The sequence below is a fragment of the Dromiciops gliroides genome, chromosome 5 (assembly GCF_019393635.1).
Source record: "Dromiciops gliroides isolate mDroGli1 chromosome 5, mDroGli1.pri, whole genome shotgun sequence".
Taxonomy (NCBI): Eukaryota; Metazoa; Chordata; class Mammalia; order Microbiotheria; family Microbiotheriidae; genus Dromiciops; species Dromiciops gliroides.
The window spans coordinates 281,124,083-281,268,261 of record NC_057865.1 but is presented as its reverse complement, the minus strand read 5'-3'; the positions used below and the strand labels follow the sequence as shown (position 1 = coordinate 281,268,261).

The 144,179-nt window shown below is 43.2% G+C and overlaps 1 protein-coding gene across 4 annotated transcripts; it reads right to left on the bottom strand.

The window, feature by feature from the left end:
- Nucleotides 1–62,695: 62,695 nt before the first annotated feature.
- TXNRD1 (thioredoxin reductase 1) lies at nucleotides 62,696–130,041 on the bottom strand. Of its 4 annotated transcripts, XM_043967220.1 has the most exons (15): nucleotides 129,913–129,962; nucleotides 128,141–128,248; nucleotides 104,606–104,728; nucleotides 101,825–101,897; nucleotides 96,581–96,700; nucleotides 90,305–90,447; nucleotides 90,031–90,146; nucleotides 86,779–87,004; nucleotides 81,984–82,076; nucleotides 79,825–79,901; nucleotides 78,770–78,926; nucleotides 76,084–76,191; nucleotides 74,547–74,642; nucleotides 67,791–67,925; nucleotides 62,696–64,701 (listed from the first exon to the last, which is right to left on the bottom strand). In XM_043967220.1, the coding sequence occupies exons 3-15, from the start codon at nucleotides 104,690–104,692 to the stop codon at nucleotides 64,639–64,641; spliced, it is 1,494 nt and encodes a 497-aa protein (XP_043823155.1). In that variant the 5' UTR covers nucleotides 104,693–104,728; nucleotides 128,141–128,248; nucleotides 129,913–129,962; the 3' UTR covers nucleotides 62,696–64,638. The 4 variants fall into 4 exon arrangements, with proteins under 4 accessions (XP_043823155.1, XP_043823153.1, XP_043823154.1 ...); XM_043967218.1 differs by lacking the exon at nucleotides 128,141–128,248 and having other exon boundaries at nucleotides 129,913–130,041; XM_043967219.1 differs by lacking the exon at nucleotides 129,913–129,962 and having other exon boundaries at nucleotides 128,141–128,345.
- Nucleotides 130,042–144,179: the final 14,138 nt, after the last annotated feature.

The following is a 144,179-nucleotide window of genomic DNA, read 5'->3' as shown; positions in this document are numbered from 1 at the left end:
TGCAAAAAAAAAAAAAATCCTGCTTCTGATATGTTATGTGACCACAGGCAAGTTAATAATAATAATAATAATAATAATAGCTAACATTTATATAGCACCTACTACATGGCAGACACTATGTTAAGTGCTTTACATATATTACCTCATTTGATTCTCACAACAACCCTGGGAGGTAGGTGCTATTACAGTTGAGGAAACTGAGGCAAGTTGGTTAAATGAGCTGCCAAGGTTCACACAGCTAATAAATAGTTGAGTCAGGATTTGAACTCAGTCCTTCTTGATTTCAAGTCCTGACTCTATCCACTCTCCCCACTGGGCAATCTAGTTCCTTCTAACCTCTCAGAGCTTCAGTTTCTTCATCTCCTAAAAGGAAATAATACCCAGAGTAACTACATCATAGGGTTGTTGTGAGAGTAAATATTGTATGTAAAGCAATTTTCCAATTTTGAAGTGCTATATAAATATTATTATAAATGTATAAAACATACAATATGTAATATAGTCTATATAATATAACAATATACATGTTATTATTCTACCTACACAATCCTGCTGTTCTCTGGGAAGGTCAATAAAGGAGTTCTAGGCTTACTGTCAGAAAACTTGGATTCTGTTGCTGGTTCTGCCAAATTTGATTTTATACAAATCACATAAACCTTCCAAACCTCAGTTTCCTCATCAGTAAAAAGGAATCGTAACAGGTGGGCCTCTAACTTCTCATTAGTAAGATAAGGGGGCTGAATTTGATTCACCAGACTCCTTCCCCTCCAGTTTAATATTCTTTGACTCTCTAATACTCTATTCACTTTTTCTCCCTTATGAGATTGTTGGAAAGATGGAGTCAGGAAGATTCAGGTTCAAATCCTGCCTTTGATGTTGATGAGCTGTGTGGCCATTGCCTCATTGCCCCATCTGTAAAATGGAGATAATGATACCAGCCAGACCCACTACCCAGGGCTGTTGAATGAATGAAAAAACATCAATTAAGAGATTATTATGTACCAAGCACCTTGCTTAGCACTGGAGATATAAATAGAAAAACCGAGACAGTCTTTACTTTCAAGAAGTTCAAACTTTAATTGGATGAAATGACACAAAAAAGAAAGTTCAGCTGCCTGGTAGATGGAAAAACCCCAGAGTTCTATGGGCACAGCAGCAGGGTAGATGGAAAGGCTAACCTTAAGGTCCTTGGGCTACATTAGTAGGTCAGATCCCACAGGTTATTAGTGTCAGAGTTGGGAAGTGAATTTGGGACAGTGCTGTGAGTCTGAAGAGCGTGGAGGTAGGGCAGATGGCAAGGTCATCTTGTTGTGAGACTCAAATTCAATAATGTAGATAAAGTGCTTTGAAAATTTTAAAACACCATATGTCAGTGAATATGGGAACAATTGTGGAAACACTTTCAAAACTGTAGAGCACTGCATAAACATAAGGCTTCTTTATTCCCATCTCCCTGCTGAGATGCCCATTGTCTATTTCTGCACAATGAACACTGCCTTGAATTACTTTGCCTCAGTAGTCAGCTAGGAAAGAAAAGAAAGCTGACCTCACTCTCCCTTGATCCTCCCCATCACCACCCCCACTGCTTCAGATAGAGAAGTACTCCAGTCCCTGATAGCTAGATGAAAGGAGATTCCTGTTTTATCTTCAAGCCTGGAACGCTAGAGATGTCAATATGTTTCCCAATCTCATTATTAACAAAGCTCAGGCAGATCTGTAGATAAATCCAATGGGTCCCTGCTCTCTGGCAAGAAATGAGAAGCTCAGTTTTCAGGTTTCCACTGGGACTTTGTACTACATTTGGATGTGAAATATCACACATAGCAAAAAGAGAGAAACTCAGTTCTAGCCAGCCTCCGACTCCCTACAAATCCTTCAACAGGACCCCAAAGCTCCAGGGATTCAGTGAATCTATCTTCCAATTCTAGCATGTTGCCTGTCCTTTATTTTTGTGTATCCATTTTGACCTTATTTTAGTATAAGGTGTAAGATGTTGGTCTATGCCTAATTTCTGCCATACTATCTTCCAGTTTTCCCAGCAGTTTTTGTCAAATACTGAGTTCCTATCCCAGAAGCTGGAGTCTTTGGGTTTATCAAACACTACATTACTAGTGTCATTTACTACTGCATTTCCTGTGCCTAGCCTATTCCATTGATCTACCACTCTATTTTTTAGCCAGTACCAGATAGTTTTGATGACTGCCGCTTTATAGTAAAGCTCCAGGTTTGGTACCGCTAACCCACCTTCCTGTGCATTTTTTTTTCATTATTTCCCTGGATATTCTTGACTTTTTGTTTTTCCAGATGAATTTTGTTATTACTTTTTCTAGTTCTACAAAATAATTTTTAGGTAATCTGATTGGTATGGCACTGAATAAGTAAATTAATTTAGACAGTATTGTCATTTTTACTATATTAGCTCTGCCTATCCATGAGCAATTGATATCTTTCCAATTATTTAGATCTGATTTGATTTGTGTGAAGAGTGTTTGATAGTTGTGTTCATAGAGTTCCTGGGTTTGTCTTGGCAAGTAGACTCCCAAGTATTTTATATTATCTACCGTTACTTTAAATCTGTCCTTTATTTTCAAAGAAGACCAATGACGTCATACGGTGATGTCTTGACTTTCTGGTGAATTGGATATAAGTGAGGCAGAGCTGCACAAAGTCGTCAGCCTCACTCTCTCTTCCAGGATGACTGAAGTCCAGTGGCAAGAAAAAAGGCAAGAAAACTAGTGATGGAGTTCATACCCCTGGCCATGGAAGTCCTTGAACCAGAAGGAAGGAGGTCCAGTTATACAAGCTACCAGTGATTGCAGGCCAGCAGCTCACCAAGGATGACAATACACCTTTGGCCACTGAGTGTACCATATGTGTAATGGTTCCATCCTTTCCCAGGGGTCCCTGGTGCTCTTAGATACAGTTTGTGTCTTATAACCAACTTTTTAGGTACAAATCTACTCTCAGAATATCCCAAAGTCAGTTCTCATCCATGGCTACTGTATGCATGGAGGGCATGGGATTGTCACTTCTGTCTTTGTCACTGTGCCTAGCACAATGCCTGGCATTTGGCAATCATTTCATGAATGCTTTATGGTGACTGATTGATTTATTGGCCCATACTTGTCTCAGTGGGTGGAACAGTAAAAAAGGAGTACACCAGGCCCTTCCAATGGCCACGTAGTTAGGCTAAGAAAAAGGAAATCACTGGGGGGAGGGGGTTGGAAATATTTGTATCTTATATCTCTGATAAAAGTCTGCTATCCAACATCTATAGGGAACTAACACAAATATATTAAGCCAAGAGCCATTGAGCAGCTGGTGGCATAGAGTGCTGGATTTAGAATCAAGAAGGCTTGAGTTTGACTCCTGCTTTAACATTTAAGAAGAATATGACCCTGGTAAGTCACTTAATCTGAAAGTTTAGCCTCAGTTAACTCATCTGTAAAATAGGGATAATAATATCCCCTAAGTCATAGGATTGTTATGAGAATCAGGTGAAATAACATAGGTAAAATAATTTGTAAAGCTTAAAGCACTATATGAAACTAGCTTTAATAAGAATAACAATTATTACCTTATATTAATATAAGACATGTGATATAGATTCACATAATAATTAAATTATTATTGCTATTATTATTTCCCAATGAATGAGTGGTATATTAACAAACAGTTCTTCAAAGAAGAATTGCAAACTATTAATAATTATATGAAAGAATGATCCAAATCACTAATGACAAATGAGATGCAAATCCAAACAACTCTGAGATTTCACATTGCATCTAGCTAGTTGGCAAAGATGACAAAAGATAGCATTAGTTGATGTTGGAGGAGTTATGGAAAGATATTTATACCACCAATAGGAACTGTGAATTGTGGAAAGCAAGTTACAATTATCCTAAGAAAAATGACTAAAATGTCCAATCCCTTTGACCCAGAAACCCCACTGCTAGGCATATACACCAAGAAGGTCAAAGAGAGAGGAAAGTTTTATGTACACCAAAATATTTCTAATGTTAATTTTCACAGTAGCAAAAACTCAGAAGAAAGTAGATGCCCAGTGAGTGGAGAATGACTAAACAAATTGTGGCATATGAATGTAATGGAATGACTCTGTAGGAAACAATGGGGGGGGGCAGATAGGTGGTGTAGTGGATAAAGCACCCGCCCTGGATTCAGGAGGACCTGAGTTGAAATCTGACCTCAAATATTTGACACCTACTAGCTGTGTGACTCTGAGAAAGTCACCTAACCTTCATTGCCCAGCAAAAAAAAAGAAAAGAAAAGAAAAAGAAAAAGAAACAATGAACAGGAATGCAGAGAAGTGTTGGAAGAGTTACATGTACTACTGTATAGAGGGAATTAAGCAAAACAAGGAAAATAATATATACAATGACTATAATTATGTAAATGGAAAGACCCCCCCCCAATAAAATAAAAAACTAAAACCTTTGTAATTATGAACAAACCTAAACTTGAAGAAGAGCTATGAGAATGCATCTCCCTCCCTTATTTGAGAGATGGGGGGCTGTGGGTATAGAATACTGCATATGCTGTCAGGCTTGATTGGTGTGATAATTAGTTTTGCTGAACCATTTTTTAAATATTTTTTTATTCTTTATTATAGGGGATGTCTCTTTGGGAAGAAGGGGGAAAGGGAAGGTAATGTAAAAACAAAAGAACAATAAAAATTATTTTTAAAAAGATAGGTCAAAACCAAATGGAATGCTTTAAATGTCAAAGTTATTAACATGTGATTGTAATGGAATGTCAAACAATATCAACATATGAGTGAAATGGAATATTATTGTGCTTTAAGAAATGGCAAGCAGGATGATTTCAGAAAGGTCTAGAAAGACTTATATGAACTGATGCATAGTGAAGTGATCAGAACCAAGAGAACATTATGCATGGTGACAACAATATTGTTCAATGAAATGACAGCTATTCTCAGCAATACAATGATCCAAGATAATCCCAAAGGACTAATAATAAAGCATACTATCGACCTCCAAAGAAAGAACTGTTATTGATTGACATAGACTGAAGCATGCTGTTTTTTTAACTTTCTTTTTTCCCCTTTTATTCAACTCTTGTTATGCATAATGCTTACTATGGTAATGTTTCACATAATTGCTCACTACCTCAGGGAGGCAGGAGGGAGATGAAGGAGAGAGGGATAGAATTTGGAATTCAAAACTTTAAATAAAAATGTTTATTACATTTTTTTTAATGTCAAACAGAAAAACTTGTATTTCATCCTAGAGGCATAGGGAGCCAAAGAAGTCTCTTGAGCAGGGGAGTGACATTCCCATCTTTGTTAAATTGCTCTTAGAGGAGAAGAGAAATTACTGCAACACTCAAATGAAAGTTAACACATCCCAGGAAGCAAAAATGATCCAGTCTAAGAGTTGCTATTTCTGTCTTCACTTGAACAGATGGGCTGTATCGAAAGAAATGCAAACACCTTATATTTATTCTTTGCACACTGAGCGCATTGATATTAATATGCAAATGCATTTTAATGACACTGGAACCAACTCATCTTAGAGGTAAATATTGTTTTTGTTTTTGTTGAGCAATAAAAAAATAGGGGAATTGCTAGTCATTAAAATAAAAAAGTAGATAAATAACTGTGATAATTACCACATTTTCCTCTTCAGAGGAAACAGCAATACTGTACATGTAGCCATTTTCTATAAATACAGAAAATCAGTAATTATCACTGGACCTATTCATTAGTTATCTCCAACACCAATTTCACTTTGGGGAACACCACTTATTGTTTGGAATAAGAATTTTGAAAGAGATGGCCAAACTCCTCATTAGCCTAGGGATGAGTTTGTCCTTGGATCACCATAGAACAAAGACACAGGCTGGATTGGGGAGTTCCCTGCTTCACCCCCAGAAAAAGAAGCCTGAAAAGAAAAAAAAATGTGGAAAAACCCAGCTTGTGCTTCTGCCGCTTAGCCAAGAACCAATGTCAGTTGGGAGATCTAATTAATAAATGTGTCATTTATAACCCTTCTGAAAGGTAAATTTTTTTTTTTTTGCCTTTCGAACCACAGTACCCCTTTCACATCTAACCTGGATTGAACTGCAAACTTCTGAGAAGGCAAGGCACAGTCAAATGGAAAACAGATTCCTCTGTATTAGAATGGGACCACTTGTAAGGCCTTCCATCCCGAGCCCCCGAAGCATTTATTTCCTTTAAAATGGATAAAGTTAGTCTCACAGATAATACTAGCAAAGGGCAACTCTTACCATGGGGATAGTGGGTCATCCTCAACAGCTATCTATCCATCCCTTTCACTGATTCATTCCTCTGGGATAGTGGAATCCCAATCCCAGTCAGTACAAGGAGGGAAGAGGATTATAAGAGCAGAGATTCTGACATTCTGGTCTTCTCCCTAATTGAGTGTTATTCAATCAGCAAGTATCTATTAACCCCTTATGAAGTACCATATAAATACAATCCTTGCCTGCAAGGAGTTTATATTCCAATGGGAGAGATAACGTGCACAGATAAATGTGCAAAAATATATGCAAAATAACTTTTACACGTGGAAAGTTATATGCAAAGTAACTTTTATATATACAGAGTAACATTTATGTGTAGAAAAATACATACAAAGTAACTTATGAAGGGGCAGCTAGGTGGCACAGTAGATAAAGCACAGGCCCTGGATTCAGGAGGACCTGAGTTCAAATCCAACCTCAGACACTTGACACTTACTAGCTATGTGACCCTGGGCAAGTCACTTAACCCTCATTGCCCTGAAAAAAAAAAAGTTGTTATTCACTGCCTTGCATTGGAGAATTATAGAGGTGGCCTCCAAATCAAGAAGACCTGGGTTCAAGGATTCAGACACTTACTAGAAGTGTGGTCCTAGGCAAGTCAGTGACCCTCTGTTTGCCTCAGTGTCTTCATCTGTAAAATAAGGAGAAGTAATAGCACCTCCCTCCCAGGGTGGTTGTGAGGATCAAATGAAATCATATTTGGGAAGTGCTTTGCAAGACTTAAAGTGCTATAAGAAATGCTACCATCCAGGTAATTTCTAGGAATAATTCCAAGCATTCTGTAATTGTGGCACCTCCAGCACCCCAAACCCCAGACCTCAATGGGATCTGTCCACTGGATAGTTGCATACCCAGGGAACAGACATTTTCTAAACATCTGAATGGCTTTGTCCCCTGGCTGTTGTCTATCTCATGGTAAGACTAGAAACCCTGATATCAGGAGGCTTTTCCACGGAAAACCCCTTTTAAAGAATCAGAAACAAACACAAGCAAAATTTCCTGTTAGCTCAATTCATCCAGTAGGTATTTAGTGTGTGGACTGGGTCTCATGGGGGTTAAATATAATAATAATAATAATAATAATAATAATAATAATAACAATGCATGATCCCTGCCAATCCCTCCACAGACCCCTCAGGAACTTTGGGTCCTGGGATTTGAAGAGAAGAACCAGTTCTGAGTTAGACAATCTCTTTTGAGAATTACACCTGGAAGATTCAGGCTGAAACAGGTTTGTTACTACATCTTCAAAAGGAGGACAAAAGCTATCTTCCTCAAGCAGAGGAGGAATTTTAATTCAGTTTTGTTTTTTTTTAAAGGAGAGGGATGTTCATCTTAAGGAAACCCAGAACAAAAAAAGAATTCAATAACTTGGGTTTTTAAAAAATCTCTTTCTATCTAAATGCAACCACTTGATTTTCTCTCCTTTCCACCCCAATGATATTTATTTTATTATTTTAAAGTGTACCTAATATCTTCATCTCCAAATGACACTGCCCAAGTCTCTAGCACTCTCTCTTGTTTTTGTTTGGTTGGTTTTTTGCGGGGCAGTGAAGGTTAAGTGACTTGCCCAGGGTCACACAGCTAGTAAGTGTCAAGTGTCTGAGGCTGGATTTGAACCCAGGTCCTCCTGAGTCCAGGGCTGGTGCTTTATCCATTGTGCCACCTAGCTGTCCCCGCACTCTCTCTCGTAATAAAGAAGTTAAAGAACATTGACAAAATGACCTAAATAGCATATGCAACATTCCATATCCATAGTCCCCCCACTTCTCCATGGAGAGAAGAAAGGGATGTTTCATCCTCTAACATTTGGAACCGAGATTCATCAAGCTAGGATTTAAGTGGCTCTATGTCCATAGGAACCCCTTCAGTTTTCTATATAACTGCTTTACTAGTCCCCTGAGATTTGGCAATGAGGAGTTGACTGAGGAGACTGAAGTCACCTCCCCTACACATGACAGGCAAACTGGAAGAGGGTGACCCAGAAACCTGAGGCCCTGATACTGAGGAAAAAAGGGGTGTGAGCCCTGAATTGGAATTTGGGAGAGCTGGGTTTGAATCCCAAATCCCTGTGGGATCTTGAGGTCTCGTAATTTTAAATTTATTTATTTTAAACTTTCAGTTTAACTCTAGTTAAAGAAGCAGCCTGGGGTTCAAACCCTGCCCTTCACATTTACTAGCTATGACCCTGGGTGAGTCACATGACTTCCCCATGTATCATCTATAAACTGAGAAGGTTGGACTCATAGCCTCTAACATTCCTCCCAATTCTAGATTTATGATGGAAGGGACCATTTTAGAAAGTCTTCTGTTGGGTTGAAATTTTGTGATGTTGCATATTTTTTAGAAAAGAAAATGCAAGGAATTTGGGGGTCAGAGAGTCTGTGGTAAACTCCTAGCTCTCCCAGAAGTCTAGGTACAATTCATATCATCTTTGAAACCTTTAATTTTTTTTCAGGCAGTGGGGGTTAAGTGACTTGCCCAGGGCCACACAGCTAGTAAGTGTCAAGTGTCTGAGGTCAGATTTGAACTCAGGTCCCCCTAAACCCAGGGCTGGCACTTTATCCACTGTGCCACCTAGCTGCCCTTAATTTTTTAACAAGAAAAAAAATGGAGATAAAAGCAATTTTAGTTTCCCTCCCCCGCCTCCCATAGTGTATCTGTGAGTAACAAAGGAGATGATGCATGGAAACATATAGCACAATATAAATGTCAGTCAGTCAATATGCATTTATTAAGTGCTTGCTATGTGCACTTGGAGATACAGAGAAGAGCAAATAGTTATTACTGTTATTTTGAGATTAGAGGTTGTATAGGGTGATGGATACAGAGCAGGCCTGGTTGGGGGTGGAGGGGTAGGAAGCTCAATTATCCGCTCAGTGCCTCAGGGAACTCTCTAAACTAATCGATAGCAGAGCAAAAACTGGCCTTCATTGGTAGAGGGAGTTCCTTTACCCTGAGCTCCCAATGAAAGAACAGTTCTATCAACAACAATAAAAATGCATGGATATAATTGGTGCACTTGGCAAGATTTTAAATTGTCTATTCTCTTAAGAAGATAAACATTTTATTGTGTAATATTGCTTATTATTATTATTATTATTATTATTATTATTATTATTCATATGCTCAGCAAATCATTTCTTATAAAATTTCTTATTTCTTATAAAATTATACAATAAAATTATGGTCCTTCAAACTGGAAGCAACCAACAGGCATCAAACCTGTTAGGAGGATGTCTACCCCAAGTACATGAAAAATGGGCAGATAAGAATGATTTGTTCCAATGGCCATGAAAGTGGCTGAAGCAGATGTTGTGGAGAGCTTAGGACGTGGTCAGACATCGAAGAAGCCAAGGTCATCCACTGTATCCTGGGCCACTGCCCAAAAGTCATCTTGACTTTTGTCCTGCCAATGGACTTTGATAACTCAGGAAGAGAGTGAGGCTAATGACTTTATGCAACTCTGCCCCACTTAAATCTCATTTGCTGATGAATCAAGACATCATTCCATGATGTCATTGATCCTCTTTAAAAAATGAAGGATGAACAACAACAAAATTTTGGTAAGCTTCAGTATTGTTCTTCCACAATAATAATTTTTTAAAATCTGACTATTTGGAGAGAATACCAAACATTACTATACACGGTAGATTGATAGTTTTGTGTTCAATCATCTTTTTTATTGTACTGTGTCATGGAAATGCTTGTTTTGCTCTGTGAATGGAAAATGAAATAATTTTTAAGTAAAAACAAAATTTAATTCACTTGGAACCCAAGTTAATTCTTAGGCCTGAGAGGGTAGCAATCAGCATGGAGTGATGAGTCAGTAAGGTCATCTCAGATCCAAGAAACCTGGGTTCAAGTTCTGTTTCTGACATATACTGACTGTGTGACCAGGGGCAAGTCCTGTAAACTCTCAGTTCATCAGGAAACTCTCTAGGACTCTAAATGATAGAGGCAGTATCTGTCTGACACTGGTAGAGGAATTTCCTCATCAGTATCATTCTTTGTATTTGTATCCCCAGTGTAAGCACAGTGCCTGACATATAGTAGGGCACCATTAATAAATGCTTGTTGGTTGACTGAAAAACTTATGGAAACTCATTAAGAAACAGTGAGGGGGCAGCTGGACCTGAGTTCAATTCCAGCCTCAGACACTTAACACGTACTAGCTGTGTGACCCTGGGCAAGTCAGTTAACCCCAATTGCCTCACTAAAAAAAAAGAAGGGAGAAGAAGGGAGAAGAAGGGAGAAGGAGGAGGAGGAGGAGGAGGAGAAGGAGGAGAAGGAGGAGAAGGAGGAGAAGGAGGAGAAGGAGGAGAAGGAGGAGAAGGAGGAGAAGAAGGAGAAGAAGAAGAAGAAGAAGAAGAAGAAGAAGAAGAAGAAGAAGAAGAAGAAGAAGAAGAAGAAGAAGAAGAAGAAGAAGAAGAAGAAGAAGAAGAAGAAGCAGAAGCAGCAGCAGCAGCAGCAGCAAGGCTCTCATCTTCCAGGGAAGAGGTGGTAGACAATGGGTGCCAAATAAAGCATATGTTGTCAGAAATGACCATGTTGATTTGTTTTGCTGGACTCTACTTCTGCATTAGGAAGATCAATTAACCACTAAGCATTTGTTAAATGCTAACTATGTGCCAGACACTGTGCTAAGCCCTCAGGATACAAAAAGAAAGAAAAAATAGTCCCTGCCTTCAAGTAGCTTACATGCTAAGGAAACAACATGAACACATAGAAAAATAGACAAAGGTTTTATTGTGAAAGGGGAAGGGGAAAGACATCGGGAAATAAAATCAATTCTTAAAAAATTCTAGGGGCAGTGGATAGAGCACTGGCCCTGGAGTCAGGAGTACCTGAGTTCAAATCCGGCCTCAGACACTTAACACTTACTAGCTGTGTGACCCTAGGCAAGTCACTTAACCCCAATTGCCTCACTAAAACAAACAAAAAAATTCTATAAAGTATTACTTGAAAAAATTAAGTAATCTACTAAAAGTGAGAAGTAAGTTCAACTGATATTGATATATTCGGACCTCAGAAATTTCTTCTTAAAACAGCCAAGAAGAGAGAGACTTATTTCTTCCTTCTTTTTCTCTTTCCCCCTTCTCTTCCTTCTCTCTGTCTGTCTCTGTCTCTCGTTTGTTCTAAAATTAAAGACTAGTTTCCAGAGTTCCTGTCATTTCTACAGCCACCCAAATCTGACCTGAATCCAATCCAGCCTAGCCCAACTCACCACTGCAGTGACCAGATAGGCTTGAACAGAGAAAAATGGTCTGTTTCAGTATTAATACACTGGGGTCTTGAAGCTAACTTTAAGAAAACCACACTATGGGCCTTTCTAACCTGAAAACTGGAAGACAGAGTCCTGCCAATGGAGTTCTTAACTTAGAGAACACTGCCCCCCCCAATCCCCACAGACAAGTACAGATGGAGGCAGGGGAGGAGGGGGCAGGGAACAAACAACCCATGTTTTGCTTCTCTGGAAAGATATTTAACAAGTAATAGCTAAGACCTTCCAGAAATGCTGTGGTCAACAAGCATTTATTTTGGGGAACTAGGTATGGCAGTGGATACAATGCTGGGCCTAGAGTCAAGAAGACTTGAGTTCAAATCTAGCATCAGACACGCAGTAGATAGGTGACTCTGGGCAAGTTATTTAATCCTGTTTGCCTCAGTTTCTTCATCTGTAAAATGAGCTGGAGAAGGAAATGGCAAACACTCGAGTATCTTTTCCAAGAAAATCACGAATGGGGTCAGGAAGAGCCAATCATGACTGAATAACAACCACCAAAATGCGCCAGGCATTGTTCAAAGCACTGGGAATACAGAAAAAGATGAAAACAGTCCCTGCTCTCAAGATGTTCACAGTCTCTCAGAAAAACCTGGAAAGACTTATGTGAACTGATGCAAAGTGAAATGAGCAGAACCAGGAGAACATTGTCTACAGTAACTGCAATATTGTATGATGATCAAGTGTAAATGACTTAGGTATTCTCAGAAATATAATAATCTAAGACAGCTCTCAAGGACTCATGAAGAAAAATGCCATCCATTCCCAGAGAAAGAACTGATGGAGTCTAAATGCAGATTGAAGCAGACTTTTTCATTCCTTATTTTTCTTGGGGGTTTGTGTTTTCTTTCACAGCGTGATTTACATGGAAATGTTTTTGCATGACTGCACATGTATAACTTACGTCAAATTGCTTGTGTTCCCAATGTGGGGGGGCATGGTGGAAAGGGAGGGAGAAAGAGAACTTGGAACTCAAAATTTGGGGAAAAAAAAGTTAAAATAGTTTTTACATGTAATTGGGGGAAAATAAACTATTAATTTTTAAAGGCTCACAATCTAATATTGGGGAATTGTATCAGATTAGAATATATTGTAGGATTTTCTGAGAATCTAAAAATGCTCCCAAGTGGAATATGCTTTGTCAGGAGGTACTGAGTTCTCCAATACTCGGTACATCTTTCAAGTCGAGGCTGAATGATAAACTAGGAAGGGATAGACAGTGTTGTATCATGGAAATAACTCTGGATTTGGAGACAGATCATCAAATCTGGGTTCTGCACTTATAACCCATGTGACCTTGGGCGAGGCAACCTGCCTAGGAATCACTTGTCTCATTTGTAAAATTTGATGTTGGTCTAGATGCCTCTGCAACTGCTTCCCACTCTGAATCTATAAACCCGTGTTGGACAAGGGATTCATGCTTGTGGTAGGGGCAGGACTGCAAAACTTCAGCATCCCCTTCCAGCTCCGAGACTATTTTAGCAATGTGTTCAATAGCACTTTAAAGGCGCTTGTTGGTATCCTTACCTTTCTTTTAAGAGAAAAATGTATTGACATATTTTGTTTTTACAACACCATCTTTTCCAAATATATTCCTCCTCCATCCTCTCCCTTTTTGAAGGGTTGTTGAGAGAATTAAATGAAATTATATTTGTAAAGTGGTTGGCATAGTGCCTGGCACACAGTAGGCACTATGGAAATGCTTCTTGTCTTACATTCCCTTCCCTTGTAATGAAGGATAAAGAGAAAGAAAGAAGAGGAGAGGGAGAGAAGAAGAGAGGGAAAGAGAAAGAGAGAGAAGGAAGGAGAGAGGGGGAAGGAGAGAGGGGGGAGAGAGAAGGAAGAAGGATGGAGGAGACAGGGAGGGAGGGTGGGAAGGTAAGGAGAGAAGGAGGGGAGAGAATGGGAGGGGGAGAAAGAGGAGGGAGAAAGAAGAGGAGACAAAGAGAGGGAGGGGGAGACAAAGAGAGGGAGGGGGAGACAGGGAGGGCAGGAGGGGGAGAGAAAGGGAAGACAGGAAGGGAAATAGAGAGGGAGAATACAAAGAAAAAAGGAAGGGATGGAGGGAGGAAGGGAGAGAGGAAGAGGGATACAGAGAGAGAGGGAGATAGAGAGAAAGAGAAAGAAAGAAGAAGAGAGAGAAGAAAGGAGAGTACCTTATATTTCATCACCAGCCTCAGCTCCTGAGCTTCAGTAATCTGACACTGCTCTCAGGGCTTACTTATTTGTCTCTGTGTTCATTTATTTGTGCTTGCTTACACTATAAAAATCATAAAATCATAGCTCTAGAAAGTACCTCAAAGATAACTACATCCAACACTCGCATCTTACAGTGGAGGAAACTGAGGCAGAGGGAACTTAAGTGATTTGCACAAAGTCACCCAGGTAGAAAGCTTCAGAAATGGGATTTGAATCCAGATCCTTGGACGTTAGAATCAGAGCTCTTTTCACTGCACTGCTGTATTTCCACAGTTCTAGCATCCCATTGAGGTGGACAGTGCCTCCAGTGGTATGGATTTCAGCACATCTACACCTCACCCTGGGTTCTTCTCATCCATGATCTCCCACCAGTCCTGCACAGAGGATCTACCCAAAGCACTGGATGTGTCTTTATCTTTTCTTCTAATGTGTTGCCGATTTTTATCTCCGCTATAACCAGTCAGCATTCTGACTACACAGATGACTGGCTTCGAATGCAGGCTCTAACATTAGAGCTCCTTGAGGGGAGCCCAGGTGACCAATGAAATGAGAACTCTTGTTGGCTTTGCAGATGGAAGAAGGCTTTACCAAAGTGGCATTTAACCTAATTTTGTGTTGTTGTTTAGTCATTTTAATCACATCTGTCTGACTCTTCATGATCCCTTTTAGAGGTTTTCTTGCCAAAGATACTGGAGTGGTTCACCATTTCCTTCTTCAGCTCATTTGACAGATGAGGAAACTGAGGCAAACAGGGTGAAGTGACTTTCCCAGGGTCACACAGCTACTGTGTCCAAGGGCTGAATTTGAACTCAGGTCTTCCTGACTCCAGGCCTGACACTGTCTATTGCACCACCCAACTACCCATTTGACCTAAACCTTGAAATAAGACAAGGATTCCAAGAGGTGGAAATAAAGAGGTAGTGCATTCCAAGCAAGAAATAGAGTGATTCATTTGGAAAACAGCTAGCCATCCTGTTTCATTAGAATAAAGAATTCCTCTTGGTGAGAATGAAAAGAAAAAGCTGTAAAAAGAATTTTAGAACCAGATTAAGGAAAGCCTTCAATATCAGGCTAAGGAGTTTCTATTTTATCGTGTAGGCAAGGAAGAATCACTAATAGGTTTTTAATAGAGGGGTGATATGCTCACACCTAATGTCGAGCGAGTAGGGGGATGACATGATCAGAACCATGCTTTAGGAAAATCACTTTGGTAGCTGTGTGGAAGAGGAATTGGAGTGGGAAGACATTTGAGGTAGGGTGTCCAAATAGAAGGCTCCTAAAATAGTGCGAATAATAGCAAAAAGAGGTGGAAGAGAAGAAAAGAAGCCTACAGAAAGACTCATTTTAGCAGCCCTTAGGAGGGTGGATTAGAGAGGAAATATTCTAGGGCTCCGACTTGAAGGCACATCCCTTTCTCTTTCTGAAACTGTTTTCTGATCCCACCTGGATGGAGGAGGCAGGATTGATTACATATAATCTCTTAGAAGGGGCCTCAGAGATCATACTGTCCAGATACATGAGAGGTGTCTAGCTATACCATACCAACGGCCTCTTCTTGAAACGCATAAGAGACCTCCCTGGGGAGCATCACTAATACATTTAGTGTGTACTTTGTTACATACGTGGAAACTGAGAACATGATGTGATTTCCTGGACCCTTTCCTACCTGTCCTGGGTAACTGAGGGATAAGAGAAGGCATGTGATTTCACTGGCATGGAGCAGTCCAGTGAAGAAGCTCCCTATACCAATGCAGGTCAGCCTCTCTTCCAGAATTCCTAAGAGCAGTGGTGTCAAACCAAAAGAGAAACAGGAGCCACTACATAAGGATCCCTCTGGGGCCACATATTAACTTAGAAAACCATGCATATTTATGTATTTCTTTTTTTAAGTTTAATATGTTGGGACAGCTAGGTGGCACAGTGGATAAAGCACCATCCCTGGATTCAGGAGGACCTGAGTTCAAATCCAGCCTCAGACACTTGACACTTATTAGCTGTGTGACCCTGAGCAAGTCATTTAACCCTCATTGCCCCCCCCCCACAAAAAAAAGTCAACATTCTAAAATCATATAGCAACTACATTTTAATCTGGTTCAGGCTGCACTTGGCGATATTATGGGCCACTGAAAGGTAAAATAATTTGCCCAGAATCCTCCAGCCAGAATGAGATAGAGGGGGGCAGCTAGGTGGTACAGTGGATAAAGCATGGGCCCTGGATTCAGGAGGACCTGAGTTCAAATTTGGCCTTAGACAATTGATACTTACTAGCTGTGTGACCTTGGGCAAGTCACTTAACCCTCATTGCCCTGCAAAAAAAAATTTAATTTTAAAAAAGTCACTTCACACCAGAATGAGATAGAGGCAAGACTTGAACCAAGGTTTTTTGCACATTGAGAACACTCTATCATATTCATATATGATATACATATATGTATATAGGAGAGATATACACATATACATGTGTATATATACACGTATCACATACAGACACATGTGTATATTTGTGTACATATACACATGTGTTATTATATCTCCCTGATACTGCCATTTCTTTAATGAAAGATCAATCATCTCTTTCCCCCACTAGCTATAAGGCTTAAACACACACTGGAGCCCATTTTGGTCAATTTATACTAAGGTATACATGCCTGATATCTGAGATCTTTTTCAGAGACTAGGTTTTGAAAGGGGTAGGTCCCTCGGGCCCCTGGAGGCATGACAGGAGACAGTGAATAATGTATCAGCCCATTTGAGCCCTACAACAGCCATGAAAGGTAAGTACTACCCAGTATTATTATCACCCCTATTTTAATAGATGAAGATATAGAGCTCGAAGTGCGTAAATCACTCACCTAGAAGCACACAGCCAGTAAGTATGAAAGGCAGGGCCAGAACACAGATTTCACTTGTCTCTAAGCATGTCGCTTTCCCCCCAACATGGGATGTTTCCTCTCAGGGAAAGAATGCTGCTAATGGAGAACCATCAGAAAGGAGAGACTGAGTCAAGAGAAAGCCCTATGGCCCAGTTTTTTTCTAGTCCATGACCTGGATGACAAACTGCTTTATATATGTAGGTGTTATGACATAATGATAGTTGAGGGTCAGATGACCTGATGTTGGGGCAATGACTAGACTATGGCCACTAGTGACCCTAGGCAAATAATTTAACTTCTTAAAGTCCTAGTTTCTACAACTGTAGCATTAGGTTGGGGCAGCTAGGTGGCACAGAGGATAGAGCACCGGCCCTGGACTCAGGAGGACCTGAGTTCAAATATGATTTCAGACACTTGACAGATTACTAGCTGTGTGACCCTGGGCAAGTCACTTAACCCCAATTGCCTCACCAAAAAAAAAAAAAAAGAATTAGGTTAATACCTGAAATTAAATTCTGCTTCTGTCACTTACCACTTACATAACCTTGGACAAAGTGACATAGGGAAACTAGGTAGTGCAATGGATAGAATGTTGACCCCATAAGCAGGAGGACCCAAGTTCAAATATGGCTGCAGACACTTACTAGTCGTGTGACCCAAGACAATTCACTTAATCCTTTTTTTTGCCTCAGTTTCCTTATGTGTAAAATGAGCTGGAGAAGGAAATGGCAAAGCACTCCAGTATCTTTGCCAAGAAAACCCCAAATGGGGTCAAGAAGAGATATACACAACTAACTGACTAAACAATAACAACAAAGGTCACATAACCTCTAGACATCAGTTTTCTCATCTATAAATTGAGGGGTAAATGGTCACCAAGGTGCCTTCCTGCTCTGAATCTGTCATTCTAAAATCCAGTGTGCTACTTTTGACGTTGTTGCTGTTGAGTCGTTTCTGACTTTTCATGACTCCATTTGGGGTGGTTACCTTGTAGGACAAAGCCTTTGTAAGCCTCAAAATAGTAGCTGTTGGTATGGTAGAGAGGGAAAGGGGAAGGTAGAAAGACTGTCTATTGCCACACCTACCACATAGCCCCAAGCCTCCAGGGGACCTCCATTGCAGCGACATATTTTATCGTAGTTCCAAACGCAGCTAATGGAACAAACCCCATACTCCTAATTTACTAAAATCCCGTAATTTGTTCAGTCCAGATCTTGGCCAACTACACTACATGGGGATTAAATGTACATTCTCAGCACCACCTAGTGGTGGTAGGTGAGCACGTTGTTCAGTGCTAAGTCCACCTTTTCAAGTACTAGAGATAGCTAAAGTTTCTCCCCTGTTTCAAATTGATGCAGCAGTTTTTAACCAACCTGTGTGTACATGTTCTATCTTTCTAGTAGAATGTAAGCTCATTGAAGCCAGGAACTGCGTCTTATTTCAGCTTTGTATTTAAGTATTCATCCATTAATTCAATCAGTAGGTATCAAGGGCCTGTTGTATGCTCAACATCGGGCTGGGTGCCAGGGATCCAAACACAAAAATGAGATAGGCCCTGCCCTGAAAGAACTTCCCTTCTATTGGGATTGGAGAGAGATATGGAAGGTACATGTACATGTAAAAACAAAAGATACACAAAGAAAATATATATTTTGGGGATAAAGGTGGAGACCAGGAAAGACCTCAATGTAGGAAGAGGCATTTTATTTTATTGTACTTACTTTTTGTTTTTTGTGGGGCAATGAGGGTTAAGTGACTTGCCCAAGGTCACACAGCTAGCAAGTGTCAAGTGTCTGAGGCTGGATTTGAACTCAGGTCCTCCTGAATCCAGGACTGGTGCTCTATCCACTGTGCCACTTAGCTGCCCCCAGGAAGAAGCATTTTAAATGAACTCTGAAGGAACTTAGGGATCCTAAAAAGGGGGAATGAGGAAGAAGGACATCCCAGGCAAGGCAGACAGAGGAGGGAGGCAGAACATCACCTACAAAGCAAGTTTCAATTTGGCCAAAACATAGGGTTGTCTTCTTTGAATTCCAGCTAAAATAGCATCTTCTTGGAAAATGCTCTCCACATCCAGAAAAAGAACTGTGGAATCTGAATGCAGACAGAACCATACTATTTTCATGGGTTTTTTTTTTTCTTTCTTGAGGTTTTTCCCTTTTGTTCTGATTCTTCTTTCACAGTATGACTAATGTGGGAATATGTTTAACATGATTCTACATATATCATCTATATCAGATTGGTTGCTGTCTTGTGGAAAGGGAAGGGTGTGGAGGGAAGAAGAAAAATTTGGAACTCAAAATCTTATAAAAATGAATGGGGGGCAGCTAGGTGGCGCAGTGGATAAAGCACCGGCCCTGGATTCGGGAGTACCTGAGTTCAAATCCGGCCTCAGACACTTGACACTTAACTAGCTGTGTGACCCTGGGCAAGTCACTTAACCCCCATTGCCCCGCAAAAAAAAAAAAACAAAAAACAAAAAACAAACAAACAAAAATGAATGTTGGGGCAGCTAGGTGGCACAGGAGATAAAGCACTGGCCCTGGATTCAGGAGGACCTGAGTTCAAATCTGGCCTCAGACACTTGATATTTACTAGCTGTGTGACCCTGGGCAAGTCACTTAGCCCTCATTGCCCTGCGGGCCCCCCCCCACCAAAAAAAAATGTTGAAAACTATCTTTACGGGTAACTGGAAAAAAGTAAAATACTATTAAGTCTGAAATAAAATAAAATAAAATTTCATCTTCTTCAAGAAGCCTTTCCTAATTAATTCTAGTGTCTTCCCTCTTGGTTGATTAATTCCTATTTATTCTGTATATAATGTATTTGTACATGGACAATACATGACACATAGAGTAACTGAATAAAGAAGGTAATGTGTGGTGAGCCTGGTAAAGTAACCTACAGTCGGATTGTGAAGGGATGTCAATGATAAATGGAGTTTATGCTAAAAGCAAAAGGGGATGACATAGTTTTTTGTCTGTGATTTAGGAATATCACTTGGGCCACTATGTAGAGGATAGATCAGAGAAGGGAGAGACCTGGTTTAGAATGTCATTGCAATGGTCCAAGTGGGAGGTGATGAGGTCCGGAATCACCATGGTGACTATGGGGAGTAGAGAGAAGGAAATGTATGACTCTAGGGCTAAACTCCTATCACTTAGAATTATACTGATATATCTAGAGATAGATACACATACACACATATATATATCTTGTTTTGTAATTGTCAGCAGTATTTTATCAACAAGATCTGGTAGCTGATTAGAGTTAGAAGGGAGGGAATAAATATTTGTTGAATAGAATTGAATTAAATGGATAGAGAGGTACTATGATGGGTCTTAGAAATACAAAAATAGAAATGACACTCCTTTCTCTCAAAGAGTTTAGTTTACTGGGGGAAATAATAGAATACCGGATTTGAGAATTGGATTTCGAGTCCAAGGTAGGGAAGGAAGAAGCATTTATTAAGCACCTATCATATGAAAGACATGATGCAAAGTGGCTGGTAAATATCTCATTTTTTTCCTCACAATCCTGGGAGGTAGGTGCTGTTATGATCTCCATTTTACAGTTGAGGAAACTGAGGCAAATGGAGGCAAAGTGACTTGCCTAGATTCACAGAGCTGAAAAGTGTCTGAATCCAGATTTTAACTCAGGTCTTCCTGACTGTAGATCCAGAGTTCTGTGCATTGTGCCACCTAGCTGAGTTCAAACTGGTCTCTTCTAGCTGTTAGCTCTGTGACACTGGGCATGTCTCTTTACATCTGTGGGCCTCAGTTTCCTACTTTGTAAAAAGAGGGAGTTGGACACGTTGCTCTCTTCCAACTCTAAGTTCAAAAATTCCTTCTAGATCTAACATTCAATGAGATACTGTTGACAGTTTCAAGGTAATACATACTTTGTCTTTGTTCTTGATCATGAAGACAATGCTTATCTACCATCAATCCAGGACTTCAGTTTTGAGTCCTTTTTCTAGTGTAAAGGAAAGGTTACCTGTATGCATGCAAAAGTCAGGGAATTATATGATAAAACAGACTGTAGACTTTTTCAAAAGCAGGAGATGTTTATTATAATGAAAGAAGGGGTCTGACAGGCTCAGATTAATAAGATGGAGACGCTGGGGGATTCTGAGGGCAGCTGAACAATCCTCTAATAAACTGCAAGACCATGGGAAATAGAAAATGAAAAATGAGGAAAATGCAATGTGACGTCCAATTTTTTTTTTACCTGACCTGTGATTTCATGAGTATAGGGAATTTCTAGTGAATAACTCCCCAAGCAAATAGAGATTACCACCTGCCTTACAGATAGTAGTTTTAGAAATTGCCTGGAGTTGAGAACTATCTTTACATGTAACAGAAAAAATAAAATACCTCATACATTAAAAGAAAAAAAAAAGAAATTGCCTGGACACGTGTATTAAGAGATAAAGTGACTTACTCAGGGTGAGCAAGTATATGTGAGATGCAGGATTTGAACTCACGTCTTTCAATCTCTTTTGCCAGCTCTCTATCCACAAGGCACCCTGCCTCTTGTTGTCCCATTATTAACTCAGAAACACCAGTTGTCAGGAAGAGTAGAAACATACATATACACACATATTCACATGGGGTGAAGCTGGGGGGGGGTAAGGTTGGGTAGTTCCTATCCTTTAAGGAAGGGCAAATTAGAGACAAAATCAAGACATTTTTGTTAGTCCTCTTCCCCTTCTAGTGCCTTTTACTTGCTACTAGTCTGTCCCTCTTTCACCCTATTCCTTAAGGAATCCAATGCCCCCAGGCTGTCCTCAGCTGTACAGTGGTCTCCTTGTTAGGTGCCCAGTCACATGAATCATCCTCTGACATGTTACAGAACTTTCTCCCCTTTCTATGAAAAGGTATCTTATTCTACCATTCTCAGATCATGTGGTCAAATAATTTCCAAAGAATCCTAAAATATTAGGGCTAAATGAAAACAACCAACCAACATGAATTTCTTAAGCCCCTACTATGTGCCAAGGATTCAAAGAAAAACTGAGATAGTTCCTACCCACAAAGAGCTTACAATCTATTAAACTGATGGAACTAGAATGGACATTCGCTCAGGTTTTCCCTGAGAATAAACCCCCAAGTCTGAAAAGGTTTTAGAAAGAAATTTATTAGGTTGTTTGATAGAAAAGACCAAGTCAGAAAGGAGGGGAAAGCCGGGAAACTCCCTCTTGAAGGCTTACATGATATAGGATTTTTTTTCAGGGCAATGAGGGTTAAGTGACTTACCCAGGGTCACATAGCTAGTAAGTGTCAAGTGTCTGAGGTCAGATTTGAACTCGGGTCCTCCTGAATCCAGGGCCTGTGCTTTATCCACTGTGCCACCTAGCTGCCCCATGATATAGGATTTTGACAAAGGTTTCTGCACATGAATTCCCACATGAATCACAGGACAGGAACCCAAAACACAAGCTTGGATGGATTTAAAATAAGACCTGAGTGTGGGAACCCCAAACAAGAATATTTTGGGGGGAAATTCAGGACCTGGGGGAAACCTCAAATTCTCTGTGTCAATCTCCATTATTCCTAAAGAGTTACTGGGGTTTGGATGACATTCTGAGTGCAAACAGTGTCTAGTTAGATTTAAACAGTATAACAATTAATAAGTTTTCCAAACAATATTATAAATGATAAATAATAACCTATAATCCCCCTCTCTTTGGACTCAAGCCCAACATTTTCATACTAGTGAAAGTATAATTACAGAAGCAGAAAATCTGGGTTATGGTATCAAAGGGAATTTATTAAAAAAACCTGAATTGGTGGCTATGAACTCATTATCCATCTTGCCTAAAAAGCTTGATAGAATTCCTTTAAGGAGGGGTAGGAGCCAGGTGGGTAACAAACTTTGCCCAGTGTCTCATAGTCAAAGGGATCAATTTGAGTAGGTCTTAGGGGCTTAAACTTACATTAGGAAACAAGTGCATTGCGATCATGAGTACCACAAAAAATTACAATCCCATGTTTCCTTTCACGTCATAAAATTTGAACAAACAGCTCGATAGTATCAGAATCTTGTACATCCCTTAAGGAGACAACATTGAACAGACTCTATAGATAAACTAAGTCAAGTTATGGATTAAACTACATTTAGAGGGTTTATAATAGATTAAGAGGGGAGATGTATATATCATCAAGCTAGCCAAGAAAACAGGGAGTAGGGAAATTCTCCCTTATGCACTTAGCTAGGGTAGCTGTTAAGTCATTTACAATCCTGTCCCACTCTTCGTGACCCCATCTGGGGTTTTCTTGGCAGAGATAATGGAGTGGTTTGCCATTTCCTTATCCAGCTCATTTTACAGATGAGGAAACAGAAAAACAGGGTCGAGTGATTTGCCCAGGTTCACAACAAATAACCAAAATCGTTTTTTTTTTCTTTTTATTCATCATATTTATTATTTCTTTTTTTTTTTGAGATATTTTATTTTTTCCGTTACATGTAAAGATAGTTCTCAACTTTTGTTTATACATGCTTTACACTTTCAGATTTTTCTCCCTCCCTCCCTCCCCTCCCTCCCCCCTCCCCTAGACAGCAGGTAATCTGATATAGGTTATATCTATATATATCTATACATACACATATAGATATATATATACACACACATATATATACACATAATAACATTAATCCTATTTCTGCATTAATCCTGTTCCAAAATCGTTTTAAGAAGCTCATGACTCCCTTTGTCTTCTATCCAGGGAATGTCAAACAGTTAACAATATTATTTGATAAGTTGTTAAACAGAAGCCTTTCAGTTAACCAAAAAATTATAGAAGGAACAATTTTGATCCCTAAACAATAAATAAAAGGAAATCAGGTTATACCCTTTTATATAATCTTCCTTCCAGGCAAGCATAAACACCAGGAAACAAAAAGGCCAAAGTAATACAATAACGACCATCTATAACAAAGTCTCCTTGTTCCTAGTAACTCACTCCCAACATCCATTTAATTGGCACTTTTCACCTTGAGTCCCAGCCATCACACGTAGTTGTCTGGTCCTTGAAACATCTTCCCTTGCCTTATTCTCAGGGCAGTTCTTGAAGAGGCTCCTCCTAGGCTGGCCCCAACTCATGCAGAGATTCCCTACTTAAAGTTGCTAAGATCCACCAGTAACAAAGACTTACAATTTGGTCCAAACTCCTAAGTTTGGTTTTCCAGGAACCAGTTTCTGTGGTGAAAACTGGTTCAGATCTTATGGAGCTGATGGTATTAATGACAGAACGCTAAAAGAACATCAAATTAGGAACTCATAAGTCACCTCAAAGTTCAGAGAATTTCAGTTCTTACATACCACTTGCTTTCTCTATCTTCACCTGAACCTTGTACCTGATATGTACATTGTCATCAACAGGCAGAAGGAAGAATCTTAGAAGAATCCATGAAGGCCTAGCAAAGTGAGCCCTTCTGTTTCTTAATATTATCAGAGAGGGGGCAACTAGGTGGTGCAGTGGATAGAACACCGGCCCTGGAGTCAGGAGGACCTGAGTTCAAATCCAGCCTCGGACACTTAATATTAGCTGTGTGACCCTGGGCAAATCACCTAACCCCAATTGCCTCACAAAACCAAAACAAAACAAAACAAAACAAAAAATATATTATCAGAGAGACTTAAGATAGGAGATAACAGGACAAAATTTTTGGTACGATTATTAATGTAATTTTCCATATAAAATCCTTAGTCTGATTTTGAGAACTAAGTTATTTTGAACTTATTAACTAAAATATATTTGAAGCCTGTATATCCCATCAGAAATATTTAGAAGTATGTGTATGGGGGGGGGGAGTCTGTGTGTATCAGGGTAAGTATAAGTGTATATATACTACATGTATGTATATGTGTGTATATGTATGTGTGTGTGTATATATAGATATATAAATATATAATCTCCTAATTATTTGAGAAAACAGTATATATAGAGTGACAGGCTTCAAGTCAGGAAGACTCATCTTCCTGAGTTCAAATTCAGCCTTAGATACTTACTAGCTATGTGAGCCTGGTCAAGTCACTTCACCCTGTTTGCCTCAGTTTCCTCTTCTGTAAAAAGAGCTGGACAGGAAGTGGTAAACCACTCCAGTATCTCTGCCAAGACAATCCCAAATGGGGTCACTAAAAGGACCTCAAGTCAGGCTCCCAGCATGCCGGAGGACTGAATGTGGGTCATGGGCAAGAATCACAAGGAGTAGGCAAGAATGGAGGGGCCATGATCTTCGGTGGCAGAGGGGAGAGCCTCATACATCAGATCACGGAGCCAGCAGAGCACCACAGTGCTCTGGCCATAGTCCCAGGTATGCCCAGGAGAAGGGCATAAACATAAAGGGCAGCTTCTAATGGTAGAATATTAGCCATTGTAACAAACCAATACGTGGGGTCAAGTGGATCTTTCACATCACAAGAACATGTATCTAGGGCCATCAGGGACCTCAGAAAACCTTTAGCCCAACCTCATCATCTTATAGATAAGGAAGCTGAGTTCAAAGAAGTGAATGACTTGCCTAAGGTCACACAGAGATATTCTGACCTATCTTAAGTCATTGATCCTTTTGATAACCCTGAATATTTGATAATTAAAGTGCCAAATGGGAACATTTTTAACTGGATTATCCTGTAATGACAGTAAATGATATTTACACAGCACTCTGACATTTGCAAAGTGCTTTTTATACTTTATTTTATTTTATCCTCACAATTCTATCAGGTAGCTGCTATCAATACTCCCATTTTATAAATAGGGAAACTGAGGCAGAGAACAAGTAAGTGGCTTGCCCAGGATCACACAGCTGGTTTCTAAAGTAGGCTTTAGAAGCCAGATCTTCTTGATCATAGTGCAGATCAATGTAGATTGGAGTTATCAGAGAGAAATTTGTTTAAATGTCTAACTACAGCCCCAAACTCAGCCAGGATTCTTATGAACCAGAGCCAGGACCACCAGCAAAGGAGCCAAGAAGAAACTCTCACCTACTCTGAAAGGGACAAAGTCAGTTTGGAGAGGTCAGTGGGATGAAGGTCCCCACCCAGGTTGGGTATCTACTGTGTTTGCTTACTTCTTCGCATTTCTAAAGAGCTCAGACATGTTCTTTTAACAAACCTGCAAGGTAGTTTTGTTTGATTATAGAGGTTTGCGGGGTGGAAAAGGAGATCTGGGTCTGCAATTTTATTAATATCCTCAGCAAAACTAGTATTGACCCCTTTTATAAAGAAGTGAGGTGCCCTAGTTAGTGTTGGTGCTTGGATTTGAGTCTGGGTGTCCCCCAGCACTAGCACTAAACACAGTGGCTGGTACACAGTAAAGAGCTTAATAAATGCTTGTTGACTTGACCGACTCCAATGCTTTGCCTCACTGCCTCGCCTATTCCATTGTTAAGTGTTTATTAAATGACTCCTATGAATGAGACACTGTGGTAGGCTAGGGGATACAAAGTCAACGAATGAAACAAATCCTTCTTGCAAAGTCTTCTTTCCAATGGGGGAGGCCAGAGGGAAGACGAGGGACAATATTAAGCCAACATGTTCTGTTTATGCTTGTAGTTCAAGGCTTTCTTACTGATCTCTGTTGATGCTAAAGGTTCAGATGTTGCCCTGAGATACTCTAGAGCCCAGGAAAGCTCTCTTGGAAGCTGAGGGACCAATAAGAACATTTCAGCTGCTCTCTTTGCTTTGTCTGGTTTTTTCAAACCAAAGCTACAGAAAACTCCCTTATCCAATGCAGGTCAGCACCTGCTCTTTAATTGATCTCCAAGGGGGTTGGTGGCTTGCACCGGTTTAACCTGCCAATATGGCAGGTCTTCATACCTCCAAGGCTTCCTAAGCCATAGTTGACCTTACCTCCCAGAGGTCAGGTCTCATACAGCAGAGTGAATGTCACCAAGCTTGTCTCCCCCATGGTTTTTTGCATGTCTCTTCCACTCTACTGCACCCCATGGCCTTGGGTTCCCACATCCTGTTTCTACTCAGGGTTCAAGGCTGTGATGAGGAGAAGTCTGGAAAACTCAAGTTCCGTGACTACGCTTTGCAGAGAATGGATCAATTGGGTTGCTGCTTGATCAACAAGTACATTGATTCATGCCCCTGGATGGTTTCCCAGGGCTGAGGAAAGGGGTTCAAGGTAATTAGAAACCTTAAGGACTAGATAGAACTGATTAGCGATGGCTCTCACATGGGTCTTAAGCAGAATTCCTGACATAGCTTGTATTGGGGGAAGGGGGCTCATTCATATCATGAGGGACCTGTTTCCTTAATGACTACATCGAGGAGCCAGATGAGCATTGCTACTGAGTAGAAAGACTTATGGAAGAAGAAATACTTCAGAGGCTGGATGACCATTTACTAGAGATGTGCCCAAGGGGATTCTAGGTCAGGTTTCTGTGGAACGTGGTAACATCTAAGGTCTCTATCCATCTTGAGGTTCTGTGGTCTTGAGGATTTGAGATGGAAGGCTCCTTGGCAACCATTGAGTCCCACTGCTTCACAGATGAGTAAGCCAAGAGCCAACGACGACCTTGCCCCAGATCTCAGAGAGTTATCAGCAGAGTTGAGGTCTAAAAGTCAGGTTGTTGACTTTCAATATGGTGCTTTTTTCCATTACACCCAGGGTTACTCAACTCAAAACTTGAAAAAAAAAAAAACATTTTAAACCACAAAAGACAAAAAACTGATCAAAACAGGACACCTAAGTAAGAAACAACAGGCTCCTGTGATAAAAATACTAACCAAACCAGTCAAAAACTAGTCAGTCAACAACTCAAGTCACGAACTTCCCCCAGTGATTTAACCTGAGAATCGGGAAGCAGCTCCCTGAATTTGAAATGGTGACAATGGTTCTAGGACCAATTTTGATGTTTTTCTAATTAAGAAGGTCCTGGGGGCAGCTAGGTGGCTCAGTGGATAAAGCACCAGCCCTGGATTCAGGGGGACCTGAGTTCAAATCCAGCCTTAGATACTTGACACTTACTAGCAGTGTGACCCTAGGCAAGTCGCTTAACCCTCATTGCCATGCCAAAAAAAAAAAGGTCCTGTAGGATTTGCTTGTGTTGCAGAATCACAATCAGAGTCACCTCTAAGAATTCAATTCTGTATGTGAGATTAGACTTTTTTGTTTCCCCTGGTGTTAGATTTCGCCCACAGCCTCACTGAAATTTAGGCATGTTGTGTATGTGAAATCCCTTGGTCAGAATATGACCCATTCTTAAAGAACCCAAGTTGACTCAGTGACTACCACTTCCCCTGAAAGGGTCTTGAGGACACGTGGGCATCCACAGATCATCCTTTAAGAACCATTGCTTTATACAGATCATAACTTTTTTTTTTCTTTTTTGGTGAGGCAATTGGGGTTAAGTGACTTGCCCAGGGTCACACAGGTAGTAAGTGTTAAGTGTCTGAGGCCCGATTTGAACTCAGGTCCTCCTGACTCCAGGGCTGGTGCTCTATCCACTGCGCCATCTAGCTGCCCCCAGATCATAACTTTTTTAAGAGATGCAGAACCTGACCCTTGGGTGGGGAAGGTGAGTTTGTAACTGAAGAGTGATGCTAGACCAAGGATCACACACAGTATGGGCTTGACTCAGGCAAAGCCTGGTTCATTTGGTGTTTATCCCTCAGAGTGATTTTGTGGGGGAGGAGGGGCAATAAAGGTTAAGTGACTTGCCCAGGGTCACACAGCTAGTGTCAAGTGTCTGAGGCTGGATTTGAACTCAGGTCCTCCTGAATCCAGGGCCAGTGCTTTATCCACTGTGCCACCTAGTTGCCCCACCTCAGAGTGATTCTTTACCCTGATGTCAAGTAATAGGTAAAGTCCAAGGCTTGAGTGATACAGTTGGTCCCAAGTAAGCTATTATAGTTCTCACTGTGGCTCTCCTTCCATGACAACTTCCCACAACCACATCCCCTTCCCTCACTCCTCCTGCCTGACTCTATTGTTCTCTCACCAATGGCTTGTGGGAATCAAGTCCATTGCATTAAACCTGAAGGTGGGGAGGTATAGATACAATTCTTTCCTGATCATCCTTCAGTATCAAAGCCAAGAACTCCTTCCTTCTGACTTCTTGCCAGTGTTCAAACATTCTCCTCCATGCTCCAAAACTCCAAGACTGATTAATTGTCTTTGGCAGGTGAAATCAACCGAAAACCTAACCACTGAGTTATGTATAATGAGAACCACACAGGAGGAACTGGAAAAGACTCTTTCATGTCACAGGTAAATGTTGAAATAAGGATTGGTCTACAAGGCAGGAAAGATGGAAAAATCCCAAATTGATCCCTACCCAGTCTTCAAAAATTATCATACACAAGTTCTCACACTGGTTCACAGGATACATGGCACCATACTAAGGCATTATGAGGGTAGAAATAGCAAAAAAAATATATTATAGAGGCTGTATGGCATAATGGATTAAGCACTAGATTTGGAGTCAAGAAGACCTGGATTCAAATCTTAACCTCATGCACTTACTATCCGTGTGGCCTCAGACAAATTATTTTACCCTCTCTGATCCTCAGTTTCTGCATCTATAAAGTAGGATAATATCATCTACCTCAGCGAGGCTATTCTGAGCTTCAAGTGAGATGATGCATGTAAAGTGCTTCTCAAAAGTCTAAAGCACCACGTAAGTGTGAGTTGTTATGATGGCATTCAGCATCCTGTATGCCCATCTTATTTTAAACTATCAAACCCAGAACTGAACACAACACTCTAAATAAGGTCTGAGGAGGGCAGAGGACAGAGGAGACTCTCCCCTGAAGCTACATCTCTCAAAGCAGACTAAGATCCCATTAGCCTTTTCAGGAGCTGCATCATACTGCTGACTCATTGTTCTTATAGTCCACTGAGACCCCCAGATCTTTCAAAAACTGATGTCTAACCACATCTCTCCACCTTGAATTTGTAAAATTGAGTTTTTGAACCCATATGGTAAACCCTGCTGAGTTTCCTTGCAATATATTTAGCTCAATACTCTAGCCCATATTATATATAGATATAGATATGATATATAGATATAGACATTTATATACACACATACACATATATACATATATGTGTGTATACATATACATATACACACAGAGAAATGGATAGATACCATCCAGTATGTTAACTATCCCTCCTAGCTCTTCTGTGTGTTTGTCCATGGCATAGATGAAAGTGTTAAGCAGCCCAGGACCAAACACATATCCTTGACACTCTACTGAAGACCTCTTGTCAAGCCAAGATGGAACCAATAACAACTGTACAGCTCTGAATGCATCTAATTGTATGATCACCGAGTCCACATCTCTCTATTTTCTCCATTAAGAATAGTATGGGAGGGGGCAGCTAGATGGCGCAGTGGATAAAGCACTGGCCCTGGGTTCAGGAGTACCTGAGTTCAAATCTGGCCTCAGACACTTAACACTTACTAGTTGTGTGACCCTGGGCAAGTCACTTAACCCCCATTGCCTCACCAAAAAAATTAAAAAATAAAAAAAAAAAAAGAATAGTATGGGGCAGCTAGGTGGCGCAGTGGGAAAAGCACTGGCCTTGGATTCAGGAGGACCTGAGTTCAAATCCAGCCTCAGACACTTGACACTAGCTGTGTGACCCTGGGCAAGTCACTTAACCCTCATTGCCCCACAAAACAAACAAACAAACAAAGAATAGTATGACAGGGGGCAGCTAGGTGGCACAGTGGATAAGGCACCAGCCCTGGATTCAGGAGGACCTGAGTTCAAATCCGGCCTCAGACACTTGACATTTACTAGCTGTGTGACCCTGGGCAAGTCACTTGACCCTCATTGCCCCACAAAAAAAAACCCAACTAGTATGACATCCATTATCAAATGCTTCACTAAAATCAAAGTACCCCCAGACCTACAGCATTCTCCTGACATATCAGCTTAGTAACCCCATCTGAAAAGGAAATAAGGTTAGTCTCACATGGGCTGTTCTTGAGGAAGCCACACTGACTCTTTCCAATCTCTATTTCCTTGTCTAGTTGTTCACCAATCATCTCCTTAAAGGCTCATCCTAGAATTTTCCCAGGTACTGAATTATTGCAGACTCTATTCTAGTCCCCGTTTCTACCTCATCTTTTTTTTTTTTTTTTTTGAAAACTAGGATGTTTGTCCTTCTCCAGTCCCTTCCTCCATGACCATTCACCTTTCTAAAGAGAAGAGTTAGCAGGGACGTAGCTTCCTTCAAGTGTCTGAAAAGCTGCTGTGTAAAAGGATAAGACTTCATCTGTCTGGCCTTCAAGGGCAGACCTAAGAAAAATGAATGAAAGTTGCAAGAACTGATAAAAGTCAGGGCAGCTGGGTGGCACAGTGGATAGAGCACCAGCCCTGGATTCAGGAGGACCTGAGTTCAAATCTACCCTCAGACATTTGACACTTACTAGCTGTGTGACCCTGGGCAAGTCACTTAACCCCCATTGCCCCACCAAAACCAAACCAAAACACAAAAACAAAAACAAAGAGTTGATAAAAATCTTGCCACCTTTCAGTCCTAGTCACCTGGAAGTAGAATAGGCAGCCTTAGGAAGGAAAGAATCCTCCCTGAACGGTGGTGTCTAGGCAGAGACTGGGTAGCCATTTCCTTCTTGGTTGCATTGTCTGATCATTGCATGAGGGGAGGCTACAGATTGGATTGGATACCATCTGTGGTCCCTTCAATTTCAAGATTCTCTTATTTTAGAATTCCAAGTTGACCAACCAGGAAAAATTTGTCTGAAGACCAAACGATGAGCTTGCACTCCTCTATTGGCTTCACAACATACCACTGTCCTGTTGCTTCAGCCCAGTTTAACAGCCTGCTCCAGCCACCCACTGAGACCTCTCTGGGTGGCCCTGGGTGAGGTTATGGAGGAAAGCCCCAGATCGTTAGAACCCAGAATCCCCAAAGTGGGTAAACACCCAGAAACGGGCACAAGGTAAGCCCCCAACATGAAGTAATACTGTCTTTGTCTGGGTCCTGGGGACTCTCTAAAGGGGTACAGCAAGGCGGGGCCGTGATAATGGGCAAAATCTTTGCTCTCTGAGGGAGTTTGTCTCTTCCTCCGACCACAAGCCCATTCCTCAGGGCGATGAGGGTCGGGGAGAAGAAGCTGGAACAGCTGATGCGCTGTAGGTCAGGGTAGAGAGATGCTCACAGGGCCTCATTGAGAGTAGCCGCAGAGGGAAAGAATTCGGGCCTGTCCGAACCACACAGGAGTTGGCGCCCTTGCAGAAGGAAGGGACTACACACCCAGTTTATTTGTTTGCTCTCAAACTTTAAAAAAAAAAAAAAAGAGGAAAAAGCTTGGGGGAGAAAAGCTTGAAAAGCCCACTGTGGGGTGTGAGCTCTTTTCTGCATTTCCATTGGCCTTGGAACTAGGGTTGGTTGTGTTGGGGAAGCTGGTTGTACTGGGGAACCTTTTTCTGAGATGAGGTCGGTTTAGCCAAAAAATAGCCTGTTTGGGACCAAATGTTAATTTCCACTGAGGGGAAAGGCGGGAAGGAAAGTTTTAGAAGACCCTACCATGGGACTCTCGCATCCCTGGATCTGAATAAACTGGGGAAGCTTTCTGATAATCCACTAATCTGATTAGAGAACACCCCGGATGTTCAAATACCCATGTTTTAAGCTGATTTATGTTTTAATTATTTCCTGATCCGGATGAAACATGACCTCAATGCACAAATGAAACTTCTCTGGAAGCTAACTTCTACTCCATTAACAATTCATAGTATCAGAGATTTAAAGGAAACTAGAAAGATCACAGAACCCAAACCCTGACATTTTAGAGATGAGGAAATTAGGGCCCCAAGAAGCCAGGTAACTCGTCCAGTGTCCTATAGCTAGTAAATGTCTGAGGGAGAATTTGAACCCAGGTCTTCATAACTATAAGTGAAATGCTCTATTCACACTTCCCCTTGCATCAGTAGGCATGAAAACTCAGCTTTGGAGGGCCTGCTTTTATTTTTCAGCTATATAGAATGATCCAGAATTTCTGCTTATCCCTGCCTAGTTTGCAGTTCCTAGTTTCCATTTTCCATCTTCCATCCTTCATGAATTCTGAGTTTATAAAAGCTAAAGACCAACAGACAGTACTTCAGGGCCCACAAACTTCCAAAATCTCCCAATCATGGCCCTTTTCTGACACTGATGTGACTGGCCAGCCCTTTATGCAGTGACCTCAGACTGAGGAGCAATCCCCTAGAAGCCAGATTCACAAGAAACTAGACCCAATGCAACCCTTTGGTAAGGATGAAGAATAACATAGGGAAATTTGCATTCTTGTACTTTTTGTGGTAAAGACATGTGGCAAAGAAAGAATGTTAGAGTCACTTTATGCTATATTGGCAAATTGGGAGTAGGGGAGGGTGACACACTGCACACAATTCATAATGTTGTATATAATGGCTGAGATCGAATAGTGGTTAGATACTTACATATAGGCAGAACAGGTCTTTGACTGGTTAATATGACGTAAGAAATTGCCACCTAAAAAAAACCTTTCACTCACCCATTACTAACGCCTGAAATTCCACCATTCGTGATTCATTCCTTTGTATCAAATGCTTCTCTCTTCAGACATCCTCTTTTAAAATGTAGCTAATCCAGGGGCGGCTAGGTGGCGCAATGGATAAAGCACCGTCCCTGGATTCAGGAGTACCTGAGTTCAAATCCGGCCTCAGACACTTAACACTTACTAGCTGTGTGACCCTGGGCAAGTCACTTAACCCCAATCGCCTCACCAAAAAAATAAAAATAAAAATTATTTTAAAAAATGTAGCTAATCCTGGAAAGAATAATATATTAAGTCATTCATACTTTCATGTAATGAATATAGTAGATCTTTCTTCCTTGACAACAGAGAGCAGAGAACAAGAAGGTCTCCCCTTGGGAGGGAAGATAGGACTGAAAAGGAGGGGAGAGTGAGCATAGGACAGAAAGGGGCAGAGCAGCAGAGACTAGTGAGAACTGGGAACCCAGTGATACAGTAACAGATGCTGGGAGGAGAAGAGAAAAGGTCTTTAATAGCTTGTCACTCCTGAGAACATCCTTTCCTCTCACTCAGGCTTATTCAAAACCTGGTCAGTTTCACACACAGCACCCCAGTGAGTTCCTTTGCTTTCCTACTCTGTAATGGTAATTGACTGGTGTTTGAAATCAGCATGGGACATTCATTCATTCATTCATTCCATTTCATTTCAGGGAACCTACAAGCTTAAAATCCAAAAGAAATTCTGCTGGACATGTCGGGCATGTCAGGCTGGGTTTACATCTCTGTTCTAGACCCACACATAACACACTCCCATCCCCTGCCAACCATCTTGCAGTAGGTGGCCCAATAGGTTGACTGTCAGATTTGGACTCAGGAAGACCGAAGTTCATATTCTGCCTTGGAAATTTGCTAGCTGTGTGACCCTGGGCAAGTCCCTTCATCTTTCTCCACCTCAGTTTCCTCATTTGTAAAATGGGTATAGTAAATAGGTCCTACCTTGCACAGTTGTTGTCAGGATCAAATAAGGTAATATAAGTGTTTTTCAAACCTTAAAGCTTTATATAAATGCTAATATATTATTATTATTATCATCAACATCATTAATCATATTATTGCAAGTTAAGTCATTGGTCCAACAGAGCACCAGAAGACAATGTGAATGGTTTAGGGCTTATCCATCTGCTCAACATTTTTATGAAGGACAGTGACAAGATGGAAAGCATCCATAGAAAGGCCACCAGAGTGGTCAAGGTTCTCAATCAGTTCACTTCAGTAATCGTGTATTAAGCACCTCCAAAGGTCCAGGCAAAAATGAAGCAGTCCCTGCCCTAAGAAGCTTACACTCTAGGGGGCAGCTAGGTGGTGCAGTGGATAAAGCACTGGCCTTGGATTCAGGAGTACCTGAGTTCAAACCAGCCTCAGACACTTGACACTTACTAGCTGCATGACCCTGGGCAAGTCACTTAACCCTCATTGCCCTGCAAAAAAAGAAGGGAGGAGGGGGGAGGAGGAAGAGTAGAAGGGGGAGAAGGGGGAGGAGGAGGGGGAGGAGGGGGAGGGGAAGGAGGGGGAGGGGGAGGGGGAGTCCATTAGACTCCATAGCCTCCCATCCTCACACTGTAGTCTATTTCTGCAATTCAAAGATGGCGGGGCAGCTAGGTGGCACAGTGGATAGAGCACCAGCCCTGGATTCAGGAGGACCTGAGTTCAAATCTACCCTCAGACATTTGACACCTACTAGCTGTGTGACCCTGGGCAAGTCACTTAACCCCCATTGCCCCGCCAAAAAAAAAAAAAAAAAAAGAACAAAGGACAAACAACTACCTCTCTATCAAGTATCTATCAAGTAATTCGATATAAGTTATACATGTGCAATCATGTAAAACATATTTCCATATTAGTCATGTTGTTAGAGAAAACACTGACCAACCCCTCCCCCAACTAAAGAAAGTGAAAAATAGTATGTTTCAATCTGCATTCAGACTCCATCAGCTTTTTCTCTGGAGGTAGATAGCATTTTTCATCATAAGTCCTTTGGAATGGTATTGGATTGTTCTTTTGCTGAGAATAACTAAGTCATTCACAGTTGCTGATCTTACAATGTTGCTGTTACTATGTACAATGTTCTCCTGGTTCTGCTAATTTCACTCTGTATCAGTTCAGGTAAGTCTTTCCATGTCTTTTTTAATTTTTAAATTTTTTTCAATTTCTAATTCTTTGCCATCACAAAAAGAACTTCTCTAAATATTTTTGTACAAGTAGACCCCTTTCCCTTTTCACAGCATTTCTCATGAATCCAGAGGTGCATAGGGTCTTTCCTGATCTCCTCCCACTTGCCTACCTCCAGTTACTAGTGTCTCCTACAAATTATTTTATATATATTTTGTTTACTTAGAATCCTAGATTTAAAGTTAGAAGAGACTTTAGAGATCACCTAGGTTAACCCCTTTATTTTAAAGATCAGGAAACTGAGGTCCAGAGAAGTTCAGTGAATTATTTGGTCACATATGTAAGAAATAACAGAGCTGAGACTCAGACTCAGGATGTCTGACCTTGTAAGCCACCTCATCACTTAACGTATAAGTGTTCTTTTCCCCTGATAGAATATAAACTCCTTGAGGGCAGGCACTGTTTTGGGTTTTGTCTCTTTAGTCACAGTGCCTAGCACATATTAAATACTTAGTAAATGCATGTTGCATTCATAAATAGGTAAATGAAAATCAGTGGCATGTTTGCAGGATTTGGAAACAGGAAACTTGGGTTCAAATCCTGACTCTGATACCTACTTGAGGCAGTTGGTGGTAGAATGGATAGAGTTCTGAGCCTGGAAAGCTGTGTTCAAATTCAAAGTCAGACACTGTGTGACCTTGGGTAGAACATTTAACCTCCGTTTTCCTCAGTTTCCTCAACTGTAAAATGAGGATATTAATAGCACCCATCTCACAGGGTTACTATAAGGATTAAATAAAATAATATTTATTAAAAGTACTTAAAGGGGCAGCTAGGTGGTGCAGTGGATAAAGCACTGGCCCTGGATTCAGGAGGACCTGAGTTCAAATCTAGCCTCAGATACTTGACACTTACTAACTGTGTGACCCTGGGCAAGTCACTTAACCCCCATTGCCCTGCAAAAAAAAAAAAAAAGACTTAAAACAGTGCCCAGTGTATTGTAGGCTCTATATACATGCTTATTCCCTTCCTTTATTCTCTTTCCCCTATCAGCTATGTAAGCATCGACAAGTTACTTGGTCCCTTGAGCCCCAGTTTTCTCATCTGTAAAATAAAGTTGACAGCTGCACCACCTACTTCCCATGGTTGTTGTAAGAAAAGAGCTTTGCCAACCTTAAAAGGCTCGAACATAGCTGGTTACTTAGAAATAAGAGCAACGACTAAAATCAGAGCTCTTAGCAAGGGACATGACCTACAAAGACTGCCCAGTGTACCATCTTGCCTTTATTTATTATCCTCGTTTGTTGTTGGCAGTTAAGTTGGGAGAAGGTGGGGGGGGGGCGTTATAAGAAAATAATTAACAGAGTGCTTAAACCAAATCAAGTGGATATTGGGGGTGGGGAGCACCAGCTCCCAAATTGGGGAAATGGAAATTTCTGACATGCCTCAACTTCCCAGGAGCTGGCTGCGTAACAAGGCACTTTGACAGGTTCCCCCAGGGTTCCTCTTCAGCAGGAGCGCAAATGAAAATGAAAATGTTTCAGTTTTGCTGTTGCTAAGTTTGATGATCATTTAAGCAGTCCAATGTGCAATCAGCCTCTGTTAACTCAGACTTTTTTTTTTCTTAACCAGCGTGTCTGCAGAAAATTGGAACTCAGGGATGGTGTTTGGGAACACAATCCCACTGCTTTGAATATTGTCAATTATGCATTGGCTCCTAGGGGGGTTTTATCCATCCTTTGATTTGTTGAGTCTTGGATTCAACCCTTAGCCATTTTTAAGACTCTGATCACGTAACATTCAATTCTAAAGTCACCCCAAGTGGGGATCTGGGAGGCACAGAATGAAACGATCCTATTCATTGGATAAATTCTTAAAGGGGCACATAGAGGACTTGGGATTAGAAACTTCCTTTGGATTCATACAGCTAGAAGCTCAAAGATGTTTTGTGTGTGGTGTTTTTTTTATTGATATCCAGCAAGTTGGCTATGGCTTAGGGTCATGAGGACTGCTTAGCTATGCTTGCAAAAATGCATAAGAGAATATTTTCTAAAAACTCCCTTAAATAAAAATCAATCAACAAACATTTGTTCCTTGTTTTCTATATGTCAGGCACTGTGTTGAGTGCTGTGGCTATAAAAAAAAAAAAGCACAAAGAGTTCCTACCCTCAAGGAACTTACATTCCAATGAAGGAAAGAATATCTCCTAACTATGAAGCAGTATATAAATGTGTTATATTGACACTTTTTTGTTTTGGTGTAGATCTAAGATTTCACTGATCTAGGGAGCTTCCAGTGAGAAAATCCCCTCTACCAATGCAGGTAAGGGACTGTGCCCAAATTTACAATCTTAGATGGCTGTTTGGGGGCTCTGAGAGAATAAGTGACTTACCCAGAGTCTTCACAGCTAGCATGTATTAAAGGTGAGAATGGAATCCAGGTCCTCTTGACTTCGTTGTCTTCTCTCTGTCCACAATGTCTTACTGCCTCTCATCAATCATTTTATTACTACATAGGCACATTGATGATCCTGTTTGGAGGTGGCAGTGTGCTAGTAACACTGCAGAGTCTCCTAAATTTGATCCATAATCACTCAAGAGTACAGTCTAACTATCCATACAAGGAAAACCAAGTGGGTGAAGACTATCTAGTATGCACTTTACAATCTCTCTGCAGTTGGATGGTCAACATTTATAGCTCGTTCATCAGTACCTATAACTGGAAGACTCAGGATTGAAGAAAAAGAGAGAAGCTTTTAGGAAACTATACTGTTCTCTTAATGGCCCCAAGCTTCTCCTCTGTGAAACAAAGATGATCTTTTTATTTGTTTCCAGTGATTTTGTATAGAAAAATTGTGGAATCTGGAGATATAAAATTGAGGGTCAGACAAAAAGCAATAGAGAATCTCATGGTGGATATGAACAGTGAGCAAGACATAAAAAAACCAAAAGGAATTGAATGCAAGTAGTGCAAGTAACACCAATACAGAAATGTCATTGGTTGTTACCAAGATGAATTCAGTGGTAGAGGGGAGGTAATGGGGAAATCAATTTTTTAAAGAAGTATGACTATATAAAACCCCCCAAAATTGCCTCATCACATGACAAGAGTGAGGGAAAACTGACAGAGGTCCCACATGCTACACTGAGATCCACACAATATCAAAAGAGCTGGAGGAATGTCCTTTCCTCACCTCATCCCCCTTTCCCTGAGAATTTATGTGAAGACATGGTTGAGTCCAATAGACTGGACAGGGACAGGAATGAATGAGCTGACATCTGCATCATTGGAGAAAAGAGAATGATCAATGAGAATGGTGTTAATAAAGCATCTACTATGTGCATAGCACTGTGCTAAGCACCAGGGATACAAAGAAAGGTAAAAATAGTCCCTACTCTCAAGGAGCTCACAGTCTATTGAGGGAAACAACATGGAAACAAGTATGATAAACAATATATAGACAGGATAAACTAGAGAAAATCAACAGAGGATGGCAGTAGAATTAAGGGGGATAAGGAAAGGCTTCTTGTAGAAAATGGGAAGTCAGGGAAGCCAGAAAGTGGAATTGAGGAGGGAAAGAGTTACAGGCACAACAAACAGCCACATATCCTATGATATCTTGGAATAATCGTGTAGTGTTAATATAGAATATATTCATGATAAGTTCAATGGCAAAACCACAGAAGCCATAAGCCCTCAGTCAGACATGACAATATGGAGAAGTTCTAGAAGACCTCCAGGGCAGCTAGGTAGCACAGTGAATAAAGCATTAGTCCTGGATTCAGGAAGACCTGAGTTCAAATCCGGCCTCAGACACTTGACACTTACTAGCTGTGTGACCCTGGGCAAGTCACTTGACCCCCATTGCCCTGTGCAAAAAAAAAAAGAAAAGAAAAGAAAAGAAAAAAAGACAACCTCCAGATTCCATGTCCACCTCCAATGTCTACTGTGGAACTGGACAAAATGACTTATCTCTGAACTTCAGTTTCTTCATCTACAAAATGGGGATTATAATTGAATCTCTCTCCCACAATCAGGAATATACATAAAGTCCTTTGAAGCTCTTAAAGGGCCTTATAAAGATTAGCTATTATAATTATGTGACCTCAGGCAAGTTACGGTCTCTCTGAACCTTAGTTTCTTCATCTGAGAGATGGGGTAATAATATCTGCAATTATCTTACAAGGTTATGGTGGGGATCAAATGAGATGCTGTATACAAAGCACTTTGTAAGTCAATATAATTTTGAGTTGTTATAATTATTAAACCTTTTGAAGTTTTCTGAAAGCTCAGAGATTATACTTTTTTCTTTCTACAACTTAAGGAACTATTCCTTAAGACAAAAAAACAAAGACAAAGTTCATAGCTGTACTTAGATGTTCATAACATTGTCCCAGAAAGGCATTTTTTTCCCCATAAATATCACGCTTTCTCCTCAGGTTCAATAAATTTTACTTCATGTGCCATGGAAATCCTGTTTAGCCCACTTAGAAGGTAGAAGATATGGAAATAACCACAAGGGGGCAGCAAGAGAACAAGTTAGTTGTCTGATTCTTTCTCATGTTTGTTTGACAGAGCCCTACTCTGGTGTGTCCTTGTGGTATAGAAGCTACCATAAGTCCCCAAAGGCTGACCACCAATCTACCAGGTTCAAAGACATTACTTTTCTGCTGTCCAAGACTCAGCCCAGATGAGTTTACAAAAGGTTCATCGTCAGGCTGGGTGCAGAAAGAGAGCTATTTTGTCCATGACAACTCTCAAAGACAATCTACTAAATCATAGGAGGTACAATCAGCCTCAGTGAAGGGAATACCTGGACCAGTAAAATTACAGCTCCTAAGTATTAGTCTTTTTTTTTTTTTTGCGGGGCAATGGGGGTTAAGTGACTTGCCCAGGGTCACACAGCTAGTAGGTGTCAAGTGTCTGAGGCTGGATTTGAACTCAGGTACTCCTGAATCCAGGGCCAGCACTTTAACCACTGTGCCATCTAGCTGCCCTGAAGTCTGTCAGATATCCTGGAAGACTTTTCTTCCATCTAGAATCATTGACTTCCTTTAAGACTCAGTTCAAGCACCAACTTCTGGAGGAGGTCTCTCCCAGTTCCCCATCTTCTAGTACCTTTTCTTATTAGCATAGCTTCCTTCTACTCTGTATATATTTTTCATATATTAATTTATTTACATATCATCTCCCACCCCCATTAAAATGTAAGCTACCTGAGGGCAGGAGCTATTTTGTCTACTTTTTTCTTTTTCATCTTCCAGTGCTTAGGATAGTTCCTGGTACACAGAAGTGCTTAGTAAATGCTTGTTGGTTAATTGGGTTTAGATTATCCCTAAAACACCAAAAAAAAAATGTCTTACAACACTCCCACCATCACCCATTCTTTAACCCTAACTAGCTTACTCCATTCATCATTCTTGTTTTGGTTTTGGCTTTTTTGTTTTGGTTTGGTTTTTTAGTGAGGCAATTGGGGTTAAGTGACTTGCCCAGGGTCACACAGCTAGTAAGTGTTAAGTGTCTGAGGCCGGATTTGAACTCAGGTCCTCCCGACTCCAGGGCTGGTGCTCTATCCACTTCGCCACCTAGCTGCCCCCTAGCACAATAGAATTCCATTCCATTCATATACCACAACTTGTTCAGCCATTCCCCAATTGATAAATGTCTAAGAGTACTCTGAAGATGAAATGGTGTTAAACCATTTCAAAGGGGTCCACAGGCAAATGAATACACACCTGGGCTGGAGGAGCTGCCTGTTATTACATCAGTAGGGGGAAAAAATGCACCACTCTGTAAGTATTTGCAAGGCAAAGAAAGTTCTGCAAGTTAGAATGGCCACACTGAAGATATGGAAAGTTTTGTGTCATGGAGATATTCTCTATTCGTGGAAAGTAAATAGAGTGATTAAAAACAGTCACTATGCTGAAGCTATCAGTACTGCACAGAACGGCGAGAGGATCTCCCTCACTGGAAAATAAAATGTGAGGGGCAGCTAGGTGGCACAGTGGATAGAGCACCGGCCCTGGAGTCAGGAGGACCTGAGTTCAAATCCGGCCTCAGACCTTTGACACTTACTAGCTGTGTGACCTTGGGCAAGTCACTTAACCCCAATTGCCTCACCAAAAAACAAACAAAAAATAAAATGTGACCTGGCTTATTATTCAAATGGATCCATGATTTCATTGATTCAAGAGTTCCTTCTAACACTGTAACCTATCCATCCCTGCTCCTCCTGTGTGACTTCTCTCTATGTCCTTCCAAAAGTTTGCCACCCAACATTCTGGAGCCTTGTTTTCTTCTGAACTCAAGGGCACTCTGACTATCCACCTGTCATCCCACACACATTACAAACCCACCTTCTTTTCTTCTCATATAATTCATTGATGACACCTCTTATTTCTGTTCTCCTTCAGAGTTCCTCATTGGTTATGGATTGTAGCATGCTCAAGGCCACCATTATTCACCTCTCCATTACCTTCCATGTAATAATCATCTTCAGTTCTTTGGAGGCAGACATGGGTGGCCACCATATAGCATCTCAAGTAACACGGTAGTCTGGGAAAGATGGGTTTTTGCTTTCATGAGAAACTTGGGGGGAGAGGGGAACAGTAAAGCAGTCCTGTGATTTCTTGAAAATAATCCTCTTCCTGTTCAACTCAGAGTCTGACTTAATTTTCTGTCCTGTTTATCAATTCATGCTGTATTGAACAGGATCTATATTGCCCTTTTCTTTTTTTAAGGAGATAATGAACATTTTCCAAGGACCATTTATTAGAGGACTTTAATTACTATCAAAGTCTAGGGACTTAAATAATAGTTCATTTTTTTAAATTTTTATTTATTTATTTATTTTAGTAAGGCAATTGGGGTTAAGTGACTTGCCCAGGGTCACACAGCTAGTAAGTGTTAAGTGTCTGAGGCTGGATTTGAACTTAGGTACTCCTGAATCCAGGGCTGGTGCTCTATCCACTGCGCCATCTAACTGCCCCTAATAATAGTTAATTCTAAGGCTGGACAGCAATACTGGGAATTTAGGAGGTCCTCGGCTAGCTATGTTTTTAGCTCTGTCAGATGCGGTGTGACTTTTCTTCTCTCTCCCTCATTCTCACTCGGCTTCTTCTCAGTTAAAGGAAGTTGGGATCAGGGTCCCACAACATCTAACTGCCAGGTCCCATGACCTCTGACAGGGATATGGGCAATGAATGAATGAACAAACCAGCATTTAAGTGTCTACCATGTGCCAGTCACTGTGCTAGGTATTATCTCACTGTGGGGGATAAAACATATATTAGGCAGTGTGGTCAGGGAAGGGAAATTTTATCTGAGGATGGGGAGGGGAGTTTTGAGTTGAACCACAGGCAGTTGATTGTCTAGGTCCCCTCCCCCCGCCCAAAAAAAGGAGTTGTTTGTATATTGTCTTCCTGAGTCGACTATGAGCCCCTTGAGGGTAGGACAGTGTTTTTGCCTTTCTTTGCATCTCCACTGCTGAGGTCCAGCTCCTGGAGCACCATAAGCTCTTAACAAATTCTTGTTAACTAAGGAGGAAAAAAAATGATATCAAACCTATTTGGGGGCATGGGCAATGCAGGAATTTGTTTTGCTTGCTAATGTAAAGAATTAATTGTGATTTGAGGGTTTTATGACCCCATCTTTTGGCTAGAATTTAAAAAACCCCAGGTGGGCGCAACGGCCTGGGGCTCAGGCACCTTACTTCCACAAAGGCATGGTGCTCCACCCACTGGTTGTAGCCATCACCATGGTGCTGGCACCTCACGTCATCACCACTTACCGATGCCTACATGGGCCTGGCAAAATTATGACTGGGAGCCCAGTGAGGGCAGTCATGTGACTTCAGTCAGGGCTGCCAGCCAATTAGCTTGGGGCTGTGTGTGGACAACCTGGGGTCTGCTGGGAAGGAGAAGGGAGGAGTTTCGCCATTCTGGCATGGAGCTGGAAAAAGGAAGGATGAGGCCCTTCATTCTGCTGAGCCCCGGGCGGTAATGTGATTCAGATTGTATTGCTTCCCTTCCCCCATTTTTTTCCTTTCCCTTAATTCTACTGATCTTGCTTGTGCTTTTAAGTTCCTTGTTTTTTTTTTTTTGTTTTTTGGCAGGACAATAGGGGTTAAGTGACTTGCCCAGGGTCACACAGCTAGTAAGTGTCAAGTGTCTGAGGCTGGATTTGAACTCAGGTCCTCCTGACTCCAGGGCCGGTGCTCTATCCACTGCGCCACCTAGCCTCCCCCAGTTCCTTCTTGTTAATAAGCCCTGTTCTGTTTTTAGGGAGGCTGTTGGTCTCCATCCTTGCCCCAGTATTGCCACCTAGCTAACACTCCCCAATTGGAATTGGGCCCCTACACTTTTGCATATTTGTTACAAAGGTTTTATTGTTGTTGGTGTTGTTATTTTAATGGAAGAAAGGAAGGGTGAAAAGGAAAAAAGGTATTTCTTTGATAATTGAAAAACATTTTTTTAAAGAAAGTAATGTTAGAGACCCTGTTACTTATCCCTAAAGATCCCCACAGTACTCTGTGCCTTAGACTTGGGGCAGCTTGTATCATGGCTAGCCCACTCCATTGTCCTTGAGGGCAGCAGAGGAGAACAATCAACAGGAAGCCCAGCAGATCCCAGAAGCTAAACTGCCCACCACACACACACACAAAAGTCTTTACCTGGCTGTGTTGATGCCTCCTTCCAGCTCTGCCACCCCTCTTGACCAGCCTTTCCAAACAATAGCTCACACTCCCTCCTTTTTGCTTTGATCTGCCGTTCCCAAGCAGCTTCAGTGAGGGAGTAAAGTTCATGGGCTCCTCTGGGATATTGACAACAGCTGTGGGCTTGCCCTCCAGCCCAGCCCAGCTGTGTTGGCTTCCCTGATGTGTGCAAACACTGTGACTGAGCCACGGTTCTGATCCGGGCTATCTTCTGATTCTAATATTCTAATTCTCTATTTACTCCCACCATAGTCTAACATTTTCTTGTACCTTATGGAATACGTGAAGCATGTGATATCCTTCCAGGTCAAGGCTAAAAATCCCCTTCTTTAAGAAGCTTTTCCTTGATTTCCCTGGGGGGAAGGGGGAAAACAATCTTTCCTTCCCCTGACTTCAGATCATTTTGTACCTCTCTTTATGCCCTTATTACACTCCCTTCCAAAACACGGTTACTTTCTCTCTTTTTTTTTTTTTCAAATTTTTCTTGTTTTTAACATGGAATAAATCAAGCATTTCCATAAATAGTTACTTTCTAATGACTGTATATTTATATGCATCTAGGTGGCACAGTGGATATCACACTAGACTTGGAGGCATGAAGAACTGAGTTCCAATCCTGGCTCAGACATGTACCAGCTGAGTGAGCCTGAGTAAGTTATTGAACTTCAATCTCAGTTTCTTCATTTATAAAATGGGGGGAGTTAGGGGGGATGACAGCTCCTACCTCCCAGGCTTGTTATGAGAACCAAAATGACCTAATATTGGTAAAGCATTTTGCAGACCTTCAAGTGCTTTAGAAATGCTAGCTATTATTGTTATTATTAAATCAGTCAATAAACATTTACTGATGTGATAAAATAATGGAATTTGGCAGATACCCAGGGGTCCCCACCTGAATGATCATACGGTTTGGGAAACTGGCTAGGGATGATTGGATATAGGCCACACCTGGCCTGCCCTAAGTGACATATCTGCTGATGTCAACAGGGGAACCACTCTCCACATCAAGTTTGAAGGACCTCCCTTTTGGGGTAGGAAAAGTAAAAGTAGAAAAAAGAATGCTCACTGAGGGAAGCAAGTCTTTTCCTGTAGGTGAGCTTCTGGGAGCAGACTGCTAAGAGGCTGCACAGTTGTTTCCTATTGAAACTACAGACCCCAGGTGGTGAGTTAATAAAAACAAATCCAACTCTCTGAATTAGCTGAGCTGGAAGCAAGTTTGGGGATTGTGTCAGCCTTTGCTAGAGCCAGGCCGATTATCCATTTTCCTCTTTCCCTATTTCCTTGTCATTGACTTAATTAATTTCACCTTTGCTGTGTATTTTATTCCCATTAATAAACCCTGATTTGTTTGTGAAAAAGAGGCTGCCGATCACCTTTCTTATTGGCCTGGGAGAAATAACTAAAAAAGGCAGTTCAGAGGGGAGAAAACTTGGGACTTAGAGGTCCCTCATTATTTTCTGAACCTCGATATTACAGCGAACCACCCAATTAACTCTCCCCATATTAAATTTGGCCCCACACTGACCTTGGTCAGGTTTTATTGTTATAATTAAATCAATCAATAAACATTTACTGACCTTGGTCAAGTCAATTTAATGCCTTTGGGCACACTTTATCATTTATAAAATGAGGGGACTGAACTAGTCCACTTCAAAGGTCTCTTCCTGCTCTAAGTCTATGATCCTTCGATCCTGTGAATCTCTCTGTGCCTTAGTTTCCTTCTCTGTAAAATGGAAAGGATGGACAAGATGAACTCCAGGGTCCCTTCCAGCTCTGACTATGTCATTGGATGATCTTCATTCAACACAGCATCTTTTGGAACTCATTGTCTGACACTCCCCCCTCCCCTTTGGAGAAAATGGGTCCCTAAGATGAACATGAAAAATCCAGGCCCAGCATGGGGTAGAGATGGCCCAAGATCCCTCAGAGCATCCTCCCCTGAAATTCCTGAGTTGGAGATGAGAGCTGCAGGAGCAGAGCAGGCTTCTTCTGCTTTTAGGCAATGGTCCGTCTCCAAACACAACAGGCCTGGAAACTAACTCGACAAGAACTTAATTCAGATTGTTTGCACAGTGTCTATTTTTTCCCCATCCTTGGCTAAATAGCCCCAACTATAACACCACACACACACAAACACACACAAACACACACACATACACATACACACACACCTGTCACTGGAAGAGAGAAAAAAGATCATAACAAGTCAATCATTCAGTTGCATAGACTACACCAGCAGTAAGGCAATTGCATTTCTAATCATTTTCCTGTCCCCTAATTTCACCATGAGAAATGCATTTCAATGACTTTAATGCGCAAAACTGTTGCAGTGTGAAGGGAGCTAGGGAACCAGGGTGCATTCATAATGGAACCGATCATCACCAATAAATCATTACACTGAAACACGTTAGCGATCCGAAGAGCTTCACTTTCTAAGAGTCTGTTTCTATGCCAAGAAATTGTGTTATTGCACGGCTTATTACCCAGTGACATCACTTAGCAAAGGAGCTTCAAATGGAAAGAGGAATCCCGCAGACAGTTTAGAATCTGCCTTATTCCCTCGGGCACTAAGATTGGGGGCTGCTTCACATTGTAGGAGGTGGAGGTGGGTCCCACAGTTAAGGGAACTTGGTTTTCTCCCTTCCATTTCTTTTGTTTTGCCTTTCCAGTTTTAGACAGGCAGGAGGCCAAACTGTAGGCTCAGGCTGATCATCCAATCTCTCTCTCTCTCTCATCATTCTCTCTCTGTCTCTGTCTCTCTGTCTCTGTCTTTCCTTCCCTCCCTCTCTCTCTCTCTCACCCCTTTTCTGTTTATTTTCCCTTCTATCTCTCTCTGTCTCCCTCACGCCCTTCCTCTCCCTCCCCCTTTCCCTTCCTACCTCTCTTCTTTTCTTTCCTTCCCTTCCATTCCCCTTCCTCTCTCCTTCCCTTCCTCCCTCTCCCTTTTTCCCTCTCTCTCCTTCCCTCTCCCCCATCTGTCTCTCTGTTTCTCTCTCTCTCCTTTTTTCTCTTCCTTCCTTTTCCTCCCCTTCTCCCTCCCTTCTTTCTTGCCTCCCTTATCTCTCTCCCATTCTCCCTCTTGCTATCCCCCCATCTCTTTCTGTATCTGTGTCTGTCTGTCTGTCTGTCTCTCTCTCTCTCTCTGTCTCTCTCTCTGACCCTTCCAGCCCTAGACCTTGAACCAGAGGAGAATCCCAGTGGTTTGGGAATTCATGTCTCCATGCCATTGGCAATATGGTAGGATGGCTTTAAAGTCAGAGGACTTGGGTTCAAATCCAACTTGTCATTAACCCTGGGAAAGTCACTTAATCACCCTGAGCCTCAGTTTCCTTATCTGCAAAGTGAAAGATTAGACTCATACACTTAAGGAGCTGCCTAGATACACACACACACACACACACACACACACACACACACGTATTTTTGGTGAGGCAATTAGAGTTAAGTGACTTACCCAGGGTCACAAAACTTGTAATAATCAGAGGCAGATCTTGAACCCAGGTCTTCCTGATTTTAAGGCCAGCTGTCTATCCACTGTACCACAGTTAGGAATGTTACCTGTTGTTTTTGTTAAGTCACATTTGCCTCCATGTGACTTCTGCAAATTGTTTCTAGTTCTGTCCTTAAAGGCTGAGGGGTAAACAAGCATAATCCCTTTTTTCATAAGATTTTTAGAACTGCAGATGTCAATGCACCAAGGGCATATGATTCCCTTTGCTTGGAAGCTCCTTCCACTAACATCACCTATCTATAACACTTAGATGCAGGCTCTTGTCTAAACCTCAGAGAAGTGAATTAACTTGCCTGGTGTCACACAGCTAGGAAAGCTCAGCAGTAGGATTCGAACCCAAGATCTTTGACTCCAAATCCACAATTCTATCTTTCATGCCCCACTTCGGTATTTGGAACTAGAGACAACCCTTCAAATAACTCACAATTTGCTCTACACACAGTAATGCTATATATCCTGAGAGGCTCTGGAAAAACTGAAGTGTTATGATATTTTAGGCATTGAAATTAGTCCATTTCAGCATAGTTACTCAAATTTCATTGTTTGTATCGGTATTCAATTTTAAATTTCTAATAAAATGTTCATTTTTAAAAAGATAAGGCACAGTCCTTGACTGCTAAAAACTTAGTCTGGGAAGGCAGACCAAAAAAAAAAATGTTTGTAATAAATTAAGGAGAGGCTGCAGCCACTGCCAGGTCTTTGAAATATATAAATTATTGGGGCAGCTAGGTGGCAGAGTGGATAAAGCACTGGCCCTGGACTCAGGAGGACCTGAGTTCAAATCCAGCCTCAGACACTTGACACTAGCTGTGTGACTCTGGGCAAGTCACTTAACCCCAATTGCCTCACCAAAGCCGTGTGTCCTTGGAAAAGTAATTTCTCTGGCCCCAATTTTCTCCAAAAGGAGAGGGTTGGACTGGATGAATTCCCAAATCTCTTCTAGCTTTTATTATCTATGAACTAACCATCTCCACTGTTACCTTTTGAGGGGAAGAAAAATGAGTGCCGGGATAGTAACAGGGGAAGGAGAAATGATCCTGTGTGCCTTATAAAAAAATTGAAGTGTGGCTTTTGTGAAGTTAACAAGAAAAAAGAAATCCAAAGTTGAAGATGTTATGTGAATTGGGTTATTAGACAAGCATTCAATTGAACAGATATTTATTAAGTGGCTGCTAAATGCAAGGCAGGCGCCATCTCCAATCATCCTGATCTATATCTTGCCACCGGACTGAAATGGGAGGAGAGAGTAAGGCTGGTGACTTTGCACAGCCCTCTCTCACTTAAATCCAATTCACTGCAAGTCATGATATCACCTGATCAAACAAAGGCAAGGCAGGCCAGCTAAGTGGCACAGTGGATAGAGTGCTCTACCTGGAGTCAGAAAGACTCCCCTTCCTGAGTTCAAATCCAGCCTCAGAGACTTACTAGCTGTGTTGACCCTGGACAAGTCACTTCACTCTGTTTGCCTCAGTTTCCTCATCTGTAAAATGAGGCTTCTGCTGGCTCTCAATCTACAACTCTGCAACCTCCATGCACCTCAGTGCCCCCTATAAAATGGCAGGGGCCCCTTCTAGCTCTGACATCTTGTGATTTATAATGCATCTGGTCATGGTAAATGTTATCTTGAATTGACATTAATGGACTTTTGCCTGGAATATTCCAAGCAATCTGAGCACCTCCTGGATTAGGAGACTCAAGGGATATTCTCTGATTTTTTTTTTCCAGTCTGTTGGATTTTTTTTTAGGTAGTAAATGTTGCAGGTGGTTTAAACAGCAATGGAAAGATGTGTAGTGGGCTTCAGAAGGCTGCAGGGCATTCCCAATTACAACCTGCCTGTGAAAAGTGGTGTCGAAGATATCGCCCAGACATTTACAGCTGGAGAAGAAGACGGGCCAATCCTGGAGAAATGATGCCAGCCCACGTGTGGAAATGCTCTCAAAGTTGGACAGGTCCTTTCCTCCTTGCCACCCCAACCCTGGGAGGCAGACAAGGGACTGGGCGACTGACTCCTTGGTATTCCACCAAAGAGGTCATTTATAGAGCCAGGACCTGAAGGAAGAGGAGGAGTGGGAAGGAATCTTTCTTCTGAAGATTATCATCTTTGGGCCCCTGGCATTTCCATTTCACTTCTCTCTTTTACTCATTCATTCATTCATTCATTCAACAACAACCATTTATTAAGCCCAAAATGAGATTATGAAGCATATTATAAAATACACAAGAACCTGAGGGAGGTGCTCCCGTAGGAAGCCAAAATGGGGCCTGCCCTCAAGAAGCATACATTCTGTATCTTTTTTTTGGTGGGGAAGTGAGGGTTAAGAGACTTGCCCAAGGTCACTGTAATGATTGGAATGATGCCACCTACTGGAGACTTACTATAGGAAAGCTCCACCATGAGGAAAAAGCCTCAGAGGGCAAGGCCATGTGGCTTTTCCTTGGCATCAGGAAGTGACGTTTGCTCATGGGTGCTGTCTATCAAGGTTACCAGCCAATCAACTTGAGGAGCCTCCTATTTTGTGGGAGGGGACAAGAAGGAGGAAAGAGGGCCTGAGCAGAGAGCTCGGTCTCTTTTGGGTTCCTGACTTGATGGTGGTGGCGGTGGCGGTGGCGGCAGAGGACTTCACAGGAAATTTGAGGAAAGATAGGAATGCCAGGCTGTTGGAATTCTGTTCTCAATCTTTCTCTTTCTATTTTCCAATAAACCCTTAAAAACCTAAACTCGTTTTATCAGTGATTTTAGTCAGTTTCCCCCAAAACTGGGGGAACAGATTAGAATCCACATTTAGAATCTTAAATTACACATCACACAGCCAGTAAGTGTCAAGTGTCTGAGGCTGGATTTGAACTCAGGTCCTAAATCCAGGGCCATTCACTATAGCACCACCTAGCTGCCCCCTGAGAAGCATACATTCTACTGGAGAACAGACATGTAGACAGACAAATAATAGATTCAAGATGATTTGAGGAAACCCAAAGAATCAGAGCTTTAGAGCTGGAAGGGGCCTCAAAGACCATCTAGTACAACCTCTTCTTTTACAGTTGAAGAAAAAACCCAGGCCTAGGGAAATTAAGTGACTTGCCCAAGGTCACAACGCAAGTAAATGTTTGTGGGGGGTGGGGAGGGAGGGCCCTCTTTAAGCGGCAGCTGAACTGAATTTTTAAAAAATTATTTTCAGTTCCAAATTCTCTCCCTCCCTCCCCCGTCTTTCCCACTGAGAGAGAAGGCAAGAAATCTGATACCCATTATACATATGAAGTCATGCAAAAGCTGAGCTAACCTTTGGTGGAACTAAGGGGTCTAAGAAATAGAGCTGAAGAAAAAGTCTACTCTAGGAATAAGGGAATGGGAAGTTTGGGAGACAATAAGTCATTTTGGCTGGAAATAATCAATCAAGGAACATTTATTAAGTGCCTACTATGTGCCAGGCACTGTGAGAAACACTAAAAAAAGAGTATATAAAATAGCACATATAGAAGGGAGAGATTGTGTGTGTATGTGTGTGTGTATATATATATATATATATATATATACACACATATATATACACATACACACATATATGTATGTATGTGTATATATGTATATATAAATGAACATAGAGAAAGTGTGTGTGCGTGTGTGTATATATATATATATATAAATGAACATAGAGAAAGTGTGTGTGTATATATATATATATATATATATATATATATATGGTAGAGAGAAAGAGAGAGGAGAGACAACAGAGATTTAGACAGAGAGAGAGAGAGACAACTTAACCCCTCCCTTTAGGACTGAATATGGTCCTTGTGAGCCCAGAGCTTAGGCCCCTTAGTGAAAAAGTGTTCCCCCATTTCCCCTGGGCCAATGAGTCCTAGTCCTGCTTTCATCTCTGCATCAGTTCATACAAATCTTCCCTTTTCTAAATTCCTCTTAGTTGTCATTTCCTAATAGTATCCTGTTAGATTTCCACACTACAATTGATTCAACTGTTGCCTGATGAATAGACATCCATTTTCTTGTCAGTTTGTTGCTATCGCTACCCCAGGCATTCTTTTTTTTGTTTGCAGGGCAATGAGGGTTAAGTGACTCCTGTCTAAATAAATGCACCTCATTTAAAAAATATTAAAAGCCACCTTAGTTCATTCTGCTACCTACATTTTTTTTGGGGGGGGGGTGAGGTAATTGGGATTAAGTGACTTGCCCAGGGTCACCCAGCTAGTAAGTGTCAAGTGTCTGAGGTCAGATTTGAACTCAGGTCCTCCTGAATCCAGGGCCGGTGCTTTATCCACTGCGCCACCTAGCTGCCCCATTTTTTTTTAATTTTTTTTAAATTTTATTTATTTATTTATTTGTTTGTTTGTTTGTTTATTTTTTTTTTCGGGGCAATGAGGGTTAAGTGACTTGCCCATGGTCACACAGCCGGTAAGTGTCAAGTGACTGAGGCCGAATTTGAACTCAGGTCCTCCTGAATCCAGGGCCGGTGCTTTATCCACTGCACCACCTAACTGCCCCCTACCCCAGGCATTCTTTCTACTGCACCCCAACCTCTGGGGTCTCTCACCTCTATCTCTTAGACTCCCTGGGTTCCTGCAAGATTCAGATTGTGATGCTTTTGACATAACGATTTTCTGAATCCTCCCTACTGCTATTACCTTCCCCCAAATCACCTTGTATCTATTTTGTATAATTCAACCAGCTAGCATTTATGTGCTAAACACTGCAGGGGTAAAAAGAAAGGCAAAAACTTGGTCCCTACTCTCGAGGAGCTCACAGTCTAATTAATGAGAGAGACAACATATAAAGAACCCATGTTCAAACCCCACCTCAGACATTTCCTATCTATGTGACCCTGGGCAAGTCACTTAATTTCTGATTGCCTCAGTTTCCTCAACTGGAAAATGCAAATAATAACAATGTTGATCTCCCAGGGTTGTTGTGAGGATCAACTTAAAGTGCTTAGCACAATGCCTGGTACATAGTAGGCAGTTAATAAATGCTTATTCCTTTCCCTCCCCCCATGATTTTATATGTGTGTGTGTGTATACGATACAATGTAAGCCCCTTAAGGAAAACAGATTATTTCATTCTTTGTCTTTGTGCCTCCACCCTCCAGGGCTTAACGCATAGTAGGTTCTTAAATGCCTGTCGAGTTGATTCTACTTCAAAGATTCTAAGACTTCGATATCATTAGAACTGAGGAAAACGGCACACACATACAGATTTTTACTTGGTGAACAGCATTGCAGGAAAGAGGAAGCATCTGAAATCGTACTCCAACAGCTCCTCTGCCTTCTCATACTTGATTGGTGCCAATGACTGGCAAAACCCTTGCTAATATTTTTTCCTGTGGGTTCAGGTGCTGCATCGAATGAGCATCGTTATCGGTAAGTGACAGGCATGTGGTGCCCTAGATCTCTAATTGCTTGGGCTCCTACTTCCAGGATGAGCTAGCTGTAAAGGAAATTAAGCAAAGTCGGGACGTGTGAAAAAGATGGAGAGGAAAATGTTGGTGAGGGGGTACTGGGAAAGAACTGGTGCAAATGTAAACAGATCAGGGAATGGGAGTCACAATGGGCAGGGCAGAGAAGATTGGGTCTAGAGGTTGGTAGAGACTAGAATTCATCACCTAGTTCCTGTAAGGGAGGACATAAAGATCATTACAGTCTTCAGTGTTTTTCAGACCTCCCCTTATAGCTTTGGGCAAAGCAACTTAGAGACCAAGCCCTTCAAAGATGAAGGCGCTGATACAGTTGCCCAATGCACTATATGTATCTCATATGCACCTATTTAGTTATTTATTTACATGTTAGTTCCCCTGTTGGAGCTTCTTGCAGGTAAGGACTGGTTTTTTGCAAGTTATATGTGTCAGGGGCAGCTAGGTGGCGAAATGAATAAAGCACCGGCCCCTGGATTCAGGAGGACCTGAGTTCAAATGTGGCCTCAGACACTTGACACTTACTAGCTGTGTGACCCTGGGCAAGTCACTTAACCCTCATTGACCCACAAGACAAACACATGGATATATAAACAAGCAAGTTCTATGTGTCTCTGATACTGCTGGGAGGCTACCAGTTTGACTGTGTTGGTGCTTGCTGGTGTTACTGATGCCCCTCCCCTTCTTATTGCCTGTGGGCTTCTGGCTGACCTTTTGTGCAGTTCTGGGGTGGAAGAAGTTACTTACTGTAATTTCTCATTGGATTTTTTCATCATGATTGGGCCTGGTGTGCATTTCCAGTTTTTGTGGGAGTAACAATGTGGGAGCTAGGCTGGCGATCTGTCTCCATTCAGGTGGCCATCTGGTCGATTGATTTATTGAATGAGAAGGAAATGGGCTTCTTAGTGGATTCTCAATACGAGCCAACAGGATGCCGTGGCAGCCGAAACTTTAACTCAGTCTTGGGCTGCATTAAGAGAGGCATTTCCCCCTTCCTCATCAGACCACATCACATCTGGCTCTGACATTTCAGAAAGGACACCTGCCCACCCATAGAATACCAACCAAGATGGTGAGAGCTCTAGAAACTGTACCATATCCAGATCAGTAGAAGGAAGTGGAGATATTTTGCCTGGAGAAGAGCAGACTCGTTGGGGACGGAGGGCAACACCACTATCTGCAAGCGTTTGAAAGGCTGTTGTTATGTGGAGATGCAATCCATCACCAAGCATTTATCAAGAACTTACGGGAGGGGGGGGGAAAGGGGGGCCCTGGATTCAAGAGGACCTGAGTTCAAATCCAGCCTCAGACACTTGACACTTACTAGCTGTGTGACCTTGGGCAAGTCACTTAACCCTCATTGCCCAGCCACCCCCCCCCCAAAAAAAAAGAACTTACTATGTGCTAGTCACTGTGCTAAGTATTGGAGATACAAAGAGAGACAGAAACAGTCCCTGCCCTTAAGAAGCTCACATTCTAATGGGGGAGGTGACCGGTACATATATAGGTTATGGAAGTAGATTAAAGGCAATCTTTGATTGGACTTGTTGGCCCTGGGGAAGTTGTCAGAAGATTAAGGCTCAATGTCCTTTAGTCTTTTTTTTTTTTTTTTTTAGTGAGGCAAGTGGGATTAAGTGACTTGCCCAGAGTCACACAGCTAGTAAGTGTTAAGTGTCTGAGGCTGGATTTGAACTCAGGTACTCCTGACTCCAGGGCTGTCCCTCTATCCACTGCGCCACCTAGCTGCCCCAAGGCTCAATGTCAAGAGCAGCTTCTTAGCTTCTTAGCAATGACAGTTGGGCACAAGTGGAACGGACTGCCTCCAACTGGAGGTCTTGGAGGCCAGATCACCACTTGTGGACAGTGCCAATCACCATTCAGAAATGCACTGAGGAGGGGCAGCTAGGTGGCACAGTGGATAGAGCACCGGCCCTGGAGTCAGGAGGACCTGAGTTCAAATCCGGCCTCAGACACTTAACACTTACTAGCTGTGTGACCCTGGGCAAGTCACTTAACCCCAATTGCCTCACTAAAAAAAAAACAAAAAAAACAAGAAATGCACTGAGGTCCCTTCTGAAGCTCTGAGTCTGCTATCCTTCCTGCACCTAAGTATCCACAAGGGAAGAGGTTTCCCTACACACTGGCCAGATCCCATTTCAGTAATAGGACTACCCGCCTGCACTATCCAAGGCAACTGGACCTAGAGTCCAGAAGTCCTAAGTTCAAATCCAGCATCAATCACTTACTAGCTTTCTGACCTTGGGCAAGTCACTTAACTGCCATCTACCTCTGTTACCTCCTTTGTAAAATGGGGGTAACAATAAAATCTATCTCCTAGAGTTGTGAGGATCAAATTAAATACTGTTTGTAAAGCACTTAGCATAGTACCTGGTATATAGTCGACACTATATAAGTTCCGCCTGTTGTTATTATGATTATTATTAATTATTGTTGTTATTGTTAGCAACTATGCAGCAGCCATAGGCAAACATGAGGTTTTAAGCAGAAAGAAGCTAAGCAGGTCACATCTTTGGGAAAACCCACCTTTCCCTTCAAGTCTCCCTTTGCTCAGGCAAAGTTCTTCCTGTGTCAGATCTTTCTCAAGTTCCTTGGGTTGATTAGAGCTATATCCTTATAATCCCTGGGTTGATTTTAGCCATTAAAGGTATAAACAATATGGAGAATTGAATGCTTGGATTCAGCTTTGTCTGAAATCCATAAAATAAATTTCCATTCACCCACCAAATGGATCAATGTTGGATATTCTTGGATAACAGAGGGCCAACATTGTCAGGCCACTTTGAATTCCTTTAATGATATGAATCATTAGGACTCTATATTAATAGAGGGTGAGAAGCATCAGGGAACAGCAGGTAAAAAGTTGGTCTCAAAGCCAGAAAAAGTTGGGGGTTCAAGTTCTTTCTCTGACACACGATGGCTGTGACACATAGCACACCACGTAGCTTCCAAGTGACCCTAGACAAGTCTCTGAGACCCTAAGTTGCAAAGAAGGCATTTTGGCAAAGTATTTTCCTCATTGAGAGTTCCTTATGCCAATGAAATCACAGATCTAGTCCAAATATAAATTAACATGGAAAATAAAGCAGGATAATAATGACATTATAGTACACAGAAATTATATATTAATATGTATAAAATAACATCTTCATTAAATATACAATAAACACTGATGTATTACATATGTTGTTGTAATTATAAAATATATGAAGCCTATTTTATTGCCTATAAAATATTATGTTAATATATATTTATATGCTATAAAATATATGAAATATGTTTTATAGGCTATAAAATATTGGCTCATATATTTTATAATTATAACATATAATTTAAGATATCAATGTATTATTTGTTACCATAGATCATTTAACTATTAATATAAAATATATATTACATCAATATATTATATTTTATGTGCTATAAAATATATTGTGTATTTTTTTTTGGAGGCAATTGGGGTTAAGTGACTTGCCCAGGGTCGCACAGCTAGTAAGTGTCAAGTGTCTCAGGTACTCCTGACTCCAGGTCCGGTGCTCTATCCACTGTACCACCCAGCTGCCCCTATATTGCGTATTGATGTATGATAGAATTAATATACAAATGTATATTCTAATGTATCAATATAATATCAGGCACTTTGCCTCTGGTACTGACAAATTACTGAGGTTCAGGATTAGAAACCAATCAATAAGGGGCAGCTAGGTGGCACAGTGGATAAAGCACCAGCCCTGGATTCAGGAGTACCTGAGTTCAAATCCGGCCTGAGACACCTGACACTTACTAGCTGTGTGACCCTGGGCAAGTCACTTAACCCTCATTGCCCTGCAAAAAAAGAAAGAAAAAGAAACCAATCAATAAGGAAGCACTCTGAGGCAGAGTTGGGGAGGGAGCTCCAGGCATAGGGGACCATATGAGTGGATGCATAAAGCGGGGAGATGAAACACCAAGTTGAGGAACAGCTGGCAGACTATTTTGGCTAGGACAGGGAGATGCTTCACTTTTACTGGCCTTGGTGCCTAAACAGACACATCTGGAAAGAGATCGATCCAAAGGACAATATAACAAGACAAGAGAGGATATGACCCGGTGATGACATTTTAGACAGCTTGGTAAAAGCTCTCAAACAATCAGACTCTGGGGAAAGGTAGTTTCACTTTGATCCTGGGTTTAAACAGGCTGTTGTAAGACAAAAACTCCCAAGTCAGAATCGATAGACTGAATGCTAAGATGTTACTATATTCAGAGCTGGAAGGGACCTTGGAGCTGCCTGGTCCCACCCCATTTTAAAGATGAGGAAACAGACCCAGGGGGGTTTATAGGGTCATAGAGATGGTTAACCAATAAGCATTTATTAAGTGCCTACTATGTGCTTGGAACTGTGCTAAGTGCCAGGAATACAAAGAAAGGCAAAATATCTAGAAAATTTATGCTTCTGGAGAAAGGCTGGGAAATGCAATCTAGACTTATTTGTTTATTTATTTATTAAATTTATTTTACTTTATTTTATTTGCAGGACAATGAGAGTTAAGCGACTTGCCCAGGGCCACACAGCTAGTAAGTGTCAAGTGTCTGAGGCTGGAGTTGAACTCAGATCCTCCTGAGTCCAGGGCTGATGCTTTATCCACTGAGCCACCTAGCTGCCCCCAATCTAGACTTATTTAAAAGAATTCTGCTGAGCATATCCTTATTATATTAGGATTGGTATTATAACTGTATGTTTATTAACTTTCCTTACTGCATTATAAACTCTAAAGGCAGGAGATGATATCATCTTTGTATACACAGTTCAGGTGCTCAATAAGTATGGTCTTCTCCATTAGAATGTAAGCTCCTTGAAGGCAGGAGCTGTTTTGCTTTTGTTTTCTCAAAATCTAACACAATGGAGGCAGCTAGGTGGCGCAGTGGATAAAGCACTGACCCTGGATTCAGGAGGACCTGAGTTCAAATCCACCCTCAGACACAACAATTACTAGCTGTGTGACCCTGGGCAAGTCACTTGACCCCAATTGCCTCACCAATCAATCAATCAATCAATCAATCAATAAATAAATAACATAATATAATGCCTGGGCACAGAGTAAGTACTTGATAAATTTTTATTGACTGACTGATACTAGATATAATATGTTCAGGAATTAAAGCTCTTCCAAAAAGAGCAATAATTCAACAAATATAAAATGAAAAGCATATAAAAATGTTATTTGTAATATGAAAAATATATACAGAAATCAACAATGGATAAACAAACTACAAAACCACCAAAAATAACACAACTAAAAGTTAAGAAAATATTATTATGGGGGGCGGCTAGGTGGTGCAGTGGATAGAGCACCGGCCCTGGATTCAGAAGTACCTGAGTTCAAATCCGGCCTCAGACACTTAACACTTACTAGCTGTGTGACCCTGGGCAAGTCACTTAACCCCCATTGCCCCACAAAACAAAAAAACAAAAAAAAAAAAAGAAAGAAAATATTATTATTATTGTCCTCAGTAAAGCTAAACAAAAACATTTAAAAGTTGGAATGATAAAGTTAATGTTTTCATACTTCTGTGATTATTAATATTGATTAATTGGTGCTAAGGGGTAAAATCCTGTAAATATGGGGTGTATAATAATATCAAATGAAACCGTTTGTTCGGTTAATTACCTAATGGACAGTATCTTTGCCAGATAAACCCTCTTAATTTTACAGATTGGAAAATAAAGATATGAAGACTGCTGTTTACCTGACTATAAGTAGGTTACCACATGCTCATAGTCAGATATTAAACAACTATATTTTCTAAATGGCTCGGTTATATAAACTTCATTCATGATACCTGAAAAAAAAAAAAGGCAAAATATAGTCCTTGGTTTCAAGTTGCTCCTAGTCTGATGGGAGAGACAACATGCAAGCAACTGTGTAGAGACAAGAGAGATACAGGATAAATTGGAAATAGCCAAAAAAAAACTAGCTAGCACTGAGGGGGGTTGGGGGGAGAGATGGGGAAGGCTTCTAACTTGAAGGAAGCCAGGAGCCAAAATGAGGAGGAAGTGTTACAGGCATAGGAGAATACTCAGAGCAGAGAGATAGGGGGTCTTGTTCAAGAATAGCTAGGAGGCCAGGGTCACCAAATTGAAGACTATATGGATGGGGTTGGGGGCCGGGAAGATTGACATCTTCTGGAAAAGGGAGTGGGGAGGAGGAAGCTGGGGAGCACAATCCTGGGGGGTCTCAAGGCTTGGAAGGTGCCCCATCAAGTCCAACCTATACCTGAGCCCTACTGCAATCTCCGTGAGCAGAGGTTGTCCGCCTTGATTTGAAGAGATGTCAAGGTTAGGAAGTTTCTCTAAACCTCAAGTCAACATGGGCTTCTTTGCACTGTTCACTCCCTCCAGGGCCAAGCAGAACAAAGCTGATCCCTCAGATTCTGGAAGGTGTCCTTTCTCCAGACTCAGCCTCTCCAATTCATTCAACTTATCTTTACACGGTAGGCTTTAGTCGTATTTCACTGTTAATAAGGCAACAAGGTAGCTCAGTGGATAGAGCACTCAGCTTGGAGTCAGGAGGACCTGAGTTTAAATTCGGCCTCAAACACTTGACTTACTAGCTGTGTGACCCTGGGCAAGTCACTTAACCCTTATTGCCCTGACAAAAAATAAAAAATAATTTTTTTAAAATGTAACCTTCAGACATTTACTATATAACTCTAGACAAATCACATAACCTTTGTTTGCCTCAGTTTCCTCCAGGGGAATGTATGGATTATAATAGTGCATACCTGAGTTGTTAATATTTATAAATATTATTCTTAATTACATGTATAATTATATAATGTGCAAATGTATGTAATAAATGTATGTATTTTTTTTTTTTTGGTGAGGCAATTGGGGTTAAGTGACTTGCCCAGGGTCACACAGCTAGTAAGTGTCAAGTGTCTGAGGCTGGATTTGAACTCAGGTCCTTCTGACTCCAGGGCCAGTGCTCTATCTACTGTGCCACCTAGCTGCCCCCAATAGTATGTATTAATATGGTAGTAATTATATATTTATTATACATTAATATAATAGTAATTATATTATTAATAATGTAATGCCCTCTGGCTCTTGCAGGGCTAAAACTCAGGAACTGAACTTTTCTCAAAGCTGGTGGAGCACGGGGCAAAGACTCCTACCACCCATACTCCACCCCTGGTTTAAAACTGAAAATCAATCTGATGATTACGATGAGGTTTCTCTGTGAGTCCTTAGAGTCAGGCTGGGAGGTGTTTAAAGGAGCAAGCCCACCCAGGTGCTTTTCTCAGCTGGGCCAGACAGCCCCTCTCCCCTAATGTGCTGAGGGACCTACCATCCCTGCCCTCCAAACTGCCCTTTCAAAGAGGTTTCTAGTAAACCCTTCAAGAATCAGAAAATTCCCCTCATCCAAACACCTCAGGGTCCCTGGATAGTCTAGTTTAAGGTTATACTCTGTCTATTGTCTGAGGGTCAGGCAAAGGAGGTCACCCCCCCCCCATAGTCTAGTTTAAGGTTATACTCCGTCTATTGTTTGAGGGTCAGGCAAAGGAGGTCACCCCCAACCTGGTAAATTCTTCCCCCTTAGAACAAAGCTATTAAATTACAGATGCATCACCATCTATATTATTAGTAGTAGTAGTAGAAGTGGTAGTGGTGGTGGTGGTAGTAGTAGTAGTAGAGAGGTGGTGGTGGTAGTAGTAGTGAAAAAAAATTTAAGTGGTAGTATTACAGATGGTGGAAGTAGATAATAGTAGTAGTAGTAGTAGTAGTAGTAGTAGTGAAAAAAAGTGGTAGTAGTAGAGGTGGTAATAATGGTAATAGTAGTAGAGACAGTAATGGTAGTAGTAGTAGTAATAGCTAACATTTCTATAGTGCCTTACAAATATCTCAGTCTATCCCTATGACTCTAAGAGGTAGGTGCTATTTCTATCCCATTTTACAGATGAGGAAACTGAGGCAGAGGCTATATGACTTGCCCAGGATCACAGAGCCAGGAAGTGTCTGAAGCTGGATTTGAATTCAGTTCTTCCTGATTCCAGGTTGCAGTGCCCCACCCAGCGGGCCACGCAGCTGGCTGTAAGAAAAGTAAGAGAAAAGGCTCCTCTGTCCTTTCGTTTCGTTAGTCCCTAAGGATGTGTGGGTGGGGAACACTGCATCTACTGTCAGATTCAAGTGGGGTGCAGGAACGTTTTATTGTTCTTTCTGATGTTGTTACAACCAATAGTTCTCTGGATAGGGGAGGAGAGAAGGGAGATATATTTGACACCAATTAAAATGATTATTTCTTAGAGGAAGGCACTAATCCCAGCCCATAAGGTTCCAGACATCAGTACCGTGTATCTGCAGTGAATTCTGCCTTCAGAGGAAGCTGCTGTGGAGACAGGCAGGCATCAGTCACGGCAATACTAGGTCTCCACCAAGATAGTGAGGAGTCAAATCAGGACCGGGCTCAAGAATGGGGACTTGAGGGGCAGCTAGGTGGTGCAGTGGAGAGAGCACCGGCCCTGGAGTCAGGAGGACCTGAGTTCAAATCCAGCCTCAGACACTTAACACTTACTAGCTGTGTGACCCTGGGCAAGTCACTTAACCCCAACTGCCTCACTAAAAATAAAAAAAATAAAAAAAGAATGGGGACTTGGGAAAACAATTGACAGATGTAAATACCAGCAGAGTGATGGATCTCACTAATTAGGATGGAGAGCCAGAAGGGATTCAGGCTTTCATTTAGTCCAACCCCTTGTTTTATGGGTGAGGAGACCAAACCCCAAAAGGTGGCCTCTTATGGACTTCTGGTCCAAGGTCAGATCAGGTTCAATGGGGCGAGAAGCCAGAGTGTTCTGCCACGCCCATCCCCTGTCCGGTCGAGGGCTCTGGATGCATGTACTCTGCTGAAACTTGGCAGAGATCCGAATCACAGACTGAGAGTTGGAAGAGAGCTCAGGGACCAGCAAGTCCAAGTTGACAGGTCAAGTCAGTAAGCCTTTTTTTTTTTTTTTGCGGGGCAATGGGGGTTAAGTGACTTGCCCAGGGTCACACAGCTGGTAAGTGTCAAGTGTCTGAGGCCAGATTTGAACTCAGGTCCTCCTGAATCCAGGGCCAGTGCTTTATCTACTGCGCCACCTAGCCGCCCCTCAGTAAGCCTTTTTAAAGTGCCTACTATGTGCCAGGCACTGTACTAAGGCCAAGATTTGAGACTGAGGCGGGGAAAGGACCCCAGTGGCTATCCAGTCTGACTCAGACTGGAGAATCCCCTCTACAACATATACAAGTGGTGATGCAGTCTCTACCTGAAGATGCTCTGTGGAGATTCCTTTAAAAAAATAAAATAAGGGGCAGCTAGGTGGCGCAGTGGATAGAGCACCGGCCCTGGATTCAGGAGTCCCTGAGTTCAAATCCGGCCTCAGACACTTAACACTTACTAGCTGTGTGACCCTGGGCAAGTCACTTAACCCCAATTGCCTCACTAAAAAAAATAAAATATAATCTTTTTTCCAGGATGGCTTTCTGGGAAGAGGAGAGGGAGGGGTGCGTTGGGGAATGTCGATGTGTTCCTTTCTGAAACCTTGGATTATATTTACATAGGCTCCTATCTAGAGCTGACCTTGATCTAAGAGGTCAAGTCCAACCCTCATCGTTTCAAGTTGAGGCACAAGAGAGATATTAAATAAGAAAAAGACACACACATACGAGATGAATATAAATATTATTTAATGTTTCACATTATCAAGTTTTTTTTTTTTCCAAAATGCTCATAAACAACAACAAAAAAAACCATTTAGTTTGATAAAGAGTCCAATTGGGGAGAAACTGAATGAGGCCAACTCTTTGGATTAGATTCCTTCTTTTACCAGGGACTGGACACACAAAACATTGTTTTTTTTCAACCAAGGAGAGAGAATGGGAACATGATTAACTTCAAAACACAATGACCTCCATGTTGCCCATCTCCCTTTGTCAAATTCCAGAGACAGGAAGATGTAGGGAAATCTTATCACAGAAACAGTAGAACCGTGGCCTCCTGATTCTGTCCTGGGAACCTTCCCATTTTTCCACCCAGGGGCCCGTGTGTTTAAACCAACAGGCTGAGGACTCAGAAAGGCAGGTGAACAGGGACCCTGTTGTGTGAAGGTCCAAGCAAAGGAGGGCATTTCCTGAGGTTCTCTGGACAGGGGCTTTGGAACAATTACTCAGTGCACCAGCTGAGAAGATGACAAGTTACATACAGGTGGGGAAGTGGGCACAAAGCTATCTACACGCTGGGATATGGAGACCCACTTAACAGCCACTCTCCATTGAACTTCTTCAATGAGACAGGCGCCCTAAACACAATCCTGTCTCCTAGAAACACTAATTCCTCTAAACTGGAGATCTAAGAGAAAATGACTCTGTACAAGATTCCAGCCGGTTTAACATACTCCTTCCCCATTCCTCACCCCACAACAAAGGAGCCAAAACGATTTGGTGTTTATGAAATAGAAAAATCCTTCAGATCCATCCGTGGGTTAAAAAAAATAATTAAATAATTTATGATATGAATAATACCTTAAAAAAAAAAAGGCAAGTGAGAAAGAGGAAACCAAAAGTGAGAAAGGGGTCTCACCCAAAAGAATGGAAATCACAAGTGTGGATGGACTGCCTCATCTCCTTATGAGTGAGGCCCATCCAGAGGGTTCCCATAAATAGATACTTGACAAGAAAACCAAGTTGTGATGGTTTTAGGCTGTCACTCTCAACCTTGCCCAAAAAGATCAAGGAATAGGTCAAGTGAAGATATTCTGAATTCTTTCCCCCTATCATTCACTAGAGTGCACCTGTGGATGCACTTTTCCTCGAAGAAGTCACCCTCAAATCTAAAACCTGCGCTACCTTGGAGCTCTGCAAAGGATCTGTGGTTCTGATCTCCAGCCCAGCAGGTCAGCTCAACTCCTTAAAAAGGACTTGGGTAAGCAACAGTACCATCCTGCAAGGTACTTGGGGGAGGAAGAGGAGAGAGAATCAGAAATGACACGTGTGCCTTCAATTGGATAAGGAAATGTATGAAAAAGCAGAGGCTATTAATGGCCATTTCCATTCTCAGATGGAATAAAGAGCTAGCTAGTCAGTCTCCTCTTTGAAGGGCATGCCTATGCGGATGGAAGGTCTGCCGAGGCACGCGTGCCCATGAGCAGAGGGGGAAGGGCCTCACTGGGAGACTCCTAGATAATCGATCTAGGCTTCAGAAGCAGGCATTCTCAGAGGCCGTGGCCTCAACTCTCTGGTTCCCCCAGAGAAATAGACCGGAGGACATTCTTCATTGAAAATAAAACAAAGCCAAGCAAAAGAGTCTTGATAAAACTGATGCATGTGGCTCTTCGGTCACTGCCCACCTCGAGAGACGGGCTTTAGGCAATGACTTCATTAACGCATCTGTCAGATGCACCACTTGACGTCAGTTCCAGGTGAGCTTCGATCATCCCAGTGTTTTGCTAACCGCCTTCTCCGGGCCCCACGACGTACGGACGAGTCCCAGGCTTCGAGCATCCTCTCCCTTCTGGCGTCAGGAGAGATGTGGAGAGACTCGGCGGTGGATTCGCTTAAGGCTTTTCTCTAGCAGAGAAAATGAAGTAACGCGATGAGATCCCGAGTCGCCGAAGGCGGCAGCAACAACACTGGGGCTTAACCTCAGCAACCTGCCTGCAGGATGCTTCCCCCTGAGCGTTTAGTCACGGACAGCGTCGTGAATATCTGCAAGGAAGGAGATGAACTTTTAGGACATCTGGCGCAAGGGAGAGCTATGATGCGCCCAAAGGAGGGTGTGAACAGGATGATGAACGGGCTAGAGACCACACTGGGTGAAGACCAGCCCAAGGTACCGGCAGAAGAAAGCAACATACGCGACCACAAAAAGAGTAAGAGACAGAGTGATTAAATTGGGGGGAGTGCACCCCCGTGGGCACTCGAGCTAAGTGACTTGCGCAAGGTCACACAGCTAACAAGTGTCAGGTATCTGAGGCTGGATTTGAACTCAGAGCCTCCTGAATTCAGGGCCAATGCTTCATCCACTGCGCCACCTAGCTGCCCCCAGACTGATTAATTTTAATGACTCATCTTGGAAAGCCTTTAGCATAGTGCTGGGCACACAATTGGTACTTAAATATTTGTTCCTTTCTTCCCTTCTTCCTTCTCAAGTAGACTAGAAAGCTCTTTGAGGACAAGGGTTAGAGCCTTTTCATGATTAGGGTCATAGATTCAGAGCTGGAAGGGCCCTTAGACAGCATCTAGCCCAACTCTCTCATGATACAGATGGGGAAACTGAGGCAGGTTGAGAAGAACTGGCATGTCCAAGGTCATACAAGTAGTAAGAGAGGCCGGCTCTGAACCCAGGTCTCCTCTGACCCTCGATGCAATGCCTATTACTGCGGTGTCCCAGAGTAAAATGCTCAATTAATATTTGTTGAATGAAAGAAAAGCTGAGGTCCTAGCCTTGATGTGCGGACTGGCTTCTAACATCTGGCACAAGAAAATATTAAAAGAAATCAAAAACACAGGTTATGCTATTCAAAGCTACAGTCATTACTTGCCCTCAAAGTCACTTCTGAGAGAGCAGCAATATTCCAACCTCCTTCCCTCCCTCACGGGATGGCTGAGACAAAATGGCTTCATAAATCTGAAATCACCATGTAAACAGGGGGAGCTGTCATCATTCACCCAGGCAAATGTTAAAATATCTTCAACAGAGGCATGTTACAATGGAATTGAGCCCCCCAAACTCAACATCCATGATACGATGGAAAGAGCTCTGGATTGTGGCTCTTTTCTTACTTTGGGCAAATCACTTAAGCTCAGAGCCTCAGTTTCCTCTGCTGTAAAATCAGACCAGGATGGTCTCCGAGGACCCTCCCGTCTCTGAGAGGCTGTGGTTCGGCTGGGAAGATACCAGCCTGTCTAGAGGGTTCTTTGGTCCCACTCTCTCTGGCCATTCATTCTGAATACAGGAAAGGGCTGAAGGGAAGGAAAAGGGGGTGCTGAAAGTCACTTGATCCTTCTCATTTTTGAAAGACCTCTTCTGTAAAGAAAATAAAAATCAATAAGGCGTGCTGCCAACCTTAATTAAATCTGAATAAAAGCTTTGATGGGCCGGGCAGGCGCCTACCCAGACAGCTCGCATTTACATACAGCTGCATCCGTAGAAACAGGATATTCAGTCAGCATGAACCCCTCCTCCATCCGGGAAGGCTTCCTACCTGAGGAAGGGCATGGCTGCTGCCAAGCTCAGCCCCTACCCCCAGCCTCACGCTAGCTAGTCTCCCCTTCCCTTCAGACGACGCCAGAAGCGGCAGCAGAAGGGGGAAACTCTTGGCAAGCCAGCTTCTAAAAATGGCTCCAGAGAGCTCTCCAGAAGAACTTCCCTCCTCCCTCCTCCCCCAAACAAACATGATTAGCTGAAATTACCGGGCTGAATTAGAGCTCATCAGGCCTCTATTCAGCTCCCTCAGCTCAAAAGTCCAGAATAAATTATTAGTCCTCTGTCTTCACAATGAACGCTGCTGCTGCTGGGGCTGCCGGAGCCCCAGGTGTGAAGACACCCACTCGAACCTTCCAAGGAGCCCCTCAGACCAGAGAGCTTCCTCCCCTCCCCTACTTGAAGTAGTTAGTGTCTGAGAGCTGGTCTGCCCCCGCCTCAGCTTCTGGCTGGGGGCACCTCAAGGCTCTATGGCTGGGCTGCTTTACCTAGGACAGAGACATCCTCATGAATGGGCCACGGTGCCCCGAAAGTGGCTAAGGATATTGTCAGCGTGGACCTACTCTTTGAGCCTCAGTTTCCTCATCTGTAAAATGGAAATTGTAACCCCCCCCCCCACTACCTGCTACCCCAGTCCAATCCCCTTATTTTAGAGAGGAAGAAATTGAGGTTAAAATGACTTGCTCAGGGGCGTACAGCTAGTAAGGACAGGAGGTGGGATTTGAACCCAGGTCTTTATGACTCCAAATTCAGCACCCTGTTCAATACAAATAAAAGGGCCTAAGTCACATGAGTATTAAGTGACAAAGTTAGTATTTGAATACAGGTTCCCTGATTTCAAATGGGGGGGGGGGGGCTTTAAGTCATTATATTTTTCAAGCTATTTAATAAAAAAGGGATTTCATAAAGGTTTCCCATTCCAAAGGAACAAAAAGGAGTGTCAGGAGCTCGCTACATTCTCGCCACCTCTCCTAAAACACATACACTCTCTGGTGGCCAGCGAGGTTCTCCTTCCACCCAGGTGCCAGGTGAGATCTAGTTCTTTCCATTTCAGTTATTCTGCTATGGGCTGGGCACTTGTTAAAGGGCATCGGGGTCAATTAGCCCAATCCCAATTGATGGGCCCCTTGCTAACGTCGACTGTGTAGTTGGCCAAAGCTTACTCAAACACCTCTAGCCCGAGAGGGATCCCAAGGGGGATGAGGGCTAAGAGCATCCTAATGGGTAGGACTGAGTGAAAAGGCTTTTATCAAATGTACCGAACCCTGTGATTAGCAGTAGGGGCAAAAAACGACACAGTCTAATGAGAGGGAACAACCCATAAGAGGAAGCTGATTTGCAAATGGAAAAGGGTGAAGCTGCAGAGTTGGTGGCAAGGTCAGAGGTCCTCAGGGTGAGCCAAGAGCACTGGCTCTTGTTTTCCAAAGAAAACACAGAATCTCAAACTCTGGATGGGAGAAATGACCAAGACTAAGCCTCCAGGGCCTCATTAACAGCCCAGCCGTTCCATAGCATGACAGGCCTGTCCAGCCAAGGCTCAGGACAGCGACCGCTAGGAGTCCAGAAAGGCTTCGAGAAGGCAGGCACCTACCTCTGCACACACTGGGTGGATTCCGATGGTGTTGTCCAGCTGCTCTTTGGTCAACCCACACTTGAGGGCCGCAGCGAAGCCCTGAGTGACTTCCCCTGCATTTGGACCCAGGACGTGGAAACCCACAACACGCTCCTGAAAGAACAAGCGGAACACGGTAGTTAGATGCCTGCAGCTTCCTCTCCATAGCTTGGTAGGAGTCTCCCCAGTTTGTTCTGAAAACTGTTCTAAGGCATGGGCTAGGAGAAGGGAAGGAAAAAGGGAAGGAAGGAAGCAGGAGAGAGAAAGGGAAAATAGGGGGGAATTCGCCAAGAGGTGGGGGACCACTGGGGGAGAATGCTGGATACACTGAGACAAGAATCACAGATTCAGAGCAGAACAGGACCTCTTAAATTGCCAAGTCCATGGGGCAGCTAGGTGGTGCAGTGGATAGAGCACCGGCCCTGGAATCAGGAGGACCTGAGTTCAAATCTGGCCTCAGACACTTAACACTTACTAGCTGTGTGACCCTGGGCAAGTCACTTAACCCCAATTGCCTCACTTAAAAAAAAAAAGCCAAGTCCAACACCTTCATTCTACAGGTGAGAACACAGGTCTAGGCAGGTGGAATACCTTGCTAAAGGTCCCCAAGCTAGTAAGTGCACATTCCCACATAAATGCCCTAATTCTACACCTACAAATACCACCATCGACTCCGTATATAGATACTTCTACCCCATTAGCTAAGCAGAAAAGAAAATGACCCACTCCTAGGAAGGAAGGAAGGAAGGAAGGAAAGAAGGGAGGGAGGGATGGAGCAGAGCGAGCTTTGAGCCCCGGTCTTCGGTCCAAGCCCAGCACTGCTTGTTTTGCACCCGGTTGGCTCAGTTGCCCATATACTAACAAGCTTGTTTCTGTACTAAAATAGCAACAACTCACTTATACAGTGATTTACTATAAACAAAGCACATTTCTCTCCTTCGTCCCTGTAAGGCTGTGCTGCAGATGCTACCTTTTTTTTTTTTTTTAGTGAGGCAATTGGGGCCAAGTGACTTGCCCAGGGTCACACAGCTAGCAAGTGTTAAGTGTCTGAGGCCGGATTTGAACTCAGGTCCTCCTGACTCCAGGGCCAGTGCTCTATCCACTGAGCCATCTAGCTGCCCCCAGATACTCCCTTAATAGAAGGGCGCTCTTCATTTTCTAGATGAAGAACCCAAGGCCCAGAGATACCAAATGATGCCGAGTCAGGATTTGAACCTAGCTCCTTTGACTTCTACGGATTCTTATCCACATTCTCCTCCAAATTCCCCGAGGAGAATCCATCCACTCAATTCCAACTAAGCCGTTTAACTCAAGTGCAGACCTATGGTTTTATGGCTGTGGGTGGGAGAATTCCTGCTGTGGAAATTCTCTCCACCAATGGGGATCACCAGCACAACCTCAAAGAGGGTGGTCTAGAGAATGAAGCACTTAAGTGATCTGTCCAAGGTCATACTATCAGTATACATTAGAGGAAGCACTTGAACCTGGGGCTTTCTGATTCCAAGGATGGCTCTCTAGCCATTATATCACACTGCCTGTCTTTTGTTTGTTTGTTTGTTTTTGTGGGGCAATGAGGGTTAAATGACTTGCCCAGGGTCACACAGCTAGTGAGTGTCAAGTGTCTGAGGCTGAATTTGAACTCAGGTCCTCCTGAATCCAGGGCTGGTGCTTTATCCAAGCCTCTCTTTTTAATTTTGTGTTAAAAGTCAAGATGAGGAGAACAAGGCCTGAAGCTTTTGAGTGACTTGCCTTGGATCATATACTGACGATCACACACAGATTTCCAGGTTAGAAAAGTGGTGGACTGGGGCAGCTAGGTGGTGCAGTGGATAGAGCACTAGCCCTGGATTCAGGAGGACCTGAGTTCAAATCCGGCCTCAGACACTTAACACTCACTAGCTGTGTGACTCTGGGCAAGTCACTTAACCTGAATTGCCACACACACACACACACATGTACAAGAAAAGTGGAGGACTTCCATTATGACTACCATTTGCAGAGGTTCGGCGGGGGGGGAGGAACAGAGGAAGTCCGGCTCATTTTACCACCAGATTCACACAGTGAATCCGAGACTGGAAGGGATTTTGGAGCGCATTCATCAGACTAAACCAAAGTGGCAGGAAGATAAATCTGCTACAAAGGGGAACAATGCGTCCCTTTCAAAGAAAAAAATCAAAAGGCTTTAGGGGCCATCCATTTTTCTGACCCATTTGAGCTATTCCTCACTGCCAGCAGAGCCCATAACTAAAAGTGAACTTTTCAGAAAAAAAAAAAAATAAATGCAAACCTGTCTGACAAGGATATAGAGAATGAGCAGCAAGTGGCTTACGTAAAATTAAAGAGAATCAGTCAACTGATAAGCATTAATTGAGTGCCTACTATGTGTCAGGCACTGTGCTAAGTGCTGGGGATAAAAAAGAGACAAAAGACAGTCCCTGGCCTCAAAGAGCTTACAACCTAAAGGGGGAAACAATATGCAAACAAATGGGTACAAAGCAAGGGATAAATAGGAAATAATTCAAGAGGGGAAGGCACTGATATTAAAAAGTTGGGAAATGAAGGTGAATTAAAGTAGATTAATAATTTTTAAAAGACTCTGATAAATATCTGCATTAAGTAACCTTCCTTCTAAGGGGATTCTGAGCACCACGTGTGAATTGGATGAGGCAGCTCATATGTTGCAACTAGCCATTCCGTACAAGTCGTCACTAAGCCATGGTTTTCAAGTAATAAAGGGCAACTCTCCTTCACGATTCAGTTTTGGGGTTCGATTAGAAGATAGTGTCCTGGTGCAGTGGGAAAAGAGAGTTTGGAAGTCAGAGAGGGCCTGGGTTCAAATCCAAGCCTTGCTACTCACTACCTGTGTGACGGTGGGGGCAGCCAGGTGGCACCATAGTGCAGAGTCAGGAAGACTCATTTTCCTGAATTCAAATTTGGTCTCAGACAATTACTAGCTGCGTGACCCTGGGAAAGTCACTTCACCCTATTTGCCTCAGTATCCTCAGCTGTAAAATGAGCTGGAGAAGGAAATGGCAAACAACTCCAGTGTCTCTGCCAAGAAAACCCCAAAGGGGGTCATGGAGAGTCGGACATGACTGAAAAATGACCTAACAACAAAGACTGTTGGGAAGTCACTCCACTCCAGCCTCAGTTTCCTCATCTGTAAAATGAGGGATGAGGAGTATGAAACGGACTGGATTATCTCTAGGGTCCCTTTCAGCTTTAAAGTCTATGATCCCGGTCCCAATACTAAGATTCTAGGATGTTCTGAAAGCCAAGGCACTCTCCTTCTGTCTTTCTCTTTCCCAAAGCAGACTGGAATCTGGGATTTGTCAAGCATGGGGAACTCCAAACAAATGAAACTTCCTCTACCGATTCAATCCTTCTATGATTTAGCAAGTACTTGGGAGTTGTAAAGAATTTTAAGCAGCCAAGGTCACACAGGTGGAAAATATAAAAAGTGGGGTTTGAAGCCAGGTCATTCGTCCACCTCCCAGGGCCAGACTCATCCTTACTATGGAAATAGCTAAATTTATTTACTGATGATAGATCATGTCTTTCTTCTGTTGAAGATCTACCCTATTCCCTCTTGGTATGAAGATGATCCAGGGGCCCAGAAGGCTCTCCCAGCAGAATACAAGCTGTCCCAGAGCCCACCAAGTTACAGACTTGCTGTCTAGTGACAGTCTGTGAGTCAGACAACCGAGGGTCAACCTAAGCCTGAATTAGGTGCAGAGGGGACTTTGATGCCCAATCAATGTAGCCCATTCCCTCCAGTACTGAAAGAACAATATGTACGTTCTTCAAAACAATCTGCATCTCAAAGTCAAAGATATTCTGGCTTCTTTAGGTGACAAGCTAAGTTTGTAAAGTGCTTAGCATCATAGCCGGCACATAGTAGGTGCTTAATAAATGACTGTTCTCTTCGTGCCCTCCTCCAGCCCATCTAATTTTAAAAGGCTCAAGAGAACAAAGAAAAAAAAACTAGCATCAAGACCCTAAGGAATGATTTTAAAGAGATGAATTCTGATGAGGAAATTCAAAGTTAGATCCCGAAGAGGAAGGAAAGGCTTTTTTCCCACATCGACATTTGGAAAAATAACCGATGTTTTAGTTAAATATCATTTTTATGCTTATTCTCGGTTATTTCTTAAGGCAGAGGCTTATTTTTGTTGTTGTTTCCATACTAATAGAAAAGTGTTGGTTTGGAAAAAGAGGCAGTGGCTATATAATAGATGGAGGGCAATTTTGGAATCAGGGAGACCTGAGTTTAAGAGGCCTGTCCCTTAACCTCTCTGTTCCCCATTCCTCTCCACCTTCACCTCTCCCGAAGCTCTCTCAGACTGAATTAAGGTCATTGACATTGGTGGAGACAACTGGAATCACAGGTCCAGACAATTTGGCTAATTTACCAAACACACATTTACTGATGGCCTGCCATAGGCCTTGAACTCTGCTAGGACATATGGCATATACAAAGACACAGAATTTCAAAACTGGAAGGATCCTTGGAGATGACCCAGTCCTATCCACTGCCTGGGGACCTCCCATGATGGGGGATCTATTCTCTCTTAATGGAACATACATTTATGAAGCATCTACTGTATGCTAAACACTGTACTAGGCCCTCAGGGTAGAAAGATGAAAATGATGCAGTGGCGATACACAAAATGAGACAGAAGGAGAGGAATGGAAAGAGACATAAAGAGGAAAGAGAGATGCAGAAGGTAAAAGAGGAGAAAGAAATGGAGAGAAAAGTGAAAGAGGAAAGGAGAGAGAAGAGAAAGGAGAGATGGAGAGGAGGGGGGAAGGAGAGCAGGGAGGGGAGAGGAAAAAAGAGAGGAGGAAAAAGAAAGAGGGGGAAAGAGAAAGAAAGGGGAGAGAGGAGAGAGAAAAAGATGAGAGAAAAAAGAGAGAAGAAAGGAGAAGCAAGAGGGAAGGTGAGATTTCTGGCATTGGTGTATTTTGCTGGGAAGAATGTAATACCTCACACTCCCCAGGGTAACTCATCATTTTCTTCATGCCTGTTCCTACTTGAAAATCAAAATGGCACGTCTAAGCGGACTGAAGAGTCTAAGCGGGGAGGAGTCTGGGGGGAGGAGTCTAGGTGGAGAGGGGTCTAGGTGGGGAGGAGTCTGGGGGGAAGAGTCTAGGTGGGGAGGGGTCTAGGCAGGGAGGAGTGGCAGGCAGAGAGCTGGCCTCAGAGTCAGGGGGACTGCAGGGAGCTATAGCCCTACCTCTAACACACACTGGATGTGTGACCCTGGCTAAGTTACTTAACCTTTTAATGATCCCAGGCAGCACTCTATGACTAGAAGATGCAGGGCAGGTGCTGATTTGCATTGGCAGAGGGGGTTTCCTCCCTGGGAATTCCCGACATGAATAAAATCATAGATGTGGTCTAAAAGAAGGAAAAAGGGGCAGCTAGCTGGTGCAGTGGATCGAGCACTGGCCCTGGAGTCAGGAGGACCTGAGTTCAAATCCAGCCTCAGACACTTAACACTTACTAGCTGTGTGACCCTGGGCAAGTCACTTAACCCCAAATGCCTCACCAGAAAAACCAAAAATAATAAAAATAAAAGGAAAAAAATGCCTAACGAAGGCTACAAAGTCTTTTAACTTCTTGAGAGCAAGGATTGTTTCATTTTTGTCTTTGTCTCCCCAGAACCTAGCATGGTGTCTGGCATACAGACAGTGCTTAATAAATGCTTACTGAATTGCAGCCAATGAGCTACTTGGAACTCCCACCCACAAACATTCCCCTTTGGGGTAGCTCCAATGGTTAGGAAATTCCTTCTTACCCTGAGTCACAGTCTGCCTCTCATTCACACCCACTGCTTCTAGCGGTGCCCAATGGGCACAAGCAGAACAAGGCGGTTCCTCACATACCTACATTCATCTAGGGCTCCCCCACCCCACACCTCCCTTCCCCAGATTTACTCCTAGCTCCTTCGATCTATAAATGGCCTGGTCTCCATTCCTCTTCCGTCCCAGCTGCCCTCCTCTAGATGTGAGACAGATAAATAATAATGATAATGATAACCAACCCTTATATAATGCTTTATGGTTTGCAAAGCACCTCACAAACATCTCACCAGATTCTCACAACCACCTTGTGAGGCAGGCATTATGACTATCCCCATTTTATAGATAGGGCTGTTCAGTGACTTTCCCAAGGTCACACAAAATAGTAAATATCTAGGTGGGATTCCAACTCAGGCCTTCTGGACTCCAAGCATAGTGTTCTATCCACTTCAACGCTATTTTTTCCACTGAAAGATTATGCTGAGTTTTGCTGGGTAGGTGATTCTTGGTTGTAATCCCATTTCCTTTGCCCTCCGGTCCTTTAATGTGGAAGCTGCTAGATCTTGTGGGGCTCCACAGTACTTGAATTCTTTCTTTTTGGCAGCTTGCAGTATTTCCTCCTTGACCTGAGAGCGCTGGAATTACTTATGCTACCCAGACACCAATGTCCTCATTGAGGTTTTTTCCTAAAAATGCAGGACTTAACGATACCCCAGATGTGATCCATCTTGTGGAGAGCTTAGGAACTCTTTATTGAGCACTCCCCTCCCCTTCCAGACTGTGAAACAGACTGGGGAGACAGGGCATACCCAAATCTGTAATCATATTTTATGCACCAAAGTGAGGGGCCCTGACAATAACTATCAAAGCACCATTGAAAGGAAGGATGGAATTTTCAGACAAGTTGATTACAACAAAGACGGTACTTACATTGTCTTTGACATGGCAGATGATTTTGGCATAGCATTTATTGTTATCTCTTGATGGGATGGTCCATTCCAGTGGCCAAAAGTAGCTATGGTAGACCTAAGAAGCAAAAAAAACCCCCCAAAACCCACATAAAATTGATCACGAATGCAAATGCAAATATGACATCCCACAATATGGGCTGGCCACAGCTGGCCTTGATTGTGAAACCCAGCCACAAGGCAAATGACATTGAACTCACAGATACCTGCCAGAGTCTGGCAGGTATCAACTTATCCCTTTAAATACTTATTCCTTATTTTTTTTTAAAGGTCAAGCTTCACACTCTACCACCTCTGAGGCTCAAGGCCTTTCAAGAAAAAGGAAAGGGAAAATCATGTGATGAATCATCTCCATTGCACATTTCAAAAAATACACTCCCGTCCTGTCATCTCTCAGGAATGACAAGGGGAGAAAGCATAGGCAGGGACCGTCCCAGGCATTACCAGGCTCTGTGGTTTGGATGCCTCCAAAAGGCATTTCTTTGTTTATGGAATTCACCACAAGCGTTAGCCTATAATGACAGGCAAAGAGGCCAAAATGATAAGACGAAATAAAAATAAAGAGAAGAAAAAAAAAAAGATAGTCTTCCTGATGTTTCGGAGGATGCCCAAAGATGATCTATTATCTGGCTAACATCACTGAGTCTTGGGCTCAAATTATAAATTCTAGTGTCGTTTTCAAAATGCATCACAAATGGGCTACCGTAGCAGAAAAATATGGCGGTGGGGAATCAATAATTGTGTCAAAGAGAGTCCATGTATGATTTAACCTTTTGCCCACATGTTCGGGTCTGTCACATTGTTGCCAGTGGGCCCAATTTAAATCTTGCCATTTTCTTCAGAGGATTTGTGGGAGGGTAATCATCTCTGCTCACAGTGCAACATCTGCTGGTGTCAGCATTTTAGGCTGAAGACTCACTGACTCTATGTTGTGAGGTGGGGGAGGCAGAGAGTTGGGTCAGCTCTCTCCAGGGTCCTAGAGGGGTTTAAGCAGCTCTGGAGCAAGCGTGGGAAATCGCAGCAGGAGGGCTAAGAGTTGGAAGCGAGCCTGCTGGCCATCTAACCCAACTGCATCATTATAAAGAGGAAGGGGAAGTGAGTTGGGAATACCGATGTACCCCTGGAAGGGGTACAGAACCCTTTATGGTTTGCAAAGCACCTCACAAACATCTCATCAGATTCTCAACCCTCCCTGATCCACCCCCACTTTTAAAACCGAGACACTGAAAGGGAAATGATTTACCCAAGCTCATACAACTAATGGAAAGCAGAGCTGAAATTCAAACCCAGATCTAGAGCAGGGGCTCTTTCCCCAGCAGCTAGGTGGCGCAGTGGATAAAGCGCCGGCCCTGGAGTCAGGAGGACCTGAGTTCAAATCCAGTCTCCGACACTTGACACTTACTAGCTGTGTGACCATAGGCAAGTCACTTAACCCCAATTGCCCTACCAAAAAAATAAAATAAAATGAGGGGGAGGTGAGTGGGAAGAAGGACTCTTACCTCTATGTTTTCTTCTCCAAATTTCTCAATGGCTTTCTCTTCAGAGAGGCCACAAGCCCCGTATTCCATTGGGGTGAACACAGTGGTGGGGACATTGTCGTAGTCACACTGTTTGCAGAGACAGAGAGAGAGAGAGAAAACGAACACATAAATTACTCGGGGTTTGTCAGGTTGAAAGGACATAAATTCAGAGGAAGCATTTCCCAAAACTTTGGGGATCAGAAAGAGTCTTCCTCCCTTTATTCCCTCCCAGATGAAGCAAGCTACCCACCTCCTGACAGAGAAGGGGGACTCAGGTTGCTGAATGAGGCCCCCATTTTGCCACAGCCATAGGGAGGGGCGGGATTAGCTTGACTATACATTTGTCACAAAGGTTTTATTTTATTTTGTCTTCTCAATAGGGCAAAGGACAGGAGAGAAAAATTCACTTTTGTTTGTTGAAAAAAAAATTAAATTCGACATTTATCTATGGTCCTTTAAGTCGATAAACCTTTCTGAGCAGCAACTTCCTCATCTCTAAAATGGGAGCCCTAAAGTGGTCGTCCCTACCTCCCAGGTACAATGGAACAAGATTAAATAAAGCCTCTTAGGCCAACTCGGAGATCTCGCTTTAGGGTAAGGCACAAACCCAAGTCACTTGACTTAGGGAGGTGCCTCCAACACAAAGGGCAGGCTGGGACCTGGTCTACACCAGCTCATAAGTGAAAGTGTTTTCACCAGCACCTGCCGAGGCAAATTGAAGGATTAAGGGCCTCCAGGAAGGATGGACCAATTCCAAGCTGCCAGCTACAACACAGATACAAACTTGCCATCTTCATCTTGGCTGCCTACACCCAAGAGATTGCCGGAGAGTCCAATGGAAGGGCTTGGGGGCAGAAGGAAGACATGAGGAAGCTCCCATCCAAGATCAGGGGAATAAACATGATGGGGAAATAAAATCATTGCCCATCTCGGCAGCTTCAATTGTGTGGAACATACAGTAGCGGGTATGGGGCACTTCAGGAGAGTGTGGATGGCCTGGCACAGCTCTGAGTAGTCTCACCCATGGACAAAGGGGGGAAGAGATGAAAAGAATGAATGGAGATCTAAACTGTGAGGAATTCAAAATTCAGGGAATAGGGAAGGGGGAACGTGCAAATATTTAAATTCTAAGATCATAAAGCTCAAAGGGGCTATAGAGGACTATCAACTCCAACCCTGCCATTTTACAGATGAGTAAACTGAGGCCCACAGAGGTTAACGTGCTTTGCCCAAAGTGAACAAGTGAGAGGGGCAAGATTTGAACCCAAGTCCTCTTCCACAGAACTTATAACTGGGAAGGATTTAGGGTTCATCTGGTCCTAAATTGTACAGATGAAAGACAGCAAAGACCTAGGCAAGATAGGTGACTTGGATAGAACAGGGTCAGAGAAGTAATGGGAACTGAACCAAGGTCCACTGTTCAGTGGAAAGAACACTGGATGACTCAAGTTCAAACTGTGGTTCTCCCATGCACCACCTGCGTGACCTTGGAACAAATCACCCCCATCTCTCTAGTCCCCTTTCCAAAAAAGGAGAGGGAACAGCTAGATGGCGCAGTGGATAGAGCACCAGCCCTGGAGTCAGAAGGACCTGAGTTCAAATCCGGCCTCAGACACTTGACAGTTACTAGCTGTGTGACCCTGGGCAAGTCACTTAACCCTTATTACAAAAAAAAAGGAGGAGGTAGGTTGAACTATGATCCTTTGAGTCCAAGTCCAACTGTCTTCCCATGATGCCATGTTGCTTCACAGAGCTCAAGCCTACAGCAGTGAGTGAGACTTTCCTCAGTCTTGCTAAGGCATGCTTGTATCTTGAGTCCTCACACCCTCCAGAAATGCCCTTTCTTGCTCATTATCTATTCATTAAAAAAAAAAAATACAGCACTAGACAAAAGACACAAATGATGAAAACCAAAAAAGCTTTGCAGCTTAGTCAAAATCATCACTCAGAGCAAGGACTTCCTAGGAAACCTGATACCCTGTGGTTATGGCATGAAAATATCTGATTATCTCAAACAAGTTTATTCCGATTCTACAACCCTCATTGATGTGAATTTCAACTTGGGGAGGTTCTAATAGATCAGATTGCAAACCAAAACTGCCTTTGGACACCAATTTATAAAGACTGGCTAGCACTGCTCTTCTGGGTTTCCAATGCCCACCAACTTAGATAGGAAAACCTACGCTGGAGACACTGTCGATATAGTTCAACAGAAGAGAAGAGTGAAGGAAAGTTTCAAGAAGCTATCTGCATTATTAACATCACCTCCTAGATCACTGAGTCCTTTTATAGCCTATTTAGACCCCGTAAAAGGATTTAGAAAATTACATGTAAATTGGAGATAATGAAACTGATGTAATGCAGCTATTATGAAGATTTATGTGGAATGAAGTAGTGCTAAGGCTTAGTTAACTGAATTGAGCTCATCTTATTGTTCCTGCAATCTTGAGAAGGGAAAAAACCCCCACATTTCACAGGAGATAAAAATCACAAATTTACAGCATCTGTAACTCTGTCCAGCTCTGAAGGCAGTTAATACAGTCCATCCGCTAGACCCTCCAAGACCGAAAAAGAAAAGGCAGATTTGGAAAGCTGCCCCTCCAAGATGGGAGGGCCGCCTGATTTCAGGAAATAGAATTCCAGCAGATGACAGCCAAAGGCTTACCTTTACATTGGAACCGCCGTAAAGTCGCCGAGCCAACAGTCTGCCAGCCTGGATGGCAACGGGTGTCAGTTCCAGCTTGCCTTCTAAGACGTCACCAATGGCGTAGATGTAAGGTACATTAGTCTGTTCCTCATCAGTGACAGGTATTTTCCCTGTCCTATAAATTCAAAAAAAGAGAAAAGAAAAAAACAGCAAGAGATGATAAAGCCAAGGAAGAAGAGGAAGAGAAAAAAGAAAATAAAAATGAAGAAAGCAAGCAATAAAATCACAAAAAAAATCTCCAGTAGAAACTGAGAGAATAAAATGCTGCCCGCTGAGGGAAGCTTTAACCTGCGACCCCAGCTGAAGGACACACAAGATACGCTGCTTCATTGTAGGATCACAGCTCTAGAGAGTCCAAAGGGACCTCAGAGACTATCTGGCACAACCCACAAGGGAGGAATCCAAGGCCCAGAGGGAGCAGAGACTGGTCCAAGGGGAAGGCAGATGGAGGAGAGGGAGGAAGAAGAAAAATACCCTAAGCCCCCTTCTCTTAACGGGAGGAAAAATAATCCATTATACTCTTCAGGACAATTTCTTATTTTCTTCACGCTTATTATTACTGGAATATTAAAATAGTAACATCAAACCCAGGGTATTAAGAAAAACCAGTTCTATGTCCATCCCCACGCCAGCTCCAGACACCCGGCCCAAGAATCTCCAGGTTCCTTGGTGGGTCAGTATTTCAGGAACATTAAAGATCCCCCAGAAACAGTACTTGAAACAGTTGTGCAATCAAAGTGTTGCCCAGATTACTCAACAAACAGAAGCCAACCTTCCCTACCCGCACTGATCTCCTTTCCTGATCAGTGAACAGAGGAGGGCGGCTTTTTATCTTATTTTGGGGATAACTCCCCCTCCCTCCTCCTCTCCCATTCCTGAACGCAGGGCACCATCCAAAAGCGGGCCACCGCAGCTCTCCAAGCCAAAAGCTAACTGTGAAGAATTACATCACGGGCCAGTGCTATATGAAGAAGCAGTAATTAGATGAGGCTCTAAAAGGAGTTCTCTCTTACTTTTCGTTGATCTTCACCCCGACTGTTTCTAATCCAATTTTTCTTGTGCATGAATCCCGTCCTATCGCCAGCAGCACCTGAAACAAGGAACAAGCATTTCTTAAGCACTGACTGTATGCTAAGCACCAAGGATGCAATGAAAAAGACAAATGGGCTCTTGCCCTCAGAGAGCTTATAGTCTCAAGGGGGAATAACACGGACAACTGTTAACATCAAAGACACATAATAACTAACATTTATAGAGCTTTAAAAATTTTATCTCATCACACCCTCGCCTACCTTGGGAGGTAGGTGTGACTGTCGTCCCCATTTCACAGATGAGGAAACTGAGGTAGACAGAGATTTAATGACACACAGTAAGTCCGAGTAGATGGAAGGTAGTCTCAGAGGGGACGAGCAATCGGTAGTTGGGGGAAGGTGTCATATGAGCTGCTTCTCAAAGGAGGCCAGGGCGAAGAGAAGGAGAGGCTGGAATGGCCTCTTAAGACACATTCTTCCCCTTCTACTTATCACAGGAAGATGATTTCCATCCCAGCTACCTAGTCTTGAGGAGTCCAGTCTAAACTGTCACAGCCCTTGGCACATTCTCTTCTAAATTTGGCATAATTAACCTTTTATTTGTAGCAGCTGAATTGGGGCAGAAAGGTGCACAGGGGATAGAGCACCAGCCCTGGAGTCAGGAAGACCTGAGTTCAAATCTGACCTCAGACATTACTAGCTGTGTGACCCTGGGCAAGTCATTTAACTCCAATTGCCTTACCAAAAAAAAAAAAAAAAGTCAACACACAACTGACCCATTTAAGTCTTTATTTTGGGGGTTCGGGAGTGAAGGACAGAAGGTTCTGGGAAATCCATTTTCACTCTTTTATAAAATTTTATCTAGTAGTGACCCTCTTTTAAATTACTTTTAAAATTACAGTACACTGCCAAAAAAAGCCTTAATTTTCTCCCTCTGTAAAGTGAGGTTTGTAGACTAAAGAATGGCTCACATTTATTTATATATTACTGTAATGCTGGCAAAGCATTGTGCACTTATTATCTCATGTGATGGAGGTGGTTGGTATTGTTATCTCTCCATTTTACAGATGAGGAAACTGAGGCTGCCCCCTGGAAGTGGGGTGCCTAGAGATCACTGGGTCCATTCGTCGGTTTACAAGGTTTGATATAGGAAATGGTCAGAAATCTCCATTCCCTGGTCTGTTTTTATTTCTATTCTCATAGTCTCAATCCCCTGATGAGGAGAGAAACTTCTGAGTTACAAAGCAATGAGCCACACCAAAGAGGGAGCATGGAGTTGGGGCGTCAGGAATAGCTGGGGTGAGGGGCGGCCCCTTTCACATACAGGATGTGAGACCTCCCAGTGTCTTGGGCAACTCTCTAGTTCAGGGGTTCTTAATCTGCTTGAGGTCCTAGACTATCCAATATTCCCCCTCCCTGGCAGTTTGGTGAGGTCTATCAACCCCTTCTCAGAATCATATTTTTAAATGCATTTTTCAAAATGCACAAAATTGCAAAGAAAAACAATTATATTGAAATAGTTACCAAAATGTATGCATTTTTTTTCTTTTTTTGGTGAGGCAATTGGGGTTAAGTAACTTGCCCAGGGTCACACAGCTTGTGTCAAAGGTCTGAGGCCGGATTTGAACTCAGGTCCTCCTGACTCCAGGGCCGGTGCTCTATCCACTGCGCCACCTAGCTGCCCCCAATGTATGCATTTTTAAAGTTCATGGATCCTGCTTTAAGACTAAACTTTATGGGGTGGCAGATTTCAAGCTGGAAGGGACCTTTAAGAAGCACCAAGTTTGATGCTCTCAATTACAACCACAAAGAGTGGTTGGTTAAGTGACTTACCCAAGGTCATACTGTAAGTTTTTTCTGACTCCATCTATGACATCCCAGACCCTTGCCCCTCCACCCGACCCCAACCCCAAAGGATATAGATGATGAGCACAGGTTTGGGAGAGCTGAGGAATGATTCTAGCACAGCCAAAGGGTGTGATACATGAGCTAGGCTGCCTTGGAATAGGAGCTTCTCAGAGGCCACCATCAGGGCTCCAGACAAATGTTCTGTAAACTCCCGGGGCTATTTTGGGCAACCCATAAACATCAGACAAGAACATAGCTCATTTCTGCAAAGACAACTCTGGACACTGACTCACCGTATTGTACTCGCCCTCAACGGTCTCCTCGCCATCGGTGGACTGAGCCACCACCCTGATTTTGCCGGGCATGCCTTCTTCAATCTGCTCGATCTAAAACGATAATGACAACAATGATTAGGGCAGTCGGTTTATGGTGCAAAGCGATCCATCAATAAGCCTTGTTAGCTACACCTTCACACCTACCTTGTGAGGTGTGCTCAGCATTATTTCAACGTTACAGAGCAGATTCAGAGGGATTAATAACTGATACTTCTATAATGCAGTTTCCAAAGCAATCCGATCCCCACAATAACTCTGCTAGGTATGTGCCATTATAATTCCCACTTCACAGATGTGGAAACTGAGGCACGAGAAGTGACCAAATCAGAGATCTGGAGCAAGAATGAACCATATAGGTCATGAGTCCAGCACCCCCATCTTACAGACAATGGAACTGAGGATGAGAAAAGTGAATTGATTTTGCCAAGGGTCACATAGTTACTTAGTATCCAAGGCAGGATTTGAACCCAGATATTTCTGACTCCAAGTCTGGTATTCTATTCACCCTGTGACAACACCCCATCATGGGCTGCTATTATTATTATTATTATTATTATTATTATTATTATTATTATGGAGGTAATCAGGGTTAAGTGACTTGCCCAGGGTCACAGGGCTAGTAAGCATGTGAGGCCGGATTTGAACTGAATTCCTCGTGACTCCAGGGCCAGTGCTACAAGTTCTAACTGAACATGAGTTCTTAACCATTTTTGTGTCCCTGACTCCTTTGGCAGTCCTTGGAGTCCCTGAAATCCTCAGAATAAATTTTTTTTTTAAATTCATAATGGAGGGGGCAGCTAGGTGGCAAAGTAGATAAAGCACTGGCCCTGGATTCAGGAGGACCTGAGTTCAAAACCAACCTCAGACACTTGACATTTACTAGTAGTGTGACCCTGTACAAGTCACTTAACCCTCATTGCCCTGCAAAAATAAAAATAAAAGATATCAATAAAATTCATAATGGAAATATCATTTCAGTTAGAAGCAAAAATCAAGATATAATTTTTATTCCCCGTGCAAGTTCTCCAACCTCCTAAGATCTATCCAAGGACTCGAGGTTAAGAATCCCTGGTTTAGAAATATAAAACAAAGACATGACCCCCACCATAACTAGCTTCCCTTCCAAAAATACAAATCTCCAGGCTTTCACTGTTAGCCGCTTCTCAAAGACAATGTTCTCCTATTACTTTTCCCCCTTGTCCAGTAGAGTCATCATGCCTCAAACACATTCTTTGATTAAGTGACGACAACACTGAAATGCAGGATTCCTGATTAAGTAACCAAGGGCAAGATTCTGCCCAGCCTTTGTATCTTAGCTGATTATCCCATCTCTCTCTCTCTCTCTCTCTCTCTCTCTCTCTCTCTCTCACACACACACACATACACACACACATACACACACACACACGCGCACACACACACACACACACACACACACACACACACACGCACGCACATCACTTCCCTTAATCAAACTCTCAAGAGCTTGATCAAAAGAGACACTTGAAATCTCACATACTTACGTTCTCCTGCACACATCATATAATTCTGAGACTCGGCTGATTGAGTTTTATTGTGTTTTTTCATGGAGGGGGAGGAAGAGGAAGAAGGGAAATGTTCAGAGGCACCACTGAATCAAAGAAAAGGCCTTTGGATGATGCTACAGAAGAACACTGCTATCCAGGTATACCTAGGATGATCTCAAACCCCTTTGATCCTTATTCTGCTTAATTCTCCATCATATCACTTTGTTGTTGCTCTGTTGTGTCCGACTCTTTGTGACTCTACGGACCATACTGTCCAGGAGTGCTTTGCCATTCCCTTCTCCAGTGGATCAGGGCAAACAGAGGTTGCCCAGGGTCACACAGCTAGTGACTGCTGGGGCAAGATTTGAACTCAGGTCTTCCTGATTCCCACTTATCCACTCAGCCACCTAGCTGCCTCCCCATCGTATCACACTAACATCCCATTTGGATGTCCTTTCACTAGCTTGTGGGTGACCCTGAGTCCCGAGGGAGCTGAGTAATGAAGCAGACAGAAGATTGGCCTGGAAGTCACCAAGATGTGACCTTCAAATGTCACCTCACATCCTTATTAACTGCAGGGCCCTAGGTGAGTCACCTAACTACTCAAGCCTCAAATGGGGATAATTATAGTCCCTAATTCACAGCATGGTCGTAAGGATCCAATGGAGAACAGAATGGTACAGTGGACAAAATACTGACTCTAGAATCAAGAGAGCCAGGTTCAAATCTTGCCTGACATGTGACTTTGAGCAAATCCTTTAACGTGCCCCAAGACCTCGGTTTACTCAACAGTAAAACAAGAGAGATGGAATCAATGGCTTCCGTGGTCCCTTCGGACTCAAGAGATAGGACCCAAAGAGGTCCAGAGACACTAAGGGACTCTCCTCGAGGCGACCCAGCAAGAGGGTGTCTGGACTAGCCAGACGCGGGTGTCCTGGTGGCCCGTCACAGGCACACCGCAGAAGGAAGAGAACATTCTCATTCCCCCCTGGCAGACTGGTGTGTCACAGGCCCACTGGAGACCTTCTGCGACTCAGACGCTCATCAGTGCTTCCCTCATACACAGCACTTTAGGGCAGGCAAAGCTGCTCTGCTGACCTTATCTCAGTGGATCCTCCCCCCAGCCCAGTGAAGCACATGGTCCAAGTATTATACCCATTCTGCAGATGGGTGAACTGAGGTTCTGCCACTTGCCCAAGGTTGCACAGGTTAATAGGAGAGCCAGGTTTTGAACCCGCATGCTCCGATTCTAAATCCATCTTCCTTTCCATTAGACTCCATAGCCTCCCATCCTCACACTGTAGTCTATTTCTGCAATTCAAAGATGGCGGGGCAGCTAGGTGGCACAGTGGATAGAGCACCAGCCCTGGATTCAGGAGGACCTGAGTTCAAATCCGGACTCAGACCTTTGACACTTACTAGCTGTGTGACCCTGGGCAAGTCACTTAACCCCAATTGCCTCACCAAAAACAAAACAAAAGATGGCGGCCAGAGCTCAGGGTCACAGTCCTGAAAGAAAACTGATGCCTGCCAGCCCACAAGGTGGCAAACTCTTTGGTTTTTGAAAAACATTTTTATTTTGTTAGATATTTCCCAATTACATGTAAAAAAAAATTTAATTCTTTTTTAAAATTCTGAGTTCCAAATGTATTCCCTCCCTCTCCCCTGCCCCTCAAGAAGGTGAGCAAGATGGTAATGACTTGCTTCACCAAAGGGTTTGGCTGGGAGTCACAGGGCCTGGGTGCAAATCTAGCTCTGTCGCTTTTGGGGGGGCCTCTTACCTTCCCAAGGGTTGAAGGCTTCTTCATCCATAAAATGAGGGAAGCTGGGCTAGACAGTCTCTGATTTCCCTTTAAGCTCTAAGCCTATAATCCTATGAGCCTGGCTGTCATATACATTTCTGGGCCTCCGTTTCCCAAAATGAGGGGGGAGAGACTAGCATCCCTTGAGGTCCTATCTAACTCTCCATCAGTGAACCTCTGACCCTGTCCATGTGAGCAAAGCAGGCCAGACACTTGACCTCCCCGGACCTCAGTTTCATCACCCGGAAAACGGCTGGATTCATCGGCCTCTGGGAAGGTTGGTGCCGAACCTCCCGGGACTTGTGCTCAGCTGCTTTAGAGCTTAGTAAGAGCAAACATTTAGATGCGCTCCAAGAAGTGGAAAGCACTTGGTCAGGGTCACAGATCTGGGGCTAGAAGGGACAGCCCCCTCGATTTACAGGTGAGCAAACTGAGGCTCCTCCTTGCTCTAAATCTATGAGCCCATGATCCTTCTGCAACAGAGCCTTGCTCCTGCTTGGGAGATCCTATTTTGAAAAATTCACCCAGTCAGCTCCATTTCCCTGGAGTGACGCGAGCTCACTCAGTGGGGATTTTCACAAGCCCCGGGCAGAAAATGACCATTCTAGATGTTATTGAAAAAAGATTTTTAAAAAGGCCGCAAGAGTAAAAATCCGTCAGCCCCAATTGTGAGTGATGACAAAAGTCGATGCTGGCTTACAGCAGCTAATTCTCTCTAATTCATTAGATTGTACTGAGGGAAGCCTCCAAAAGAACAATCTACCAGCCCACACATGCCTTAGTTAAGGGATGAGATTCACGGATGATAAAAAAGAAGGGACTGCAGAGGCAGACCCTGAGGCCCAGGGGTGGTGAAGTGACTTGTCACGGTCACACAGTTTGTGGGCATCAGAGCCCGGATTCCAACCCACATCCCCTGACTTCAAATAGTGGATAGAGCTTGGGGTCTGGAGACAGGAAATCCTAAGTTCATATGCAAGCCTCCTGGCTGTGTGACCCTGGGCAAGTCACTTAACAGTTGAGGAAATTAAACAGACAAGAGGGTAAGTGTAAATGGGAATAAGAGCACCTTCGCATCCATCCATCCTTCCTCTTCTCTTCTTCCTTTCCTTCCTCCCTCCCACTTCACTCTTCTCCTTCCTTCCTACTTCCCTCTTTTTCTTTCCTCCCTCCTTCCTTCCTTCCAAATCCTCATCCTCTCCTCTGTATTACCCATCGAGAAAAGTAAGAGAGGCCAGAGAGCTGGCAAAGCAGGGAGTTAATCACACATGACAGGAGCTGGAGTCAGCCTACAACAGGGGGGGGGGGGCGGGTAGAGAGCCCAGGGCTTTCAGCTCGAGGAAGCCTAAGAGCTTCCCATCCATCCATCCTGCCTCCACCACCAGGCACAGACCCAGGCACGTAAAGGAAACAGCCGGCACTTACCTTAACAGGCACAAAGTGCTTGATGAATTTGATGCCGTGCTCCTCCATGTGGTCCCCAATTTTGTTGGCCATGTCTTGGTCAAACCCTCTCAGGAGAATGGACCGAACCATCACGGTGACATCCAAACCAATGCCAGCCAGAAACCCAGCACATTCTAGGGCTACGTAAGAAGCCCCAACCACCAGCGTCTTTCCCGGGCAGTAAGGCAAGGAGAAAAGGTCATCACTGGAAATGAGTTTTCAAAGGAGAAAAACAGTGAGTCCCAACAAGTGAAGACTGAATAATGCAATTATTTCGTATTAGTCTGTTTTTAGGACCAAGAAATGCTTAGTTACTAATTATTCACGTGATAATTACACATGGCAGGTTTATTAAGTTAAATCCTTAGTTTTTTGTACATCCCCTCCTCCCCCAAAGACTCCCGTCATAGACAGGAGGTGAGTGACCAGAACACAAACAAAACTGGAATTTAAACTACATGAGTACGTATGTATGTATGGTTTATAGCTATAAACTATATACTATAAGATATACTGTATGCTATAGTATATAGCTATGAAGGTAAAATAGGATTTTTTTTTTCCTTTCTTTTTTTTTTTTTAGTGAGGCAATGGGGGTTAAGTGACTTGCCCAGGGTCACACAGCTAGTAAGTGTTAAGTGTCTGAGGCCGGATTTGAACTCAGGTACTCCTGACTCCAGGGCCGGTGCTCTATCCACTGCGCCATCTAGCTACCCCAAAATAGGATTTTTTAAAGAATTAGAAAACATTCTAAAGCCAAAGAAAAAAATGCTAAAAAAAACCCAAAAAGTATTTTGAATAGTCCATATTACTTTTCTATTATGCCAAGTGTCTCTGATTTCATTCATGTGAATGGATGCCCAGCATAGAAATTTGTTCTACCAAAGCAGTTTGCAACCCATACCAAACAACAACAATAATACCAAACAACAGTTATATAGCATTTGAAAAGTGCTTGCCAAGTAGAATAGCCTTTGAACCCATTTAGGACTTGACTGATCAGAGATTCATAGGTTTAGAACTGGAAGGGGTTTTCAGAACCATTTAGTTGAACCCCATCATTTTACAGATGTGGAAACACTCTGGTTCAGAGAGGTTAATTTCCCAATATCACATAACTGGCTAATTTCCCAATATCACATAACTGGTCAATTTCCCAATATCACATAACTGGCTAATTTCCCAATATCATATAATGGGTTAATTTCCCACTATCACATAACTAGTAGAATTTGAAGGGAAGTCTTTACAAAAAAATTAAGAGATTCAGTCCTGGCCTCATGGCCAGTAAGTTCACCCTCCATTAGGGTGTTTGAAACAACACATTGTGGTTAATTTCCCAGCTGACCCTGGGACCCACCCCCAGTCTTCCCTCTGTGAGAATTTCTCCATTCTTATAAGGCAGAAGAGGCTTAGATTCTAAGTTTTACCGACTCCCCCAAAGGCCACAAAAGGATAAATTGCTATAGAGCTCCCATTAGATATAAAGCCTGATTTTTTTTCCCCAATGAATTGATCAGTTTTGCTTATTTTGTCCTCTTATTCTTTCGAGAGAATTCTGGTACACTTGATGAAGAGCTCTAATCAATTCAATGCCCAATCCCTATGGCAGAGGATCCATGATGAAGTATGGAATCCACTTCCTGCCAGAGGGAAAATAACTCAAAGCAAAGGATGAGACCTACTTTTGGACATGGCCAATAAGGGAATTTGTTTTGCCTGTGCATATTTGTTACAGGGGTTTTCTTTTTCTTTTCCAGTTGAGGGAGAGGAGGAAGAAATGGATTTCTGTTAAAAATTTTTAGAAATTAATATTTAGGGGCAGCTAGGTGGCGCAGTGGAAAGAACATTGGCCCTGGATTCAGGAGGCCTTGAGTTCAAATCCGGCCTCAGACACTTATTACTTACTAGCTGTGTGACCCTCGGCAAGTCACTTAACCCCAATTGCCTCACTAAAATAAATAAATAAAATTTTAAAATGTAAATTTAATATCATTATTATTTTTGGGGGGGTGAGGCAATTGGGGTTAAGTGACTTGCCCAGGGTCACACAGCTAGTGTCATATCATTATTATTATTATTAAAGACTGGGTCTCCCTATCTCACCCAGGGCTGGATATGCAGCAGCCATGCATGGGCCTGATCCCAAAACTCACTGGCACAGAAAGTTTGACCTGTTCCATTATCTACTTGGGCCATTCTGTCACCACTCTGGGGGGACCACAATATTGATGCTGGACTTAATAGGGAAATACAATAGGCTTTAGTCCTGCCATAGCTCAGAACTTCTTAGCTCAAGAGATTTGCCAGCCTCAGTCTCCCCAACAATAATAGTAATAGTAATAACAATAAAATAATAATAATAAATGGCTAACAATGATGAAAATAATTATAAATACCTAACAATTACATAGTGCTTCCTATGTGCCATGTACTGCACTAAGCGCTTTACAATTACTACCTCATTTGATCACTATAAACAGCAGACATCACAGACAAACATCACCACATCCAGCAAAAATTTTGCTGTAAAGGATGGCTCTTGGACTGGAAGGGAGAAAGGAGGAAAAATCTACATAAAAACAAAAGATAGGGCAGCTAGGTGGCGCAGTGGATAGAGCACCTGTGGATAGGCCCTGGAGTCAGGAATACCTGAATTCAAATCTGGCCTCAGACACTAGCTGTGTGACCCTGGGCAAGTCACTTAACTCCAATTGACTCACTTAAAAAAAAAAAAAGATAATAACTAAAATCTATGTTACAGAGGTCCAAAATGGGAAACAGCTGCTGCCCAATTATAATGCTTTACTTATGTTTTTGTTTATTTCTTTTTACCAGAAAATCTAAAGGATGTACCTCAGATGCCTTTAGAAAGACTCTTCATGGCCCCAGGATGCTAGTGTGACTCACCATTAAACACTCAGTAGCTTACGAACTGCTAACAGTTATAAGCTACAGCCCAGACAGCACCGTATCAACGGCGTCTGTGCCAATACCAGTTCAACCCTGTATATCTCAATCCTGTCCCTGCAATGATGACCAGCCACCCTTGAACAGGAGGATAAAGAAGGTGAGCAGAATTACAAGGTAAGTGGGTGGTGGAACCACCAAACACGTCTGGTCAAAATTAAATTGAAAAGGTGGAAACGGGTGAGCAAAAGTGGGGAAGACGGGACCCGGGGGAGGAGCCAAGAAAACCCAAGAAATCACGGCTTTTCAGGCTCGTCTTACCTGCTGATGCAATATTCTTTGTCTCCAGGGATGCCCAGGTAGCGCGGCCTTTCACCAGTGGCGATGAGGAACCTCTCCGCTGTATAGAACTTTTCTTTGCCCTTGTTATTGGTAGCCTGGGGAGAAATCGACCACTTAAAGGTGGATTCTAGCCAAAAACTCAAGAGACGGACCTCGTAGGCCACCCCATCCACAAGAAGTCAGCTCGCCTAACTTTTATTCCACAGTCACACAAGGCATCCCTCCCACAGACGCCGGCCAACCCGCTGCTTACCTTAATCTTGTGGGGGCCCACAAACTCTCCATAAGCGTTCTCGTAGGTGACCTTGTTCTCCCGCAGGGATACCCGGTAACCCCAGTTCAGAGAGCCGATGTAGCTCTGGACGGCTTCTGTCATCCTTTCCCAGTTATGTTTGACTGTGGATGAAACAAAGGCATTCAACACTTGGCTTTTTAATCCAGCAACCCTAGATTCACCCCAAATAACAACCACCACCATTTCTATAACCATTTACAGTTTGCAAAAGTGCTTCACATCTCATTTAATGCTCACAACAAACCCTAAGAGCTAAGTGTTATTATTATTATTATCCCCATTTCACATGAGGAAACTGAGGTCACGTGTTTAAGAACTCAAGTCTTCTTGACACCAAGCCCCACTTTCTACCCACTGTGCCCCCTAAGAACCACAAAGACTGGAGGCTTTCCAGTTAAAAATAACAGGGTAGGGGCGGCTAGGTGGCGCAGTGGATAGAGCACCGTCCCTGGATTCAGGAGGACCTGAGTTCAAATGTGGCCTCAGACACTTGACACTTACTAGCTGTGTGACCCTGGGCAAGTCACTTAACCTTCGTTGCCCTGCAAAACAAATAAACAAAAAAACTAAACTAAAACCAAAACCAACTAAAAAAAAAGTGTTCTGATCCTGCTCAGAGCTTCACTTTCAGATTAAAAAAAAACAGCAACAAAAAACAAAAAACAGAATACTAAGACTACAGCCATCTTTGACCCAGGACATTTTTTTCCTAAATTGGTATTTTGAGCATTCAGAACTATCCTTTATCTTCGGAATTATCTTTAATCTTTGTTATTTTTCTTTTCATCTTCTAAAAAGATGGCAGAGCAGACTGAGAATTAGCCCCAAAGACCTGCATTTCAGTCTCCCTTCTGACACATACTGTGCAAGCCCTCAAGTAAAGATGGCCCCCACAGGCGGATGGAATGTTCTCACTTGGGAGCTCCCTACAAGCAATGAAATCAGAGGTCCCGTCCCTAGTCTCATCCCTTTCTAAAATGCCACAATGGCAAGGAAGGCTAGGAGAGGATAAGCCCCCTGAGGGCAAGGACCAGCTCTGGCTTTTGTAACTCCCTCCCTGACCACGCAATATTGTGCTTTGTCCACAATCATTTGTCAGATTAAAAAGAAGCAAACAAAAGGATGCTTTCACAGTAACTGATGCTTGTTTTATAAGGAGGAGACCGATCCAGGACTTCCCAGGGCCAACTTCTTTTAAAATATGACACTCTGAGCAACTTACGACCCTACATCAACTATCCCCATTTTATTGATCAGGAAACTGAGGTCCAATGGGAAAGTGGTTTGCCCAAAGTAGGCCGGCTAGTACGAGTCAGACGTGGGATCTGAACCTGGTTCATTCAACACTCTAGCCACTACACTGTGATGTCCCTAGCTCAAAGAGTTGAGTCGATTGACAACTAACCAAATATTTGCTTTGTCAAATGAAATCAGGTTCAGACCCCTTTTACTTGGTAATCTAGCTTCTCTGATCATGTATTGCTTCAGATATGTTTCCATTATTTAACATTCTAAGAAATCCTCAGTGGACAGCCGTTGAAATGCATTCAGCAGACCCATGCTTTCAGCTTACAACTTTGAACAGCAGGGGGCACTGTTCTGAGCCTCTCGCCAAATCTAATTACAGGTTTGAAAAAACCTAACTACTAAAAGTTATTCAGCAAAGGAAATAATAACTGCTGACAAACTAGGGTCTTTCAAAACAAATGGTCTATTTCTTATTTGAAGAAAAAGGAACAATAAATACACACACACACACACACACACATACACGCATGCACCCCATCTTCTCTTTCCTTGGTCTGCTGATCTGAGGATATTAAAAACGCAAAAACAAAAAATCCTGTCGTGGCTAAGATAATAAAAGTAATTGCCTTTAAAAAGAATCTTCAAACTATTTCTCAGAAAACTGAGAGCTTTATGGGAGCAAAAACAAAAAAACTCCCAAATTTGGAATCATGGGATCACAGAATTTGGGCTGAAAGGGGTCTTAGGACAAACACCAGCTCCTTCATTTTTAGAGGGGAAGAAATGTAGTCACAAAAGAGGTTAAATGACTTGCCCAGGGTCACAAAGCTAGGAAGTAACTGAAAGCTGGATTCAAACTAGGGACTTCCTGACTCTGCCTCAAAAACCATTGTAAATGGATACAGAGGAATCACAAAACAAGCAGTGACTATAAAGAATTCAAAGAAACACAGGACGCCTTAGGATCATTGATTTAGAGCTGGACAGGACCTTAGCACCTGGCCCAACATTATTATTCTCCATGAGGAAAAAGAAAATGACAAGCCCATGGTCACAGAGGTAACGGCCAGAGTCAGGATCTGAACCGAAGTCTCTGAACTCCAGAGCCTGGGATCTGTTGACAAGACCAATCTGCCTCCAACAAGTCACTGAGGGTCTTGGATACTTAGATTCCTCAACCGTAAAATGGGTATATTATTGCAAACACTAACCCAACTCACACACAAGAAAAGCATCCAGCAAACCTTAAAGTCTTCTATAAATGGTCATTACTTCTTTTTTTTTTTTTAAAGTGAGGCAATTGGGGTTAAGTGACTTGCCCAGGGTCACACAGCTAGTAAGTGTTAAGTGTCTGAGGCAGGATTTGAACCCAGGTACTCCTGACTCCAGGGCCAGTGCTCTATCCACTGCGCCACCTAGCTGCCCCTATGGTCATTACTTCTAATCTGGGGTGTTGGATGCTGGTGCACAGTAAACACTTGCTGATGCTGCATCTGTCTGTCCGCTGGAGGAATCTGGCCAAATGAGAAGCTGGCCGTATGCCGCCTCCCCCCCAAAAAAAACCCTCTCAGATCAAGAGTTTTAAAATGAAGGAAGGTGGGCTGGGCTAGTTGATAAGCATCACTAGCTCTGAGGCAGACAATGAAGAAATCACTCAGCAATCAGATTCCATGCGCTCATCTGCAGACAGATCCATTTCATTCAATTTATGTAAGGAAGCTATAAACGGCTTAAAAGATCTTCAGACTCTAAATGCCGTCGATTTTAATCTTTATTTAAAAAGAAAAAAGATAAAATTAGCTCCCGCTCTCTCTCTCTCTCTCTCTCTCTCTCTCTCTCTCTCTCTCTCTCTCTCTCTCTCTCTCTCTCTCTCTCTCGGGATGTGTGGGTGGCAGAGGAGGGAGTGGTGTGAACTGAAGGACATAAGCTTGCATGTGAGACTTAAATTCTGTGTTTATGTGCTTCATGCGCTCACTCGATCTCTCTCTCTCTCTCTCTCTCTCTCTCTCTCTCTCTCTCTCTCTCACACACACACACACACACACACACACACACACACACGCCCCCAATCTTTTTCCCTTGTCAGAAAACGTATCAGGCCCCTCCTGGGATCCTCAGTTTCCATATCTGTAAAAAGAGGGACCTCTATGGTCCCTTCTGGCTTTAAATCTCTTAAATCAATTAGCTTTTCTGGACTCAGTTTCCTCATTTGCAAAATGACCTGTGCTTTACCTCCCAACTCCAAATCAATGATCCCTCCTTGGGGCTCAGTTTCCTTATGTGTAAAATGAAGAAACTGGACTACTAGATAGTTTGTGAAGGCTTTTTCACAAGTATTTTATTCATGTTAAAAAACATTATTTTTCAGACGATTGACACTTACTAGCTGTGTGACCCTCGGCAAGTCACTTGACCCCAACTGCCTCACAAAATAAAACAACTAACATTATTTTTCTTACTAGCTGTGTGACCCTGGGTGAGTCACTTAACCCTCACTGCCCCGCAAAAAAACCAACCAAACAAAAAAACCCACCATTATTTTTTATAAAATGGGGATTTCCTGTTTGTTTGTTTTTTTTTTATCATCTTAACGCTGGGGAACTGACTGATTGGGGAGAGGAGTGGGATCAACTCTGAGCTCTAGTGTTGGCTGGTGTGTGTGTGTGTGTGTGTGTGTGTGTGAGAGAGAGAGAGAGAGAGAGAGAGAGAGAGAGAGAGAGAATGGGGAGATAGGGGGAGAGAGAGGAGAGGAAAAGGGAGGAGAGGCAGAGAGAGAAAAGGGGGGGAGACTTTTCATCTCAAATCTAGGAAGGGAGAAATGGGTAACTTTGGAGTCTCCTTAGCTGTAAAATGAGAAACTTCACCTTGATCTTATCAAAGGTCCCTCCAAAATCTGTGACTACCCAAGGACTAACTAGGCCTGTGACTTTATCAGTATAGGGAACTTCACCAACACAGGAGGGCACCTTTTTCTCTGCTTGGTGTGGTATTCGAGAGGTCCCAGGGTGGTGACTTTCAATGACTTTCTAACATGTGCCGGAGGCTTCACTAGGGGCTCTCTACCCACTGGGCCACACCCCTTCCATTTTCTCCCCATTAGAACAACCGGGAGGAATTCAACAAGTCTCTTCCTGCACACAAACGTTTGCCCGGCCGCTTTTACAAGGGCAATAACTCCTGGTTTACTTCAGAGAATTAGCGCTGCAGAGGAATCCAGGTCCGTCTGGTCCAACCCCACACCTGAGACACTCCAGCACAACATGCCCAAGGAGTCCCCGACCACCCTAGCTCAAGCCCTACCCATCACTCCTCTGCAAAGGCCTTGCTTGTACCAGGTCTTCTGGCCTCCTGACAGTCTACAGGGCTGCCGAAGCGGCCTTCCTCCAGGGCAGATCTGACCTTGTCATTCCCCTACCCTAACTTCCCTCCTGCCTCAAGGTACAAACAATCAGCACCCCTTTTGGTGTTTATAGTCCTTCTCCACCCTCAGTACCCACCATTCATGCCAAGCTCCATAATCTAGTTAACCTGTCTCTCTACTGTTCAAACAGGGCTAGCATGGATGCTGCCCCAAGCCCTGAAGGCTCTCTCCTCACTCCCCCTTCAAGAGTCGGTGCACATAGCCTCCCCAATCTCCCCAGCTGCCAGCACCCTCTCCCTGCCAAGCTAACAGGTACTCTCTTTACCTGCATGCTATTTATTCTCTTTATTTGGGGCTTATTTGGGCGTTTTCATCTTAAAGAGAGAGAGAGAGAGAGAGAGAGAGAGAGAGAGAGAGAGAGAGAGAGAGAGAGAGAGAGAGATTTTAAAGACTTTAGAAACCACTGCTTCCCAGAAAGTCTGGGGCGAATCCAGCAGTCCTTCTCAGGCCAGGAGCATTTTTTTTTTTTTAAAGGCAATGGGGGTTAAGTGACTTGCCCAGAGTCACACAGCTAGTAAGTGTCAAGTGTCTGAGGCCGGATTTGAACTCAGGTACTCCTGAATCCAGGGCCGGTGCTTTAACCACTGAGCCATCTAGCTGCCCCAGGCCAGGAGCATTTTTCACAAGGGCAGCGAGTTTAGAGCCAATATCAAATAAGGCTGAATGTAAAGTAGAGTCTCAGATCACCATGTGGCTGAATAAACAGTTTACGAGGCTGTGCTCTATGTGACACCATTATCACCCAGACAGAAGAGTCCGCGGGAGCAGGTAGGAGAGGGGACTTTGGAGTTTCATCAATGGATCTAAAATTCCTCAATAACCTCCTTGCCTAAAGGCAGTCAGTCTGTCTGTCTGTCTGTCTGTCTCTCACACCCACACACACATATTCACACACTATCAAGTGTCTAAATGTTCTTTCCTGTTTTACAATTCTCTGCCTGAACCAAGGCCTGAGATTCTCCCAAACACGACTCCCCTGCAGAACCATCTTTCCTTCCTCTACTGAAGTTTATGAACTGTATGACACACCAAGTCCCCAGGTGTCTGTAATTTGATCAATTAATCCCTGCTAATGAGAGTTCTAGTTACAGTGCTAATGACTGACCTGCCTTCCAGCTACCTAATGTGTATTTTTTTTGGTGGAGGCAATTAGGGTTAAATGACTTGCCCAGGGTTCACACAGTTGCCCCAATGTGTGTGTCTTAACAATGATCTTCAGGGCAGCTAGATGGTGCAGTGGATAGAGCACCAGCCCTCGAGTCAGGAGGACCTGAGTTCAAATCTGGTCTCAGACATATACTGGCTGTGTGATCCTGAACAAGTCACTTAACCCCTGATTGCCTAAAACAACAACAACAAACAATAGCAACAAAAAAACAGTGGCCTTCTGGAGAAAGGGTGATAGGGACTAGGAGGGGGAGAAGGAAGGGGAAGGAGAGAAAGAGAAAGCCATGGAAATCACCTCCATAGGTATTCTTCACCAAGCTATTAACAATGACCAGAGCATCTATCACATGATCAACAGTACAAACCACAAACAGAATAAATAGATTTTATCTCCATACCTTCTTCCTCAAATTGCCACCCATATGTCCGGGAGTCCCGCAAGGCCTGCCCCAATAGAGCGGCCTGGTGCATGAGTTTCTTGGGTATGCAGCCGACGTTCACACACGTCCCTCCGAGACCTGCAAGGGTGTTGGAAAAAGGAGCCCTTTTAGCACAGCTGGTGGCCGAATCACGCCCACAGTCAGTGGGAAGAATCATGAAACGACCATTCTCATCCACAAATTTTTAGGGATGGTGTTGGCCAGCATGGTCAGTGTTGCTCTAATTCATCTAAAAACTGATTTATCCGACGTGCCTACATTAATAAACTAGTTCACTCATTCAACAAGTATAATAAGTGCCTACTATGTGCCAGGCAATGGCCCAGGCCCTGAGGATATAAAGACAAAAATGCAAGTGCCTGCCCTCAAGGAGTTTATACTCTATTGGCTTTATGTAATTACATACATGTATAATTAGAGATCTATGTAGCTCTATAATTGGATGTGACAATTTAAAGACGATGGAAATACCAAAGCCGATTCCTGCAGAATGTAAGCCCCTTGGTGGCAGGGTTGGTCTTATTTTGGATCTATAGCTCAAGAGCCTTGAATTTATTTTCTTTTTTAACAAGGTCTATGATTTTATCACTGTAGGGAACTCCCAGTGCATAAATTCCCTCCACCAAAGTAGGCTGGTACCTGCTTCACAACTTCCGGTCATAAGAGGTTACCTGGAACTTGGGAGGGATTTGATAAGTGCTTAGTCAACTGATCCATCTTTTTCTCTTCCTGATCTTCAGGCATTTCTCTGATGCTGCTCCCTACCCATCTCGGCCTGCCCACCCTTGTTTTTCAGAAAGGAAAACAAGCACTAAGAAAAGAAATGAATAGAAGCTGACCTCATGCATCAGACAGATGGGAGATCCGGGAAAAGAATTCAGGTCATGAGAGGCCAATGAAGATCCTCCCCAGTTCTCCCCAATGAGTAAAAAAATTTTTACAAATCATAGGACTCCAGGGGTAGGTGGCACAGTGGATAGAGCACCGGCCCTGGAGTCAGGAGGACCTGAGGTCAAATCTGACCTCAGACACTTAACACTTACTAGCTGTGTGACCCTGGGCAAGTCACTTAATCCCAACTGCCTCACTTCAAAAAACAAAAAACAAATCATAGGCCTCCAGATCGAGAGCTGGAAGGGACCTCAGAGGCCCTCTGCTCTGATCCCTTCATTTTACATAAGAGGAAACTGAGGTTCAGAGGATGAATCGATTGGTCCAAGGTCACACAGCTGATAAAGAGATGCCAATGTAACCCTCCGGACAGCTTCCAGATAAAACAAAAAAAGCAACCTTCCTGAGAAGGAAAAACCAAAGCCTGGACACCCTGCCACCTCACTACCCCCAGAGTTAAGTAAACCACACGGTATGATTCAAGAGGCCAAGAGAAGGAGCCACCCCAAGGGAGGAGAGTCATTTAGTTTCCCCACATTTGCAATTACAGAGGCATGAAAAATGGAATTGGCTTCTTCCCCGTAAGTGTTGTTCATGATTAAAGATATAAAGCCCCTATCTACCGCAGCAGGCTGAAAGCTAATTAAGCTAGTCTATTTCCCCATCGAGAATGAAATGTGTTATGTCTATTCTGCTCGTCAGGGTGGTCCAGGAAAGCCCACTGGCCAAATCGATCACTCCAGGCCTTAACACTGCCCCTGTTTCATCTACCAGCCAACCTACCAAGGAATCCTGGACTGGTGGTGGGGAGTGATGGTAAGCACCCACGGTTCAGCCCCATCACCACATAACCTAGGGCAGAGCTTTTGATCCCTTTGAGTCTTAGGTGGTAGTAATAACATGCTTGAGAGTTTTGAAAAGGCTTTCATGAACATAATCTCATTTGATCCTTATAATAAACTTTTAAGGCAGGGCAGGGCAAGAAATGATATCCCTGCTTTTATGGAAGAAATCCCTCATTTAGATAGAGATCCTTCAAATTTCGCCTACCATTTTGCAGGTTAATGTTGTAAAGTTTTGGGTTTTTTTAAATTAATGCCTTTTAGTTTTAACATCAGTTATTTCTATCAATACCACATACAACATCCCTCCCACCCCAGCTAATGAAGCTTCCCTTGTAACAAATGAAAACAGCCCAACAAAATCATCGCCGCGTCTGCACAGCATATGTAACAAACATTCCACCCAGCCCCCATCACCTTTCACCTCTTTAACTAAAGCGGGAGTTCTCAAGCTCTTTGGCCTTCTGGACCTCTTTGGCAGAGTGGTGAAGGTCAGACCCCTTCTCAGAACCATGCTTTCAAATGCACAAAATATGCAAGTTTATAAAGAAAACGTTATTGTTTAATTTCACTTCCTAGAATTCCTATAGTTTATATATAATTTCTATATAAAGCTATAAGTATGTAATTTAACTTTATATATGTAATTATATTATATATAATTTCTATAGTCACATATATAACAATGTAATTTAATTTTATGTAATCTAAACTTTATATAATTTAAAAAATTAGGGGCAGCTAGGTGGCACAATGGATAAAGCACTGGCCCTGGATCCAGGAGGACCTGAGTTCAAATCCAGCCTCAGACACTTGACATTTACTAGTTGTGTGACTGGGCAAGTCACTTAACACCAATTGCCTCACCAAAAAAAAAAAAATTGATATAGATAGATAGATAGAGAGAGAGAGAGAGAGAGAGAGAGAGAGAGATCTATATATATCTATATCTATCTATATATCTATATATATCTATATATCTAGAGAGAGAGAGAGAGAGAGAGCAAGCGAGCAAGCGAGCGAGCGAGCAAAATGAAGTTAACCAAAATATTTTTTTAAAAATCAAAACAAACAAGTTCATGGAACTCTGTTTAAAAATCCCTGACTTAAAAGGAAGCTCATTTCTTCAATGCTTCTCTAGAACCAAGCTTGGTCATTACAATGATATGGCTGTTGGCCTTCTTTTCATTTGCATTATTTTCTCTCTCTACCATAATTTTAACAATAACAATAATAAGTGGCACTTCTATAGTGCTTTAGGGTTTGCAGAGGGCTTGGCAAATATTATTCCATTTGATCTTCCCAGTGACCCTGGGAGGTAGGTGCTATCATTATCACCATTTTACAGATCAGAAAACTGGGACAGACTGAGGTTAAGGGACTTGTCGGAAGATCATGCAGCTTGAATCAGGTCTTCTTGATTCCAGATCCAGGAAGCTCTCCACTAGTCCCCAACTTCCTATAATTCTCATGAGCCCCAGGTTAATTCAGTGTGAGAAATGGATGCCAGAGACTTATCGTATTTATCAAAAACAAATCTCTAAGCACCTTGGATCATAGTGTGACAGCCAAAATCAATGAGTTCAACCCTATCATTTAATAGATAAGGATATTAAAGCACAGAGAGATTTTAATTCAAAGGCACGTGGGCAGTAAGTGGAATAATAGGGATTTGAACCCAATTCCCCTAACTGCAAATCTGGAGTTCTTTAATATGTGTAGAACACTGGGCATATCTACCACTTCATTGTGAAAAGAACAGACCCTTCATTATCTCTTTGCCTTAGTACTCTTTTTTTTTTCTGGTGAGGCAATTGGGGTTAAGTGACTTGCCTAAGGTCACACAGCTAGTAAGTGTCAAGTGTCTGAGGCCAGATTTGAACACAGGTCCCTCCTAAATCCAGGGCCAGTGCTTTATCCACTGTGCCACCTAGCTGCCCCTGCCTTAGTACTCTTACCTGGAAAGCTCTAAGTAAGAGAAACAAGTTATTAGATTGAATGCTGAATGATTATAATGATTTACCTTCTCCCCGGAGAAGGGGTGCTCCTTCCTCCTCACAGAAAAGCAGAGGAGGACAGGATGGAGTGGCACACAGGATGCCAAGCAGGTTTTGTTTTAACTGTTTTTCTGGACTTACAAGGAAAAATGTCACCCACCTCCCAGAGAGAGAAAGGATGAACTCTGAGAGCAAAAACCGAAATAGCATTTTTTCCCCTGCTATATTTTTCTTCCCTTTTTTTTAGTGAAACAGCTAATATGGAAATATGTTCTGCATGACTTCACCTCTATAGCTGATATCATACTGTTGCTTTCTCAGTGGGTGAGGGAGGGCCTGAGGGATGGAGAGAATTTGGAACTCAAAATGTTTTTTAAAAGGGGGGGAATGTTAAAAATAAATTTCTTTTTCAAAAGAGAAATTCAAAATAACTACAACTATGCATAAAATATTTGTGAATCTATTTACATGCAAATAGTGAGGCTTTATAAGCCAGTGGTTGATATCTGTGTGTATATGAAAAAAATCTCTCTCTCTCTCTCTCTCTCTCTCTCTCTCTCTCTCTCTCTATATATATATATATATATATATATATATATATATATATACATACACACACACATAAATATATACACATACCTATACATGCACATCTGTGTATAGCTACATATGTATGCATATGTGTCATATTAATAAATGGCTAGCTTTTCTTTTTTTTGGTGAGGCAATTGGGGTTAAGTGACTTGCCCAGGGTCACACAGCTAGTAAGTATTAAGTGTCTGAGGCCGGATTTGAACTCAGGTCCTCCTGACTCTAGGGCCAGTGCTCTATCCAAGGCGCCACCTAGCTGCCCCATGGCTAGCATTTTTAAGAGAAAGAAACCCTCTCTGGTGGGTCATGGTGAGGGAGGAGGCATAGCCAGAGTTGCCCACAAGGCAGAAACAAAAGTGTGAATAAAACTTTTTCCTGAAAAGCCAAGGGGCAATAAATGGCCTCTTTGATGAGGCCAGCAGAGAAGTCAATGGGCTGTGATGACCTTGGCAATGAGGACACTTGTTTTATGAGAGCCAGAAGAAGCAAGGATATGAATTCAGGTTTCTGCTTTTCTAACTGTGGAATTGGGGAGGGGGTGGGAGGACTGCACAATTTGAAGCAAGATCACGGAGACCTCACTCAACTCCTGGGTAAACCAAGTTGCCCCAAATGCTTGACCTGCAGTCAGAGGCTTGCTTGTGGCAGTACATTCTTTACTTGATATTCCAAGCCAGCAAACCCCAAGTTGGCAGTACTTTCTAAGTTGAATGCCAATGAAAAACTCCAACCTGATCCAGCTTGGCCCAGTTGCTAGAAATCACCAGTGTCTGGTTAATTTTATTAATGGGTTTCATAAGCAAATGACTTTGTAGCTACACCTCCCCCAAAAAAGAACCCATGTCTCCAGATCTGCACCCAAAACATTCAGAAAAACTTACCCCATCTATTTCCAAGCGGAGTCGGAGTGACGAAATCCAACACCATGATTTTCTTGCCATATTTGGCGGCCTCCTGGGGGACAGATTTAATCAAATTAATATCCAAAAATGAGCCTGGAAAGTGTCTTGTAGTTAAAGGGACATGTTGTTTTTCATTAAGCAATAATGACTGAAGCATGACCAGTTATTAATCCCAGCAAAACTTCATATGCCAAGGTCATTACCATAACTGGGATGAAAATAAAAAGATCTAGAGAGAGACACTCGGGGGCAGCCTTAATGGGCGATGAAGTTTCACCCCAGAAAATTATCACCCAAGTCAGACATCCTGGGCTCTCCATTTAATAATGAGGCAATAACAGGAAAAGGTCAGGCCATTTCCGAGAAACTTAAGTGACCAAGAACAATAGATATGCTAATTTCCAAGAGCCCTCGTTCCTACCTGTTCTTTATATAGCCAGATCATTGACCATATGCAACAAATAAGCCATTACCACATTTAGTTAAGGCTGAACAGGAGAGATTTTTCTTATGAAATTGTCAAGCACCATCTTTTCTGTAAAGGAAACTTCTCAAGCATGGTCAGGCCTGTCTACAGTGTTTCCAAGTCAGAGATCATAGATTAAGGGCAGAAGGGACCGCCAAAGTCAGGCCCAGGAAGGCAATGACTTGCCCAGGGTCACATCTGAATCCAGAGGCTCTGACTTCAGAAACAGGGTTCTTTCCAATGAACCATAAGAAATCTGATGTGTTTCTCAACAGGTTTGTTCTCCTGTGTAACCTTTACCTCCACGTTGAAAATAACCTTCATGTGAGAACATGCCTGGCAGCAAGGGAGGAGGGCTGACCTTGAAATCAGGAAGACCTCAGGTTCAAATTCTGAGTCTGACTCATCATGGCTGTGGAACCTCAGCACCTAGCATGGTGCTTGGGACAATTCAGCTTGGCCGAAATGCTTTAATTCCAAAGGTCAGGCTAATTTCATTAATGGGTTTTAGAAGGAGGTGCTTAATAAGTAAGTCTCATTCATTCATTTTTGCCTCTTTGCCCAACATAATGAATGGCTTACAGAAGTTAATAAGTGCTTTTCATTCATTCATTCATTCATTCATTCATTCATTCATTCCTTTTTACCTCTGTAGGCCCAGCATAGTGCCTGACTTGTAGCAGGTACTTAATACTTTTTCATTCATTCATTCATTTTTGCCTCTGTTATATCTAAAATAGTTCCCAGCTTATGGCAGGTACTTAATAAATGTTTTTCTTTCATTCATTTATTCTTGCCTCTGTGTGCCCAGCACAGTGCCTGACTTATAGCAGGTACTTAGTAAATATTTTTCATTCATTCATTCATTTTTGCCTCTGTATACCCACCATCTCATACAGTACTTGGCATATAGCAGATGCAATAAATATTTGTCAAATCTGTACCCTGGTGTTGGCAGGGTAAAGAGCAGCAAAATCTTAACTCTAAAACAAAAGAGAGGGTTTTTTGGCCTTCCTTGGCTTCATTTTAACCCTCCCTCCCCGAGCGCCGCTTCATTTGCCTCTGGCAGATGTGGCAGCAGATGGTCTGAGACTGTACCCTCCTTGAATGCCAAAGCTCACCTTCACTCGGGCCCTTGGATGGAGCACCATGGGCAGAGTCAGCCCCCTTCTCTCAGGCAGGGCCGGCCCCGGCAGGCTCTGCTTCTACACTTGCCTGAATGACCTCATTTCCCTTTCCCATCACCTCATGGGAGACTCTCAGCATCACAGATGTTGGATATACACTGCCTGGAGCCTTCAGCTGCTCAGATGGGGAGATGCAGGGTGGGAAAGCCTTTCTCATGAATGATTTAGAGGACACTGTGTGCCCTTGAAAGGATGGATCTTTGTTCTCACACCTAGGACGGGAGAAAACACTCCCTCCATCACCTCCACCTCTTGGAAGCCCCGATGTCTTTCTCATGGTACAACTCACAGTAGGCGATTAATAAATGCTTACAGGTTGATTAAAACCACAGGAGGCCTGTCCCCCGACCCCCCACTGGCTGCAAGTGCCTTCCCCTCTTAGATGTGGGTTGTGCCCACCTACCTTATGTTAATATTTTTTGTACAAACGTATATACACTCAAGCGGCCTCTCCTATTAGAATGTGAGCTTCTTCAGGACAGAGAAGATCTCATTTGGTTCCTGTAGGCCCAGTCCTTAACACAAGCTTACTAAAAGATAAGCACTAATGGCTAGAGTCAGGAAGGCCCAAGTTCAAATCCATGGGCAAGTCACTCACAGTCTCTCAAATCAAATGGGGATAACAATAGGATGTTACTTCCCCAGGCTCAATTGCGATAGGTAAAGTGTTGACAAATGCTTGTAGACTAACAGATCAAACAGAGAAGGGAAAGGGAGTGGGCCAGCAGTACCTCTGTCAGAGTTGCTCCTAAAGTGGAAATACTGCTTCCGGACTGGTAGTTGCTATATAGGCAGAGACTTCTCTCTGAGCCTCAGCAGTTTTACATACTGATTGTCCACTAATGGAAATCCGAAGGCTGCGCTGGATAGAGCCTGCCTTGATTTCTTCATAAAATATGAGGGGAATAGATGAGAAGGCCTTCAAGGTCCCTTTGAGCGCTAAATCTCTGGTCCTCTGGGTGAATTTTAGGTTGTTGGATTTTTTTTTCCTAAACTTCAATTTCCCCTTCTGTATATTCCTCCAAGACGCCTCCCATCCATCACCCCTTTCACCAACAGATGCCCCATTCTCTGGGGGATAAGGGAAGTGACTCCCAGTGCACATACCTTAGCAGCGGCCAGGCCTCCTGAGCCCCCTCCAATGATAATGAGGTCATAGTCATAGGACTCGGGGGTCTCATCTGACCCGTTCATTCTCCAAGGATTTTGAGGTGCGTCTTCCTTATTAACCTGAGGGAAAACAAGAAAGGAAACCATTTCACTCCAAAGCAACCCTCTCCTGGGACTCAGGAAACCTGCCGACTGGAATAAAACATCACAACTGGATTTAAGGGGAGATCTCCCTTACTTCTTCCTCAGGAGCTTTACGTATTCCACTGACCCTCAGTGGAAAGGCAATATTGCCTAGTGGAGAGGGATAGAGAGGTGGTCTTGGTTTCAAGAAAAACCGAGTTCAAATCCTATCTCCGATGCATACTGTGTGCTTCTGGGAAAGTGACTTACCCTCTCTGAGCTTTCTAAGATTATAACCTGCCCAACAGTTGTCAAAAAGGAAAGCTGAGATGAATTTAGAAAATGTAAAGTAAGCAGATTTGGGGATATACAAGTACAGAACGGAAACACCATTCTACAATACAATTATCACCAAGCTCATTCCTAAGAGAAGAAAATGTATTCCCCTCCCTTCTTTGCAGAGGTGGAGGTCTTTGGATGTGGAACACATCATACAGTGTCAGACTTGGTTGATATGCTGGTTAGCTTTGTTTAAATGCTTTTTCTGCCCCATTTTTAAAAATTTTCTTTTTAAATTAAAAAAAAAAAGTTTGGAGCTTGCTCAATCAAGCCTGCTTAAAAGACAGCTCATAAAAGCCAAGCCAACCACTGAAATTTTCAGGTGAGCATTTACCCTCCCTTGAAATTGGCAAATGCTATAAATCAAGGCTTGATTCATTGTTTTTACTGATTTCTAGGCTTATGAAAAAGATGGATAAAATGTTAAAGCAGATTAAAGTGTGTCAAGTATGCATTTTCCCCCTAGAGAGCTGGTTGTTAAACATTTACCAACACATCACTGGTTACAAAGGGATGCCTCTCTAGGTAGATCAGAGGAGAGGAATATATATGTAGAAACAAAGAAGATGTAAAAATAATAATAATAATAATAAAGTTTAAAAAATAAATTGTTTTGTTTTGTTTTTAATTGCCAACCAACACTGGTGGAAAGACTTTCCCCATATCAGGAGTTCCCCTGAACATGGGAAGAAAAAATACAAGACTTGGTAGAGTAAGGAAAGACCTGGGTTCAAAAGCCTACTGACACTTCCTAGCCATGTAAGCTTGGACAACATCACTGAGAAACTTTCTGAGACTCAGTTTCTTCATTTGTAAAATAAAGACAACAGCAGCACCTACCACACTGGATTGTTGCAAGGATCAGAGGCATGATGCAAATCTTAAAACACAGCAAAATGTCTGCTGTTATCATCCTCTAGTCAATGAGATGCTGATAGCCCAAGGAAATTAGGTTAGTCTGAATTGCAGTACAGTAAGAGAGGACTCAGCTAGGAATAAAAAGACCTTGAGCTGGAATCCTGTCTAGAATCTAACTCTCTAGGACTCAGTTTCCCTACCTGTGAAATGAGCAGGGTTGGACAGAATGACCACTAATGCCTTAGATATCTTCTTTTTCTATGGAAAATGTCAGAACTCCGATTAATGCAGCCACAGATGATGAAACATACCCCCCTCCTCTCAACACAGAGGTGGTGGGCTACAGGTATGGAATGGGGCATACACAGTCAGATACTGTCTAACCCCATAAGTGAACATCTGTTACAATGGTAATGGGCCGCCCCCCCACTGGAAACTGACATTGATATAAAAAATAGCTTCAATAAAAATTCATTTACATGTTTTAAAAAATCAAAAAGCTGACAATGGGTCTCGGGAAATATCCCAAGAGCAGGCATAAAGACAAATGCTTTCTTCCTAGAGCCCTTTTACTTTATTAGGTCATCAAAAGAACCGGAGATTGCCCTGAGTGTGTCCAAGGTAGAAACCTCCTTCAGACAGAGGTCAGTCAGCCAAGGAGGGGTAGAGGCAGCACTGAATGGGGGGGGCAGCCTCACCAGAACAAAGGGAAGGTGTCAGGCACTATGATTGGACCATCCCAAGATTGTCAAAGACTATTTTTAGGTTTCTCTACAGGTGAAGGGGAAAAAAAAAGGCTGAAGCATTGACAGAAAGCACTTGTATTTCACCTTTCCCGTGGGTTAATATTCTAGAAGGAGGCTGCGGCAATTCGTTTTGACAGAAGTAATTTGCAAAGTGGTTTTCTTTAGCTTCTGTGCCCTTTGTATTAGATTTAGGATGGGCAGATCCATATTCTTTGCATATTATGGTTTCCAGTCCTAAAGAATTACCGTTTTAATTAAATGGGGGAGCTAAGAAGAAATCCCTCCATAATTCTTATCCGCATTTGGCCCCGATTCCCCCTCACTGGTGAAAACGGCTTTGGGGATGTAATCTAATTTAAGAGCCTGCCCTTTATAACTCAGACTCTAGAGGAATGTGGGGTGGCGTTAGATGGGCAAAATGTTTCATCTGTGTTTCTTTATTGTAAAGGAAAATATTGTATTGTCGTGAAAGATGCGATGATTTTACTGTAAAAGGCAACCGAGGACAATGGAGAGAGAGAGAGCTCTGGGTTTGGAGGCAGATGATCTGGGCTCGAATCATGGTTCTCCCTGGGCCTCGGTGTCCCCCTATGTAAAAGGAGGGGGCTGAATGAGAAGGCTGCTAGGATCCTTTGCAGGATCCTATGGAAAGAGGAAAGGAGGTATGAGAACCTCGATAGGCCAGCCCCTCCACTTACCAGCTGAGGCTGCATAGTTCTGCTACCAGATGGAGGGGGTGGTGGGCAGGAGTTGGGATCAGCAGGACAGGGCCAGGGTGTGGGCAGTAGCAAGGGGGCAGCTCGGGGAGGAGGCATGGCCCCGAAGCAGCGCCTCAGTCTCCTTCTTGAGGGCATCGCTGGGGGCTGTTCAGGGGACAAGGTGAAAGTACCAGGGATGCTGCGATACTGGTAGGAGACACAGGAAAACCTGGCAGGTGTAAAGTCAAAGGTGGGTGAGCACCGCCAACGTCCAAAAGGCATTATGACTGATGCTCCACCTTCAGCACAAGGCACTGTGAGAGGAAAAGAGAATTCAATATCGAGGACTGGCAACAGGGGAGGCAGTGGGGTACAGTGGAAAGAGCCCTGGGCTCTGGAGTCAGATCCCACCTCGGACCTTTTCGACCCTGGGCAAATCACATCCTCCCTGGGTCTCAGTTTCTGTAGCTGTAAAATTAAAAGGATAGCACTGGGGGCAGCTAGGTGGCACAGTGGATAAAGCACCAGCCCTGGATTCAGGAGGACCTGAGTTCAAATCTGGCCTCAGACACTTGACACTTACTAGCTGTGTGACCCTGGGCAAGTCACTTAACCTTCACTGCCCTGCAACAAACAAACAAAAAGGATAGCACTAACCCAGCCTCCAAGGTCTTTTCCAGGCCTGGCCTCAGTTTACTCATCTATAAAATGGGCAGTCTGAACCAGACGACCAGCTAGCTCTAGTTGAAGGAACCTCTCGTCTCATGCCACTCGATGGGGTGGCCAGCAGAAATCTGAGCTCAGTACAAGTCAACGTGTCTGATTTTTTTTTTCTTGGAATGGTCCCAATGAGCATGAACGAGAAACAGCAGTTTTCAAATGTGTAACTCAGGAAAACCAGAAGATCTCCTGTATCTGGCAAACGCAGACGCACCAACAGAGCCATACTCTAGAAGCTGACTGTGCCCAGTCCCCTCCCCCTAAGTATGACCATGACATCATTACAGTTACAGACAGAAGCTCAGTCATTCTGACAAGGCAGTTGGGGAAGATCGCTATCAGAGGGGAGTGGGGGGGGGGGGGGGACAAAAACCACTACCCCAGGGTATGAAACCTCCCCTTAGGAGGGCAATAAAACACCTCCGGAGAAATGCCTCATCATGCTGATTACTATTAACTGGGAAGTCCCACAAAGACAGTCTTTAATGTGGCTTCTCAAGGCCACATTATGCAACAGGTACAAGAAATGGATGGTGGCCCCACATGAAAGCCTCTTCCCTCGGAACAAAGGGAGGGGGACAAGCACAGGGTCTGAGCAGATGGAAGGCCAGATGGGAAGCTCCCCAAATTGGGGGGGGGGGGAGAGAGATGGGATTGTCTGATTTTTGGTGCCTCAGTGCAGAGCCTGGCACATAGTAGGTACTTTTATAAATGTTTTCTGAAGTGATGAACTGAAGGCACTATGAACTTAACCAAAGAAGTGGTTAAATTAAAAAAAAAAAACAAAAAAAACCCACAACACCCCGCAAGCTGCAGCTTTACTGAGTAGTCCTAAAACCCAAGTAAAATGCTGAGAACATGACCAATGCTGCTGACAGAAGGTAGGAAATTTCCTGGGATTATCTGCAGAGTGTAGAAGATGCAGGAAAAGCCATTTTTGTGTGAGGGCCTGCCCCCCTCTGGCAGTCCAGGGAAGCTGACAGACCTTTCCCAGAATCCACATTTTTAAAGGCTTAATAAAATACACATGCAAAATAGAAACAAACAAACAAAAAAAACAAACACATGGGATTACAAAGGAAACCAATTATACTGAAAATTAGCAAAAAAAAAATTTTTTAATGTTCAAAGAGCCCAGATTCCTGCCTCATCATTTTATTTTACCCATGAGGAAAACAGGCCCCAGAGAGGGAAGGGAGTGGTCTACTCGAAGGTGTCAGGTGATGCTGAAGCAGATAAAAATTGGATTGGGAAATATTTCACAAAATAAATAAAATGGGGGCAGCTAGGTGGCGCAGTGGATAAAGCACTGGCCTTGGATTCAGGAGGACCTGAGTTCAAATCCAGCCTTAGACACTTGACACTTAACTAGCTCTGTGACCCTGGGCAAGTCACTTAACCCTCATTGCCCTGCAACCCCCCGCCCAAAAAATAAATAGATAGATAGATAGATGATAGATAAATGGAGTGGCAATAGAACACTGATAAGTCAATATTGCAGAGATCCAGGTTTGCCTTCATTTCCCCCTGGATCTAGCTGAAAAGACACCTCTAGTGACTCACAAAATCCTGCCCCCACAGGGCACCATGCAAGGCTGGCAATCCACTTTGGTGAAAGAAGCGCCCAGACCCAAACAAATGCTGGGAGTCTATTCCAGGTGGCACGAAAGAAATGCTTGCTCGACTAATCGATTACCATGCTCCTTCCTCAGTAACTAAGAGCTGATGCATTACCTGGTCTGGGGAGGCTTGACAAATCAATCAAAGCTCTTCTCCATGCATTCAGACTCATGTAAAGCACTGCCTAAGCCCACAGACTGCTAGCTCATTCAGCCATTACCACAGTTACAATATTCCCTCCTCTCAAGTGATATCCCACCTTCCATTGCCTGAATCTGGATTTAAAAAAACAAAAATCATCTCTTGGGCGTGTCCAGCGGGGGGGGGGGGGGGGGGGGGGGGGACGGGGACGGGACAAAAAAGGAGGATCAGAGGGCAGCTAGGTGGTGCAGTGGATAAAACACCGGCCCTGGATTCAGGAGGACATGAGTTCAAATCTGGCCTCAGACACTTAATAGCTGTGTGACCCTGGGCAAGTCACTTAACCTCATTGCTCTACCAAAAAAAAGAAAAAAAAAGGAGCCACAAAAAACCACAAAAACACAAAAAACCCCACCAACTTAGCAAGAAAGTTTGTTTAAAGCAGGCATTGTACCACCTGACCAAAAGATTATTGTCCTTCTCTGCCTTCACTTCTAAAACATTTCCTCTTTTTAACCCCAACTTGACAAACATCAACAAAAATGAACACTTCCCCATACCCAGGCTGACTGTGAGACTGTAGAGCTTGGATTTTTGTATATTTCTCATTGAAGGTGGGAGCCCCCACACTTCTCCACTGTGGTCTGGGCCCTTTCCGAACTTCCTTCTCATCCCCCCCCCCCCATTCTGTGGATTTTCATTAAGGATTCCTTGTCACTCGAAAAGAATCACTTTCACTCCCCCTCCAAAGGCTGCTCCCACATACCTCCCCACCACCACCAAAAAAAGATCCCTTCCTGGTAATGTGCCCTGGTTCCCTATTTAACCTCCCCACCCCCTACACACACACCCAAACAACCAACTTCCCCTTCCCAGCCCAGTTATCATCTCTTCTGGTTCAAGACAAACCCAAATACTAATCTATGCAAATTTCTGGCACTTCCTCTTCACGAATTTAATCCAACCAGGTTTCTACCTCTGCCCTTACAGTAAAGGGAATTAATCATCCCAAACAAGGCCTTCCCCGAGGCCTGGTTCAACAGCCTCCAAGGGGACGGGCCACCACTTTCTCATAGACCCCTGTCATACTTCACTTCTATCCAATTCAACCAATATCAAACACCTATTGTGTGTAGGGTACCATGGGATCACCACTCCACAGACCTCCTCTCTGACCCACCTCCAGATCTCAACTTCAAATGAATCCAAAGAACAGCCCTATAAGGGACTGAAAATACAAAGATAGAAAATGACCTTTGAGGACTTTATAAATTGACAACAGGAAGCTAGCAGAATGGAAAAGAATCACAAAGCTAGTCAGAGGAGGTGGGTTCAAATCCTACCCCAGCTAGTTACTACCCTGTGACTTTAGGCAAGTGATTTTTAATCTGTACATGTAAGGGCCACTGAACCATATGACTTCTACAGTCTCCTCCAGATCTACCTCTATGATTCAATGAACTGACTCCTCTCTTGGGATTTTCTTGCTTCTATTAGAAGGTAAGCTCCCAGAGGGGAAGCTACATGGGGCAGTAGAGTCAAGAAGACTCATCTACCTGAGTTCAAATCTGGCCTCAGACACTTACTGGCTGAGTGACCCTGGGCAAGTCACTAAACCCTGTTTGCCTCGGTTTCCTCATCTGTAAAATGAGCTGGAGAAGGAAATGGCAAAGCCCTCCAGTATCATTGCCAAGAAAATTCCAAATGGGGTCACAGAGAGTCAGCCACGACGGAAAAAACTCAACAATAACAGATCAGATTGGGGGCAGCTAGGTGGCGCAGTGGATGAGGCGCTGGCCCTGGATTCAGGAGGACCTGAGTTCAAATCAAGCCTCAGACACTTGACACATACTAGCTGTGTGACCTTGGGCAAGTCACTTAACCCCCATTGCCTCGCCAAAAAAATAAGTAACAGATCAGATGGCCTGAGCCAGTTCTAGAGCGATGATCCAATGGCCATTTAAATCCACACCAAAGGAGCCAGCCCACAAGCCAGACACTGAGCCACTGGAGATATGCAGAAAGGCAAAAACATGTTCCCCCATGTATACATTTGAATGGGAAAGACAGATGAAAATAACTAGGAACTTTGTTGCTGCTGCTGTTCACTGTTAGTTGTATTGGGCTCTTCCTGACCCCATTTGGGGTCAAAGATACTTCAGTGATTTGCCATTTTCTTCTCCAACTCATTTGACAGATGAGGAAACTGAGGCAAACAGGATTAGGTGACTTGCCCAGGGTCTCTGAGACTGGACTGAACTCTAGAGATGCAGGACAAGGAAAGCAACATTAACATTTCAACGGCACATTAAAAAGACAAAACTGTATGCCCCATCCCCAGAAGAAATCAAATCTAAATCACACGATCAAAGATTCAGAGATGGCAAGGAACCTTCCAAACCTGACCCCCTGAATTTTACAGATGGGGAAACTGAGGCCTGGTGAGAGGAAGCTGGCTTGCTGAGGGTCACAAACACAGCAAATAACAAAGCCAGGATTTTAACCGAGATTCCCTGACTCTAGAGCAGCACTCTTGTCACTGCGTGCTAATAATAATGTTATTCACATCCAACTTAAGCAAGATAATTACTCTGAAAGGAAAAAAAGGGCCCCCCCCCTTGACTATATAATCAGTCACTGCCTGCCAATCAGCCTGAGGAAGTAGGTACCTAGTCTTTTTCAGAGGGCGGAGGCTCTCAGACACACACTCACCTTGACATCACACAGGGGAAATGCTTGTCGGTGCAGCCCAATTTTCAATCACTTCCACCTAAAACTAGTCATTCCTCTTTAGCAAGCAGTCATTGAGCCGGCAGAACTGTTTGGAAATAGGAAGCCTGCAGCAGAGGGATAATCCCTGCTCCTTACTACGATATTCCCTGGGGTGTCGTGCCTCAACCCTGCCTGATTCTCCCAAGCTGGACTAGAAGGAGGAAGGGGGCCCAGGAACTCAAGAGCAAATGACAGGTTCACCACGTGTGGGAGGAGATGATTGTCGACTGTTTAGATAAACTCTAAATGCCACTGTGGCACAGCCTGGGTAGCAGGAAGCCTCAAATAACAAGGCATGGAACTCCAAGGTAGCCAGGTTATTTACCAGATAAATGGGAAGTGGGAGAAGAGAACACCAAACAACTGACATAGCTGGGGTGTACTCAGGCCCACTGGAACAATGGCTGGAAATCAGAGCTGCCTCGCAAGCAGCCCTCCCATGCCTAAAAGTCATCATCCTGATGCATGTTTATAAACTGGGGCATTTTCACACAGGGAAGTATGCACCAGCTTCCTGGATGTGTCACTTGGAAGGGTGCCTGAAATCTCTAGAAAGAATGACGTCCAACTCCAGGGAGGCCAGGGTGACGCACAGATACCGTCATTGACAGCAGTGGCATTCGCAGAATTTCAGGTCGCCAGCTTCCCCTTGTATCCATCCCTGGTCCCTTTCCTGGGGTCGGTGCTAGGCTTGTAAGAAGCACTTAATAAATGCTTTCTCTACTTAGTTATCATAGGGATGAACAGCAGGATCAGAATTAACCCATATTTATCAAGCACCTACTGTGTGCCAGGCATTTGTGCTAAGTGCTAGATTTGATAGGAAGGGACAAAATTCTGGATTCTCTCCCCCTTTCTTTTTTGATCTGCTTATTATTTTGTATATACCCTTCCAAAGAATGTAAGCTCCCTGAAGGCAGGGACAGTTGAAGTTTTTGTATCTTTAGCAGCTAAAACAGTGTCTGGCTTAGCTGGGGTAACTAGTCAACGTATGCTGATGGATTGATTTCTACTGTTGTTGTTGCGTCATTTTTAGTCCTGTCTGGCTCTTCATGACTCCATATGGGTTTCCTTAGCAAAGACACTGGAGTAGTTTGCCATTTTACAGATGAGGAAACTGAGGCAAATAGGGTGAAGTGACCTGCCCAAAGTCACACAGTTAATAAGTGTCCCAGGATGGATTTGAACTCAGGTCTTCCATTGCACCACATACCTGCCCAATTATAATTAAATATATTTATCATTTTTTAAAAAAATAAGCTCACTGGCTCCAGATTCAGAATGTTTTTCCATATGCACTTACTGCCCCTCCATTAGGCTGGAAGCTCTCTGCAAGTAGGGATTGTTTTATTCCTCAGTGCTTTACACATTTGAATAGATGCTTGCTGACTCATTAGACTACCGAGCCCATCCATAAGGTGGTTTAGGAAAGGTAACTCCATAAACCCTAAAATACTACTGGATAGGCCCTCAGAAAGACACATGGCTCAGCTGACCTGTGGTTTGCCCAATTGTCCCTCTTCTCCTCTTTGTTACAAGGGATGGCTCTCTGGAGAGAGAGATGAAAACATATGGAAATGATAGTGATGTAAAAATAAAACTAACAAAGGAAAATGTGCCATAAGTTTAAAGGCCATTATGCAAATGGGAGCGATTATTATGATTGCCCACTGGCCAAGCTGCTGTGCCTTGCAAGGAAGGGCACAAACAGTAGAGGGAACACCTGTGCACAGAAGATCTCAAGTGGGGCCCTAGAAAAGACCTTAGAAGAAACCCTCCAGCCCAGGGCTTCCTAACCTGAGCTCAGGAACTTTTTTCAAAAATATCTTGTTCATTGTAATTTAACAGAATTGTTTCCTTTTATAATTCTAGGTGTTTTATTTTATGCGTTAAGAAAATATGATTTTGGGGGCACCTAGGTGGCGCAGTGGATAAAGCACCAGCCCTGGACTCAGGAGGACCTGAGTTCAAATCCGGCTTCAGAGATTGACACTTACTAGCTGTGTGACCCTGGGCAAGTCACTTAACCCCCATTGCCCCACAAAAAAAAAAAGAAAGAAAAAAAGAAAATATGATTTGGAGAAGAAGTTTCACTGGCTATAGCAGAGTGGCTGGCCAAGGGCTCTTGAGAACACAAGGAAAGTTGCAAATTCTCTGATCTAGACTCACCAAGTAAAGGTAAGAAGAACTGAGTCCCAGAATAATGGGCCTGACATCAGATAGCTATCTAGGGTTCCGGATCTGAACTCCTGTCTTCCTGCCTTGTCCAATACTCTACTACTTCCTTTTACAGGTGGGGGAGTGTCTATGGGTTGGAAACACTGGCAATATTAACAATCCATCCATTAGTATATACAAACTCCTTTGTCCTCCCCCTTTTTTCTTTTTTTTTTGGGGGTGGAGAGAAATGAGGGTTAAGTGACTTGCCCAGGGTCGCACAGCTAGTGTCAAGATTTGAGGCAGAATTTGAACTCAGGTCCTCCTGGATCCAGAGCCAGTGCTGTTTCCACTGTGCCACCTAGCTGCCTCCTAATTATTTATATTTTAAAGTGCCTGTACACAGAAAGGAGGAATTCTAGTAGAACTAAAAGAAATGCATCAATTCATGCCCCTGGTCCTTGTAGTCATCAGAGAGATAACCCTCTCTTCCCCCCAAGCCTTGCTTTCATTTTTCTGTATTTTCTCATATATACTATATTTTCAAAAAGTTGCACCTCTGAGGCAGCTAGATGGCGCAGTGGATAGAGCACCAGCCCTGGAGTCAGGAGGACCTGAGTTCAAATCCGGCCTCAGACACTTAACACTTACTAGCTGTGTGACCCTGGGCAAGTCACTTAACCCCAACTGCCTCACTTTAAAAAAAAAGTTGCACCTCTGCTTCCTGCTCCATGCATAAAATACTTACAATTACTGAAGTAGTGACTAAGTATGTGATGGCAAAAATGTTACAGTTCCCCTAAATTGAGCTGCTTTAAGGGGGTGGGGGGGAGAGGAGAAAACACCACTTCAATCTCCACTTAGGCTTTCTTCAGGATTCCTGCTCTCTTACTGACCCACACTCTTGGCAGTATTTCCCCAAACAAGGCAGGTAATTCATCACCACATGCTAGACAGTTACAAGTACTAACAAGCTCGAGCCTTCCCATGGCTTCCTTCCAAGGTGCCAGCCCAGCAGTGGTTTGTCTTGTGATCTTAGTTGAGGCCACACCATTGTTGTGATAAAACATCGTGGTAGAACCGTTCTGAATGAGCCCAGAAAAGGTGTCTGCACCTGAGCCAGAGACAGAGGGACACAAGAGAGATAGGCTGAAGGTCCTAGACATTGGGCAACTAGGAATCTCAAGGGGCAGCAGCAACAAGAGAATCTGCAGAGGTGGAGTGGAAAAAACATGGCACTAGGAGTCAGAAGTACCTGGGTTCGAGTCCCAATTGACACTAAATAGCTGTGACCTTGAGCAGGTCACAGCTCTGGGCCTCAATTTCCTCATCTCCTAAAAAAATGGGGGGCAGCTAGGTGGCACAGTGGCTATAGCACTGGCCCTAAATTCAGGAGGACCTGAGTTCAAATCTGGCCTCAAACACTTGATACTTACTAGCTGTGTGACCCTGGGCAAGTCACTTAACCCCAACTGCCTCACTTTAAAAAAAAAATGGGTTGTAGGGGCAGCTAGGTGGCACAGTGAATAAAGCACTGGCCCTGGATTCAGGAGGACCTGAGTTCAAAAAAAAAGGTGGGGGGGTGAACCAGAACAATAATAATAGTTGGCATTTGTGTAATGCTCTGACATTTGCAGGACACTTTATGTGATTTGATTTGACAGAGGACCACAGAAGCCCCTTCCAGCTATTGAATCAGCTTTGTCACAGAACCCCTTTATATGCTAAAAAAAAAAATGAAGATTCCCAGAAAGTTTTGTTTTTGTTTACATAGTTATCTATTAAGGTTTACCATATTAGAAATTAAAAGGGGGCAGCTAGGTGGCACAGTGGATAAAGCACTGGCCCTGGATTCAGGAGGACCTGAGTTCAAATCTAGCCTCAGACACTTGACACTTACTAGCTGTGTGACCCTGGGCAAGTCATTTAAACTTCACTGCCGTGCCAAAAAAGAAAAGAAATTAAAAGGCCTTTGCATTATTGTGAAAAATAGTTTTGACCTTGCAAACCCCTGTCAGGGTCGAGGCCCCTCAGTGGTCCCTGAACCATTCTCTGTGTACCAATGGACTAAGTAATCTCTAAAGTCCCTTCTGCCTCTACCAATTTTGAGTCTGTAACAAATTTAGCCAGAAAGAGAGTGACATTGATCAATTAATATGAGAATAGCACCATAGCATGCAAGAGAGGGATGGATTTAAAGTCAGAAAATCTGAATGTAAAACGTAGCTCGGAATCAGTTCATCTCCCTGGGCCTCAGTCTCTTCGTCTGTAAAAGATGGATGATAGACATCGTTATGTGTTTTTTCTTTCTTTTTCTTTCTTTCTGCAGGGCAATTGGGGTTAAGTGACTTGCCCAGGGTCACACAGCTAGTAAGTGTTAAGTGTCTGAGGTCGGATTTGAACTCAGGTCCTCCTGAATCCAGGGTCAGCGCTCTATCCACTGCGCCACCTAGCTGCCCCGTATGTGTGTTTTTTAATACTGTGATTATGGGGCTCAGGGGAGATTGTGTCTATAAACTTCTCTGTAACTTCTTAAAAGAACTAAATACACGACATCATCATCGTCATTATTTTTATCGTAAGCTCTCAGATATGTGACCGACTCAAAACTTGTAGCAATGACCAGATACTACTGTAGCCTGAGCTGTTCCACATGAGCCAAGTACACCCTAAGACCTGACGCCTCTGCTGACCAATCTAGTCCAGGAGTGACAGCATCGGCTGCCTGAGAGGTACAGCATCAGGTCCCCATGACCATCCACAACTAGCTGGGGTGGAAACGGAACCCAAGATTTCCGAAGTCCAAATTCAACCCTCTTCTCCATTAAACTGGGAGCTGGAGGCTTAACAGAAGGTGGAATTTGTTTCAGACGCTTTCATTGCCAAGTCAGTTTCTAAATCAATTGCAAGGAAAACTAAATGTTCACTCTGTGACCTTAAAATGTGATCTATTCCAGAAACGTCGACACAGAACTCTGTGCTCCCTTTCCCATTCTGCCCAAAAAACTTGGGGGTTATCTTCCCCAAAAAAGGATAAACTGCAACTCCAAATGAATAGTTATCTCCTGGAGAAGAGAGATACAGAGTAATCCCTTAAGAGGGTTATGGTCAGAGGGCATTTTCCCACAGAAACAATGTAGCAAAGTGTCATTTGGTTCCCAGGCTAGCCCAGGGAAACCTTTTTTAACCTATGTAACAACAGTATTCTTTGGGAGATACCTTTTCCCACACCCACAGTGGCCCCAGCAGGGGGAGGGTAATATTTACCCTATAATAACACCCTACCTCCCAGGGCTGTTCTGAGAGGAAATGAGATAAGAGCAAAATAACTTTGAAAGCGAAAACCACTCTCTAAATGGAAGTTCTTATTCCCACATCAGCAGTGATTTCTGGCCAGCCTCTCTTGTGCCACAAGTTACAGGTTAGCTCTCATTCACCTAAAGGATGTAGCTAGTTATGATGATTGACTACAATGTCAAAACGTATGGTACCTACTCTGCTGGGCTATTGTGAAGAAAATTCTCTGTCAAGTTCAAGGTACTATATAAAAATTATGATAAACAGGATGCTATCAGAAAAACCTGGAATGACCCACGTGAACTGAAGCAGAGAGAAATGTACTATATACAAAATAACAGCATTAGTGTAAGATGATCTGCTGGGAAGCACGTGGTTATTTTCAGCAAGGCAATGATCCAATATAACTCTGAAGAACTTATGAAAATTGCAGTCCATCTACAGAGAAAGAACTGATGGTATCTGAAAACAGACTGAAACACTTTTGGGGGGGATAATTCCTTAATCTGAAGTTTTGTTTTTATCTGTTTTCTCTCACAACCTAGCTAATGTAGAATTGTTTTCCATGACTACTCATGTGAAATTTATATTGAATTGTTTGAGTTCACCGGAAGGAAGGAGAAGTTGGAACACAAAGTTTTAAAAAAATGATGTCAAAATGTAATTGGGGGGCAGCTAGATGGCGCAGTGGATAGAGCACTGGCCCTGAATTCAGGAGTACCTGAGCTCAAATCCGGCCTCAGACACTTAACACTTACTAGCTGTGTGACCCTGGGCAAGTCATTTAACCCCAATTGCCCCTCAAAAAAACAAAAAAAAAGAAAAAATGTAATTGGGAAATGTTTAACAAAATAAAGGGGCAGCTAGGTGGCACAGTGGATAAAGCTCCATCTCTGAATTCAGGAGGACCTGAATTCAAATCTGGCCTCAGACACTTGACACTTACTAGCTGTGTGACCCTGGGCAAGTCACTTAACCCCCAATGCCCCGCAAAAAAAAAATAATAATAATACAACATAAGGATGTAGCTATTTAATTTTTTTTGTGGGGGGCAATGAGGGTTAAGTCACTTGCCCAAGGTCACACAGATAGTGTCAAGTGTCTGAGGCCACATTTGAACTCAGGTCCTCCTGAATCCAGGGCCGGTGTTTTATCCACTGTGCCACCTAGCTGCCCTAACTATTTAATTCTAAAGAGAATTCTCAAAACAAAAATCCAACCTCACTGGCTAAAAGTTTATCTCAAATGAAGTCACATGGCTACAAATGACCTGAGTCAAAAGACCAAGAAATTCTCAATTTAATTTTGAGACTATCTATGGCAAGAAGACTCCAAATTGGAATTGTCCTGACATCAATTCACAAGCTCAAAGACACAGACAAAAAATAAAACAATCCCTGCCCTCATGTCAGTTACATGCCATGAGAGAAAACATGGACAAATCAATCAACTGAATAGTGTGTGAAACACCTACTATGTGCAGACTGCTGGGTGTTGGGGAGAACCTACTATGTGCAGGCTGGGTGTTGGGGACTGCCAAATGAGGCAGTCCCTGCCTTCAGGGAGCCTACAGTCTATAAGGGGAGACAGACAGCACATACATATTAATCAATCAGTGCTAGGGAGGCAAAGAAAAAGAAAAAATTAGTGCCTGCCCTCAAGGAACTTACACTGTACTATGGAGAAATAACTCATACACAGGTTATTAATTTCAACAGGAAAAGGACATTAACTAAAAAGAAACACAGGAAGCCCTCTGTGAATATCTGTCATCCAGTTCTGTTCCCTTGTAGCATTTCAAAAGGTCAGGTGAATTATAAAACAAGGTTAATGATTCAGAGGCCAAGGAGTCCAATGCTGTGATTCCTTCCTCCCTCCCTCCACCCATCCACTCCCCTTCAGGTGATAGGGCCCCGACTACTTTTTAAATGCTCAGATAAAACTCATGATCACATTTCCATTAAGTGCTCTGGTATGAGGGGGATGTCTACCATAACAGTAATTCTGTGCCTGGCCCACAACCTAGATACTCAATAAAAGATTGGTAATTGACTGAATGCTCACATCTCAAGGAAAACATAACCATGCCACCGCCCCCCTAGCTGGTGACATTTGGGGAAAACAACGCGGCCCCCCCCCCCCCACAGGAAGGAAAGATCTGAAATCTTAGTCTCTATAAAAGTCCCAGTGTGGAACCTCCATCCACTGGAGCAGATCAGCCACTCCCTGATAACTTTCCACCCTTAAAAAGATACCTAGGGACACAAAGACTTTAAGTGACTTGATCACATGGTTAAGTGTTCTATATCAATTATCTTCTCATTGGAACCTCAAAACAGCCAGGTCATTGAGGAAGGTTGGTTTTATGTTTTTGTCTTTGTAGCTACATCCCCTGTCATACAGTAGGTACTTGATAAATGTGTATGAACGCTTGTTGACTGAGTATCTGATTAATTGTTCACATCCACACACAGTTTTCAACTCCTTTTATTTGTGGTCTTCCACTTTTAGAATGGAAGCTCCTTGAAGGCAGGGACTGGATTTGTTTGCATTTGTGTTGTGAGTTTAGTACAGTGTCTGACACATAATATAATAACAATAATAACTCGCTAACATTTACATAGCATTTACTATGTGCCAGGCACTATGCTAAGCGCTTTACAATTATTATCTCATTTGATCCTCACAATTTTGGGAGAGAGAGCAACTAGGTGGTGAAGTGAATAGAGCACCAGCCCTGGGGTCCAGAGGACTTGAATTCAAATTCAGCCTCAGACACTTATTAGCTGTGTGACCCTGGGCAAGTCACTTAACCCCATTTGCCTCCCCCCAAAAATAAAACAAACCTGGGAGGTAGGTGCTCTTATTTTACAAATGAAGAAACTGAGGCAGACAAATGTGAAGTGACTTGCCCAGGGTCACACAGCTACTAAGTTTCTGAGGCTGGATTTGAACTCAGGAGTCTTCCTGACTCCAAGGCCCAACACTCCATCCACTGGCACCACCTAGCTTACAATCAAATACACAGGACTGCAAAGGAAAACAAAGGTTAATGAAATGAAGATGTTCTTCCTGACTCCAGGCTCAGCTCATCCACTATAACCACCAAGTGAAAGTAGAATCTGAATGCGGGTTCTAGGCCTGCAAGGTTTATCACTTGTTCTAGACCACACTGGTCCTTGACTCCAAATCGGGGGAACTCCTTCCACTACATCCAAGGACTGAATCCTCCTCCCGTAGACGAGACTTCTAAAGCACCATGACTCAGCACTGTATAAAAAGCAGGAAACAGAGCCCTTCTCCCCACCTTTTTTTTAAACCTGTCACTTGGAATCCCTGATGAGAGAAGCCAAACCAATCCAGTGTCAGGTTTACTAATGGGCCTGGTGACCATGGATCATTTCAAGCCTGGGCTGCCATTCCTGAGAGTCTTGTAATCTCTCTCCTAAACCATCACCCCAACCACAAACACCTACCACCACATAGTTATCTCACAATCAATAGGCATTTAAGTTGCCAAGGAAAAAAAGACAATAAGAAGACTACCTTCCAGGACTAAAAGGACTTTGAAAATAAGAGCAAGATGAGATTTTGTAATCTGGGCGTCCTCACCTCTTGTGCAGTAACAAGGGAGGCCAAGGAGTACAAAGGGGAGGGCAGGAGTTGCAATGGGAGCCCCTGGGTTTGATTCCGCTTTGCCAATTACTAGCTGTGGGATTTAGGGGACCAGAGAGGCCTCCAGTAATGATTTCCTATTTATCCCATACGTAGCTCGCTTTGTATGTATGTATGTGTCTGCATGTTGTCTTCCACATTAGATTGTTAGCTCCTTACGAGCAGGGACTATTTTTTGTTTTGCCTCTTTTTGTATCCCCAACACTTAAGACAGTGCCTGGCCCATCGTAGGCATTTAATAACTGTTTATTAATGGATCAGATCATTCTCTGAAGTCTATTACATCAAAGTGTGTCCCAAATATCTTCTATTTAAGACATAGAGTCTTGGCTTCTGATTGAAAAGTTGAGCATAGAACTGTGGCCGCATTTCACAAACATCAGCTGAAGGAAATGGGGGTATTATGTCTGGAAGATTGGGGGTGGTTGATGTGCTACATAAAGCCAAACATTTGAAAGACTGCCCTACACAAGAGGTATGAGATTTGTTCAGGCAAGGAATAAGTGAGGCGGCCTTAATCAAGCTTTAATTTGTGCCAGGCACTAGGCTAACCTCTAGAAATACGAGACCAGACCAAACAAAGCACAGACAGACCACATCACAGCCTTCAGGATCTTACATTCCAGAGCATACCTATGAGGGGTGCAGGGGCCAGGCAGGGGTATTCTGGCTTGAAAGTTGTGAGGACGACGGCAGAACTCTGGGGAGACCAACCCCCTTTCTAGTGGCAATGGCAGAGTTTTGGTTGTGTGTTTCAGAGAGACCTAGCCTTGAATCCCTGAAATCCTGGGTTCAAAGTCTCACTCCTGACTGCGCAAGTTCCTTGACCTCTAATGGGTTCCTTGAGAGCAGGAATGAACGGGTTTCTTTGTTTCTGCATGCACTTAGCCCTGTGCCTGACATATTTCTTTGTTGTTCAGTCATTTTTGTAACTTCTTTTGGGCTTCTCTTAGCAAAGATACTGGAGTGGTTTGCCATGTCTTTCTCCAGCTCATTTTACAGATGAGGAAACTGAGGCAAACAGGGTGAAGGGACTTGCGCAGGGTCACACACCCAGTAAGGGTCTAGGCCTGATTTGAACTCGGGAAGACTACAGGCCAGCCCAGCACTCTATCCACTATGGTGCCACCGAGCTGGACTGGGGCAAGTTACAAGGAAGCAAATTTCAGGCTCACATCAGGAAGGATTTCCTACCCGTTGGAGCTGTCCAAAATTAGGGAACGTGGCCTTGGAGGGACCTATCCATTATGAGGCCTTGGAGGGACCTATCCATTATGAGAGCTACCAAACACAGGTCCATTTACTAAGAGGAATTCTGTCCAGATTAGAAAAAGATCCCTTTCAACCCCAAGATTCATGGCAGTTAAAAAGAAAGGGAAGGGGGCAGCTAGATGGCGCAGTGGATAGAGCACCGGCCCTGGATTCAGAAGTACCTGAGTTCAAATCCGGCCTCAGACACTTAACACTTACTAGCTGTGTGACCCTGGGCAAGTCACTTAACCCCAATTGCCCCGCAAAAAAAAAAAAAAAAAAAGAAAGGGAAGGGGCAGCTAGGTGGTGTAGTCGATAAGGCACCGGCCCTGGATTCAGGAGTACCTGAGTTCAAATCCGGCCTCAGACACTTAACTAGCTGTGTGACCCTGGGCAAGTCACTTAACGCTCATTGCCCCGCAAAAAAAAGAAAGAAAGAAAGGAAAAAAAACCAATGTGAGGTCTCAGGACTATGGACTCCAGGCCTGTCCTTTGAGAATCCATATTCAAATCCCAGCTCTGAGAGAACGAGCCTCCTCACTTGTAAGGGCTGGCCTCAGTCTTCTCTAAAACTCCTTCCATAAATTAATGAGTTAAAATACAATGTTAAAAAGCCTCCTTCTGCTCTAAAATCTCTGATCCAACCATTCTAGCCGTTTGGACCCTCGACTCTGCATTCTGTTAGACCTCAGACTTGTCACTACACCCCAGCCAATCTTATTAACAATCCACTTTATAGCAGATACTTTCTTTAAGAAAGCCAGTGGGGGGGCAGCTAGGTGGCGCAGTGGATAGAGCACGGGGAGGACCTGAGTTCAAATCTGACCTCAGACACTTAACACTTACTAGCTATGTGACCCTGGGCAAGTCACTTAACCCCAACTGCCTCACTAAAAAAAAAAAAAAAAGAAAGAAAGGCAGTGGGGTACAGCCTCAGAATCAAAAAGGCCTGTGTTCCAGTCCTGCCTTTGATACCTAACTGTCTGGGCAAGTCACTTCACCTCTTAAGCTGCCCCCTGGCAACCTGGAGAATGTAAACTGTAGAGAAGGTACCAACCTACGTTAGTAAAAAGAGTTCCTTCTATCAGTGAAATCTCAGATCCATTCCCTGTCCCTTTTCCTATAACTGCTTTCTTCGAACCAAGATGCCTCTGTGACCTTATCCATTTTTTTTTTCCCATGGGGCAATGATGGTTAAGTAAGCTAGTAAGTGCCCAGTGTCTGAGGCCGGATTAACTACTTTCTTTTAGTCCACTTTTCCGGAAAAGATTTGGCCCTGATTAGGGCCAAAAGCAACCTGGAAAGTCTTTACAGACCACTCATAATCTCCTTGTAAGGCTGGGTGGTGAAGTGGATAGAGCACTGGGCTTGAAATCAGGAAGACTCATCTTCATGAGTTCAAATCCTGCCTCAGACACTTAATAGTTGTGTGACCCAGGGCAAGTCACTTCACCCTGTTTGCCTCAGTTTCCTCATCTGTAAAATGAGCAGGAGAAAGAAATGGCCAACCACTCCAGTAGCTTTGCCAAGAAAACCCCAAATGGGCTCACAAAAGGTTCCTTCCAGCTCTAGGAGGCTTAAATATACACATACATAGTTTTATATACATACATATACACATACAACAAAAGCAATTCCCTCAATCTTATCTCTCCTTTGATTTTTTTTTTTGGAGGTGGGGGGAGGACATACTTTTGACCTTAAAATTAGCAGCTCACTCTTTAATTTACTCTTTTTATTTGAAAATAACAAAAGCAAAAACCATACCTAGTTGGGGGGGGGGAGCCTTTTCATTGGGGTTTAATGAATCAGTGGGAGTGTTAATCTGCTCGCACCAACTAAGTGCTTACTGCCTGCCAAGCACTGTGCTAAGGGTGAACAAGTTATGCCAGAAACATCCCTGGACTTTGGGTCCTCCATAGCTTGAGGGTGATTTATTATTGCCTGTGTGATTTGAGGCCCCATCACTTCACCACCCATCCTGTGTCTCAGGCTTCCAGATCTGCAAAAGGAGATCTCCTGGTCTGTCGCCCTCGAGACCCATGTCCAGCTCTAAATTCTATGCTCAGTGATTCCAAGGAGTTTAAATGGCTCAAATGAACCTGGTTCCCACGCTCTTAAGTCAGTGTGACTTCCTACTGATGTTCTGAATCAAACAGGAGATGAAAAGAATTCTAGGCAGATCAAAAGCAAGTCTTGACTTCATACACAAACATTTAAGACCAAGCTAAGGATGATTATTCGATTAATCAGAGGATTAGAAGTTTTACTGGAGAGGAAAGCGGGGTCCAGAAGTTAAATGATTTGTGTGGGCAGGCAGCAGGATCCAAACCCAGACCTTCTGGACTTGAGGTCTACCACAATCTACTACCCCATGTGTCTCAAAAGGGAAGGGAAAATCCATTGGTCTGTGGCAAAAAGCCCTATGGTCAAGAAAAAAGGATTAAGAAGACAAAGGATGCTTGATTTAGAGCAGGAACGTTCTTGAGCAGTGGCTGGTCCTTCCAGCCTCCTTAGTTTTCCGGATCAGCACATTAAGGCCCATTGTTGTTCATCCTTCATTCAGGAAAAGTTTAAGAGACTGCCCAGGGCCACACCAGTAGTGACAGAGATGGGATCCAAGCCCCAAATCAGCAGTTTCCACAATCCCACATACTTCCCATCCCTTAAAACAGTTACAGAAATAACAGTATTAATAGAGAAAAATACATAGACATTTTAGACAGGTACACAGGGCTTGCTGTGAGGGTTCAGGGGGAAAACATCATGATGTCCAACAACTTAAGCCAATAAGCACTATCATACAGCCAGTCGGACAACAAGCATTTATTACCCCCTTAAAATGTTCAGGGTCCTGTGCTAAGCAATAGGGACAGAAAGAGAGGACTCACTCACGAGTTGCTAAATATATAATCCTATACAAGCACAGTAAGGAAGCAGACCCTGCCCCTCAGGCATTCTACTCTAATATAGATCTAATTCATAGGTTAGAGCCTATGGGACCTCAGAGGTCATCTGGCCCAACTCCCTTACTGTCCAGATTATTTTATAGGAAACTAGGGCACACAGAAGGAAGTAACTTAGATAAGGGGATCAGACACTCATAACTTGTAAAGAGGATCATATGCTCCTAGACAGAGCTAGAAGGAACCTCATAGGCCATCCCATCTAAGCCCAAGGAAACTGAGGTTCAGAGAGGTTAAGGGACCTAAAATTACAAAAGCAGTAAGCACTGGTGGTAAAATTTGAACCCAAGTCCTCTGACTACAATTTATCACGCTCCCTTCCTCCTTGGTCCCATGTTATACCGGTGATTCTTGGGGTTACTGAAAACCCTTCTGTCCCTTACTGTAGAACCCTGGACAAAGCTGGGAAGGACTTCTGAGTTCATCTAGCTCAGGAATTCTTAACCGGAGGTATATGAGCAGATTTGTTTCATTTCTAATTCTATGCATTTTATTTTATGTATTTTTTTAATCCCTTTCCTGAGAGGGGGTCCGTGACTAAAAACCAAACAGGAAAAAAAAAGGATAAAAAAAAAACCAACCTCCTGATCTGGTGCAATCCTCTCATCTTACAGATTTTAAGGAGGCTGAGCCCAGGCCCAGAAAAGTTGAGTAAATTGTTCCAGGTCACAGAGAGTAATTTACTGGAGTGGTATTTTGAGCATGACCCCCTGAATCCAAAGCTAGGATTTTCCATAGTGTCTTAACTCTTTCCTAACCCACTTGCCAGTCGACTCCCAGTTCTAGGCTCATTCCTTTGTTCTGGGTCTCTAAAAAAAGTACAAGTGTCCCTCTCAGTTTGGGGTGGTGGTGGTTTTTTTTTTTTCCTTTTTTCTAAGCCCAGAGATCTTAGGCTGCAAAATGAAACCTGTACCTGTTAGCTGAAAGGTTTAACCCTGTGAGTCTTGGTGCTCCCCGCCGGCAAAGGGGCCAGTCCGAGGGAAATTTTAGTAGTTAAAGCTACTTGGGGTGTAGGGTTGCTTCTTCCCCTACAGAACTAGGGACACCTGGCTTCTCTTTAAAGCAGCTTTGCCTGGCCACTAACTTCAAGATTTACTGGAGCCCTGAATGAACGGACATGGACATTAAATATTAGCACCAAAGCCACCTCCTCCCCCACCCCCTTCCCATCCGCTCCTCTGAGCTGTAGGAAAGGGGCAGCCATAATCCTGGGAACATCTAAACCTTAAAATGCTGGGTTTAGAAGCTCCCTAAATTGCATGCTCCAAGGGATCCAGTAAAAAAAAAAAAAACACTCCACCACATGAGTTTATTCTTTAAATCCAGAAATGGGGGAGGGGTGCAGTCCTGGCCAGGAGGCGGGAAAAGACTAAAGTCTAACCTCCTTAGATCTCTTCCTCTTCCCTCACCAGGCACCCCAGCATCCCCACCCCACGGCTTGACTGCTCTACTCACCTCACTTTTTGTAGCAGGGGGATTGCAGCTATCTGCCATGCCCCCACGCAGATTATTTCTTCCTCCTCGGCTACCACCAGCTCCCTCCCGGCAGGCTCTGGGCTACCGAGGGGCCTGATGGGAAACTGATTTCTTCAAAGGGCTTTGCAGTTTTCCCCCATCACCCGGCTCAAGGCTGGTCCCGCCCTACCCAAGGCCTTTGGGGCCAGGATTTTTTTTTAAATCGAAAAGAAAATTCTCAGCCCTTAGCTTTAACAGATGGGTTTCAGACCACTGAATGTTTAACTGTGTGAACAAATCCATGTTTCCTGATTTTCATTTCCACTGCTTTCTTTCTATTACCCCCACCTCCTTAATCCTTGATACAAAGTCACGTTTCCTGAACGAAACTGGAAGTTCACATTTATGGAGCAGGGAAATTACTATATTTTGCTGCAAGCCATAGGGAAAAAAATTAAGCTTATTTTTAAAAAATGAAAGTCTTTTTACATCCTCATTTCAGAAGAGGGAGGGAAGTCTAGCAGCCCAATCAGCTGACTGACAGTTTTTAGGCACACATTTTTCGGTACAAGCATCAAGAGAACCTGTCTTGGTAGACAAACGTCTCCAAGAGGGAGGTTTGTTTCCTGAGTGAAATTCACTCAAATCTGACCCAGGCACAGCTGACAAAGGGGGTGGGGCTGGGTTCAGGTGGCCGGACTCCGGGTTTCCTACCTTCAGCTGTCCATAGAGACTCTTACGGTTCCGGGTTCACCAGCCAGGAGGGCTGTTGTCTGGGTGAGGTTAATTCCACCTCAGCTCCTTGGAGGATCGGACCATCTCCTAGCGCAGAAAAGTCAGAAAGCCAGAAGTTCCGTGGCTTTCCTTTAAGAAGCCAGCAAGCAGGCCAGGGGGAGGGGCTTGGGTCTATAGTGACTCTCCTTCCCTCCTCCGTGGGTGACCTTCCGTAACATAACCCAGGGATTTATAACACAGCAATGCCTGGGGTTATAGGATACCGGTGACTCAGGCAGCTAGTAAACGTGAATTTCAACCTTTGTGCCAAAAGCTCCCTTAACCCTTCCCCCTAATAAACCCCCGCCCCAGGACTGAGACCAAGATTTCTGAGCAGTTAAACATTAAGTGTCAGAAGGCAGGAGGGAAAGATAGCAGAGTTCTGATCATGGGCTGAGACCATCCAAAGTTTTAAATTGGGAAGAAATTCATTTTCCTTTCTGAGTTCTGTCTCCATACCCCAAATACCATTCAACAAAACCTAGGAATAAGAAACTTGAGCGTCCGCTATCAAAGTGTTCCTGACCTAGAACAGAGGTGGGACTTTGGACTTTGTGGCAAAAGCAGAAATCTGATGAAGGGTGTTCCTTTGAAACATGAAACCACATGTTAAATAAAGAATACTTCATACCTTCAGGGCACTTCCATCTCAGGAATTTAATAATAATAATAATAATAGTATTTACATAGTGAGTAAGCATTTTCCTTACAAGCGGTCCCATTCTACAGAAAGGAAAGCTGAGGTTCTGATAGGGTAAGCAACTGCCTCAAATACCTTGAAATGGAAGATCCCAAATTTAGAGCCGGAAAGGGCCAAAAAGGTCATTCGGACCAACCTCATCCTTTTACAGATGTGGAAACTGAGGCTGATTGGTGAGGCAACCTACTAGTGGGCAAGGACTGGAACCCGGGGCCTCCAGCTCCGATCTCAGCACCCATTCATCCTCAAGGTTCTCAGGTGAGAACAAAAGGACCGAACAGCCCCTTCCTTGCCCGGAGAGGCTCTTGGGTCACCTAGCCGTCGTGCCACTTTCGAATGAGACGGTAACTACTAATCCTGCTTTACAGACGGGTAAACTCCAATGGGGCCATCCACCCTGAATCAAAGCAAACGACAGATTGCTCTAAGGAATGCCTTAAAATCAGTCTCTAAACACAAAGTCAACAACCTATGGGAGTCATCCTAGACCAGTCCAGAGATTTGTCACCAGCCAGTTGGCGTAACAATATAATTTAGATAAAAAACCCGTATGTGCTGGATCTCCCTTAAACCTCACAACAGCCCTAAGAAGGAGGTGCTATTATTATCCAGATGAGGAAAGAGGAAGCCAGGAGTCCCACACAGCGCCAAGATTCAAACGCAGCTCTTTCTGGATGTCCTATTCAATCCACGGTCTCCAACACAGGAGAAGGGGGGAGGCCCCCTTCAGACACACTCCCAAGAGAAGGGGGCGGTTATTTCATCCGTGTCTTACCCTCTCACACTGTACCATGGCTCCAACAGGTGGGCAACACTGTGTGAACAGTATCTCCCCCCAGTCCAAGCACGGCTGGCCAACTCTCCTCCTACCTAACCCAGAGTATGCTTAGGCTTAGCCTTGAGTCGTGTCAAGCAACCCCATCCAAGACAAGACGTGGGTGAGAGACCAGGTCAGAAGACCCTACATGGCAGTGCTCAGAGAGGGGGAAGAAGAAGGCGGGCAAGGTCTTACCCTTACAGGGGTGCGATCAGCCTGTCTCTTCATCCGAGGTCCTGGGTTTCCACTCTCCCCAGGCCGGTCTAACTGCAGCAAGTTTCCCCGAGTAACTTTAAGCTTCCAGAAACCACTCCCTCCTTTTCTCTACTGGCAAAAAGCCAGTGTCAGAATGACAAAGCAGAAAATTTAGCCTTCTCATATACAAAGCAGGCTGATCGCCTGGAATCTCGTGAATATGCGAGAGAGCCTGAAATCTGCTGGGGGGGGGGGGGCCATACGCACACACAACCTCCCCCCCCCCCGCCTCTGCCCCCCAACTCCCCCTACAAAGACCCCTTCCCCAAAGTAGGGGAGAGGGACCCAGGACCAACACCAACACCAACAGAGCTAGATCATGCCCTTAGGCACAGTTCTCTAGTCAGTTTTTTTAGGCAATTCAGGGTTCCCCCCTGGGGAACGGGGTGGGGGGTGGTGGGACTGAGAGCTAGACGGATATAAATTGCCCACCTCATCCCAACACCCGACTTCCTTTCCCTTCCCACCCTGAAGGTTGATTCCTAATACTGAGGGTAGGGAGGAGAGTGGAGGGGGGTGAGGGAAATCTAACTCCTGATCACCTTGAGAGAAGCAGGGGAGAGAGATAAAAGCCGGCAACAGGAGCCACAGCCTAGGGGAAGCTGCCTCTCACCCGGGAATGTGCCCTGCCTGGACTTGACCAGTCGATTGTAGCCCTGAGCACCAAGCACGGAAGCCTGGCACTAGGCAGCAGGGTTGGGTGCCTACCAGAAATAACAGGGATCCAGGACCTCAGGTGTCCCCACAGGACCACGGAAAGGCCCTAGGTGGCCTACAACGTGTCCTTGGGAATCAGAGTGCTCCTGTGACTTCACCTGCATAAATGATACTGCTTGCCTTCTTGGGGGTAGTGCATAGTCAGGAGTGAAGGAGAGAATTTGGAACTCAACATTTCGAAAAATGGACATTAAAATGTTTTTAAATGTCATTGGGAAATATTTAATGAGATAAGTTTTGGGGGGTTTTTGGTTTTGTTTTGTTTTGGTTTTTTGCGGGGCAATGAGGGTTAAGTGACTTGCCCAGGGTCACAAAGCTAGTAAGTGTCAACTGTCTGAGGTCGGATTTAAACTTGGGTCCTCCTGAATCCAAGGCCAGTGCTTTATCTACTGCGCCACCTAGCTGCCGAGATAAAAAATTTTTTTAAAGATTTATTCATGTTTGAAAAGTAGCATGAGGGGCAGACACTTGACACTTAATAGCTGTGTGACCCTGGACAAGTCACTTAACCCTCATTACCCCTCAAAAACAAAAACAAAAACAAACAAAGAAAAGTAGCAGGAATCACATCACTGAGAAAGAAGTGGGTGGTCTGTGTGGGAGGGTGAAGGATGCTGGATCTCAGAATTTAAAATGGCAGGTGACCCAAAGGACAATGGCCCAATGAAAAAAAGTCTGGAGACTGAGGGTCTGGGTTCAAATCTTGCTTTGACATTTACTAGCTATGGAACCTTGGGTAAGTCCCTTTAACTTGTGTGGACTTCAATTTCCTCATCTGCAAAACTGGGGGGAGGCAGGGGCGAGGATGGGCCTAAATGACCTCTCCAGTAGTGCCCACCTCTAGGAGGACAGTTATAGATAGAATATTGCCACACAGGACTAGGACACAGTAACTATTCACAATTATATACAGCATTGTCAGGTTTATTGTATGCAAGAATGGCCATGAAGGATTAGTGAAGGATTTTTTTTTATTCTTTTTTTTGGGGGGGGGCGGGCGGTGTCGGCAGAATAATGAGGGTTAAGTGACTTGCCCAGGGTCACACAGCTAGTAAGTGTCAAGTGTCTGAGGTCGGATTTGAACTCAGGTCCTCCTGAATCCAGGGCTGGTGCTTTATCCACTGTGCCACCTAGAGGCCACAAGGAATTTTTTTTTTAAAACAATGAAGTTTTACTATGTGCCAAAAGAAAGATTCAGATAGTCCCAGCTTCCAAAGAACCAACATTCTTATTTGGGAGAAAACAACACATAAACCCATCCCATAGCATGTAAAAACTTACTTAGGAGCCGGGAGCCAGAGGAAGAATCTGGGCTGTCCCTGAACACTTGACGACATGTAAGTCTTCCTTCTCACTCAGCCTATTGGGAATCCTCTAAATACAGCTTGATCTGTAACCTGATGTCATTTACCTATAGAGTCTGAGGAGGGTTTTTCCCTCCTTAGGGAATGTATGAAATTAGGACTTTGTTTAACCAAGTTTGTTCCACTTCTTTTTTTTTTTTTTTTTTTGCGGGGCAATGGGGGTTAAGTGACTTGCCCAGGGTCACACAGCTAGTAAGTGCTAAGTGTCTGAGGCCGGATTGTTCCGCTTTTATGACACTGAAGGAGGTGCACTGGACTATGGGTCTGTCTTCTATTTAACTTTGATGCCCTAAGTGTAATGTATAGGATTGCAATATGTAACCATGATTGCTCTGTCACTCTGACATAATTTTTTTTTCTGTAAGAAGCCCTGTTAGAGGGGCAGCTAAGTGGTGCAGTGCATAAAGCACTGGCCCTGGATTCAGGAGGACCTGAGTTCAAATCCAGCTTCAGATACTTGATGTTTACTAGCTGTGTGACCTTGGGCAAGTCACTTAACCCTCATTGCCCTGGGGGGGTGGGGGAGCCCTATTAGAATCCTAATGATGATGGTTCAGGCTTTCTCTGAGGCCCAAACAAAATAATAAAGGTTTTTAACCTCCATCATTTCTACATTGTGGTATACATAGATGCATATAGGCATATATCTGCATATACATACATACACATAGGCATACACATATATATGCACATGTACGTGTGTGTGTGTGTGTGTGTGTGTGTGTGTGTGTGTGTGTGTGTGGAGCAGTTACCCACCATAAAAACTCAGGGAGGAGATATTTCTCTCATAACACCACCAGTAGCATTCTAGGAGAATTCTAAAATGCATCTGGGATTCTGGGTAGATCCTCTAAGAAGGACTGATGGGAGGGGGTGAACACTAGGAAAAGAAGGTGTGGATGGAGTGCACTCTGCGCTGATGAAGCAAATATCCACCACAATTGGATCACAGACCTGTCAAATGCATTAAATGACTGAAATATTTATACAACTATTTAAAAATTTCAAAGCACTTTGCAAAACTCAATAGAATCAGCTGAAGCACCAGTGTTATCTGGAACTAAGCTCACAGTCTGGTGAGAGGGCTGAGCCCTGGGCAGGGGGGAGACTACAGGGGTCTATGCTGGTGCTGAGGCAGAACTTGGGTTTTTCACCCCTGCTGGAAACTAGGAGGTAGGCTCGAGTGGAAGTGGGGGGGGGGCCCACAGGCTTGTCTGAGCTAACAACCACAACTCACAAAGCTGGTTGATTAGCAAGTTGGTCTGGGGTCATCTAAGGACCAGGGAACAGGCCGGGCGAGGGAAGAACCTGATCCTCCTTAAATTGTACCACCTGGGACTTCTTAAGCTTGGGATACTGCAGCCTGAAAACAGGAGCTAAAAGTCAAGTAAAAGAAAGGCGAGATGAGCCAACAGAGAAAGGTGAGGACCATAGAAAGTTTCTTCAGTAACAAGGAAGACCAAGGGGCACCCTCAGAGGAAGATGCCAACATCAGGGCCCCTATATCTAAAGCTTCCAAGAAAAATACGAATTGGTCTCAGGCCATAGAGGTGCTCAAAAAGGACTTTGAAGATAAAGGTATAGAGGTAGAGGAAAAAATGGAAAGAGAAATGAGGGAGATGCAGGAAAGACATGAGAAAAAAGTCAACAGCTTGAAAAGCCATATGGAAAAGCTCTCTGATGAAAATAACTGCCTAAGAATTAGGACTGAACAAATGGAAGCCAGTGACTTTATGAGGAACCAAGACACAAAAAAGCAAATCCAAATGAATAAAAAAATAGATGGCAATGTGAAATATCTTCTGGAAAAAACTGTTGACCTGGAAAATAGGTCCAGGAGAGAAAATTTGAAAATTATTGGTCTACCTGAAAACCATGATCAAGGAAAGAGCTTAGACACCATCTTCCAAGATATTCTCAGGGTACCACCTGACACCTATCAGATTGGCTAATATGACAAAAAAGGAAAATAATAAATGTTGGAGAAGCTGTGGGAAAATTGGAACACTAATGCATTGTTGGTGGAGCTGTGAACAGATCCAGCCATTTTGGAGAGCAATCTGGAATTATGCCCAAAGGGCTATAAAACTGTGCATAACCCTTTGACCCAGCAATACCACTTTTGGGTCTTTTCCCCAAAGAGATCATGAAAAAGGGAAAAGGACCCATATGTACAAAAATATTTATAGCTGCTCTTTTTGTGGTGGCAAGGAATTGGAAATTGAGGGGTTTCCCATCAATAGGGGAATGGCTGAACAAGTTGTGGTATATGAATGTAATGGAATTCTATTGTGCTAGGGGGAAGCTAGGTGGTGCATTGGATAGAGCACCAGCCCTGGAGTCAAGAGTACCTGAGTTCAAATCTGGCCTCAGACACTTAACACTTACTAGCTGTGTGACCCTGGGCAAGTCACTTAACCCCAATTGCCTCACCAAAAAAAAAAAAAAAAGAGGAATTCCATTTTGCTGTAAGAAACAATAAGCAGGAGGAGTTCAGAGAAACCTGGAAGGACTTACATGAACTGATGATGAGTGAGATGAGCAGTACACAGTATCATCAACATTGTGTGCTGATCTACTGTGATGGACTAGATTCTTCTCACCAATGCAATGGTACAGAAGAGTTCCAGGGGACCCATGATGGAAGGGAATCTCCAAATCCAGAAAGAAAAAAAAGAACTGTGGAGTAGAGATGCTGATTGAACCATACTATTTCTTTTGCTTTTGGTGCTGTTGTTTTTCTATTTTGAGGTTTTTCCTCATTGCTCTGATTCTTCTCTTATAATATGACTAATGCAGAAATATGTTTAATGTTATTATGTATGTATATAATATATATATATAACTTATATCAGATTACCTGCTGTCTAGGGGAGGGGGGGGACGGGGGGGGGGTGAAGTGAGCAGAAAAATCTGAAATTGGAAAGCTTGTATAAACAAATGTTGAGTTCTAGAAGAAGCTAAAATAGAAATTGAAAGAATTCACTGATCACCCCCAGAAAGAGACCCCACAAAGAAAACTCCTAGGAATATTATAGCCAAATTCCAGAGCTCTCAGGTCAAGGAGAAAATATTGCAAGTTGCCAAAAAGAAAGAATTCAAGTACTGTGGAGCCCCAGTCAGGATAGCAGCTTCTACATTAAAGGACCAGAGGGCATGGAATATGATATTCCAGAGGGCAAAGGAATTGGGATTACAACCAAGAGTAACCTACCCAGCAAAACTCAGCATAATATTTCAGAGGAAAAAATGGGACTTGAATGAAAAGAGGACATTCAGGTATTCATGCTGAAAAGACCTGAACTGAATGGCAAATTTGACTTTCAAATACAAGACCCTAGAGAACCATAAAAAAAAAAAATTTGGAGCTGGGGGACATACCTGGGGTCATACAGTGGGCGGGCGACTGTCTGGTGTCTGAGGCCAGGTTTTGGCTGGGATCCCCCTGGGTCCAGGGGTGATGCTCTGTCCACTGTATCACCTAGCTAGGTGATAACATCTTTAGGGTTAAATTGAGGGGTGAAGGGAATGCACTGGGGGAGGGGGAAGGGCAGAGGTGAAATCCTACATGAAAGTAACAGGAAAAGGCTTATGAAGTGGGGGAAGAGATGGGAGAGGAGCAGGGCAGTAAATGAATTTTACACTCATCAGAAAAGGCTCAAAGACCTTAAACTCATCAGAGCTGCCTCAAGGAGGGACTAATAGACATACCCAACTGGATGGAGTAATCTATTTAATCTGGGCAGTAAATGAGCCTAACACTCATCAGAATTGGCTCAAATCTCATTAGAACTGGCTCAAGGAGGGAATAATGTACACACTCAACTGGGTGGAGTAATCTCTCTAACCCTGCAGGAAAATAGGAGGGGAAAGGGATAAAGAGAGAGGGGCAAAAGAAGGAAGGGCAGAGTGGGGGAGGGGACAGACAGAGGCAAATCCCTTTCAAAGAGTGATAGGATGAAAGAAGATGGATAATAGAATAAATATCATGGTGAAGGGAATAGGATAAAAGGGAAACCGTTAACAATAGTAATCATAAAAAAGAGAAAAGGGGGGAAAATTGTACAAAAAATATTTATAGCAACTCTTTGTGAAGGCTAAGAATTGAGAACCAAGGGAATGTCCATCGATTGAGGAATGATGGAAGAAGCTGTGTTATATGATTGAAGTGGAATGGTCTTGTGCTATAGGAAATGACAAACAGGATGATCCCAGAAAAACCTGGAAAGACTCATGAACATCATGTATAGTGAAGTGAGCAGAGCTGGGAGGACACTGTGTATAGTGACAGCAGTACTGTTCAATGAGCAATTGTGAATGACAACTACTCTCAGCAGTGCAATGATCCAAGACAATCCCAAAGAACTAATGAGGACACTTACTATGCACCCCCATAGAAAACTGATAAAAAGAATACTTGTGGATTGTACATATATAACCTGATTGCGATCTTGTGGAGGGGGGAGGAAAGGGAGGGAGGGAGGGAGAAAAATTTGGAACTCTAAATCGTATGAAAATGAATGTTAAAAACTACCCTTACATGTAACTAGAAAAAATAAAATAAATGTTTGTTGCTAAAAAAACAAAACAAAACCAAAAAAACCCCAAAACTCAATAGAATCTAGGAATGGTGAATGATGCACTGGCTTGGGCATCAGAAAGCTCTGGGTTCAAGTCCTGCCCCAAATGCTTAATAGATGTGTCACCCTTGGTTATATACATCTCCCACCACTATGTCCTTGTACTAGTCATCCCTCATACCTTGACTGTAACCCCTAATCACCTTCCCCTTGGAGAATTCCCAAATACAACCCTTAGTAATCTGGGCAATTTTGGACAATCCACCTCACTTTGCTGAACTCTGATTTATACATCTTTAAAACAGACTGTAAAGTTCATCTTTCCAGCTGGGCCCTCTGTCGCCTCCCCTCCAAATTCTCAGAGCTGTGTTCCCCCTCCTCAGAGCCTTTTAGTGCTTGGTAAACCTCCAAAGGTTATGTGTCAGATATTTTAAATTAAATTAAATTAAATTTTAAATTAAATTCAATTATGTCATATTATATGACATATAACATTAGATTATACTGTCGTATTATTACGCTGTTATATCATATTATATTGTATTATATTCTATCACATCATATCATATTTCCATTTCTCCCTTTTCACTATTCCCCTTTCTTTCAAATATTCCCAGGCTTCCTTGGCTGTAAAACCTTCAAATGAACTTTTATTGTTCCTTCTGGATCACAGTGTCCTCTGTGTGTCTTGGGGAGAAAAGGGAAGATGTAACTGGTCTGTAGGTCTGAAGTCAAAGAAAATAACAAGATTCTCCTCCCGAAATTCTTTTTGTTTCTTGTGTCCTTTGTTTTTTGTTTGTTGTTGTTGTTTTTAATGGCAATGGGATTAAGTGACTTGCCCAGGGTCTCCCAGCTAGTAAGTGTTTAGGTTCTGATCTGAACTCAGATCATGCTGATTTCAGGGCTGGTGCTTTAGCCACTGTGCACCCAGCTGCCCCTTGTAATGATTGGAATGACGCCACCTACTGGAAACTTGCTGTGGGAAAGCTCCACCATGAGGAAAATGCCTCAAGAGGCATTGTGGCTTTTCCTTGGCATCAGGAAATGACGTTTGCTCATGGGTGCTGTCTATCAAGGCTACCAGCCAATCAACTTGAGGAGCCTCCTATGGTCTGGGAGGAGACAGGAAGGAGGAAAGGGAGCCTGCGCAGAGAGCGCTGGGGTTTTTTTGGGCTTCCTGACTTGATGGTGGTGGCGGCAGAGGACTTCACAGGAAATTTGAGGAAAGATAGGAATGCCAGGCTGTTAGAATTCTGTTCTCAATCTTTTTCTTTCTATTTTCCAATAAACCCTTAAAAACCTAAACTCGTTTTATCAGTGATTTTTAGTCAGTTTCCCCCAAACTGGGGGAACAAATTAGAATCCACATTTAGAATCTTAAATTACACACCCTCTTCTGTGCATTTTGTTTTGAGGTTATTTTTTAAGCCAATAGAGTTCAGTGATTCGTCCAGGGTCTCACACAGTTAATAAGTTTTTTGGTTCCCATCTGAACTTGGATCGTCCTGACTTCAGGGCACCTTGCCACTCAGCTGTTCTTCTTCTGTGTCTTTTTTAGTGTAGCAGAGTTGGTGGCTGTCACCCACTGTGGATGAGAGATTTTAGGGGACAAACCCCCTCAAAAAACTCTCGCTGACTTCTCCCTCATCTCCACTTCCTGACAGCCCCGGCTTCCTTTAAGTCCCAGCCAAAATCCTGCCTTCTGCAAGAATCTTCTCCCCTTCCCTCTGTTAATTATCTCCAATTATCCCGTATATAGCTAATTTGTCTCCAGAATGGCTGGAAATTATTTTTCTGATTCACCCCGTATAGACCTTCTTTTTACAGTTGTTTACGTCCTTCATAGGACCGTGAGGTCCTTGAAGGCAGATACTGTTTTTTGTTCTGCGGCCTCGGTTTGTATGTCTAGCCCCTGGTGCTGTGCTTGACATATAGAAGGTGCTTGATAAGTGCTTACTGACTTGATTTGACTTGGCCTGATCACTGGGAAATCATTCAGGGTGAGCTGGGGACAACACTCCCCTCCTCAACCTCCATAATCCTCTGAGACAAAAGGTGTCCCTATCAAAATATTTTTAAAAACAAGTTCATGGAACCCAAGTTAAGGCCCGTTACTCTATGAGCACAGAATATTCTACATTTTAATTATGTGCCTCTGTCTAAGCTTCCTACTTCACTATAAACACCATGATGACAAGAATCATGGCTAACTCATCTACAACCACATTTCTCTGAGCACCAAACACAATACACAACAGGAACTTTAAAAAACAGTATTAACATCTTTTGTTTTTATATCTCCTTCATTTCTTTTTTTGTTTGTTTTGGCAGGGCAATGAGGGTTAAGTGACTTGCCCAGGGTCACACAGCTAGTAAGTGTCAATTGTCTGAGGCCAGATTTGAACTCAGGTCCTCCTAAATCCAGGGCCAGTGCTTTATCTACTGCGCCACCTAGCTGCCCCCATCTCCTTCATTTCTGACTCAATACACACACACACACACACACACACACACACACACCCCTATCAAGCCATCCCTTATAACAGAGAATCAAAAAGAGGCAGTTCAGTAAAATTAACCAACTTACCAACCAAGCCTGAGGCTGGATGCCATGTTCCACACCCACAGTCCCCTACCTCTGGAAAAAAGGGGCTCAAAGTATATTTTCTCGGCTCTTCGAGGCCAAGATTGGTCATTATTATTATAGTGTTCAATTTAAGTCTCTTGGGTTTTGCCATTTACAATGTTGCAGTTGGTTATGGTTGTTATTATTGTGGTATTATTAGTATTAGTCACATAATTAGTATTTAATAATAATAGCTAGTATTTATTTAATACTTTAAGATTTGCAAGGTGCTGTACTTCATCTGATCTTCATAATAATGCTGGGATGTGGGTGCTGTTGTTACACCCATTACACAGATGAGGAAACTGAGACAGACAGAAGCAGGGTCACACACCCAGTAAGTGTTTGAAACCATATTTGAACTCAGGTCTTCCTGACTCCATGTCCAAGGCTCTATCCACTGTAACACCCATATTCCTCTTTGTTAAATAAATTTAATAAATCAATCAACTAGCAGTTTATGGCTGAGACACCCTAACACCTACCCTCTGACACTTAGTCACTGTTTGACTATAGATAAGTCACTTTTTCCTCATCTGTAAAGTGGGGATGATGCCCAACCTCACAAGACAACTATGAACCTCAAATGAGATAACATAACTTTGACAAACTTTAATGTGTTGTTGGTTTGTTTTTTTCTCAGTGCCCGGCACACTGTTTTGCCCAAAATACAGCATGAATGAATGAATGAATGAATGAATGAAATTTAACTGAATGACTCTAATTCCCCATTATTAACTCTGAATCTGTCTTTCCCTGACACACACAGAACCCAAAAGGAGTAGGGAGGGAGAGAAAATATAAATGCATTTTTCAAAGAATGAATGATATTCCTTTTGGCTGGATTTTGCCTCTTCCTGTCTCCATTCGTTTTAATTCTCTTAATTGCCCTGGAATAACTAGAAGATCTGTCGGCTCCCACAGTCTAAAAGTGCCCCAGGAGCGGGACTGGGTGCCAACCACCTCTCAAGTGTCCAATGACTCCCTTTACCAGCCCCAGAGCACTTTGGAGGGGATTAATTAATGGTGGTGAATTCCCTGAGATCCCAAAGATCAAAGTTCCTGTAGAAGTGCCCCGTGTTACTGTTTTTATTATTGTAATCTCCAGTCAAAACTCTCATTACAGTTTAGAAGTCTGGAAGAGGTTCAGACATCCTAGGGGGCAGCTAGGTGGTGCACTGGATAAAGCACCAGCCCTGGATTCAGGAGGACCTGAGTTTAAATCCAGCCTCAAACACTTGACACTTACTAGCTGTGTGACCCTGGGCAAGTCACTTAACCCTCATTGCCCCAAGGAAGGGGAAAAAAATCAAAGAGGTTCAGACATCCTTAACCTTTCTGTGCATCATGGACCCTTTGGGCAGTCAGTCTGATGAAGCCTAGGGACCCTGGCTAAGGAGCTTCTTCTAATGATGAGCAGGTAGATTTCTGAAGACCCTGGGCAGTCTTGTATGAACTGATGCAAAGTAAAATGAGCAGAACCGGGAGAATAGCGATACTCTTCGATGATCAACTGTGAATGACAACTATTCTTTTTTTTTTTTTTAAAGTGAGGCAATTGGGGTTGAGTGACTTGCCCAGGGTCACACAGCTAGTAAGTGTTAAGTGTCTGAGGCCAGATTTGAACTCAGGTACTCCTGACTCCAGGGCCGGTGCTCTCTCCACTGCGCCACCTAGCTGCCCCCTGACTTAACTATTCTTAGGAAGGATCCAAGACAATTCCAAAGGACTCATGATTTAAAACACTATCTACCCCCTGGAGAAAAAACTGATGGAGTCTGAAGGCATACTGTTTAACACTTTCTGTATTTTTTTCATGGGGTTTTTTTTTTTGGGGGGGGGGTCTGTGGCTTCTTTCATAACATGACTAATACACTAATATGTTTTACATGATTTAACATGTATAACTGATGTAAAATTGATTACTGTCTCAGGGCTGGGGGAGGTATGAGAGGCAGAGAGAAAATTTAGAACTCAAATTTTTTGCAAATGACTGTTAAAAATTGTTTTTACATGTAACTGGAGGAAATTAAAAAAAAAAAAGGAAAAAGAATCTTGTTCTAAAATGCATAAAATATATAGGAATCAATTATATTAAAATGTAGTCATGGGGCAGCTAGGTGGCGCAGTGGATAGAGCACCGGCCCTGGAGTCAGGAGTACCTGAGTTCAAATCCAGCCTCAGACACTTGATACTTACTAGCTGTGTGACCCTGGGCAAGTCACTTAACCCCCATTGCCCTGCGAAAAAACAAACAAAAAAACAAAAAAAATGTAGTCATCCAGGGGGCAGCTAGGTGGCGCAGTGGATAAAGTACTGGCCCTGGATTCAGGAGGACCTGAGTTCAAATCTGGTCTCAGACACTTGACACTTACTAGCTGTGTGACCCTGGGCAAGTCACTTAACCCTCACTGCCCTGCAAAAAAAAATAAAAATGTAGTTATCCAAATATTTTCTGAGACAAGTTCGCAGACCCCAGGTTAGGAAGCATTTTCAGGGTTACGAAGCACTTGGTCCCCATTATCTCACTAGAACTTCACAACTTCCATGCGCTGTGATTCTCCCCATTTTGCAGATGAGGAAATTGAGGGGGAGAGAAGTTAAGTGACTTCAATCAATTAACATTTGTCAAGTGCCTATTTGGTGTCAGGCACTGGGTCACCAAGCTAGTAATTGTCTGAGACCAGATTTGACCCCAGGGCTTTTTGATTCCAAGTCAAGCACTCCATCTACTATATAACAAGCCCTATTCTATCTGTCCCCTGTACTACCTGATCATAAACTACGCATTTCTGGTACATCCATTTGGACCTGTCCAAAACTGAAATTAACACTCCCTTTAAATCCACCTCTCCTCCCAACTTGCTTATTTAATTTTGTAAAAAAATATATATATTTTAATGATTTTTTTCATCTTCTACGTATTCCCATGACTCCTTTCCCTCCACTTCCAAAAAGCCACCCCTTAGAACTAAAGAATAAAAAAGAGAGAAAATAGCAAAAACTAACCTGCACATGGAAAAAGTCTGACTTTCTAGGCATTATTCCACACTCACTTCCTCTCCCCACACCCCCAATCTCTGTAAATAGCTTCTACCTTTGAAGGATTAACTGAGGCCCTGTGACTTGCCCAAGGTCACTTAGCTAATAAGTAGCAGATTCTAGATTTGGAAGCAGGTTCTCTGTATTTCTTCTTTGATCCTGTAGCTCCCTATTATTTATTATGAGCACTGGGCCTGCAGTCAGGAAGACCCGAGTTCCAGTCTGGCGTTAGACACTTCCCAGATGTGTGAACCTAGGCAAGTCAGTTTACCCTGTTTGCCTTGGTTTACTCATCTGTAAAATGAGCTGAAGAAGGAAATATTAAACACTCCAGGATCTTTGCTAAGGAAACCCCAAATGGGGTCACAGACAGTTGGACACAACTGAACATCAACATTTCATACCTTCCCCTCCCCAAGGTTAATCCTTCAAAGGTAGAAGCTATTTAATTTCTTTCTTTCTTTCCCCTATATTTTCCACACAGTGCCTTCCAAATAGGGCGCACTTAATAAACATCTGCTGAATTAATGAAAAGGATACTTAGGTAATCGATAGGGGAAGCCATCGTCCATGATGCACAGAGAGAGTGTCTGAGCAAAAACCAGGAGACAAAGACGTGGGGGTGCATTAAGGATGGATGGATTGGCCTGCACCAAACAAGACTGCAGTGATGGAGAACAGTGAGCGGCCCAGAACAGGAGATGGGCCCAATCGGCCTTAACCACCAACCCACAGAGCCTGCAGCTCTCCCCCCACGGCCATGGGAGCCACTGCAGATTTCTGAGAAAGGCAATAACTTGATGAAAGTCGCGGGATAGGACAGTACCTGGGACCAACAGCGGCCTGAATCAGAGGAAGGCAGGATTAAGCCCAGGACCTTGTTGGAATAAACAGCCTGTGTGAGAGGCACCAAGTCAGCTAGGGAGGTGGCCATGGGGATGGCAGGGGAGGGTCAGGTGTCAGATGTGAAGAACCAGCCAGACCCCCAGGGAGGGGAAGAGACAGAGGGTTCTAAGATCCCCAGACCAGGTGAGTGAGTGAGTGATTAAAGTCATCACCACAAGAACAGCAAATGTCCCTAGAGTTCACTTTGAGGTCTACAAAAGGCCTTGTCTATATCTGACCCTCCCAACCACCCTGGGAGGAAGGTGCTGCTCACCCCCATTTTTTTTTTTAGTGAGGCAATTGGGGTTAAGTGACTTGCCCAGGGTCACACAGCTAGTAAGTGTCAAGTGTCAGAGGCTGGATTTGAACTCAGGTACTTCTGACTCCAGGGCTGGTGCTCTATCCACTGCACCACCTAGCTGCCCCACCCCCATTTTTAACATGCGTAATCCAAGAAAATTCCAGCTATTCTGCCTTAACTATGTACTACATGCTGTTTCTCCCCCCAGAGATCACAGGGTCCTTGAGGGCAGAGGCCTCTATTTCTCTAGTGCCCCTGACACAGAACAGTGACACCAGCACAGATAAGGTGGTCACCACCTACAGAGGAGCCAAGAGGCAAAGTGGCCTCAGCCATAAACCCCTCAGAGTGACAGCTACTGACGTTACCCAGAGGTATGGCGAGGGTGTCATTGGCACGGTGATGGATTGCCCAACTCTTGATTACAACAGCCACCTTCCCATCTGAAGGACGCCTACCTGCAGAGTCACTAGCTCACGTGAAGGGCAATTCCACACATAAGATGGTATGCACCTGAAGAGACATTAGGTGAGTCACATCAAGCTTCCAAGGAGGTGCCTCGAGGCAGAGGAGGGAAATCAACATTACTACTCCCCCCCCCCCCCATGTCCTTCCTCCTCATCCAGGAATTGGGACCCGGTATGACATCATAAAATAAGCATGGAGTTTGAATCAGAGAAGATCTGGGATTC

Coding starts and splice junctions, on each gene's coding strand:
- TXNRD1 (XM_043967217.1), bottom strand. CDS start 127,465: ATGGCAGATAGCTGCAATCCCCCTGCTACAAAAAGTGAG. Junction 67,926..74,546: donor TCTGCCATGTCAAAGACAAT/GTAAGTACCGTC, acceptor TTGTTCTTTCAG/GAGCGTGTTGTGGGTTTCCA. Junction 64,702..67,790: donor TCCACCCAGTGTGTGCAGAG/GTAGGTGCCTGC, acceptor CCTTCCTTGCAG/ATATTCACGACGCTGTCCGT.